Here is a 144,179-nt window from a genome sequence, read left to right on the forward strand (position 1 = left end):
TATGTTAAACCATTTAAAATGAAGTATTTGGTGAAAGTCATCCAGGTGTTAGAGACCCAGAACCACCAGGAAGAATGTCGTGTTAGATATAATTGCTTTTGTGATTTCTGTACTGATTTATCCACAGCCTCAATCCATTTTAACATCTAGCAGAGAACAATCAAACATTTTACCACCAAAATGGGAACCTTAAACAGATCCTAACTTTTTTTTAATAGCCGTAAAATTGAAAATTTAAGTTGTTCAGGGTAGAATTTATTGAATATTGTCAGCTGTGCCCATGATGAAAAAAAAGTTTTGAAGATGTGGGATAGGTTCTAGCTCCAGAGGTCCAGGATGGAGTGGAAATTTTTTAATCTATAACGTTAATAATTTACCTTCCCAACAGGTTCATTCCTTTTGTTCAAATCTCTCATTAGTCCTTCCCATATCTGAGTTACTGTTAGATTCTCCACTGCTTTTTACAGTTGTAACCAAAGCAATCTCTTTCAGTGGGTTCAAACTAGAAAGGTCTATGATACTGCTGTATATTTACACTTGGAAGGATTTGATTTTTATCAGTAAATGTCAATAAATATCAATTTAATCATACATACACAAACCGACAATAAATATTTCAATTGATAATAAGCAAAATGTACAGATAGGCAAGGTAAGAAAAATGCTGTTTGAGAATGTGTTAGTCTGATTTAAGGATATTTACTTTGTATATCTTGGCAGGTGATGTTGACATTTGTTGTTTTAACAGTTATAAAGTTTTAACTTTTTGAATCTCAATGTATCCTGTCATTAAATAATTATTCTCTAACTCCCCCATCGTCTGACTCCCCACAACTGTGAAAATTTAAAATCAATAAAAAGTGAAAAAGCTTAAAACTCATAATTTTACACAACTGATAATGTAAAATGAACACAAATAAAAATGCTTAAAAATAAGCATCACTATTATCTATCAAGATTATATATTTAAAAAAATCAAATTCTGCCAAGCCTATGCGTACTACACATTCTGTACATCTTATTGGTTCAGCAATAGTTTTGAACATGGCTTTGCAATCAGTTGATAAGAGTGTGCCCATGGTGGTATTAAATAATACTATTACTAGTTTTATTAGTCAGGGCACTGTGGTTCTTCTGCATTTATACTTTTTAAACAAATATGTGGTGTGTATTATTTCCTATATCTTTATTTGCAAACCAATGTAAAAAACATCTTCAGCAAATAATAGGCGTATGGACTGCAATCTACAGGTTAAAGTTATTCTCAGAAATATTTACAAGACAGTACAGGGTGAATTACACCTATTTTGCAAGGTCTCTTGCAGAATATATTCTGAAAATTCAGGAGGGAAATAAATTGCACATATCTTGCACACATGCTGTAAATTACCTAAGTAAATGCATTGCAAGTTCTGGATGAAATTTTCCCAGTGGTGTGCAGTTATCTCAGACAGCTTGCATATACTGTGTGCAGCAAAGCTGTGTGGAAGAGTTTCTGCAATTTGGGCTGATCAGAAAACAAGATGTTGAGGATTCAAAAATTAGATTTGTTCTATATCAGAATGAAAATGAGACATTGTGAATGCTTTAATGAAAAAGCATAGGTATGTATTAGTAGGAGCATTGCCAGCAGATCGAGGGAAGTGATTATTCCCCTCTATTCAGCACTGGTGAGGCCACACTTGGAGTATTGCATCGAGTTTTGGTCCCCCCACTACAGAAGGGATGTGGATAAATTGGAGAGAGTCTAGTGGAGGGCAACAAAAATTATTAAAGGGCTGGGGCACATGACTTACGAGGAGAGGCTGAGGGAACTGGGGTAATTTAGTCTGCAGAAGAAAAGAGTGAGGGGGGATTTCATAGCAGCCTTCAACTATCTGAAGGGGGATTCCAAAGAGGATGGAGCTTGGCTGTTCTGAGTGGTGGCAGATGACAGAACAAGAAGCAGTGGTCTCAAGCTGCAGTGGGGGAGGTCTAGGTTGGATATTAGGAAAAACTATTTCACGAGGAGGGTGGTGAAGCACTGGAACGGGTTAGCTAAGAAGGTGGTGAAATCTCTATCCTTAGAGCTTTTTAAGGCCCGGCTTGACAAAGCCCTGGCTGGGATGATTTATTTGGAGATGGTCCTGCTTTGAGCAGGGGGTTGGACTAGATGACCTCCTGAGGTCTCTTCCAATCCTAATCTTCTATGATTCTATGTCTACCCTCCAGTAAAAATAACCCACAGCACCATTTCTCAGAGCTTGGATTAATTGTCTCTGGCTTGGGCTGCAGGGCTAAAAATTGCAGTGTAGATTTTTGGGCTCAGGCTGGAGTGCAGGCCCTGAGATCCTCCCCACTTGCTGGGTTTAACAACCTGGGCTCCAGCACAAGTCCAACCATCTACACTGCAATTTTTAGCCCTGCCAAGCTAGCTATGGCTGTGTTGTGGGTTTTTTATCTAGTGTAAATTTACTCAGAGTCCCTAGAACAGCCAATAGCTCAGCAGTTAAGGCACTCAGCTGGGCTGTAAGAGAACAAGGTGAATCCCTATTTACTTGGCTATAGAGTCAGTCTCTCACTCAGTCTCTCCTTTTGGAGCTGTTCTACTTTGTACCAATAATTAAATATTCGTTGGAATAGTGAGCAAGATTGACTTGAGTAGTCACCCAGTAGTTAACTCACTTTGGAGGTCAGAGAACCAGATTCCAGTCCCTGCTCTGAATCACAAAGTGGGTCTCCCATGTGAATGCCTTAACCACTGGGCTGTTCTCGGGTGATTCTCGTTCCAGAAATTCCATCCTGGACCTGAGAATCTTCTTGTGAATTGGTATTTTCCAACAATAAAACGTTTCGTCAAAAAACTCCCAACCAGATATATCTGCCACTAATTTAAGGCCACCCTGTGCCTAACCCTTAAGTGGATGCATGAGGGTAAGCCAGGAAACAAGGACCCTGTACCTCACATGGCCTGTATGAAGGTCAGGAACAATTGCTCATGCCGTACTCAGCAGAGGACAATATTGCTCTTTTCCTACCCTGAGAGTACACAGCACCCTGAAAGAGGGCAAGGATGAGGTGAGACCTTTGCCGAATCTGCCTTCCAGCAAAACGACCCTAGGGTAACTGGGTGAATAAGCTGCTCCTCATGAACAGGTGTAGAGCGAGTACCCTGGGCTAGTGCTACAAAGTGAGCTAGGTGCCTAACTGCATAATTTAGATCCTCAAAACTCCCTCCTAACTCTGGGAGGTGCCTCAGGTCCCTAGCATCTACATTTCTGACGATAAAGTTCCCTAAGTTCCTACCTACATTTCTGGCAGTGCACACGTGCACCACCACCCAAGTCCTTATGCTGCTGAGCTTTTCAATGCCTAAACCCTTCCACAGTGGATCTAGGCAAAGTAGGCATTCTCCCACCTACCTTACCTGATCTGGTAGGCAGGTTCTTAAGCATTCTCAGAACATCATCTGCCACATCAGACCTCATACAAGAGGAGGTGGAGGTGCTGGTCATGGTGTTCCCCCCTCATCCCTGAGTGGTTAGAGCACTCACCCAAGATGTAAAAGACCTCTGTTCAATTCCCCATTCTGCCTGAGCAGTGACTTAACCAGTCTCCAATCATGTAGGTTAGTGCCCCAGCCAATGAACAACGCAGTATTCTTAGCTGCAGTTCTCAATCTCTTCTGTTGAAGCTATTCCACTTTGTTTGTATAAAGTACTTATACATCCAATTGTTCAGAAGGCACACAAGACTGACTCTGTAGCCTGGTGGTTAGGGAGTGGGCAGTAGGAGGCAAGTGAAAGTTCCTGTTTGATTTTGACCTTTTATTAACATTTTTTAAATATAAATTAACTTAAATTCAGAAATGCAAAGGCACCTGGAACTGAAAAACAACTTTTTGTTTAAAAAATGTCAAAACAGTCTGTTTTGACGATATTGCAACCTTTTTTCCGTCATTTTTTTAAAATTGTTAATTTAGCAAAACAAATTTCCCAAGGAACAATTTCATTTCTGAAGAATTGGCATGTACCACTGAAAAAAACATGTTGAAAAATTCCTGACCAGCTCTACAGCATACTTTTGATACCTAGCTTTGGTCTCTCTCAAAAATCATTTGGTCCTTACAACTAGTTCACCTATATAAAACAAAAATAAATGTTAGAGCATAAAGATTTAAAGTTCGGTGCCATGTTTATATTAGGGTCACGTATGTTTTTCATTAGTTCCTTGGGGGACCAGATATAATAAATTACACACTGAAACTTTTATGCCGGCTAGTTCTGCCATTCATTTTTAGCACATGCTCCCAAACAACTTCCTACTCATTCCAAACCACAGAGGATACAGCTACCCTGCCCATGGCAGTGAGCCTCCCAGTCCGGGTCAACAGACTTGAGCTGACAGGACTTACTCTACCTCTCTAAAAATAGCTGTGTAGACTTTGTGGCTCGGGCTGGAGCTGGGTTCTGAAGCCCAGGGAGGAGAGTGGGCTTCAGAGCCCAAACCGCAACTTAAAAGAGCTGTCTACAGAGCTATTTTTAGCACGGTAACACAAGCCCTGCAAGCCTGAATCTGTTGACTGGGGCTCAGAGGCTCGCTGCCTTTTGCTGCAAGTAGCTATGTAGATGTACCAAGAGGCTACTTTGCCAAAGTGGTTTCTAATGCTGTAACTGTAATGGTACACTTCAGTTTCTTTTGTAAGTACAGGAACTTGGGTATAACAAGTTGCAGGTATAATTTTATAAGCCAGGTTGAGACCTTTGAAAATTTGACCCACCCACTCTGAGGCCCACCTTGCTCCTTCTACCACTCTCCTCCCAGCCACACTTCCTTGATAGCCAGGCCCAAGCCTTTATAATTCGTGAGATCAATTTAAACATCATGAGATTTGGAAAAATAAGTGCTTGGTGCTTTTTCACGTCACATTTTTTCCCCACAACACTGAGGGCTAGAAACTTCTTTTTTTAAAATGAAAGCTGAGATTCTCATGTATTCACATGACTCCAGGAAGACAAAAGCTCCAGATATCTGGAGACTTGGCAACACTGCTGATGTTTTTTCATAGTGCCTCTGCTATTTTCACCCATTCACAGTCTCCTTGGTGACTTCTCTCCCTCTCACACATTTACTAACAATTTATCTAATCCATATTTTTTCTCTCTGCTCCTTCCTTGCTTGTTCACACACACTAATACCCCCTCCTGTTCAAAGATTCCCTGATTGCTTTCCTGTTATTTCCATGACATACATAGATTCCCTGCTCCACATACTCTCTCCCCGTCCAGTCCAGTTCCCCATTCTTTCTGCTACCTTTCCTTACTGAAGGATTCATTTCCATTTGGGCTGACGTCCTTGTAGCTATTAAGTGCTGCATTGAGGAAGTCATTTGTAGGCCACAGCAAGAACAACTTTATTGGACCTACCAACTTATGAACAATGCAAGATATTCTCTGCTTGGCTGAAGCTCTTTGAATTAACCATCTACATATACACATGGATATAGAGTAACATACTTATCTTTTGTATACAACACTTCTGGCAATAACTACTTACACTTCTAGCTGTCTCCTGGCAAGTTCAGACCTTATTTTATCCTTCTAGAGGTTGAACTGTGCACCCAAAAGGTGGGTATGCAAGGAATGACAGATTGGGCGAGGAGACTGCAAGCCTCAGTTGACTCAAAATCACAGACCGTTTGGTGGGGGGGGGGGAGGGTTATGTTTACTGTGAAGATGTTTGTTCTGTTTTCTAGTTCAACATTTCAAGCTAAATTCAGCCCTGGAGTGAGTGGATGCAATTCCACTGGCTTTGCACAAAGGCTGAATCTGGGTTTTCTTGTTTGAACAGTGCCAATAATTACTGCTTTTTGTGTATGTTTTTAAAAAGGCTTTATTTTCTTAAGAGAAGGGGGAAGATCAACAGAGGGAGCAGTCAAAAGTCACCATGTATAAGTAGCATTCAATGAGAACCTAGAAAAAAAGACTGTTGCACAATTAGATACACAGAACTAATGCAAAAGGCTGAGTGTGAGTGCCCCCTGCCTGACCACACAGGAGTGGAGGTGGTGCAGAATAACCTCCCCCACGTGCAATAGTCATCCCTGTGTTCTGGGGAAGCAAGGACTGGAAACCCCTACAGGAAACAAGGAGGAGATGGGGCTTTCACAAGAAAGGATGAGCTGCAACCCCATCAGAGATTTCTGCAGCTTAATCTTTTCCATGCTTCTCCTGTAGTGGCTCTGCTTTGCCCCCTACTCAGGGCTGTGGTTTAAAAGCTAGAATGAATCCAGAGTGAATTACTGCCCTAGAAATAGTTCAGTAAGAAACAATCCTGCAGTGGCAGGAAATGGGGAAACGTCCTAATTAGGTGCTCTCCAGCTCTAACATCCATTCTGCTAACTATCTAATGAGCAAATTTTCAGCCCAATTCCTCCTGGGGCATAGGATCTGATTACTCCACTGTGGGAGCCTGTTGATGAAGGTTCCGTTCCTCTCATCTCTTCAGAGCTGGCTTAGAACATTATACTATATCCCTTAGCCCCTTTTGTATAAAAAACGTTGACACTGCTATTGGAAGTTCCTCCTGCCTATATGTGAATGCTTTTAGTAAAAAGAAGACTAAAACACTGTTTGGCAATAATTTGCCTCTCTATAAATAGTTTAAATTGCTATTTTTGTTCGTCATCCTATGCTTTGTCGTCTGCTTTCACGGCAATCTGAGAACAGACTCAACGCATTAAAATCACATTCACAGTAAACTCATTACACAAATGAGCTTCTTTTGAGTACTGCCCTGTGTATATCTCAGCAGCTACGTTGACTCAGGACTCATGCACTGAAAAGGCTGGATTAGCTCAGTGAATTAGTGAACTGACCCTCCTTCCCCATCTTTATCCCTTTTACATATTTCCACTCCTGCCACCCCACATACACTCCTACATGCACACTGGTTTAGCTTAGGCCAGTTTCTGAGGTTACCTTTTCATCAAGAGAGCCAAGTGAGGATGGAGCTGGGTATGTCTCATGAGCTTTGGTGCTCTAGTTTCCTAGAGTTCATAACTCTGGAGAACAATTTGCTGCAGCACTAGTTAGCAGGTGATTTACAGAACTGCAGTTTTCTCAGTGACTTTGCTGAAACACCCGGAGCAAAGTGCTATTTATCACAAATAGTGATGCATAATAGCAGGGGCTGACCAAGCTGTAATTATGTCACAAAAAATCTCCCAAATTTATCAGACCTTTAGTAAAGGGACACATTTGTCTGTTGTGTATATTCTGCTGCCACCAAAGTTATATTTATAGGATTGTTCCTTAAAAGGGAACATAAAGAATGTCCATGCAACCTGCACTTGGATGAAATACAGCATGATTGCCAAGGGGAGCAAATACAAAGGTTTGGGCTTGCTACTGAGAAAGCTGTGCCCAATAAAGGTGCTGATCATTCGCTCCTCAAGGAAGGATTTTACATTGTGTCCCATCCTCTAGCATTCCTTGAAATCCTGAGTTTGCTACAAGCTAAGGGTATGTCTACACTATGAAATTAAGTTGATTTTATACAAGTCGATTTTTAGAATTTGATTTTTATTTATAGTTGATTGCGTATGTCCACACTAAGCGCATTAAGTTGGCGGAGTGCATCCTCACTACCGTGGCTAGCATCAACTTACGAATCCGTGCACTGTGGGTAGCTATCCCACAGTTCCCACAGTCTCCGCTGCCCATTGGAATTCTGGGTTAAGCTCCCAATGCCTGATGGGGCAAAAACATTGTCACGGATGGTTTGGGGTCCATGTCGTCAGTTGCCCCTCCATGAAAGCAACTGCAGACAATCATTTCTCGCCTTTTTTCCTGGGTTACCTAAGCCGACGCCATACCATGGCAAGCATGGAGCCTGCTCAGCTCATCATCACCACTGCTGTTGCAGCAGATGGCACAGTAGGACTGGTAGCTGTCCTCGTTGGATATGTAGCTTGGCCGGGGGTTCTGGGAACATCTTCCCTGCCTGGCTCCTAACAACCTCCAGGGCATGGTGTATGGCTCCACCACTTCCACTACAACTCTGCTCTCCTGCTCTTTTGTGAGAGGCAGGCTTCTGCCTCAGGCTGCTCTCCCAGCCAGCAGCACCACGCAGTTGCACCTATCCCAGCCTACCCCTTGCTCCCATGGCTCATGAAGCCTGGACAGTAGTAAGAAGCAGTTCAACTATAGGCTGAGCAAGTGCAGAATGCTGGTAGAACAGTGGTTCCCAAACTTGTTCCACCACTTGTGCAGGGAAAGCCCCTGGCGGGCTGGGCCAGTTTGTTTATCGGCCGGGTCCGCAGGTTCGGCCGATCGCAGCTCCCAGTGGCCGCAGTTCGCTGCTCCAGGCCAATGGGAGCTGCTGGAAGTGGCGGCCACTATGTCCCTTGGCCCGTGCCGCTTCCCACAGCTCCCATTGGCCTGGAGCAGTGAACCGTGGCCACTGGGAGCCATGATCGGCCGAACCTGCGGACGCAGCAGGTAAACAAACAAGCCCGGCCCACCAGGGGCTTTCCCTGCACAAGCGATGGAACAAGTTTGGGAACCACTGTGGTAGAATGTGCCTTTGGATGTTTAAAAGCTCGCTGGCACTGTTTGCTGACTAGGTCAGACCTCAGCGCAACCAACATTCCCATTGTTATTGCTGCTTGCTGTGTGCTCCATAATATCTGTGAGAGTAAGTGGGAGACATTTATGTCGGGGTGGGAGGTTGAGGCAAATCGCCTGGTGTCTGATTTTGAGCAGCCAGACACCAGGGCGATTAGAAGAGCACAGCAAGATGCGCTGCGCATCAGAGAGGCTTTGAAAACCAGTTTCATGACTGGCCAGGCTTCGGTGTGACAGTTGTGTGTGTTTCTCCTTGACGCAAACCTGCCCCCTTTGTTGATTTTAATTCCCTGTAAGCCAATCACCCTCCCCCCTTCAAAATAAAGTAACTATTATTTTGAAACCATGCATTCTTTCTTTATTAATTAAAAAAAATGAGGTAATGGACACGGTAGCCCGGGTGGGGTGGGGGAGGAGGGAAGGACAAGGCCACATTGCTTATTGTAGCCACACTAAAAATCAAACTGTTTGAAGGCTTCTGTTGCTTCGGCCATCCTCTGGAGTGGAGTGGTTGGGTGCCCGGAGCCTTCCCCCTGCCCTGCGTTCTTGGGCGTCTGGGTGAGGAGGCTATGGAACATGGGGAGGAGGGTAGGCGGTTATACAGTGGATGTAGCTGGTGGTCTGTGCTTTTGTTGGCTTTCCTGCAGCTCCAACAGATGCTTCATCATGTTCGTTTGCTCCCCCAACAGACGCTTCATCATGTCCGTTTGTTCCTCCATTAGCCTCAGCATCGTGTCCTGCCTCCGCTCTTCATGCTCACTTAATTCTTTCTTGGCCTCTGCCACTGAATGCCTCCATGCATTAAGCTGTTTCCTATCAGTGCGGGAGGACTGCATGAGCTTGGAAAACATGTCATTGCGAGTGCGGTATTTTTGCCTTCTAATCTGTGATAACCTCAGGGATGGAGATGATAGGGGGAGGGTAGAAACATTCTACGCTCTGTGATTCTGGGGGGACTGCATGGTCACCTGTGCTGCTGAGTGCTGCTGAGTTCGCCACACTGACGAAATGAAATTCAAAAAGTTCCCTTGGCTTTTCCTGTGTACCTGGTTAGTGCATCGGAGATCAAAGTGCTGTCCAGAGCGGTCACATTGGAGCACTCTGGGATAGTTCCCACAGGCCAATACTGTTGATTTGCATCCACATTACCCCAAATTCGACCCAGCAAAGTTGATTTTAGCATTACTCTCCTCGCTGGAGAGGAGTACAGGAGTTGATTTTAAGAGCCCTTTAGGTCGATGGAATGAGGTAGGTTGTGTGAAAGCAGTCATTTTTAAATTGACCTAACGTGGCTAAATTTGACCTAACCCCGTATTGTAGACCAGGGCTAAGATGTAAGTGAAAACCTGTAATGTCCACTATTTGGAAGCTGGCAACAATGCGAATCTGGCTTCTTTTACAAAGAACTGCAAATTGCTCCTCTTTGCCCAGGTCTTCTCAACAGAGTAAATGCCACCTGTCTGGTAAAGCTGTATGCGTTAGGGGAGACTCCAGTTTGGATTATTCTTAACGGGATCTTAGATGTCTCAACTCCAATGTGCTCCATGCAACAGCAATTGGGAAAAATAACCTATGAGCTTCTAAGAAATGTTATTAATACTTATCAATCAACCAGTATCAGAACCATAAACAAAATGTACCTATTAGTGTAAAAAACAAGGCAATGGGCTGACACCTCAGTATATCACCTCCAGCATATTGCAGGCATTCAGGGGCCCATTACAAAGCTATACTTTTTCAAGGTTAGTCATGCAGAATCAACAAGGAACAAAACATCTGCATAACAAAACCTGTCTTTTCTGAGACCTCTCTGAGGTTAATTGTATTTTAGATTGGATGATCTGGATTATACTTTTCTGTATCATGCTGACATACACTAAGGAAACACATATATTACCTGATCCCCTCACAAATTCCACTATCTATATTATGAGGCCAATCCAGTGCACAAAATGTAACATATAAAATATACACTTTCCATTGTCACATACATATGATTTTCTCAATATGCAACCAGATTGGTTGGCTGGTGTTTCCTTTCTTATGTACTAGGTTGCACTATGGAATATGGGCCAATTGAAAACAAAGATATCTAATATGTGCATAGGATTATAATTATGTTCCTATTTCTAGATAAAGCTTTGGATATACTGTACCTTTCTACATTTGTATTATTTTGCTTTTTACAATTTCTTGTGAATGTTTTATATCCCAACTTCTCTCCAGCCAGAAAGAAGCCACTCATTCAATTATAGCCAGTGGTTCTTATTTCTCACTATTTATAGGTCTTAAGAAAAAAATCAACATTAACAATGGGCTTTCAGAGAAATGGAAAGTATATTAAAGAAGAAACTTTCTATCAAGGAAAAAACAAAGATAACTAAACAGGAGTGACCTTGATGTTAACAATGAGGGACTGAGCCTAACCAGTTACTGTATGAAAGAATTTAGAATTCAAGTACAGTATGTTATATTTAGAAAATTAACAATTTGACTGTACAATGATTCTGTATTGTAGTCTGTTAGTGTCATTTGGAAAAGGACCTTTACAATGCTGCAAGTGGTAATGACAACGTTGTATTTCCTCATCTGATATAAAATCAATTTTTCAGGAAGGATAAATGATGTAACATTGAAAGAGTTTTCCAACCATGTCTCCATTTATTGCAGATTTATGTGAAATTCTCACAGTGTCCCAGAATTGCAAGAGACAGAAATAAATTCCAAAAGAGTGCAAGTTTAGAAAACACAAATATGTGTTAAGAAAACAGAATATAAATTCCTTAACACTTTCAGATTCAGACAACAAAACACAAGTTCCATAACACATGCCACAGGGTCTTATTATTACAGAAGAATCTGCTGATCATTTGAGTAAGACTGAGACAGAGACTGACTGACTGATTTTGAACTTTGACCTCCTGCATTTCTACTATAATGCGTTAATTGCATCATTTTCTGTTTCACTAAGCGGAAGCTGCTCCCCTCCCCGCCACCCCTGCCATAGAAAGTTGTAAAATTGCATGCCGTGATTAGTTAGTTTTTTGCTTTTCCATAACACTTGATGAAATAGCAGATGTAATCAGTTTTACTGCAGAAACTGTTTGGACAGTTTCAGTAGCAGTTTGTGGCCAGATCATGCAACTCTTACTAATGTCATTGGGACTACTTGCATGAGTTTTGGCTCTTAGTATTAGCTTAAATATGTTTTCATATGAATCCCTGTGAATAGACCAGACCCAGCTTCCCTGTGTCAGAACTGGTAAGCCCAACTGAGCCAGTTAAAGGGGGCAGGGCTACACATGGGGCTGTAAAAGCCTGTCAGTGGACAGGAAGATGAGGGGTCATGGGGCAAGCTGTGCCCGTGGAAGGGAACTGCAGAGAAGTGGAGCTAACTCAGGTAGTTGGTCCCCGGAACAAAGGGGCCAGGTGCTTCAGAAGGAGAGCAGAGCTGCTTGAATGAGAATTGTCTGTGAGAAAAGAGCTGACTGAGAAGGGAAGCTGGCTGGGACTAGGAAGCTATAAGAAGCAGGGTTCCCAGAGAGCCTGGAAGAGGAGGCCATGAAACCCTACAGCAGAGGATGAGCTGAAGAACTGTGTTTTGTCTGTTATGTGCTTATGTTTGAACAAATAAAACTAGACTTAAAGGAGACTGGGCATGTCAGTGAGTGCTTGCTAAGCTGGGGAGAAGCCCTGCTGAGTCACTATGTACACACAAAACATATCAGACTGCGATATGAAATGAATTTTCCGGCTTCCAAATTCCAAGAAGGTCTACCGATCTGTCAAGAGCCCTAAAAAGATTTTCTTCATTGTGATCCCTAAAAAATATCTAAAGAAGTTTGGAGTGGCAAACAGATGGTCAGACTGGAGTCGCACAAATCACCAACATTTTAGATTTCTTCACAAGTCCAGCAAACAGCTTCACGTTAGAAGTGAGATACAAAATAATGTGATCAAAATTTTCAAAGTGACAAGTGATTTGGATGCCTCTGAGTCCTGGTACTCAAGTTACTTTAAAGGAACTTGAGCATTCAGTCTCTACAAATGGAATTCCTTTAAGGTGTCTTAAGTTGGGAGCTTACTTTAAAAAAAAAATAATTAGGCTGATATATTTAATGACCCCACATTTATGAAAAATCCATTCTGTTCAAATAGTAAATTCTATAAATTAGATATACAGTCAAGTCAAATTACATAAGGACCAAAGGTCCATCTAGCCCAGTATCCTGTTTTCTGACAGTGGCCAATGCCAGGTGCCCCAGAGGAAGTGAACAGAACAGGCAATGACTGAATGATCCAACCCGTCATCCACGCCCAGCTTCGGGCAGTCAGAGGGCGAGAGACACCCAGAGCCTGGGGTTGCCTCTCTTACTATCTTGGCTAATTGCCATTGATGGACCTATCCTTCATCCTATCCTTATCTAGTTCTTCTTCCAACCCAGTTACAGTGTTGGCTTTCACAACATCCCTGACCAGTTCCACAGGATGACTGCGCGTTACGTGAAGTAGTACTTCCTTTTGTTTGTTTTCAACCTGCTGCCCATTCATTTCATTGGGCGACCCTGTTTCTTGTGTCATGTGAAGGAGTAAGCAACACTTCCTGATTTACTTTCTTCACATCAGTCATGATTTTATAGACCTCAGCTATACCCCTTCTTAGTTGTCTCTTTTCCAAGCTGAACAGTCCCAGTCTTTTTAATCTCTCCTCATATGGAAGCTGTTCTATGCCTTTAGTCATTTTTGCTGACCTTCTCTGTAGTTTTTCCAATTTTGATATATCTTTTTTGAGAGGGGTGTGTGACCAGAACTGCACACAGTATTCAAGGTGTGGGTGTTTCATAGATTTAGATAGTGGCATTATGATGTTTTCCATTTTATTATCTATCCCTTTCCTAATGGTTCCTAACATCTGTTTGCTCTTTTGACTGCCCCTGCACATTGAATGGATGTTTTCAGAGAACTGTCCACAGTGACTTCAAGGGTCTAAATCCAGACCCTTAATTTAGACCCCATTTTGTATGTATGTATTTCCTTCCTGGGGAAGGAAATTTATGAAGGAAGTTGCTCTCCCCTTTCCTAGATTCTCTGCAAACTTTGCATGTCTGCTCATCAAGGTAAGGTGATACCTGTGGTAGTGGCTGCTTTGGGAGTTCTAAATACCCCATTTTGTATGTATACTTGGAATCACTTTCCAATATGTATTACTTTGCACTTACCAATATTCAATTTCATCTGCCATTTTGTTACCCAGTCACCCAGTTTTCTGAGATCCCTTTGAAACTCTTCACAGTCTGCTTTGGACTTAACTATCTTGAGTAATTTTGTGTCATCTACGAATTTTGCCACCTCATTGTTCACCCCTTTTTCCAGCTCATTTACGAATACATTGCATCGGACAGGTCCCAGTACAGATCCCTGGGGGACTCCACTATTTACCTCTTTCCATTCTGAAAATTGAACATATATTCCCACCCTTTATTTTCTGTCTATTAACCAGTTACTGATACCTGAGAGGACCTTCCCTCTTAACCATTACTAATTTGGCTAGAGATATGGAGTGAGTCTCCACAGGTACTTGATGTTTTAAAGAGCATTCTGCAAATATGCTGTCTGTCTTTAGTAGGAGATAATTCACTCTGTTCTTGGCCAGACTCTTTGAAGCAGAGGCCCCTGTCATCAGTCCTGGACAATTTATATAGAATTATAGCTCCTCTTTGCACCATTTCTCCCCATATGAAAAACTGCCACAGGGAGCTCCCCAGCCTGCCAAGTTGGCAGAGTCTATTCTGAAATCTGGAAAGGAGCCAGAAATCACTACAGCATTCTGGACCTCCACTCTCAGTCAGTCATCAGCTTGGATCAGCACTCTTGCTTATATTGACATAGGAGCTTCCCGATCATAATTTGGACTCAGCCAAAATCTCTCTGCCTTCATGCCTAGAAATTGCTAAGCAGGGCCCTATAAAAATATTTGGATTGATCCATACAGTAGACCTAGCCTCTTGATTGATTTCTTAGAGAACCGGAAAGGCTTCATAAAAATTCTGCAGTTTTCTTTCTCATATCTGCTCGGCACACAGGGACATAGTCTTATTGGTAATAAAAAAAAGGACTGAGAAATTGCCTGTCACATAGACTATAATCTGTTTATTTACAATAAAGTTAATTGGTGATTCTGTTAATTCCAGCAGGTGAAAACTTTTCTGAAGCTTCCCTCAGGGAGTTGTTTCCTCATTCATTGAATAGAATGGTTCATGAAGAACTATTGGGATCAACAAGCAATACAGGGTCACATGCAGGAACAGACAATCTCTCGCTCTTCTCCCAGATGAAGAAACTCAGAGACAAGAGCAGACAAAAATGCAAGAAAAAGGAGAAAATGGGAATGGTGGGAATCTCTAAAAATGTAAAAGTGTCTTTTCCACACTAAGAGTTATAAACTTATTCAGCTTCCCTGCTGTTTCTACACCTGGTTCTGAAGTTGGACCTGGTACTACATTAATAAAACCTGGGGAAGGAAATTTATGAAGGAAGTTGCTCTCCCCTTTCCTAGATTCTCTGCAAACTTTGCATGTCTGTTTGTCAAGGTAAGGTGATACCTGTGGTAGTGACTGCTTTGGGAGTTCTAAATATGTCTGACTAAGCTTATTCCAAATCAAGGGTGAAACCCTGTCCCCACTAAAGTCAATGGCAAAATTCCTATTGACTTAAATGGGGTTGGGATTTCACCGCAGATATTTAATGTAAAGCAGTTGCTACTATGGAGCAATATTATAGTAGTCAGAATGTTGTGTCCTGGAAGTTATTTTTAAAGATTATTTGTTTCATGGTTTTTGTCTGAGCAGACATTATAACTTCTTTTGTCGTATACATGCAGCATTCATACAGTGCAGCTACATAAAGACATAAAGTACTCTTGATGCATGGGCAACATAACACTTATTTCTTAAAATCCAGACCCTTAACACAACAATAAAAGAAAGATGGAAAACAAGCTGCTCCCTAATGCAGAGAGGGACAACTCATCCCACCTTGCAGACTTGACACAGATTATACCCCTTACTCTGACACAGAGCCCCCTTACTCTGCAAGCTGGACCAGGAAACCCTTCAAGATTTAAAATGACCTCTTGTAATTTGTACAGAGTTTTCAAGACCCCAAACTTTTCTTATGCAATGCTAGAGAACCTGTAAATGGCAGCTGAATATCCTGAGAGAAACACTTCTAAACTGTACACACTTTTAAAGAGTTGCTTAAATTCTTATCAACTTTTCAGAAATAATATATCACTACTCAAAGGCATAAACACTCTGAGACACTGACTCTCTTATGATCCACTCCCTTTACACTGCTCCATTGGTGTAAAGGGGGCAGATAGCTGGTGGAGACAACCACAGAAGCAGAGTAATCAATGCCTTGATCGGCACTGGGACACATTGGAAGCATCACCATGAGTTGGAAGCGTTCTTCCGGGTGTTTATGGGAGCATGGCTGGAGTACAATACATTCTGGCTGCTCTGTGCTGATATAGGAGCCTATAGACTAGGGCGCTATTGACAGCTGATGAATATGGAAATACGGTTTGCCACGGACCTAGAAGGTCCTGAGCCAGGCTTAGTAAAGGAGATACCAAGGGACTTAAAGTAAATGTTGCCCCTCCTATGGCCACGGGCATATCCCAGGAGCTGGCTCTCATGCATTATTTTCTGAGCTACCTGTGTACAAGTGCCATTTTTTGGTATCTAACCTAAGTAATTCCCTATAATAAACAAGGAGGTCACTAAAGACAACATACTTGAAAAAAAAAAAAAACAAACCCATGTAACGCAAAACAGTAAGGGCCTATTAGGGTCTGAAACATGAGCTGTCTGACCTAGTGGTTGGAGCAAGGAGTACAGTCAGGGTCGTGGTCATGCCTAGAGTCAAAGCTCGAGTCAGAGGTAGAAGTTATGCCATAGGTCAAAGCAGAGGTCAGAGCAAGGTAGCAGGAACAAGGAACCATGGGAGGAAAGGCATGGGAGGAAGCAGGAACTTGGTCTCAGAGGTCTGGGAAACAACAGGCCTAGTTGCTCAGACAAGGGATGAGACAGGAACAGGAATCTGACTGAACATCTGGTGACTAACAGTCTGCTGTTAGTCATTTGACCATGCTGAACCAGCAGGTGTAGTTCCCAGTGGTGGGGTATTAGCAGCACTTCCCTTATCAGCCCTTGAAGCTTGGTGGTGCTGAGGATAAGGCTCCTGATTATCAAGCCTGGGTTTGATCTGTGGCATCTGACAGGGCCACACTTTCAGCAGCTGGAACATAAAGTCATTATGAAACAAAGTCTGTGAATTTGGCAATCTGTCATTTGTGCACCAACAAGTGCCCTTGGTGGTGCACATATATGTGTGCTTGTTTTCACTCCATCTGCAGCCTCTACCTGTAAAACTTTGGTCCTAAACATAAAGGAAAATGTACTTGCTGATAAGCACCTTCTCCTTCATAAGCCCATCTTTCAAACCACCTGAACACCAATTATCTCTTCCTTTTCTGTCCTTATCAACCTAAACCAAAAGTATAACCTCATTTTGTGTGTGTTTTTACACCTCTTTACTTACCATTTTCCACAGAAGACAAGTATCCTGCTTCTAATCTCACACTGGTTTTACCTCAGTGTAATTCCATCAAAGTTTAAGTGGGATGAGAATCAGGCCCAAGGTTGCAATGTTCACCAGAGCATCTCACTTAGTTAGATATAGGGAATATATAGCTCCGATTCCACATTTGAGCAGTTAGATGTATAGAAGCGAGTTTTTGATTTGCATAACATGGTCCCCAGCGCTTTTCTTAATCAGGCACAAAGCAGATTTTGGGTCAGACAGCATGACAGTTTTCACAGTGGTTTCGTAGTTTCAATGGGAATAAAAATGAAATATCTATTCCCTCACTCTAGACCTCTCATTTCACTTAACTACCATCTTCTAGCCTGTGTCATCAGGCTCAGCTCAGGCCAGTTTAGAATTGCCCCACCTTTAAATCCTTGTTATTCAAACCACATTCATGATCTCATATTATATGTTAGTTACATTTAAAATGTCATCTCCAAGGCTGATTCATTACTACCTGAACTCCTAGAAGATAGGTTTACTTTCATATTTACCATAGTTTGGCAAAGTTGCCAAGAATGTTCTCCATATTTGATAAGGTCAGTTGACATTTTCTCTGCTAAGGTTATATTTGTATATACTTCGCACACATATAGGAAATTCCATCTGATGCTCTCAAAGTACCTTACCAAAATTAATAAGTTAAGACCCATAGCTCATCTTCTTCTACAGCATGGAGTGTGGGTCACTTGCCTGGATTAACTTACCTTGTTTTCAGGCTGTTTCAGTCTTCTCTCCATTAATTGTATGGACTACTTTCATAGTTTTCAAGTATAACTGCTGTTATTTTCCAACTCCTTACCTCTTTTTTCCAATTGACTCTAGCCACTTATCATGCCCATGATCTATCAATGTGATTTGTTTAATTTTACCCAAGAGAGATTCTATTTTTTTCCTAGGGCAGGCATTGTGTTTTGGAATTGTTCACTTTATGACAAGATTTCGCATATCATTTCTTTGACATTTCCATCTGCATTTGGGAGACATCCAAGTTCATGCCAGTTGTGTTTATTGCACAACGATCTTGGCTTCAGGACCACTGATGACACATATTGAACTTTCAGGGAAATATCCTAGCTTCTCAGTATGCTTTTTTTCTTATTTTCAACTTTGGCTATCATCCCGTAATATCATCAAAGTAGCTAGGTCTGCTGAGGGTCAAGAAAAGAGAGAGTGGAAATCAAGAGAAAGAAGCTTTGTGGAAAGGGAAAATATAGCACAGATGAGTGGGAGAATAGCAACCCAAGAGGCTCACCCAGAGGTCTGGAGAACAGAAAGCTAATTTTATTCACAGGGAAAAGAGAATAGATGGTCATGCTGTGGGAAATGGGATAATTAACACATGATACCAGGAAAGGGTTGGCTAAAGGATCTAGCTGCCTCAGGTTATCTATAATGCAGCCAAACTACAGGGCTTATCTATACCAAATCTTCAAGTTATGTTGGTTGAGCTATTTGCTGTGATTAATTCATGCACCAGAATTCCTTTGTGTGTCTGGGAAGTCTCCACAGATTGATCATATTTTTAGTTATTCAATTTTTGTACTTGACAAATAATTTTTACAAGCATATTTGGGTTGATGGATTTTTGTGTTTTGTTCTAAATGGATACTCCTTGGAGTAGTCATTATAAGTCTGTGCAGCGCCTAGCCTACTTTGAGTGCTCAATAAATAATAGCACCAACAGGAGTGAGAACATGAAACATTCACAAACATCCAGCTTCCAGTCAAAGGGCCAGATCCTCAGTAAGCTGATGTAGTGCATTGACTTCAAGACACATTGATTTACACTGAAGGTCTGGCCTAGAGAGAGTAGGCATTTACACAGATGTGAAGTCTGATGTTCTCTCTTTGGTTAGATAGTAGGCTGCCCAGGTGAAGAGGGAACGGAGTTGGCATCAAGTCCTGCTGTCGGCAGAAGCTAGAGTCAGGGATAGTGAAATGTCCATCTGTATTTCAAAGTCCCAAAGAACCAACCTATCCTCTGGGCCGTGTGCTCAACCCCTTCCTTGGGTTTAATTTCCTTGCCCTGGCTCTGGTATTGAGCAATGTCCTTCCCAGCCTAAGTCTTCCTGAGGCCAATCACCTCCTATAGTCTTTGGTGTGCCTGCCTGCCTACCTGAATTCTCTCAACCAATCTATAAGGCCCAGGTGTCTAAGTTATCACCTGATCTTTCTTTAGTCCCACCTTCTCTGGCTGACAAGTAACTGCCTAATTACTGCCCAGGTGAAGTGAATGTGAATAACTGGACCTTTAACCCCTTCTTTCCTGTAGTCAGGGTATCATTCCATCACAGTTATACTGACCCAGGTCTTGTTACTGGGACCAGGAAATGAAGCATAGTTTCTTATCAGCAGTCCTACTTGTTGGAGTCGTACTATGGAAGTGCAGTGTCAACTGATAATAGTCAAAAAACTCCCTAGCCACTAAAAACCTCAAGGTCGCTCCCCAAACCACCTCCTAAGGAAAAGTCTTAATAAACAGAGATTTTCAGGATATAGTGCTAAGATTATAAAGTTGGGCTCTGTCACACTGAGTGAGTCTCAGAGTCAAGGGTCTTTAAATTTGAATGCCCAGCCCCTGAACCCAGATTGTATGAAGTCAAGAATTCTGTCAGCTTGAGCGGCTGATCTCAAATGATGGGCTGGAGGATTACAAGAAAGATAGGTTAACATTTTCAAAAGCACCTAAGCGACATAGGAACCTATGTTCCACTGAAAGTTATTTTTTTAAGAACACAAGACCCAAACCATAAATGAATTTACAAGTGAAAACCAAGGCTTGAATTACAGCCAGAAATCTAATGAAAGCCAGTCCAGTCTATGGTTCATTGAGGTAATAAGCTTCAAGCTGAATATTACTAAGTGAGTGAATAGTAACATTCTGCACTTATTTATTATTTTATTGTTTTTTGCATTTAGGGGGCTCAGTCAGGGATCAAGACTATGGGAGTCAGAGTTCTGTGTATAGCCGCACTACACACACACACAACAAAAAGGAGGTCCCTACCTAAGGATTTTATACTCCAAGTATAAGAAAAGAAACACTGGGGACAGGTGGGACCACAAGATAACAATGAGACACTTAATATCAGCATAAGAAGTGGTCAGAGTACACCAGATGTCCAACCATTGCTGAGCCTTTAGTGCTAGCTTTAGCAAAAGGTCCTTCAAGAGTAACCTGTGTAATGTGTTTTGTAGCAATAAAATGTGCTAAGGACCACATCTGAAAGAAAAGGCCACACATTCCTTGCCAAGCAATGTCTAGGAGGAAAAGTACCCATTGGATACTGTTGCTATTTGGACATCTAGAACAGTGGTTCCCAAACTAGGGGTGCCGCTTGTTCAGGGAAAGCCCCTGGTAGGCCAGGCGGTTTGTTTACCTGCCGCGTCCGCAGGTTCGGCCGATTGAGGCTCCCACCGGCCATGGTTCACCACTCCAGGCCAATGAGGGCTGTGGGAAGGTCAGCCAGCATGTTCCTTGGCCCACACTGCTTCCCACAGCCCACATTGGCCGAGAATGGCGAACCACAGCCACTAGGAGCTGTAATCAGCCGAACCTGTGGACGTGGCAGGTAAACAAACTGGCCCGGCCCACCAGGGGCTTGCCCTGAACAAGCAGCACCCCTAGTTTGGGAACCACTGATGTAGAAGCACTAAAGATACAGTAGGACTCGCAGTTATGAAATGTTTCCATAAATGGCAGTTATACTTTCTCAGTAAAGGACCAGGAATCTCCTCCAGTCAGCCAGCATTACCACTGTCTTATATGGACTTACTCTTCTGACAGACAGATAGCTCTCAGCCAGACAGATACAGGGAACATGAAGGGATTGCATTATCCAGATCCAGAATAAAAGAGACATAAAGCTGAGTGTTGTTAATATACTGGTGGCTCTGCAATCCTCAAGCCACACTGTGGGTAGCTTGCTCTTTTCAATCCTGCTTAGTAAGAGGCAGACAGCTTTTCCACTTGCTTCCATGGTGTCTATTGAAGGCAACAATCAACATGTGCAGATCTGAAAATGAATGTGTTGCAGCTGTGTCATAATTTGAATCTATCACATAATAGGGCAAAAATGGTATGTTCCATCAAGGACAGGGATTTGCACACTGCATTAATTCAACTAATTGAATGTTCAGAGTTTTCTTAAGCTAACAGAAGAATGTGGAAAATGCATTGCCTAATGAACAGAAAGACTGCACACATTTTACCAACTCATTTACTTTTTACAATTCATATCAAATTTATTACAAATTTTAAACAAAAATATTTTAAGTAGTTATAATTTTTATTAAAGCAATTTCAAAAATGGAAGCAAAGTTAATAGGAGTTTCTATGTTTGGGTGCTTATGTGTTGCAACACGAAAAACAAGTCAAGGTAAATGAATGACCTAGATAGACACTGTTAGTCATTAAAGGGGAAATAACAAAGGAATTGAGGGTGCAAGAAAAAGGGAGAGTGAAAAAAGAAAAGGAAAGAGAGCATAAAACAAATGAAGGAATGAATGGAGGACCAACATATTATGTTCTATATATCAGATATACTCTCATTTTTTTACATGCCATCTTATATTTTTATCTAGTTAGTGTTTGAGTCACTATAGTCTATTGTTTTCAGATATCCTTAACTTTGTCTGTCTATGTCTTGAAAGCTGAATGCTAGAATGTCACATGAAGTGGATTCTGTTTGTGTGACAACCTAGTCTTTGACTGTGAGCAGTTTTTGTCTTTCAAAATTTAAAAGTATGATTTCTTTTCCCCATATCATGAAACATTCCACCATAACCTGTTGTTAAGGTTAAAGTTGTGATTCACCTGCAAATCAGATGATCAGTGAGAAAACAAAGCACCTCTTGCTTTGACATCAGGGCTAGACAGAAGAGGGGATGATAGTAGGAAAGGGTAACAAAATAATCACGGATAGGTAACATTCGTGTAGGCAGCTGTCATAAAATATCCTTGTATAACTGAAGGGGGAAAAAACAGGACCTGCAGTAGAGTTGGCTGAATAATTCATTGTGAATAAACTATCCAACAAATGTAACTCTCACACTTTTTTTTTGTTTGTGAACAGTACCTTAATTCTGCTACTGTATTCCTTATTTATAAGTGCATGCCAAAAAGTTTGTATATACCAAGGACAGGCTGTGGGCCTGCGTTTGGTCAGTTAAATTGCCAGGTATTGTTCACACTACATGACTGTGTAATCTGTTGTTAGCCTTGGTCACAATTATGTCTCCCTTAAATGACTAACCTCAGATAAAGCCAGGTACTGTTGCACAGTTTAAGGAGTTCTCCTTTGGCTCCAGTAAAAGAGACCTGCACTTTTGGTGCTGAAGACCAGAGATTCAACTCTCCCATATGCATGTATATGTTGTCATAGTTTTTTACACTGAATGAATGAAACTTATTAAAATGGAGAATAATTAATGATCATGGATACCAGCTACTAATGAACATCTTTGCCTACAAATATAGGTCTTCATATGAAGAAAAGATTCTCCAAATATTTATTGTTCAGAACAGTGAGGAATTATAGGGACTGTGCACATGGTCAAAGTAAATGCCTGTTTGGAAATTGAATAAATATTTGAAGACTCTGTTTTTTATAGTATTAGCCAGTTCTGACCTGCAGGTTCTGTGTATAAGTAGGCATATTTGTGGAAAGGGAGGCCAAGGTGTATCCATCAATAAATTTAAACTATATATGGTAAAAGATTTCTGCTATTGAACATATTTCAAAACTTAATGTAGGTAGAACACAGAAAATATTCTATATATACCATATAAAATAATATTCTATATATACACTGTAGAGAGAGAATATTCATGAAGTAAAAATAAGACAAATTGTAAAAGTTGGCTGACAGAAAAACTGCATTATTGTTCAATAGCTGGGGCTGAGTTGCAATGTTGTGGGCAGTCTGGGACATATAACAAAGTTGTGGAAATCAGAGAAAGTGCTAAATTTATCAGTTTTAAATTATCTTGTGAATTATCATTGTGTGGAGTTTACAGTAGGTAATTAAGAAGAATTAAAATATGCACTGCAGACACTTAACCTGATATGGAATAGTGTAAAAAGTCTGTGTACAATAACTTTTCCAACCATTCTGCATATAACCATTTTTGTATCTTTATCTCTTGCTCTGATAAGTTGTATAGTAAAGAACCTTAAAAACTTTTCTCCAGCTTGAGTGAGTGGGTGTATAGCTTATTTTACAGCTAATAGCAAGTTTAAAATTAGAGACACAGGATAAAAATGTTTTGTTCCAACAACAAGCTGTTAGGAAGGCTTTTTTTTTTTCTCTTCTATCTCCTTTTTTAAATGCATTCCTCTCTTCCTTGACAACTTTTTATAAACTGTACATGGGAAAATCAACACACACCCTTTATTGCCAAAACAGTGAGTTAACTTTTACCCCCAAATAAATGTTAGAGAAGAGATCTGTTTGGCTCAAAAGCTTGTCTCTCTCACATGGGGGCGGGTCGCAGTCTGGGGGAGGCTGTACCTCCCCAAACAGCCAGGCATGGCCCTGCCCCCTGGCTCCCAGCAGGAGGCGGCTCCAGTCCTACTCCAGCCCCCCAGTACTTCAGTTCAAACTGGGGAGGCTCCAGCGACACACCACCTGCTGCATCTTCCCGCAATACAGGGCTGGGGCCATGCGCCACCCACCTTTCCGGCACTCCGGGACTGGGGAGGCTGGGGCCATGAGCTGTCCACCCTCCCATGCACCTGGGCTAGGGGGCTAGACTAGGCTGGTGGCGTGGCGGGGGGTGGGAGGGGCGCGCTCTGGGCTCCAGCTGGGGGTGGAAGGGGAGGGGTCTTGGGTGGAAGGGGCGGAGCTAGGGACACCGCCCATGATATCTCACCAACAGAATCTGATCCAATAAAAGATATTACCTCATCGACCTTGTCTCTCTTAGAGCCAGTATATCATTTCTCTACTTTGCTATTCTTCTGTTTCTCAAAATTCCATGCTCAGCTATTCTTGCTTCTCTAGAAAGTACCTCTCGGTCTTACATTTTGAAAGGAACCGTTGATATTGTGTCTCTCCAACTGTCAATATCAAACTATGTACCGTGTATCTCAAAGGTCTTCATTCTCCTTGATTTTTTGTAATATAATGGCCACAATGTTGGCCACTTCCGTGGATATGATTTCACCACTCCCTTGTAGAGTGTGATGCTGATCTTTTCTGTTCTATTCTCTCTCTCTCTTTGTTGATTGTGAGGATTAACTCATGGAATGCACTATGATATGATCAGATGAAAAGTGAAAAGCATATTATACAGTAGTAGTATAAAGTTCATTATTCTGCTTTCATTCCTAATTGCCAAGTATGGAGCCAGTGGATTTAATTTCCTATCTATTACCACTCTTAGATTCTTTCCATGATCATTAATGTGTAGCCATTGATCTACTCCACATTATTTTACATCTTCCCATCTTAAATTGCAAAATATGGTATGAGTCTATATCTATGTTTTCTTCCATTACCTGTGGATCTCTCTTTCCTGTATGTTTTTAACTGGTCATCCCACTTTCACATCTACAAATAAAAGGCCTGATTCTGCCATCTCCACATTCATTAATGCTTTGGGTCCCAATTCAGGAAAGCATCCCTACTCAAGATAATACTTAACCAAATGCTTACCTTTATGCGTATGCTTAAATCCCATTGAAGTCAATGTTTAAATTACACACTTCAAAGTTAAGCATGTGCTCAAGTGTTGTCCTGAACTGGGACCTTGCTCTGTATGTAGTACTCAATGGGTCTACTTACCAAATAAGCTATTATTCAGTGTGAGCAAGTGTGACGTGGGCAAGCATGACATTAGCGTGACATTGTGGGATGCAATTTAAGAAATCAACATTTCCAGAGTGAAAATCTGGAGTTTCTCATTAGAACAGGATGCATTTTAATCAGAAAGATAGTAGAAGTGAAAATGATAATATCTGAAATTGTGTATTGAATATCAGTAGATTTCAGGAACTGACTGCAAAGTGTTAACATCAGCAAAAGAGTATTTAAAGATCAAGAAAGCCTTGGCGTGAAACACACAGACAATCTTAAAGTTGGTCTCATGTCTAACTAAATTATATCAATACACCTTTATTGATTTACAAAGGAGAGTTTATTAGGGGTAGAAGATGGTATATCAGGGTTTAGCCACGTTTATTACTTTTAGGTAGACTAATTTTATTTTAGAAAATAAATGTAATGATTGTACTCTGCCTTATTTGTGTACACCTTATTTGTAATGATTTCTATGTCATGTGACTCCTTATATTTCATTAAGTTCAATCAGAGTGTTTATTTGTGCCTAATAATCCACAGGAGTCCCGAAACAATAAGTGGTTTTAATTTAAATATGATCTTATTAAAATCATAATTGCTATTGCCGTTCAAAGAAAGTGTAAAAGTAAAAACTGGAAGAATGAACTCTTGCAGTAGCATAATGCATTCACATTCAGAAATTCCACCACACAGCTACCTCTCATACAAGGCTATTGTACAACATCATCTCACTTCATTGACATTGGTTATAAATGCCCTCTGTATGAGAAACACCTTGAAATAACATTTTAAATCAGTGCATTTCAAGAGCTATTGATTACAACTGTACCTGGTAATGAAGCTCTAGTTAACTGTTTGCCAGAATTTCCATTCGAAAACATTACTTTCAAGAGTTCATAACTTGACTGTACACATCTGAAAATAATTTGGCCATTTTTAGCAAAGAGAATCAAAACCAATTAGGAGTTAGTAGTTGTAGATCCTTTTTGTACTCCTGTGATTCAAGATCATTCATGGTTCTCCCTCCTTCCCTAAATTCTGCTACCTTTACATTGAGTAGAATCTTACCCTTTGAGTTAGTCTCATTGATTAATGGGACTAATTGCAGACTGAGATATAGTTCAATGTGAATAAGGGTAAAATAAGAGAGCCCTCATTTTGCAGGTCATTATCCGAGATGAAAACTAGCTAAACTGGCAAAAATTAAAAGTGCAGGTTTTTGTATTACATTTATTTTCAAGAAAAGCCAGTATACCAAGCGTCTGATTCAATTCCAGTTGAAAGAAATTTGAGTCTTAACGTTGTGTTTATTGGGAGTAGGATCAGGCCCCGTTTTTTTTTTCATTGAAACTTCCACAGCCATTAAGGGTTATCATGCCAATAGTCATCTTTTTAGTGTCCTTCCTGTATGTATAGTGTTGATAGACTTGACTGAACCTAAAAGCTCCAAGGTTTTTATCATGTTCCCAACCTCCAGTGAAACTTATATTCTATATAGTCAAATAACTTCATTTGAAAATGCTCCTACGTACACATAAAACATTGACTTATCTTGGCTGATATTTGAAAATTCCTAAATGCTATGTATTTATAGAAGCTCATGCTCCAAAGGAGTCTTAAATGTAAAAGACATTAACTTCCAAAGAAAGATAAGGAAATGTAATGCACAGGAAACTATGTTCAAGTATATGTAGGCGTTTGACTTTAGATTTCAAATCAAGGATACTCTAATTTAAATTTGTCATTCTATCTTTAGCAACTGCTTCCTTGCTTCTCCACATCAGGCAAAATCTCAAAACATTCCACTGTGATTTTAAGAAAAAGTCAGAACATCAAAACGATGCTGCCCTAGCACAGATAAAGATAAGGAGGACCTGCAGTGAAGTGGTTGCATCATACTCTTATATCTATGCAGTTCAGGGACTGCACAGTTGTTTGAAATATTATAGAATGTCATAGAGGGCCAGATTTTTAAGGTATTTTGGTACCTACAGATGCAGGTTGGTGCCTAGTGCCATTTTCAAAAGCGAACTAAGCTCCTAACACCCATTAATGCGATGCCTATCTATATCTTTAGATACCTAAATACCTTTAAAAATTGGGTGCCTAGTATACATGATCCTATACCTAGGCATAATGATATAAGCCAATGATAGAATGACAACTTTTATTTTTAATTTCCATGCTTTTATTGGTTATAGTTACCCATAGTTTCTATGTGCTCTCTATCTATATCTTCATTTACATAAATAGACATAAACACATCTCTTAAGCTACAATGTGAAGTGGGGGGTATATATTAGTGAATTAAACAGAATCTTTTTAATCAGATTTCTCCTCATGCTATGGAAGTGATTGTGATGTCATCAACAATGAATTGGGACATTAATGAATGAGTCAAGCCTATAAGGAGGTTATTTAAAAACATCAATTTTCACAAAAACATCCAAGTAATCAGCCATGATGGGAAATCAGTTATAAAGTTTTTAGTTTATCTGAGTGTGGCAGGGAGTGTTTTAAATATTAAAAATGTAGCTCAAGAAACAATATAGAAATAAATCAAATCCACATTGGTCTACCTTAAAATGTAATATCCTTACTTTAGAAAAGTAAGGATTCTATGATATGCTCGTATAAACTACAAATAATATAGGTTGGCACAACATGTAATCTCAGTGGTAACATGTTTGTTTACTATTCCTGTTTAGTAGAAAATCCCCAAATGCAAACAAATTTCTGACATTATCCAGTTGATGTAGATGAAAAATCTTCCTAGAGTGTCATATTCCATAAGGCTCTGGTATTAAATCCACTCTGCGTCTGCAATTTTATGGAAATGCAGCATAGCTGGTTTTCAGAGCGTCACTAAAGTATATTTTACTTTGAATCTTAAATATCATCATGTAAATATATTAACAGGAATGTTTTGTAGTTGATAATTAAGCTATCACAAAATTGAATAAATGGTGTGTCCAGCTAGGCATATTATGGTCTTTGTTTTCTAATCCTTCTGTTGTGCTTCATTTTCTGAGTCCCCTGTACAGCTGAATAGAAAATGTTATCAATAAAGGCAAGCCATTAATCCACCCATGACAAAAATTAAGATATATTTGTCCTTTAAGGCTGACTGCCTCAGTTCTGTTCAGCTATAGAGGTCAATAACCTGTAAGTGTTTAATGAATATTGCTATAATGTTGCTTTCATTATTGAATTAGAGAAGACTTTGAAGAAGACATAATGGTTTTATGTGTTTTGTTTTATATTTATTAAACATCACAAAATGTATACAAATTATTACCCCCAGTTAATATTTTCAAAGATGAACATTTACATAAGATTTATTTAAAAAAAAGTCATTTAAAATTAGTAATAAATAAGAGTCTTATAATTTGTGAATTCTTAGCAAATCTGAAATACATTTATTAGTGTAGGCTATTTTACAGTTCCTGGGGTTATCTTATTATAGTGCAATTTTGTATGAATATATATACATACATTATTTAATGTTTATTATTCTTTTTATTATCAGCTGTAATTCAGAAAATGGCAGAGCCAATTAAATACACCAGGGTAGGAACTGGTATCAGGATAAGGAAAAAGAGTACCTTCATGTTTAAGATACCAATTCAGCTAAGCACTTGAGCACATGCTTAAATCCAGCCCTATTCCAAGAAGCACTTAAGTGCTGACTTCTGTGGAATTTAAGCACATATTTAAAGTTAAACACATGCTTATGGTAAGGCTGAATTAGGGTCCAAGGAAGTATCTTCTGAATATATTAAGAAGAACTCGATTCTCCTCTCACTCACCAGGTTTTGCACTGGTGTAAGGCCATTAAATTCAATGGAATTACTTCTGGTTTACATCCTTGTGTGAGCAGATTATCAGTAGTTATTATTCCATGTGTGTGCGTTTTTTTGGAATATCTTTTCTTTATAGATAATTACACTAAGACATACTGAAGAACCTCAATGAGTTACTGAACAGAAGATGGACAAAGGAAATACTCTGTCTTCTACCTTCCTTTGAACAAATGAGAGTCAGAAGCATTGACCATTATTGATGCTACAGGATATCTGTCTTTTTTCCACTCTACTTGGTAAAGACAGAGCTGTAGCCAGATTTCTTCAGAACAGCTGTTATACAATTCAACCCTCTCAAAAGCCTTCTCATGTACTGAAAGACTTAAGCAATCCAGTGGGCAATACTTAAGCTCATAAATAGAGGTGGTTGGAAAGTTTTTCGTGAAACAGTTTTTTGTTGGAATATATCAGTTGTATAAATAATTAAATACTCATTGAAGCAGGCAGCTGAATCAGGGTAGTCCACATCCCAGCTAAATAGCCTAACCGCCATACTATTGTGGAATGGGTTGCTCGCTCTCTTGTCTGGAACAGGAATACTATTTCCCAATGAGCTCTACTCACAACTGAGACAAATGGAAATTATCTGTACTTTATCATGAATAGGTCAGAGCGGCTGCTAGGCAACTCTCTGACACCACATTGTACAGGCCATTATCCTCTGATCCCAATGAGGATTACCAAAAGAAACTACACCATCTGCTCAAGAAACTCCCTGAAGACGCATAGGAACATGTCTACACAGAAACACGCCTAGATCCCTGACCAGGGGTATTCTATTGGCTATCCAAGATCCATAAACCTGGGAATCCTGGACTCCCCATCATCTCAGGCATTGGCACCCTGACAGCAGGATTGTCTGGCTATGTGGACTCTCTCCTCAGGCCCTATGCTACCCGCACTCCCAACTATCTTCGAGACACCACTGACTTCCAGAGGAAACTACAATCCATTGGTGATCTTCCAGAAAACACCATCCTGGCCACTATGGATGTAGAAGCTCTCTATAACAACATTCCACAAAAAGATGGACTACATGCCGTCAGGAACAGTATCCCCGATAATGTCACGGCAAACCTGGTGGCTGAACTTTGTGACTTTGTCCTCACCCACAACTATTTCAGATTTGGGGACAATGTATACCTTCAAGTCAGCGGGACTACTATGGGTACCTGCATGACCCCACAGTATGCCAACATTTTTATGGCTGGCTTAGAACAACGCTTCCTCAGCTCTCGTCCCCTAGTGTCCCTACTCTACTTGCGCTACATTGATGACGTCTTCATCATTTGGACCCATGGGAAGGAGGCTCTTGAGGAATTCCACCAGGGTTTCAACAATATCCACCCCACCATCAACCTCAGCCTGGACCAGTCCACACAAGAGATCCACTTCTTGGACACTACAGTGCAAATAAGTGATGGTCACATAAATACCACCCTATGCGGGAAACCTACTGACTGCTATACTTATCTATATGCCTTCAGCTTTCATCCAGACCATATCACATGATCCATTGTCTACAGCCAAGCTCTAAGTTACAACCGCATTTGCTCCAACCCCTCAGACAGAGACAAACACCTACAAGATCTCCATCAACATTCTTAAAACCCACCTGGTGAAGTGAAGAAACAGATTGACAGAGACAAAATGGTACCCAGAAGTCACCTACTACAGGACAGACCCAACAAAGAAAATAACAGAACGCCATTAGCCATCACCTATAGCCCCCAAGTAAAACCTCTCCATCGCATCATCAAGGATCTACAACCTATCCTGAAGGATGATCCCACACTCTCACAGACCTTGGGTGACAGGCCAGTCCTCGCTTATGGACAGCCCCCCAACCTGAAGCAAATACTCACCAGCAACTACATACCACACAACAAAAACACGAACCCAGGAACCAATCCCTGCAACCAACCCCTTTGCCATCTCTGTCTGCATGTCTATTCAAGGGACACCATCATAGGATGTAACCACATCAGCCACACCATCAGGAGCTTGTTCACCTTCACATCTACCAATGTGATATATATGTTGCAGCAATGCTTCTCTGCCATGTACATTGGCCAAATTGGACAGTCTCTATGCAAAAGAATACATGGACACAAATGTGACATTAAGAATTGTAGCATTCAGAAACCAGTCGGAGAACACTTCAATCTCCCTGGACACTCAATAACAGACTTAAAAGAGGAAATTCTTCAACAAAAAAACTTCAAAAACAGACTCCAATGAGAAACTGCAGAACTGGAATTAATTTGCAAACTGGACATCATCAAATTAGGCCTGAATAAAGACTGGGAGTGGATGGGTCACTACAAAAAGTAATTTTCCTCTGTGCTGATACTCTTGTTAGCATTACAAAAGTAATTTTCCTCCTTTGATATTCACCCCGTCCTGTCAGCTGTTGAGAATAGGCCACTTTCAGCTTAATTGAATTAGCCTAGTTAGCACTGACCCCCCCACTTGGTAAGGCAACTCCCATCTTTTCATGTGCTGTAATATTTATACTGCTTTCTGTATTTTTCACTCCATGCATCTGATGAAGTGGGTTTTAGCCCATGAAAGCTTAAACCCAAATACATCTGTTAGTCTCTAAGGTGCCACAAGGACTCCTCGTTGTTTTTGCTTATACAGACTAACACGGCTACCACTCTGAAACCTGTATTATGATAGTGCCTTGAGGTGAAGTACTCATTTTGTTAGGGATTATACAAATATGTAATAAAAAGATGTTCTGAAGAACTTATATTATATCTCTCTCTTTGACTGCTAGATATTACCCCTCATTTATTGTTGTCTGGCACCTTGACTCATGTGGCCCATAGGTAAATACATTGATCCTCATCCTCCTCTTTGTTCCTGAGACCCATCCTCTTCATGTTTTTTGCTTTTTCTCACTGTGTTCCACATCATGTTTGTGCTACCACATGGAAATGGACAAACATATCTCTTGAAGCCATCATTGTTTTCTGCGCCTGCACATTCACATCTGTTAATTTGGCTGCATAACAGTTTGTCATTTCTATCATTTTAATTTTTTTCTTTGAATTAAACACTTAAGCATAGATAGAAGCATATGTACATATTCGTGTACCATCAGGCAATCATCCTATCCTAAGTTAAACATATGCTATAATAATATGCATTAAATATTTTAAATAATGTTAAATTATTAAATAAGACTGGTTGTGTCCAGGACACCATGTAGCCTGCAATTCCTCAGCCATGGAATTTGCCTTAGAATCTACCCCTTTCTGTAGAATTGTGTTTCAGAATTAAAGATTTTCTTTAGTAAAATGTTTTCTACTCCTTATGGTTGTGAAGAAAATCTTGAAAATGTGAACATAGTATAAACTGATGCAGTTTCCAATTCCAAGATGGCCTGAAACAATAGCTCTCAGTGGGGTTAACTGTCCCATTCATCTAAGTAGTGTATTAATTTTTAAACCTCAATATGACTTTAACAAAATGTCTACACTGCAAGTGAAGGTGTCATTGTAGCTCGTGGCACACCCAAACTAGCTTTAATCTACCTAACATGGATAACAATAATAGGATTGGCATGACAGCACAGTTTTCAGCATAGGCTAGCAAACTGAATGCATATCCAGGCTCCAACAGAGAGCTTGTACTTGGGTGACTAGCTCATGGTGAAGCCCATGCCACCATGTCTTCACTACTATTGTTACCCATGCTAGCTAGATTAAAACTAGCCTACCCATACTACAATCACAGCTTCACTTATAGTGTAGAAAAACCCTAAATGTCCATCCTGTTACCGTTCTCACTGAGGATTATTTTAGTAAAAACAATGAGGAGTCCTTGTGGCACCTTAGAGACTAACAAATTTATTTGGGCATAAGCTTTCATGGGCTAGAACCCACTTCATCAGATGCATGGAGTGGAAAATATGGTAGCAGGTATCTATATACACAGTACATGAAAAGATGGGAGTTGCCATACCAAGGCAGGGGTCAGTGCTAACGAGACAATTCAATTAATAGTAGAATGCCAAGGTAGGAGAAATCACTTTTGTACTGGTAATGAGGGTGGCCCATTTCAAACAATTGACAAGAAGGTGTGAGTAACAGTAGGGGGAAATTAGTTTTTGTAATGACCCATCCACTCCCAGCCTTTATTCAGGCCTAATTTTATGGTGTCCAGTTTGCAAATTAATTCCAGTTCTACAGTTTCTCATTGGAGTCTGTTTTTGAAGTTTTTTTGTTGAAGAATTGCCACTTTTAGGTCTGTTATTGAGTGACCAGGGAGATTGAAGTGTTCTCCGACTGGTTTTTGAATGTTACAATTCTTGATGTCACATTTGTGTTCCTGTATTCTTTTGCGTAGAGACTGTCCAATTTGGCCAATGTACATGGCAGAGAGACATGTGGAGACATGTACCTGATGTGTTTTTCCCACAATCCCACCCACTTCTCCCCAGATGCCAAAACTTTTCTTTCCCCCTGACAAATTCTGATGTGTTGTAAATACCAAAATCTTAGATATATGAAAACATGGAACACTGTAAAATAAATTGAATTTGATATCAAGATATAAAAAAACATAGTACTGACTTGTGTACTTACACTGATTTACTGCTTATATTGATATTATTTGCTTTCATATTTGATTAATCAAAATCTTCAATTTTTCATATAATTAATGTTGCCAAAGAATTTCCTGTCTATCACTCCGGAATGCCACAAAATCTAGGAACCTTCCAGAATTTAGGCTGCGCTCACTACAGTACCTATGGGACCTGGATATATGTAACCATGCAATGGATTTCCATCTTGTGAGAATAAATCTAGCTGTGTCTTAATTTATCAAGTTGCTTTTATCTTTAGCTGCTATATTTCTCTGCTGCCTTGCCGTCAGGTAAATTTCTCAGCAACGCCAGTCTGTTTTTCACTTACTCCTTCCATACTGTCAGCTCCTTGTCTCTCCCCTCCTCATGCTGTCTAATTCATGCTTTCTACTTTGGTCTGATTCAGTGTCATTCTTTTCCTCTGACTCTTTTTATAAAAGCCTATCCTTCCCCCTCAAATGCTACCTTTTAGTCCCATTGGGATTATTTCCCACCCTCATATGTCTTTATCCAGGACTATTGGTTCTCTTTCACTTCCACCTCACATTTTCACTCCCTTCCCACTTTCCACCCATGTCATTTATTTCTTCACTAAGAGGTCATTAGCCTCACTCTGTGAATCTCTTCAATGCCATTTTTCCTTTTTTCCCACCGTTCATTCATCTGTTTGATTGTATCAGGTCTGTCTTCTCTCTCAGCCATTTCTTTCAGTTTAGTTTGATTTTATCACCACTACTTCTCCTTGATCATGTGCAAACACTTTGTTTGTACTCTGCGAACAGAAGTAGATTACCACTTCCCCCTTTGTTGTTTCTAACATTGTTCAAGTGATTTGGGCCTAAAGATTTTTTTTTAAATAGAACAATTCTTGTACATGATTTATCTGGCATTTTGGATGCTCATAAAGAGGTGGTGGTTGCTACTATTGAATATCATGTTGGAAAGTCTGCACAATTTATTCAGTGAGCATGAAACTGTACTGAAAAATGCCGGAGTATAGGGAAATATCCCTCTCTTATTAGATGCTATGACACTGTTTGTATGCAATATATTTCTTATTTATTCTAATGTTCTGCTAATCAACCAATAATATATCCAATAGTAGTTTACTTTTATACACATAACTCCTACCCTTGATTTAGTACAACATTCTCTTTGTATCCACATGAATAGTATTATAATGTTTTATTTTAAAGTGTGATTTTTTTGGTATATGTGTGTGTTTTGTTGTTTGTTTTGGCACTCAGAAGATCAGAGGAGCCTGGGGAAAGCTCACTCATCCTCCTCAAACTTCCCAGTTTGCTGCCAATATTTGATCTTCAATCTTACATCTTGTTTATTTTGTTTGTGGCAAATTATCATTATGGCAATGTGCCTTTGAAACAGACTACACTGATATAAAAATGTGCTCTGATCTGGCCAAGTGAAAAATGTGTAATCCCTTCTAACAATGGTTCCAGGGAGAGTTCTGTAAAGATTCTTGATTAAAATAATGAGATGATCATAACTCTCAAACTAATACCTATGCAACATTTTAGTCATTTTCAGGGCAAAATAGCTTAAAAGCTAATAAGGATGAAAACCAGAACATTGATCAGGTTCTGGGAAGATATTTGTAGAGAGGTGCAAGCAACCCAAATGTGAAACATGACTTATGGTTTGCATACTGGACCCAAAAAGACCATAGGTGTTTTGTGGCTAGCCCCAACTTATCTAATGAGTAGCATTGTTAATGGTCTTAGCAAATCATATGTCACAGAATTTGTATGTAGCAATAGGAGTTCAAGGAAAATAATCTAAAAAAGAACACTGTAAAATTGTTTAGGGTTAGTGATGGGCTGTATCATTAATTGCTCTGTAGCCATCTATAATGTACCCGGGGGGACTTCAATCGGTTTTAAAAAAGCAGCTCTGGTTTGATTCAAATATAGCTTGTAATTTACAATGATAAATTATTTCATTCCATAATACACAAATATATGGATGTGACTAATAATTTAATCCCTTTCAAAAACAGAACAATCCAACAGTCCTTTAGGTTTCTGTTAAGCTATGGTGATGCCCTAAACAAGCTACTGGAAGCTAAGGTTAAAAACAATGCTTCAGAACTGACTATATATTGATTCAAAGCCTACTGAAGTCAGTGGAGAGACTCACATTGACTTCAGTGGGACTTGGATCAGGCAGTATTGATTCAGAGAGGAATTGAATATTTATATAGATGGCAAGATGATCCAGTTATAATAGCTAATGAAAAATGCAGAAGAACTATAAAATCTTATGCTTCTGGGTTTAGGTCAATCTCTAATTATCAAGAGTTAGAACAAACCATTCTTCGGGGGGGGGGGGTAGATTAGCCCACAGCTACATAATGTGTGGTTTCTTGTGATTTCATCTGAAGCATGTGATGTGGGCCACTTTCAGAGGGCTGAATACTGGACCAGATGGACTATGGCTCTGATCCAGTATGACATTCTCTATGTTTCGATGAAATGGTTAGCTAGTGACAACCAAGATGCCATGAAATGCCATGAATCTCATGAACATGCTGGCAAATATTAAGTGTGCTGAACTTTCAAATTGGTTTCAAGATTTAGAAGGAGGTTGAACTCATAGCCACATAGCATGTGAGTCTTTTTACTTGGCGGGATTAGACATAGCTAGTGACATTTAGCAGTGATTACAGAGTATTTTTACAAATATATTTTATTATTCACCCTGACACATTAAATATAGGTTATTAATAAAATTCTCCACTGCCAACAAAGAAAAAAAGGAGGATATCCTGGTCGTTGGCTGACCCTCAGCCTGGTCTTGGCCATAGTCTCTTTCAGTCTCTTGCCCCTGGGTCCCCTTCAGGAGCCCACCCCACTTATTGTTCCCTACAGGAGTTCAGTTCATTCCTGTGGTCCCTGCTAAATCCAATTGCCTCTAGTCCTGGACAGTGTTCCCCATACTCTCTTGCCATCAGTTGTTGGTTGAGAGTATTCTTCCAGGCCCCTTTGCCTATATCAGGCTTGCAGTGTCAGTCTGCCCTCAGATATGGGGGGGGAGGGGAGGAAAAACCAGTCATTATGCTGGGCTGGGCTCCCCTTGTTACTGGGACTCACTGTCAGTACTTTCCTGAGCAAGCTTCACTCGCCTTGCAGTAGCTCCTCTTCTCCAGGTGGAGCACATTCTGCTCTATCTTTCTGTCAGTGAGATGGGGCTATATCCCATCACAATCCATCCTCAAAAATTGACAGCAATGTATTTATTAGTGTTAAAGCAAAAGACTCAGTCCTGTAACTCTTACACTGGCAAAGCTCTCATTGATTCTGATGGGAGTTTAGCCTGGAAATTTTGCCTAAGTAAGGACTGAGTGATTGAGTCCTATATCATTTAGACCACATGCAAATCTAACCTACACTAGGTAATAAAATAGGTACCTAGGTGTCACAAGGGTAAATATGACTAATGCAAGCATTTGTTATAATTTGAAACAATGTTATGTTAAGCAGAGAAAGAAATACCACAGGGGTTTCCTGCTTAAATATATGGAGCCCTTAATTTTACAGCTGCTGGGATAAAATTAGTGATACAAATGGCCTTCCATTATCTAGATTATTTGGATATTCTTCACAGAAATGCTGCAGCTTCTGAATCATATTACTTGGAGGTCCTACAACAGTACACACAACCTAAAAGTGGCAGCTTTGAAAAATTGCTGTTCAAATTACTTTTTGTTCAGATCCTAGAGATCACAGAGTCATGAATACAGTCATGGTGAGCGTGGCTTGAGGAAAGGGATGGAAGCGAGACAATTCTGCTTACCCTGTTATTAAATAGGACAGGAACCTTGTTTGTTACTTACCACTGGTTATCTTGGTAGGATTTTTTTATTTTTATTTCTAAAAATTTCCGATCGTGCAGATTCTGTTGTTGTCCACCTCTGTAATGGAGCAGCACCTGACCTCTGACTCCTAAGAAGTGCATGCTACTGCTAAAGACTTTCTGTATGCATAGGCTGGAAGCAGAGATGCTGAGGGTGCTGCCATACCCCTTGGCTCGAAGTGGTTTCCATTTTATACAAGGTTTACAGTTTGGTTCTATGTCTCTCAGCAGACTATACAAATTGTTCCAGCACACCTGTCTGTATGTGTAAGACATCTCAGTGATGTGGCCATGAATTTGTCACCTCTCAGATGTGCCTCTCAGCCATGCAGTAAGGGACTGAGGCTGCAAGTGCTAACTTAAACTTGCAGACAGCTGGGCGTGGAACATGCCAGATAAAGTCTGAGTTTGAATAACAGATTTCATACTTTATAGCTATGAATGAAATGCTCAATATCTATACACTGCATATTTTCAATTAAAAAACCCACACAGAATATTTCTGCAACAAATGTAATTTTTATCCATAATACACAGTCGTCCAGATGCATGTGCAAAAGAATCTATTATATGAAAGGCTGGAACTGATTATTAATTTCAAGTTTCCAGCTTGCCAGGCACACATTAGAAATAAAGACAGATGTCCAGATTTTCAGACGTGACTATCAATTTTTGGTATTTCAATTTTGGTGCCCCACCCAAGACACCTTGAGGCCTGTGCTGTTTCTTGAGCAAAGATGCTGAAACATTGATCAATTGCTTTTATTCATCCCAAGGGCATAGAATAAATGGACGCATGTGCAAACATCTTTCTGCCAGGCCTGGAGGCTTAGAATCCCGAGTTTCTCCTTAGGTTTCTTTTGATACACAGTTATATTTCAAATAAATCAAAACCTGTTAGGATCTAAGAAATGCACTGAATTCAGTCAGAGGAACTGATAGTTTTCTCAAACAGGCGTTAAACATAATGTGTTTCTAGGTGTGGGATGACTAATGAACACCTAATGGTTTCTTATGTCCCTCTGACTATGGCCCTGATCCTGCAAGCTGGTCTGTGTGTACAAACTCTTTTGCCCCCACAGAGTTCTGTTGAAGTCACTGGATCTCCTTATGAGTGGAGGAGTCTGCCCAGGAGGACTTATGAGTGGAGAAGTCTCCTACTTGCAAAGATATGTATTATTTTCTAAAGAGTCTTAATAACACAATACTTCAGCAGAAATTGTTTTTGCTTAGTAAATGTGAGCGTGTTTCATTCATGTGGACTAGCATCACATTAAGTAGAGGTAATGAATAGTTTGCAGAGTGTAATTTATTCAACAAATTTAGAATTTCTGCTTGTAAATTTTCTGCGAGTGGCTTATGATTTTTTTTTAATTAAATTTGGTATTAGAATTATTCACCAAATAATTTCTGCAAATGATGATTGGTCTGAAGGTTGTGTATGAGTAGTTTGTTGCACTGAGTGTACTCATGCTCCAAAATTTGTATTGTGTTGCTTGACCTTCACTGAATGCGCAGGTCATCTGTATTTCATCTATTGTATGAAATGCCTAGACTCAGATTTCGGAAGTTAATACTGCCATTTGCAAATTGAAAATTGGCTTACTATGTTTGTCTAATATTTGTTTAAATTTCATTGTTTCTGTGAACATTCCTGCCAGTAAATTCCATCCAGTAGAACGTATGGAAAGCCAATGAAAAAGAAGTGGAGAAACAACCAAAGTGAATTTAATGCTTTTTATTCAACTGGATTGTCACAGGAGCTTCTTTAAGATACTCACCAAACTCTATGATAAGACTGAAAAATTCAGCACCAGGCACTTTTTCTTGGCAAACTGTTAAGTTTTATGCTTAGCTCTTACATTCACTCGTACTGTGCTTCCCTCACAGCTAGTGCTGAAATAGTTTTGAACAAGTAAAATAAACCTCTAAAAAGTTTCTACCAGATTTTCTTGATTTAAAAATGATGATTTATGATTATGCGAACGAGGTTTAATATGCATTAAGAATTCAAATACTGTTGCAATAATTTTTTAGTAAAAGCTGCTTTTTGGAAGTACCTTTGCACATTCTCTCCACAAGCAATAATTCTTCATCTATAGAGTAATTTATTTCTTCTGGTTTTAATATGTTACAGATGAATGGTTGTATGTCTTTCCTGTTAGAGCATTACAAGACAGGCCACTTTTGCATTAGGCTGGTACTACAACAGATACCTGTGGTGCTCTTCATGGTTCATGTGGTACTAATTTAAATGGGAAGTTGCACATATTTCATTGAAACACTTGGTAAAGCCAGCTTTCACAGAAGGGTGCAAATGATGGACTGTTCTCTGTGTGCAGCTGAACTGCTCTAAATGTGTCAGCGAGGGTTATGGATCATTTCATTCACCCATCAGCTCTGGTCCGCTGTGTGTACAAATCACAGTATAGTGTCATCCAACAGAACATTCCTGACAATACTAGAACATTTATAGTACTGCCATTTTTAATAGGAGTTCTGCAACCCTGTTTAAAGAGTATTACTTCTTTAACTCTTTAAATTCTGTATTTGAAGTCATTTTGCTTTTGCTGTCTGTTAGTTTTAGTGCTGCTGTTTTGGCTCTTTGGTTTTTCCGAACAGCAGAGCCACAGGAAGAGTAAACCACATAAATCCAAGGTTAAAAATAACAAGTTGCAACTTGGGACCTAATTCATGAAACATTTACACTCCGTTTATATTGTGTTCCCTTCTGCTTTCTCTTAGAAAGTATGAGCATGGAACATTGTACAGTACAAAATGCCCGGGGCACTTAGTCCCTTTAAATATCAAACCTTCACTCTCTGTCAGAAATTGATTGAATTGGCGATAAATGTTGTGTGATTACTGAACCCTTTGTCTTCTCTTTTGTTTTCCCTTACCGCCAGGAGAACAAAGTATTTGGCAGTTGCACAACAATATTTTCCCATTACTGTGATTTTACTGCTGTGAAAGAAGCTTTAGTGAGCTTGAAAAAGGACTTTGTTGGTGTCTCCAAGACACATTTTGGATTAATTCCTACTTTTATTGTTATGATTGTTATTTATGTATTTATTGATATCATAGGAGTGTCTTTCCCTGATCAAGTTTGCGTCCCCATTGTGCTAGGCATTATACAAACACAGAAGTAGAGATGGCTCCTGCCAGTTCTGCGAAAAAGTAGTAGCAGAATTTCCATACATGGGTACCTAAAGTCTGTCGTATAAATCCATACCTGGGCACCTAAATAAGTGGCTTGTTTTTTCTGAAGAGCTGAGCACCTATGACTTCCATCAAAATGAACATGAATGTTCAGCACCTCTTAAACACAAGCCACTTATCTAGGTCCCTAAATATGATTTAGAAACTTGAGTTTGAAAATTCTGACCTGCATTCTTATGGTAGAGATGAGCCCAGACCAGAATACCTAATCTCTCCCCCGTCAGAGTTTAGAACATGAGGATGTTTAGCTTTGGATTTGAACTTCTTCACATAGATCTGTCTCTGCTTTTGAAGATGTGTTGAGGTATTGTCATCTTAACGCAGCTGGTCATCTCTATGATGCATAGGAAGTGTTCCAAGTACAATATTCAATAACGTGGAGTCAGATTCAAAAGAAATCCCATAACGCTCAATTTGAAAAGTACACTTCCCCCCCCATGAACAATTAGTATGCAAATTAACCCTGTCCAAAGTTATTGCACCTTTTCATGAGCTGAATGCAAAAATCTTGGATAATTGAGGTACATGTACTAACATAAGCCACTGAATATGTGTTACAGAGTCCAGGCTAATGCTATATGAGGGAGCACCTCTCTGTGAACAACAGTAACAGTTAATTTAACATTGTATTTTTTCAGTGTTTGAAAAAATACTCCAATGTGTATGTTAAGCACACACATTTCCACCAGCCCTATTTTTAACAAGACAGTTTGGCTTCACATGTATTTTTGTTATTGTTATTTTTAATTTACTGTGGAGAGCCTCTTCACAGTTTAGCCTACAGTCAACTTTCATGATTATTCTAAATTCCTCATTGCACTGAGTTTAACATTTTCTGTGGCTTTAATGTTGCCATTTTTAACTGCCCAGAAAAAAAAAATCACATCAACACAATAAAATTTGACACATGGGTAGATTTTGTCATTTATTCATGCAAGAAAGAATGTTCAAAGTAAAGTCACAAGGTGGGTGAAGTAATATCTTTGATTGGAGCAACTTCTGTTGGTGAGGGAGATAGGCTTTCGAACCACACAGAGCTCTCAAAAGCTTGTTTCTCTCACCAACAGAAGTTGCTCCAATCAAAGATATTACCTCCCCCCACCTTGTCTCTCTAATAACCATCACGGCTACAACTATACTGCATGAGGTAAAGTACCAAGTTCAAGAAATTGCCATTAGTTAAAAACTATACAGGATTCTCTGTCAATAAATCTCACAGAAAAATATGGTGATGGAGAATTTTCCTTTAATTTGCTTCTGAGTGAGTCTGGGATATTTTTAAGAAGTAAAATGAAACTCCAGGTCCTGGTAAAATGACTGTGCCTCCTGAATTTCCTAGCCAAAAGCCACCTCACCTAGGGCAAAGGTACACAGGTCTATATCCAAAGCAAGTAACTGATTGAGAAGAGAGTTTAAATGACTTGTTGAAGGCTACATAGGAATTTTATTCCAGTCCCCCAACTCTGAGACGGAAGCCACGTGGCTTAACCCCTATATTTCATTGGATTAGGTCATGCTTTTGATGGCATAGCCCAAAGTCAGAGGGGCAGTACAGCGATGTGCCAGATGAAAAGGCATTCTGCTGCTGAAGTGAGATTTCATGCCGCTCTTTGCGGGGGCAGAGAGGGAGCAGGCTACACAGCAGTCTGTTCCACTGAGGACCCTCTCCACCCCATTTAGGGCACTGTGCACCCGGGGCAAAGTAGGAATGGAGCAGAGGAGCTGTAATTATGCCAGTCCCTCACCCAGGGGGTTCCCTTCTTCCCACTGTGCACCCGTATAAGGGCGAAGCATAGGCTGGCCTTTGATGATCTATAAAGAAGTATGACTACCACTTCTGCATAACTCTGTGGAGTATGACATTTCCTTGAATATGTTTCAGTGATCACTGGCATTATCAATAATGTATCTTCTTAGCAAGCTATTGTATTTGATTAAAATTATAGGGATTAAAAACTTGATTAAAATTTTAGGGGCCAGAACAGAGATTTCATAAATTCTTGGTGCTTAACTCTTGCTTACGCACAGATATGTGTTAAAAAGTCAAAGATTTTTTTTAAATGAACATTGTATGTTATTATTTATTTATAAACCATTAAATGAGTTTAGCATTTTAAAAGTCCCAGGACATTGTAGTCATATATTCCACACAGTTATGCAATGTGCAGGTTAGAATTAGTGGAATTCCTAAGCAATGAGAAAATCACAAACTCTTTTCCCATTGATATTCCACAAAGGAACTAAACTGGGAAACCAATGTGGTTTTTAGGGAAAACCTGAATAGAACCCTTAGTGGTGTTCAGTTTTCAGGAGTTGGCAGGTTGTTCAGTTTTGTCCAATTATCAATAAATAAGAGGGATTAGCTGCTGGTAATGGTGTACTGGACAAAAGGTGCAGGTCACATGCAGTGAATTCAGAAAAGTGAGAGTGTACTTAGGGAAAAAAGCTTTTCTAAATTAGCAATAAAAAGAGATGATTAGGTTAACTGTTTAGTTTCTAAAGTAGATAAATCCTGATTATATGAATTCACTACTGAGTGATATGTCAAGGTTCATCTAACTTTCATCTTCTTACTGCAAAATAATCATTTAGCCCTTCATCTAACTTACTGCAGAAAAACCTAGGTATAAATAGGAAAGCCTTTGGAAATAGTTGAAAATGACCTTGAGAGCTGAAACCCTAAAGAGAAGACAAACAAGCGACAAAAGTGGAACTTCAACTGGTTACAATTTAGATTCAGACTAATTATTTTAGTTTTTTAAATGTCGGTTTGTCCTGAAAAGAACAGTAACAGTGCATCTGTCTTTAAACATGGGATGCTAGATATCAATGAAGGTGTACTGTGCAGAAGATATGTTGATTTATACTATGAACAGATTCCCAGTTTTTATATAATCTCTTTTTAAATACCAATGTAAGCGGTGTGGTATGTAAAGTTAATGAGGAAATGTTTGGTATGTAGAGTTTAGAGGTGTAGATAGGAACTATGAACCTGGTTATTTGCACCATCAGGAATCTGAGAAACAATAGAAAAGAACTTATGTATATTCAAAGATTAATTTGGAGGCTTCTAGCTGGGGATGGAAAAGCACCTCCCACTGTGTACACAGAAACTAGATATCTAATAAATCTTTGCCACTCTAGTTCTCTAAGTGTATAGCAGAAAAGGACACAGTAAGACACATAAGAGCTTAGCAACAGAAATTTCAGCCAGTGGAACATTATCTGAAATCTGACATCACACATTATACAATTAACTGATAAAGCGCTCCAGACAACCTGTTCTTTATAGTATGTTAGATGTAACAGTAGCTGCAATCTAATTCACTATATGTCTGAATGAATAATTTGTGGGAGGAGTGAGAAGAGAGATGATAGCATTGTAATATATTTTCATTTTAAAATGCCAAGTTTTCTGCAATCTGGCCTCTTGGACATCCACAGTTTCACTTCAGGACATGGAAATAGATATTTCAAGTTAGTTTAAATCCCTAGATAACACGACAGGCACAGAAATGTCCAACAGTCATTTGGATGTTAAAAATAACTGTCTTAGCCAGCGGTGCCTTAAACATCTTTTCACAGGGGTTGTGCTGAGGATACCAGAAATGGAAATACTTCAGTCTTCTTTGTCTATTAGTTTCTGTCAACAAGCAAAAAAAGGCATGGCTATGGAAATATTGTTCTGTGCAAAAAAAGCATCAGATAGCTAGCTAGCTAGAATAGTCTTTATACACTTTCTGCTATCCCAGCATGAACATTCAAAGTTTGAAATTAAAGGATCAATGAAGAGTTGGGAGTACTACAGTATATCAGACACCTTCCTTCCTCATGAAACTGACCAGAACCTCTTCCATTTAGAGGCCATTCTGCTAAAGTTATATTCCTTTGCTACATGATAATAAACCTTGTTTGTATAGCAAGCAAAGGGTGTTGTTCATTTTTAATTAGGGAAGGCTGGAGACACATATTCCATTTTATGAACTAAAATACCTGCTGCAGTTGGCTTGTAAATTGTACTTTTCTCAGGGATATGGCCTAGAAAATGGCTGAACTGTGCCAAGTAAGTGATGTTTATCAACTTGCAGCCTTTTATGAATGCAGGGGAGAATCGTGTTTATAACAGGATTATAAAGACTTGAATGGAATCCAGAAAAACTGTTCTTATTTTGTTTCCTACTCTGCAAACATTTAAATACAGTTCTAATTCTGAAAGTAGAAAAAAAGCCTAATTTTCCACAGAAAGCTTTATTGACATCTGCAGAAGGAATTAATGTAATAAAAAGGTTTGAGCTACACAGGACGGCATACCCAACACCTTCTCATTTTGACAGTCAGCACTGGAAGGCCTTCAACTATACACACCATGCTCACTTCAATATTGTCATCCAAAGTCAAGAGTTTGAACATTGTAAGTGGTGTATAGTAAACAAAGATGCCTACATTTGTATCTAATGAGGTTAGGAGCTAAGATTTTCTATTTCAGTTTTGTAGCAGTAGATAGTATAACATTCTTGTAAGGAGTCACTAATTGTTTGAAATGGCATTTCATGTTTGTTTTATGAGAGTCTATTATTGTTTGAGAAATGTGGCAATAAAGTATAGGACTGACTGACATATGGTAACAACACACGCAGTTGAGAACTGAATGCTCCACAAAACTGGTTAAGCCATGTCTTGCAAACACACCTAATTATTATGCTCTTGTGATACTCTTTGGTCGCTTACAGCTAACTCATTGATCCACTAACTCTGGGAATTTAGATACTTGAACTACCTCAGGCTAGCGGCTTTCCCATAAGTTAAATTTTCTGTATGTTTTGACAAGAAAAACCCTTCAAATGAAACTTTCCAATTTTTCACTGAGTGCAAAGTAACTCAGAGAGCAAGTGGCATCCATTTCCTGATACTATGTAGCTGAACTATTTTTTGCCAAGCATCAGGTTTCAGACTGTAATGGGCCAGGAGAGCGGTCACAGCAATACTTTTACTTTTCTTTTTGAGCCACAGGTGAGTAGCTTGTTGTATTTCTTTGGAATTAAAGTCATAATCATTACAATCACCTCCAAATATTATGGGTCATATTCCAGTATGCTCATTCACACTGAATAATGCCTTTCTCCTCAAAATGCTGTTCCGTATGAGTAAGGTTATCAAACTCTGGTCCTGTGATAGCTGCTCCTTGCCAAGGAAACTGGATTTCTCTCTCATTGGCTAGCCTATTTTAGGCTCCATAAACATACGTAGATTTTGGGAGGGAGGAGGATCATGAAGGTCTGCAAGCCCACCCATTAGGAATGACCAGGAGCTTGGTGCCTAGAGCGTGCTAAAGCCTCCTATGGATATTGTTTAGAATTTAAGTTTTGAGACCATCAGCTTGTGAGATCCACCAACAAGGGCTCTGGACAATTTTTGTCTACTTGAAAAGCATGTTTAGGGGTCAGGAGTGCAGAAATCATACCTCATATCCAAAGTGATCCTTAACTGTCCTTCCTTTCTGAATACAGTGCACATCAAGACCAACATTTGCTTCCAGAAGGTTATCTAAAGTCTCATGAAAGGAGCCTTGCAAGCCGTTCTGAGCTAGTTCCAATCCCAAAGACCTAGAGACTATCCATAGCAACATGATGACCTTTGTGTAATAATATCCTGCCTCCTGTTAGTCACAGTTTCGAGAAGATGTTTTAGTAGTCCCATGCTTTTAAAAACCCTCCCTTCCTACATTTCATAAAACTATGTATTTGCAGATTTGATTAAATGTGGTTTCAGTTATACTAATGAATAAAACTGAAATGTAATTCAATATTAATTAAGACATTTATTACTTTTGAAACATTTTGTTAGCCATAAGATAGCCATTTCAAAAATCCGTGACTAAATTAAAACTGATCCTCAGTAGAGAGTGTTGGCTGGAAGGAAGGCAATATATTCCTTGGTCTCAGTTACCTACCCGCTCCTCCCTCCCCCGCCCCCCACTCAATTTAAAAAGGGAAAGAAAGGAACAGGATCAGAGTCTCTTCCTTTGTATTTATATGATTGTGTTTGAGAAGGTATTCCAGTTATTTTATTCTGTTTTTACCATACTGTGTTGCATCCCAAGGTTTTGCTTGGGAAAATATCACTAGTAACTGATGATGTGTTGGTACCTGCAGTTACAGGAGGACTGAGCATTTGCAGTCCATAAATTCTGCAGTGGCACAGCAAGGTGACCAAAGAGAAAAATCTAGCGGGAGGCTCTAAAAAGCGTTCCAGCAGTGTGGAACAAAGAGCCCGTGAGACTGTTTAAGTGTGGAAGGAAATTCAGCTCTGCTGCAGTGTGACATATAGCAGTTAAGTTTGAGCTTTGGCATAGCCAGAATTTAATCTGTTTTATGTTTTATATCTTTACTCTGGGATTTCATATACTGCTCATTATTCTTCTGAATTTGTTGCTATTGCGTGTGTGTATAAAATTACTTGGAGTTCTGCTTTTGTTTTACATTATCCCAGTGCAGTTTTACATAAAGACTGAAGGACCAGGCTTAGCAGTGATTAAGTAGGAGCAACTCTAATGAAGTCAACAGCCATAGGGCCAAATTCAGATTCTGGGGCCAGAAGGGATCACTGTGATCATCCAGTCTGAGCTCCTGTGTAACACAGGTCAGAGAACTTCCCCAAAATAATTCCTAAAGCAGATATTTTAGAAAAAACATCCAATCTTGATTTTAAATTTTTCAGTGACAGAAAATTCATCGGTTTCAGAGTAGCAGCTGTGTTAGTCTGTATCCACAAAAAGAAAAGGAGTACTTGTGGCACCTTAGAGACTAACCAATTTATTTGAGCATAAGCTTTCATGAGCTACAGCTCACTTCATCGGATGCATGCCATCGGATGATGCCAAAATTCATCACAACCCTTGGTAAATTGTTCCAATGGGCAATTACTCTCACTGTTAAAATTTATGCCTTATTTCCAGTCTGAATTTGTCTTCAACTTCCAGGTGTTAGATCATGTTATACCTTTCTCATGTTCCCCATGTAGATAGATAGACAGTAATCAATCCACTCCTTAACCTTCTTTTGTTAATCTAAGTTGACTCAAAGAGCTCAGTCACTATAAGGCATGTTTTCTAATCCTTTAATCATTCTCGTGGCTCTTCTCTGAAACCTCTCCAATTTATCAACATCCTTCTTGAACTGAGGGCATCCGAACTAGACAGAGTATTGCAGTAGCAGTCACACCAGTTGAGATTCTTTTCCTGTCTACCTAGCCAGTGCATCTGAGTTGAGAGTGCTGTCCAGAGCGGTCACAATGGAGCACTCTAGGATAGCTCCCGGAGGCCAATACCGTCGAATTGTGTCCACAGTACCCCAAATTCGAGCCGGCAAGGCTGATTTAAGCGCTAATCCACTTGTCAGGGGTGGAGTAAGGAAATCGATTTTAAGAGCCCTTTAAGTCAAAATAAAGGGCTTCATTGTGTGGACGGGTGCAGGTTTACATCGATTTAACACTGCTAAATTCGACCTAAAGTCCTAGTGTAGACCAGGGCTAAAAGGAGATTAGTCTGTAAAAGGAAGCTTACTGGAACTGGTGAGGTTTTGTCTGTATTCAGTTTTATTAGACATAGACTTGTGGGTTTTATTTTATTTTGCTTGGTAATTCACTTTGTTCAGTCTGTTACTACTTGGAATGACTTAAATCCTACTTTCTGTATTTAATAAAATCCCTTTTTACTTATTAATTAACCTAGAGTATGTATTAATACGGGGGGGGGGGCAAACAGCTATGCATATCTCTCAAGTGTTATAGAGGGTGAACAATTTATGAGTTCACCCTGTATAAGATTTATACAGGGTAAAATGGATTTATTTGGGGTTTGGACCCCATTGGGAGTTGGGCATCAGAGTGTTAAAGACAGGAACACTTCCGTAAGCTGCTTTCAGTTTCGCCTACAGCTGTTAGGGGACGTGGTTCAGACTTGGGTCTGGGTTTGCAGCAGGCTGGCAGGTCTGGCTCAAACCAGACAGGGTGCTGGAGTCCTAAGCTGGCAGGGAACGAAAGCAGGAGCAGAAGTAATCTTGGCACACCAGGTGGCAGCTCCCAGGTGGTTTCTGTGATCCAACCCATCACAGCACAAGGACAGTTTCATAAGGTTGGTTCTATGGATTGCTCACAAATTTTAGTGTTATATTTAGATGTTCTATACATTCAAGTGTCATCATTGCTGTGAATGTATACAAAACTAACAGACACATTTTGAGAATCTAATCAGTACAGTGATGCCAAGAAATTCAAATATTGACTTTCATTTAACTATACTAAGTTTATGTCCAGTATCCAACATTACTTTGTCAGTTCTTCCCCATTGTTAAAATGATGCTCTACTGGGAATCTGACTGGGGTGAATTTGCATCAGCCTGAAGCCCAGCTCTTCACATGATGGCAGTTATATATAATTAAGTGTAGCCATTGTTGTCAAAAGAATCATTATCAAGTTCATTTGGCTTCTGTTCCTAAAATCAAAATTCAGTGTTTGTAAATTAGACAAATAAGTAAGATATTAAAACATTCAATTCAACAATTCAACAATTGCCAGACTTAAATGAAATGAATCTAACCTACAGGATCAATAATACAAGGGAGCAGCTGGGGATAATACTAGCCATGCCAATCTGTGAATTTTGTATACAGAGAGAGATCTACACTGACCCCTCCCACACTATTAGGAGGTTGTTGCAGGCAGCTATAAATAAGAACAGCCATGAAGCTTCTCTACCTAACTTCTTCAATGCTTAGCCAGACAGTTGGCCATAGCAATTGTTCACCATTTGGTCCATTCCTGCACAACCGCAAAGGCTTGACAACCTGAGAGTCTAACATCGGAACAGACTTGATGAACCCACATAATAGGGGGTCTGCCTCTGGGCTGCCTCCACTTCTCGGTTGGTGGAATTTTATCCTGTATGTTACAAGCCACCCGGAGAGCAGCATTCGCTGGAACGTCTAGTGACATCCTTGCAACATGTCCGAAAAGCATAAGGTGCCAGCTGCAGACAATGGCCCCAGTAGTCTGTAAATCCATATGACCATAAACAGCTGCATTGAACTTTATGCCCAGAATATGACATTGACATTTTGCATGGAAAGCCTCCAGTTTTGTCTAGTCTTCACAGCGTAGTGTCCATGTTTCGCAGCCATACAACTGTATGGGAAGGATACAGTGCAAATAAATCCTGAACTTGGTTGTCATACTAAGATGATGTTGATTTCATATCCGTTATAAACAGCCCATGGCAGATGCTGCGATGCCAATCCTCCGTGTGAGCATTGGAGGGGCTGGTATGTATAGAACCCAGATAGCAAAGCTGGAAACTGATTCAACAGTTTCGTTGTTCAAAGAGATTGCAGTAGTGGGTGGACCTGGTCCTAGATTTTGCGGTTTTGTCTTTGACCATGAAACATGGAGACCGATCTTAGTTGACTCCTCCTCCATATGGTGGAGTGCCTCACGAAACCTACTGGGGCTCTGTGCTAAAAGATCAACATCATCAGCACAGTCAAGGTCTGTGAGCGAGAGATCACTGATCTCAATGCCTATGGATCTGACAGAATGCTGCATTATGAAATGCATTGCCTGACAAAAGAGTGCAGAGGCCAGAACACAACCCTGCCTAACACCAGATACTGATTTAAAAGGCGCTGACATCCGGTTCCCCAGGCAAACATGGGCAGTGGTTCCATTATGCAGCTCTCTAACAAAGTCCAGCAGAGTGGTAGGGACACCTATACCCTTTAAGGCCTTCCATAAAGCGACATGGTCTACTGAATCAAATGCAGCCTTAAGATCAACATATGCTAAGTGCAGGGGCTTCCTGAACTTGCGATGAATCTCCAACAACAAGTGAAGGGCCAAAATGGCATCTAATGTGGACCTGTACCTCATAAAGCCTGACTGCTGGGGACAACACTTCCAATGTAGCTAAGGCTCCAGGCATGTCAGCAAAACATGCACAAATACCTTCCCAGGAATGGAGAGCAAGGTGATCGGCCTGTAGCTCTTACATTTGCTGCGCGGTCCCTTGCCCTTATAGAGTGAGATCATAATACTATCCTTCCAGGTGGTTAGCAGGGTTCCAGTTCTCCACACTGGACGAAAGATGGCCAGAAGTGATTCTGCTACAGGATCAATGGCACATTTTAGCAGCTCTGAGTGGATGCCATCAGTACTGGCTGCATGTCCGTTTTTCAGTTTAGAGGTGGCACATTTCACTTCCTCCAATGTTGGTGCATCAATACAAATGTCTGGATCTGGAACCACAGTGACTTCCAGATTATCCAGCTCTGGACAAGCAGCGGCGTGAGAGAATGTCATCATCCGATTTACATGGATGGCCTTGGCTGTCGTTCAGGATGCCATTTGTAGTGACTACCTCTTGACCACTGAGGTTGCAAAGGGTGCAGAATGCTGGCTTCAAGTCACCCCTGGCTAAGCCAAACTCAACATCATCTGCCACTTGGTTATAATATGCCTTGCAATCGTGGAGTGCCAGGATGTTAAATTTTCACTTCTGCTGAATATAAGTGCACTTATCACCACTCTGGTGGGCTCCAGCCTTCAATTTAATTATCTGGAAGCCATGGACGTCATGCTAGATGCTTATAGCCAATTGTCAGCTCAGCAGATTGGTTGAGGGTAGAAGTGAACAGGGACCAGGCAACCTCCATGTCGTCTGGCAGATTAGCTAAAGCCAAGAATTTGTTGCTGACATCAATACAAAACCTGATGGCTAAACCTGGCAGACGGAGTGCGTTGATATCAAACTTCTTCATCATTGCACAGGACTTACCTGCTCGTTAGAGCATCAACACCATACAAGTGACCACTAGATGGTGATCTGTGTTTGCTGCACATTCCTACCTAACTGTGGGTTGAACTACCTTCCGAAAGTGTTGGGAATTAGAGTGCAAAGTTGGTATAAAGCAGGGGTTATCAAACTTTTCTACTGGTGACCCCTTTCACACAGCAAGCCTCTGAGTGTGACCCCCCCTTATAAATTTAAAACACATTTTTTTAATAGTAAACACTATTATAAATGCTGGAGGCAAAGTGGGGTTTGGGGTAGAGGCTGACAGCTCACGACCCCCACATAATAGCCTCACAACCCCTGAGGGGTCAAGACCACCACTTTGAGAACCCCTGGTATAAAGCCACCTTCTCCTTGCTCCCTTAAAGTCTGGGATATCTAACTCTTGTAACCAACCATTTGAATGCAATATTCTGGACATGTCTCTGTTGAGCTGTCCAAGGGTCTTGTCTTGCAGCCTTTATGTGAAAGTCTGTTAGTCTCACGCAAACATTTAACAAAAAACAACCTACTAACAGGAATAAAATGTAAAGTTATTATCAGGAACACATGGGCAACACCATCACCATTTACTACTATGAACATTAAGAACATAACATATTTAGTGGCTGATTTCATTTTGCTGGAGGGGGATCTGTAGTAGGAACACATGCAAACCATTACTGGAGGTCCAGGTTAGGCAGGAGGGGGAAAAAAACCTTCTCTGGGGTTTGCAGAGGTTTTGTTTGTTTGTTTGTTTGTTTTGTTTTTTTACAGGGCCATTTTTCAACAACTATAAAAACTCAACAATGATCACAGTCTCTGGAAATATCCCTTTCATGCCTGGGGGTCATGATGCTGTAAAACGTCAACATCTTGTTTAGGCCAGCACTACCCTAATGTGAGCTGTAGCTCACGAAAGCTTATGCTCAAATAATTTAGTTAGTCTCTAAGGTGCCACAAGTACTCCTTTTCTTTTTGTGAATATAGACTAACATGGCTGCTACTATGAAAACTACCCTAATGGTTACAGTACATTAAAACCGGAGAATGAGTATCTCACCACATCAGCCCAGTAGAAGGGCCACTACCTACCCAAACTAAAGAGATCTGGGGTGGATCTCCTTGTTCCTCCCCCACCTCACTCTTATCCCCCAGCACTACCATGGGTGGAAAAATTTAGAGGAAACCTTTGGTGTAGACACGCTGCATAAGGCTAAATCCTATAAATACCCAAACGCCTCAGAATCCTCTATAAATATAAAACACTAGAAACATGGGAATACCTTTGTCCCAAGAATTCCACATCCTTCTCCCAATGAGACTTAACTCCGCTTCTGTTTAGGGTTCTGAGTCTGTGTAAACTCAGCTGCACCTAATTACCTCCCACTTGGGAATTATTTCCTGCGCTGACTCTGGAAACCCCTACTATTACTACCTCAGACCACTGGCTGCTCAAGCAGGGCTATTCTTATGAGAGTGGGGACCTCATCAAGACAGAGAAGAATCACTGTTCATCCCGTCAGAGGATGACAGTATATTTGTTTTATTTTATGAAGACTTATATTTGAGTGCAATATTTTTGTTATCTAGTGGCATCATTTTGTTTCATTGCTATATTATTTAATAAAGCCACCAGCACTCCCCTTTACTGCAGAGCTCTTTGATATAAATCAATTGCTTTTTTGCTTTCAACTCCACTGAGGTGTATTGCTTTATATCCATCTCTATAAAATATATTAAGCCTTTAACCCAATTAAAATCATGCAATTATTCAAAACTCGTGGACAAGAAACTATATGTAGAATTCCATACAAAACACATTATTTCAAGGAAAAAGACCACTAAGATGACTATCGAAGTAATAAATTAAAAGAGAATATTCCTTGGGAAGGACAATAATTACAACACAGAAGAATGCAATATATAGGATGGGGGGCATTTAAAAAATGAACCCATTAGAAATTTCTTTATCTCTTTATGAAATTAAGAAAAAATGAATCTAATCCACACTCAGGAAAAAGAAAATTGTCCAGAGTACTCTCATCAGGTTCTGAATCTTCTATGGTTAACTTGATTTCCTTTTGGTCTCAGGAGAACATTTAGGCATCATTAAAATAAAAGAAAACCTATGAATTTTGTTAATAGGTTAACCTTAATTTCTCCAGAATTAGTACTGAAAATAGGAAATAAATTTTGAATATAAGGTCAATAGCTTATTTGCTTATATTTAGTGGATCTAGAAAAATCAGGAAAAATAGAAATAATATTTATTAATTATGCACTACCATTAAATGTTTGCATATCTCCTGCTGTCATACGTCACGTATGCCTAACAAAACAGTTATATTTACTTAAAGGAAGAAGAACAAGCTTAACCAGTAAGAAGGCAATACAGAACATTAAGAGGCACATAAAATATTTTCCAAATTTTAAATGGATGTCTAAAATCAGCTGGAGACTTTACATAAAGATTTGTCTTCAAAGAATTTGTTTCCATCTTGACTAACTGACCCCCCTATATAGGTTTTCCCACAAATTCAGTGTCTGCTTGCGTGTCTATAGTGGAGTTAGTCTGGGCCAGAAGGAGGAGTTAGGAAGTACACAGTGACTTCTCTTCCCCCTTTCCCCTTCCCCCAGAGAATCCCCTTAAAATACAGTATACAGTATATTTTAATGAAGTCTTCCTCAAGGGTCTTGGGTAAGCCATGGCAGGTAGAGATGGATTAGAAATGGTTTTGCAGGCCCAAAACACTTTTCAAAAATATTTTCCTTCCCCCCCAGCCCTTATTTTTAGTATATGTTAAATAACGTTTACAAAGAAAAGTCATTTCAAACTGAAATAAAACATTTCATTTTGAAAAAAAAAAATAAAAATGTTTCAAAGTGAGTGTTTTGTTGAAACTGACCCTTTCCCTCCAACAGTTTTGGTTTAGACAAATGGGCATTTTTGGATGAAAAAAGTGGTATCGGAAAATTTCTGACCAGTTCTAATTGCACAGAGAGTTCTACTGAAGCTGCCATAAAGTTAAAGAGAAGATGCTGCTGAAGATCCTCTAGGTTTAGGTTCTATCCTATTGTACCTGGTAATCATGATGGGATCATATAGGGAGATACCTACCAGAGGATCCTTGCAGAGATATTCTCTCCCAGAGTTGCTGGAGGGGTTGATATGGGCCATTGTCTTTTGTTAATACCATACAGCCTTGTTGATGATTTTTAAGCAGAATTTACTTTTGAAGTCAATAAGGAATTCCGCTTAGGAATCAATGGCATGATATGGCACCCAGTTGGGTCCAGATTTCCTTATTCACACTGCATATAACCTTACACTGTGAGTAATCCCACTGACTAGAGAATGTGTATAATACACCAATAATTTATCATTATATAGGGACAGAGCTAAAATTTGGTGCAAATGTATTCAGGTATTCTAAAGACTTATTAGTTACCTGTTAGGTCCTATCACCCTCAGTTATTGCCCTTTACACGGAGTAAGACTAAAGTGGAATTTAAAACTAATATTAATGTGGAATTTACCCCTTACCCCCTGTTCCTGCCCTCCTTCTTTTCCCTCCCTCCTCTCTGGGACATCTCCTTCTCTAATATACAGCTACTGGGAATTTATTTCTAGTGCAGGATCTATCCAATCGCCCTCCATCTCCCTAGTATCTTCCTTATCATTTTCCACACAACACATATACAACCCTACATATGCACAGAGAGGGACTTGGCATTTTCTGCAATCTACAAAATAGCCTGAAGTGAAAGACAAACATGATGCCTGGAGCAATATTGCTTGATTAACAGTGAACTGTTCTTTAAAGTGATCACATGAACTTTAATCTGAAAGATTGCTTTGAATTGTTAAGAATGAAATCTGTTGCTATGAGAGCTGTCAGACAACTGTGGTAAATTTAATGTGTGATAGATGATAACCTTTGTCGGTTTTAATATTGAATTCCCTGTTACTGATCCTAGTAAATAATCCTTACCTTCCCCTAGAGAATACCTGCTATATCCCAAAGCCCTAAACTATGCGTAAAGACATTTTAGTAGAGACTTTTTCATGTAAAGCACACATACTGTATAGATCTGACCTCATCACTGATTGCCTTGGGCTATCTCCTGTATGCCGTCTGTTTTCTAGATTTTCTCCTGAGGTTGTCATTATCTAACATTTGTAAATATTTCAGAAATTTGGGCCATGTATAATCAATTGCAAATGCCATGGACATATTATACCCAAGGTGTAGTGGTGTTTAGACACCGTTGTTTTCTCTTTTACTGTTCTTTGTGAGTTCTATAATGCATGATTTACTGTAATTGAAATTACAGTCTATTTATAGTCATTTTAACCAAAAGACCCTGGATATTTATATCTGATCCCAATAAATAAATAAGCAATATGTGACAATATTTTAAATTGTATTATTTTCTACTTTGTCACAGAACGGTATGGATTTTATTGATATTTTATATAAGTCTGTGTATGAATATATTTCCTCTCCTATTTCTATAAGCTACAGGAGCCTTCACTACAGAACAGCCTCTTATCCTTTTAAAAATTGTAAGAAAATATTATACATGATAAAGGTCACATCTATGTGAATTATGCTAAAAGAAATACAGTATTATGTTTCCCCAGAACCTTAATATATATATTTCCTTTTATCAAATCAATGGTCATTTACATATATTCAGAAAAGTATCCTATGTAGAGTACAAGACCACACAATCCTATAGAATCTACTTGAAAAGCCTTGCATTGCCTGATTTTGGATTGTTATTATTATTGTATACCTGCCGTTGCATTCTTTTTTTAGGAAGTCCACATCCCTTTTTGTAGATGAGCCTCAGTTCTAACATCATTTATTCTATGATCTAAGGCTATTGTGCACACCTGACTACATTAATCCTCTCTTATAATTACCCCCAGTACAACTCTACTTTCTAACATTCATAACATAAAGACTCCAGAAGATGCATTTCTAATCGGCATACAGTTAAGCAATGAGCGATGAAGGAATGAACATAATGATGTAAGAATGATGGGTCTTGATAGTGGTGGGGCGTGAGGTCAACAGATTTTTTAATCCGGTTTATATTATTGTTATTATTTCATTAACTCATTTATATGAGCATCAAATAATATATTTGTTTTATGTTCATACAAGCCAGAGAGATTAGAGGGAGAGTGCCTTAAAATTCTGCTCAGCATGTTTTTATGTTCAGCATATGTGGCTTTATATGTACATTTTATATGAAACACACAGAAGTGTAGGCAATAATTTGTAAATGGCAAGAAAAAAGAAATCACAGTATTTTTTCTTTTCAAAATATTTAGTGTCTACAATTTGTCTGTGAACCGAGTAAATCATGGCTTCTTCAAGTGCAAGGATCGAAACCAATTACCATTAGTGACCATCGGGTGCAGCCGATCCTTTCTGTCCTGTTGCCTGAATCTCAATGATCTCCCAAGTGTGCGCAGGCAATTTAACAGAAAGATCAATACACCACAGCAGTTAGCAGCAGCCTCTTGAAGTGCTTCACAAAACATGCTACATTTCTCTACCGAATAAATGTCAAAACATTCCAACAGCTACAATTCTTGGGAGAAATTGTTCTTGTGAAACATTATTGACAGACTTTAACCCACATTTCCCGCTGCTCTCCAGCTTCCTACAGGCCAGTCAATTCCGATTTGGCAAGAGCCACATCGACACGTGTCCCCCACTGACTTACTCCGTAGGCATGAAAGATATCACGATCTGGTGCAGAAGTTCTGGGTGTCAGGGGTCAGTGGTCTAGCTCTGACCCAAGGGCAAGGTGACAACAACCTCTCTCCTGAGACTTCTCTTCATCTCTAATATGGCCTTGGAGCCGATCAATATCATTACAGAGCCGGCCTTTCTAACAGACAGTACCATCTGATCTAAGCACTTCTAGACTACTACTTATAAGCTCTCTGCTTAAAAATGTCTTCATTTTCCCATTGTACTGTAAAATAGCTGCATTAAATCTGGCACTGGTTTTGTTTCATTTGTTTAAAGTGGTAAATTAAATTGATTACTTTATAATGGCTTTCTGCATCTACGGTGAGTTTCCTGACCTCCCTTCATTTTCATGCTAGTTGGTTTGTGTATGCTGTAGGTGCTTCACATTGCTTGCTACTTTCTCACAGAATGTGTCCTTTGTGTTAAAGGCAGCATTTCTCGTTTCCAGGGGTTGTTTTGACGTCCTCTATCTTCCCCATTTGCTTCCAGTAATTATTTGCTCTTTATTTCCTTCTAGCCTTTGGGAAAGAGAACACTGCTGATGGACCTCTGAGACAGATTTTTTTTTATTTTTTATTTTTTCTTTAAAGTGCAACATTCCTCCCAATTTTGTTATGCCACCGAGGGTTAGAGCATTGTATGAAGTAATTACACACATGAACAAGCTGATAACCACTGAGATAGTCAAAGCTTTTATCATCTGTTTACAAGGACTGAGGAAATTTCCAGTGCAACATCCTGCACAGCATGAGGCTTTCTTACCGAAATCTCAAGCATGATGCTCAGTGCAGACCCAATGCAAAATTTTTTACACTGAAATTTACTTTTCTGAACAAAAATGCCAAGATGAGAACAACTCCCGGGTGATCCATATATTGGTAGGAAGAGCAGGTGTTTATATTATTTGTACAATATAACTAACAAACAAAAATCACTTAGGGCCAATAATTCTATGGGCAGTCAAGGGCGTCCCACATCCCTGCATCCAAATGACCTGATCGAGTTATCTTCAAACCAGGATCGGGCTCAGGTCCCTCCAGAGAACAGGTGGAATAAGTGGGGAGATCAGTAGAAGTGAAGAGGAAGTGGGGGTGGGAAAGAAAATAAATGTGGACAAACAAAACAGATGCTGAACATATAATTCCCATTGCTTGTTTATAGGTCTCTTTCCCACTCCAAATCCTTTAGTCATTTTTTAAAAATTTCGTTATCTATTTAGATTTAAGCAGTTTAGGGGTAATCTTAGTTGCTTGTATAATACCTAGCACACCTTCAAAAGAATAACAAATGTAAGCAATGTCAGGATGAGCTCCACCCTGACATCTGGTGGTGAGTTGTGGCAAGTTGCAGAAAAGAATTTCAGGGGCCAATCTCATTTGCATAGGCACACCCACACCGCCTAGAATGAGGCCATAGCTGCCCAAATGGTCACTTTGGCTGCTGTGGGATCCCCAGTGTCTCTGTTATTTTGGCAGGAAGAATAAATTGTTATTACCCTGATTATGGGAACTGTGCTTGGAACTGTACTTGGCCTTTTGTTATGATGGAGGGACTCACCATCAACTAACTAGCACTCGCTAGGCAAGGGTCATGGGTTCCAAAACTCTGTGAATGGAGAGAGGCTAGGACAAGTATTAATACTTGGTAGCATGGGCCCCTTGGTGGGGGCCTTACATGCTAATTGTACTTCCTCCTCTCTCCACTGTGGAATATCAGAGCTAATTTTGATTTCATTAGAAGTCTAGTTGCAGGCTGCTGAGCTCACTTTGGGCTAATAGTGCACCAGCATTGAGGCTCCCCTACTATAAGCTGAATTCACCTAAGAGCTGAAATCACTGAGCGTTGTGTTAAGTAGTGGGGGAGCCTGAAGATATATTGTGGAGCAGTTTGCGGGACGGCTGGAATGCCTTGTGGACAGGCTGGTGGAGCAGTTCGTAGGACGGCGGGAGCTGCTGGTGGGATGCGGAGCAGTTCGTGGGATGGCGGGAGCTGCTTGTGGGCCGTGGAGCGGAGCGGAGGGAAGGAGTTCATGGGGCGGCTGGCGGAGCGGAGCGGAGCGAAGGCCTATGGAGCTGTGTGGCGGTCAGCTTCAGATCATGTAAGGTGCCTCTTACCCCCGTCCCATCTCCACCAGGTTGGGAGGTAAAGCTCCGCAGATAAACTTTCGAACTCTGGGGCTGCCCTGACCAGGGACAGAGACTTTTGGGTCATTGGACTTTTGGGACTTTGGGTGATTTCGGGTTGCTGGACTCAAGAACCAAAGGGAAAGGGGCATGCCCTAATTTGCTTGGGGTGGGTTTTTTTTGCTCATGGGTTGTGTTATGAATCCTGTTGGTGGTGTTTCCCCAACATAACGCCACATTGTTTCTCTCTGTTATTAAAAGACTTTTTGCTACACTCAGACTATGTGCTTGCGAGAGGGGAAGTATTGCCTCTTGGAGGCACCCAGCGGGGGTGGTATATATTTGTCCCAGGTCACTGGGTGGGGGCTCAAGCCGGTTTGCATTGTGTTATTGGAATGGATCCCCTAGATATTGAACCCGGCCCTTGTTGCTGCCAACTCTGATGGGCAGAAGGGTTACACAAATAATATAGTAGAGATAGAAATTTCCCACTGTAGGAGTTACATTCTGCTCCTCTAATACCTTGTTATCTGACGGTAATAACGTATAGCATAAGGCTGTTTCAGCACCTTACTCTGAAGCACAAGCCTGAGTCTCAGTTGTATGTATATTAATCGAGCCCTGCAGCTACAATTCTGTGGGTAATTCCAAGTTACAAAATACTGATCCTCCAGTGGCTTTTACATCCAAAATTCACAACTGTAGACAGGAATCCTAGAGTCCTGAGAGATGCTAAAGGTGTGAGCCTTACAACCATATCCCCATTTCCCTCTGTTCATTCCTTTGTACCTGATTCTCCTGTCATGTACATTAGGTTTATTCCAAAGCAACTCCATTCACTTGAATGATGATAATCCCACTTTACACCAGTGTAAATGAAAGGAAAGTCAAGCTCTTTGTCTTCTCAGCAGCAGCCCACAGGGAGGTTGTAATCCCTGGTCTTCTCACTGCTTCTTGGGGAATTTAGAGAGTAGCACAAGGGTAGAAAGGAGCTCAGGTGCCCGTATATGAAAACAGGCACAAGCAGTTTCTAAAGCAAATGCTGAATATATCCACAGGGGGAAACTGCCTCCCTGGAAAAATCTCTCACTTCCATGCCACGGGCACTGTAAAATTACCTCATAACAATTCTAGTGCAGCACACATGAATTAGCCTACATACACCAGACCCGGCAAACAGTAGCTGGATGTTGAGAGGCCCTAGCTAATAGTTGTCTCAGGTATCACTATTTCCTCTTTCTCACATCTCCTGCCTGCACAAGTCCTCAGTGACTTTCATATACTGTGCCCTTGCAAAGATGCAATGGCACAAAGAATGCAATGCAGAAGAACATTGTCTACAGGCCAGACAGCACAGCAACTTGGTACGCAAGAGGCAATATAGAGAGGTGAGCAGGAAGAGACACCACACTTCACTCAGGATATCAACAGAGTGGCAAATATGGAACATGGAATTGTTAAAGTTTCTTTCTGAGTGAAGTCTGGACAGCAACTGTCTTTTTCAGATCAGAGCAGTGTCATGCCTGCTACCATTTTATACCAGGTGTACTCAGTCAGACAGTTGAAGAATAAAATGCTGTGTAGGTATTTGCTAACTGTGCATTGTTTGGCTCAGCCACCGCCATTTGGAGTTTACACTTCAGTTAACATAGCCAGATAGCATAAATTCAACAACTCTAACAACGAGGCAAAGTGAATACTGGCTGCAGGGGTGTAAAAAGGTTTAACACCTACTTAACACCAACTTTACCCAGGCTTAGCCACCTACACCAAGTGCAGCATGGTGGAAAACAGAGCCCCCTATATTTGAAAACATTAAAGGAGCCTAGAATAATCTGGGATGTGTTTTTGGTTTATTTCCCCTCCCCCCCCCCCCCCCCCGCACAGTGATGTCAAACAAACTTGCACCGCAAAATTGGTTGGATGCATTATAGATGCTTTTCCTTACTCTGAAACAAAGACTCTTGTTATCTACATGTATAGTTTCTATGCTTCTATAACTCGGATGAGAAAAGGTACTGCTGCTCTGTTAAGATACAGGTTCCCAGCCCAGGAAAACAATTTTATGAAAGTGAGGGGAAAGACATTTTTTGAATATCAAACCAGGTAGTAGGTTTGGGGTCCTTCCTTTGAAAGAAAGCTAAAGATGTTCCCCTTGAAAAACAAAGTCTAGTTATTTTAATTGTGAGCCTATATATATTGGGAAACCTACGAGCAGTTGTAATACATGTAAAAAGGAACTTCAATATGCAATAAAAACAGCCAGAAGTGACAGATTTATGTTGGCAGAAGAAATCAGGATCATTGAATAGATTGGTCTGTAATGTCAATTCTAAGTTAAGAGAGGAACTTTTTAGAGAAACAGTTAAAGCCATCAGTGAAGAGTCTGAAAAAGAAAACCAATTAATAGAGATCTCTTTTTTCCCCAAGTGACATATGTTACTCACGTAAAAGCAAGGTGTTTTATATCACATCCTGCAATGCAGTACGTGAGAATGAGGGAACATCCATTTTGTATTGTCCTAATCAAGGGTTCAGCACACAATACAAAAGATAGCAGATATGGGTTTTTCCCCCCTCTTTGAAGCATGTTCAGATATTCTTTTCTTTTTTAAAAATTACATTTTTACAAAACAGAGGCTAACTCAAATGTGAAAAGCACTTTGAACATGTCTCTCTTCCTCCTTTCCTGCCTTGGTGAACTGCCGCAAACAGAGAATCCAGCCGTAGTAAGAAATGGAGCTGCTCTCATAGAACTAGTTGGGAAAGTGATATAGACTATTTTAGCATTCTAACGGTATATTTCACCCTCAAGTCTTGTTGGGAATGTGTCTCCTCATCTCAACCATCATCATTTGTATTTTAAAACTTAAGTAGTTTAGTTTGAGAATCTAAGAAGTTACTGAGACATCCAGAGCTAAGCTCCATTAAACTCTTTGACCTAAACCCCTATGAACAGCCATTAGTTCAGCGGGAAGAACATTATTGTGCCAGCACACAGTGTGAGTACAAATTCGTTTCTCTTTTTCTGCCTCCCCCCTTTCCACCAAAGTATTATGTTTTATATGAAACAACAGAAACTCTGTGAGGTCCTAATGGATTATCAGATGAAATATGATCACCAATGGTTATGTATTATTGTTAATGTTTCATTAGTTGCAGCAAGATCAGACAGAATAGTTGGCTTTGCTCTGTGGTTTACTGACTTTTGCTAGGTTCTTCTTTTTTTTCATCCATTTATTTAATTATTTCCATTCTTAGATTCAAATGTAAAGTTTTTTTCAACTTCTTTGGAATTTTTTTTTTTTTAAAAAAAAACCCTTCTTTAAAACCCTCTTGACATAAGCAGAGATTTCAATGGAGGTAGTTGGAACGGAAGGGAAGAATGTCCTTGGCAAATATAAAGGCTCATGACAGGGAGACTGCTCCTTGTTCTTCGATGGGGACACAGCCTCAAAATGAGGACAGACACATGCATGGAATTAAGAGGCAGGCCACAACTTTTATTAAACTTTAACACAGAGGAGGTGTGCTACTCACCCTTCAGCCATACTCTCCTACACCTTGCACTTAATTGGTTCCAGTGCATGGATTACAGGGCTCCTTACCATATAACCTGTAACTAGTGCCAGGATTACAGGGCTCCTTACCATATAACACATAACACAGGGTAGGCTTCCCTCAGTCTACCCTCCAGGACTCAACTCTCTCTGAGTTCCCGGGTGGGGACCTCGACCCATAAGGGCCACAAGATCTGACGTCGGCCCATGAAGGACCACAAATGTCTCACCCTATCACATGAGCCCAAGGCCTAACACCAAAATTCCAGGTCTTTTACCTCTGGGAACTGCTGATTTTATTCTCTTAACCGCATTAGAAACCGGCCACAGTGAGGGCCAGTGGCTAGCTTGGTCACTCCCCACCCAACCACGCACTCTGTTATCACAACAGCTGCCTAATCCATGCCTGCATATGCTGTTGCTGTATGTCAGCACCTCTGTCTGATATATATACATCATCATCCTTGAAAACTTCCGGCAAATTGTCATGGATGTCCCTATGATGTATCACTGAACCCCCTTTCTCCAGACTGTCTTGGCGACCCCCTTATTTACTTCCTTTCTAGTCTTGTCCACATGGACTGGGTCTGCTCCCAGGCCTTGCCTGCCAGTGAATGCAGACTTGGCATGAGTTGGTCCTTCTTTTGTGGATAAGAACAGCTTCAGCCCTGAAGCCCAGCAGAGATCCTGCTGCCATCCTCGCTGCCCTCTTGTGGGCCCACAAATCCAAACATTGTGAATGCTCTGGGTAGTTTCTGAAACAAACGAGCACATTGGGTTAGATATGTTTTGCCATTCCTTGCCATCTTTTCCTTGGTGTGGATATAAGTCCGTAACAACTTGATTTCAAGTGCCCTATTGCCTGCTCCTGCCTCTGGCCAAAACCCTCTACAGCTGCTGCTGTCACTGCCCTGTTCCTGAAATAATGAGTATCAGATTTACCCGGGTCACGACCACAGTATCACAAGGTTTTTCTCAGTTCTGCACTCAGTTGGTACCTTGTCAGGAAACTCCCATCACTGTGTGTGAACGGAAGGCTTGGCTGCAGGCCCTGAATTTTTAGTGAGGCTCTTATCACCTTTATGGGGCACGTGCACTTGTCTGCACATTCCTTCAATACCACAAAATTCCCCTCACTTCTCTTCTGGTCTGTTTTGAGAACTGTAAGTGCAGGTACTCTACTCCTGCAGATAGTTGCAAATCTACTATGTTTAATGCATGCTGGGACCTGTCCGCAGCTGCCATAGCTCATTCAGTCTCAAAGAGCCAACGAAGGGAACAATGGATGCTGCCTTAAATGAAATGGTCTCCCTCCCATAGCTGGATCCCCAGGCAAAGTCTTTGATAACTCCAATAGGATTTCCAATGTTATGGATAACTTGTTGTTCCTCCGGTGCCCACCCCGCCTACACCTCCTTTCTCAGAGTTTCCTTATTATGAAAGGCCCACGTGTGTGGGAAGCCGGTCAAACTGACTCCAGGAGGACAGACCCGCTAGCTGGCCAGAGATAGTGAAGAGAGCCCATTTGCAGTGGGTCAAAGACAGCACATATTTGGCCACCTGTTGTGTGGATATGGGACATCCCAAAGAAGTCCTTCCTGTCCCCTAAATTCTGTGAACTCTGAAAGGCTGGTCTTATAGGTCCTCAGAGTCTGCAGGGCAACTGAGTCCTCAACTAGTCTCAGTGCTGTCATTAGCTAAGGTCACAGGGCTGTTGGGGCATCACCTGTGGATCTCTGCTAGCCAGCAAGACAAGTACCCAGAATCTGTTGTCCTGATATCGAAAGAGAATCTTCAACACCATTCTCCACTCCCAGGACATGTACTGCATGAGAGGATGTTAAACCACAGTCAGTGTAAAACAAGGGCCTTCACCAGCCTCATTACCTGAGCTGTCTTAGCCTACTGCCCATTTACAAATTGGACCACGGGTTGGTTGCCACACCAGAAGTGGACTTTCTTGTTCTGAAAGTTTTCTCCCCAACTAGTGACTGCCACCAATATAGGAAAAAAATCAAGAAAGGTGGTGTCCCCTGTAGTAAGCTGAGCCACCCAACTTTCTGGCCACCTCTGGGAATACCACTCCCCTTGAAAGTAAACCCCAAATCTACACCTTCCCAAGGGTCAGATTGTACCTGTATCTCAGTCTTGAACATCCAATCTGGACCCATTTGGAAACCCCCATTTAACTCATCCAGGTATGTTTCCTACATTTCTTAGTCTTCCTTCATTTTCCTTGTGTCAATCTGATAAAGTGGTGGGAGTTTTGCATTCCAGAGAAGCAGATGCCAGATGAGCACAAAATGCCTAACCAGGAGCCACCACCTGGCATGCAAATTCTAGGTGCCCTATAGCCACCTGTAGTTCCCTCAGAGTAATTTTCTTTGCCCCTGAGAGCCCATATCAATGCCCTGGTAACTTAGAAACCACAACTGAGGCCAGATCAATGCCCAGGTCTGTTAAACTTTGGGCAGGGCCTTCTGTTTTTTCTGTAGCAAGGGGAACCCCAAAGCATTCAGGTAGGGTCTGAAATGAATGGAGCCAAAAAAGAGTCCACACGCACCTTCTCTGAGCTAAGTCCTGGGAGCTGTGGAATGCTAGCCAATCACACCCCTCTTCCCCAACTGACCAATGGCAGAGAGATTCCCCTCCTCTCACCGTGCTTCTTGGGCTGCCTGCAATATCTACAAGTCAGAATATAAGTATCATTTTGTGTGCTAAAACGTTAATACCTCACATGTCATGAATGCCTCAGAATCCATTGTGGGTTTGGGGGGTTTTTTTGGGTTTTTTTTTTTCTGTTTCAGGAAGTGAAGAAACATTCATTAGAAACCAGAATTAAAATGATGGTAATAGTTTTTTTCATTGAGGTTTACCATGCACATCCTTACATTCTGGTTGGCAGCTTGCATATTCCAATGTCTGAAAATTAATTTGGAAGTAAATAATGTGAACACAGGGATTGGTCATGTAGAAGGAGGACTTGAGCTGTACAGGGAGATGAATGGGGGAACCCATAGCAAACCAAAATACAGAGATAATTCACTGGGCCAAAGTAGGTATTGATGTAATGGTATGTATGTGAATGAAAATCTAAATGAGTTTAAGCTTATGGAGCTTGCATGTAAAGGGAGCAGAAAATCAGTGTTCTACTCAAGAAAGCAATTAACAAGGGACTGTAAACTAACTACAGTGGAGCCTGGTTTAGCTTACTGTCTACCTTCAAACAAATTTGTATTGGGGGCTTTCCTGCGACAGCTCCACCCGCAGCCATCTTAGCTTGTAAGTTTTACTTGTTTACATTCACTTACACAGACTAACCCACAAATAACACTTATGCAGCCATTTACAAAACCTCCGAATTTGCACCATTAGGAGATGACTGAAGGTCAAAGTGGCCCAGGTATTTAACGGCTGATAGACCTGGTCTACAATGGTTTACTTAGCTATGCTGGCAGACATCCTGGTGTTCATGCCGTTATGCCAGCAAAAAAAGTCATTTTGCCAATATAATTAATTTCATTTGGGGAACTCACATAAGTTATACTATCAAAAGAACTCTTTTGATACTCCTACTCTCCACTAGGAGGGTTTTCTGGTTTAGTTCTACTAATATAGATATACTAACAAACCCTTTCTACTGTAGACAAGACCTAAAACAAAAAGGAATATTGATTTAGGGAGAGCAAAGCTGAACTGATGATGGTAGAGATAGAGTGAAGATGATGAGAAAAATAAGTTGAAGTGATTAATTGAACAGACTACATAGTACATAAACTGGATGGCCAGATCTACAAACTTCAGTCAGCATATCTATTGTCAGTCAGAGGTATGATGAGGTATGGTTTGTGACTGACAGCTGTGTTGACAAAAGCCCCTAGTGTAAATGCACTTTTATCAATATAGCTTATTTCTCTTGAGTGAAGGCAGGGCTGGAATAAGCTAGTTTGGCAAAAGTGCAGTTTTGCTGGCATAAACTCAGAGCACTTTTCTGATTTAGTATACAGGTAGAACTATACTGCAAAGGGCTCCAAGTGTAGACATGATCCAAGAGATGACAAGGGGCTGATTTTGATTCCATTTACACTATATTTACCCAAGTATAACTCCATCGACTTCAATAGTAAAAAGAAAAGGGGTACTTGTGGCAGCCTAGAGACTAACAAATTTATTTGAGCATAAGCTTGCGTGAGCTACAGCTCACTTCACTGGATGCATGCAGTGGAAAATAGAGTGGGGAGATTTTATATACACAGAGAACATGAAACAATGGGTGTTACCATACACACTGTAACGAGAGTGATCAGGTAAGGTGAGCTATTACCAGCAGGAGAGAAAACAAACAAACAAACAAACAAAAACCTTTCGTAGTGATAATCAAGGTGGGCCATTTCCAGCAGATGACAAGAAGGTGTGAGGAACAGTAGGGTGCGGGGAACTAAACATGGGGAAATAGTTTTACTTTGTGTAATGACACATCACTCCCAGTCTTTATTCAAGCCTAATTTAATGGTGTCCAGTTTGCAGATTAATTCCAATTCAGCAGTCTCTCATTGGAGTCTGTTTTTGAAGCTTTTTGTTGAAAAAATTGTGACTTTTAGGTCTGTAATTGAGTGACCAGAGAGAATGAAGTGTTCTCTAACTGGTTTTTGAATGTTATAATTCTTGACGTCTGATGTGTCCATTTATTCTTTTACGTAGAAACTGTTCAGTTTGACCAATGTACATGGCAGAGGGGCATTGCTGGCACATATCACATTTTCCACTGCATGCATCTGATGAAGTGAACTGTAGGTCATGAAAGCTTATGCTCTAATAAATTTGTTAGTCTCTAAGGTGCCACAAGCACTCCTGTTCTTTTTGCTGATACAGACTAGCACAGCTGCTACTCTGAAACTTCAATACTGTTACTGCTGATCTAGTGTGAGATAAAAATCATGTGTAACGAGGTGTTTGCTTGCCCTTGCAACAAATCAGCCAGAGACCCCTTCTGAGTGCAATCACCCATGCTTTTTATTTTCAGTGTCAGCTCCCACCATCTTCTATTTAGAGTCTGCTCCAAACCATCAACTTGGGGGACAGCTAGCTTCTCCAGCCAGCAGGGATGCACTCACTGCCTTTGGCTCCTCCCTTTCCTGTCTCTTCCCCCCTTTGCTTCCTTCCTGCCAGCTTTATATAGCCTCCTGGCTAATAAGGCCCGCAGGTGCTTCTCTTTTAGCAATTAGGCGTGGCATACTCAGCCAGCCACAATTAATACTTCTTAATTGGAGCTGGGCTAACAGGGGCCTGGCTCAGGACCTCCTGGCCAGCACCCTGTTACAGGCCCCAAGAGTTCAGAAAAAAAATTACAGGCAATGTGACCAAAGGAGAAGACACGAAATGCATATTAATGTCTCCGAGAAATGATGAGACTAGAAGAGGAAAGGTCAATAGTATCAACAGTGCTGGAGCAGTACAGTGGAAGTATTATTAGGCCTATATTTTACAAAACATTTCAGACTGGATGATGATGAAAGAGAGAGGATTCAACTTCATGTCTTACAGTGGTACCTCAGCTATACCCAGAGGCACAAAATCCTTCAGAAAGAAGATAGCAAGGCACAGTTTCCTCAGAGAGCAATAGTGAAATAAGAATCCTTATTTAATGTAGGGTCCAATTAACGTCCTCGAACAGAACTCAGACCCTGGTGTTAGATAGTTCCCATAGAAGTGGGTCACTGAGTTGCAAATACCAAAATGTCTCACTCCACTGGGAATCCCACAGCTGTCTGGCCCAGCCTGCAAATTCAGCAAGTCTATCAAGAGATGGGGTGGTGCTAGGGAACCCAGAAGATCCGATGGTATCTCCCAGCAGAGTTCTAATAATTCTACCAAGATCTAATATAATGCTTTCCAGTCATAGGTTTCAAAGAACCCCAGCCTGAGTTTAAAGCTACCCTTCCCTAGGACCACCACTGATGAGGGTGACAGCTATCTCCCCTGGGTGTGAATCCTTCCCTTCAGGTATAGTTGCACTTCAGATACAGAGGAATGAAAACTGCACTCTCCCCTGAGCCCAGAGTGTAAATCAAGCCCGTAATACTTAGAACTTTCTTTATTTGTACTTTGCAGTTTTTCTGAATCTTATTTTTGAAGTCAGCAGTTGTGCTCCTCTATAAAATGCAGAATTTCAGAATTTGAGACTTATCACACAAGAGCTCAATAATGGTCTGCCCTTTGAAATATCACCTTGTTCTGGATACTAAAATTTAATACTTTACTTCAATCAGAAGGGACATTGGCCTATGATGTTGTCAAGCCCCATAATATAGGAAATGCAAAAAGGCTGACAACAAAACAGTATGTTGCTTGTGGAATCAAGCAAAGCACTTTTCCCTTTTAAAAAATACCAAGACAGCAGGTTTTTTCTTCCTTTTTGACAGTTTACTTACAAAGCATGCTTGCATATTGTCTGACTGATGAAACAACAGGCCGAATATCTGGTTTTCTTATCATTGTGGAAGACAGTTTAGAAACACTTTTTTCAGGTTATTGATATCATTAAAACCTTTTTTGCACATGTCTAATAACTTTTCAGACTATCTAGCTGATGAACACAGCTAGAATCTCCAGCTCACATTTAGGCAGAATAATTTAGCAAATGAGTATGTGAAGCAACTGTCATGTATGGGGGTCTTCTTGTTTCTTTTCATATCCTGGCCGACTTGACTACCAAAGTGCATGGAAGTTTAAGCACTTTTTTTGATGAGCAGTTTGCTCTTCTTACCATTTGAGTCTGTGATGTGCTCCAGCGTTGGCAGCAATGCAATAATTGCTTCAAATGATAAAGTCACAGACATGTGATACTGACATCCCCAAATTAATTAGACAAGTGGAGAAAAAAATTGTTCTAAAAAAGAGGCAACACTGGAAAAGGCAATATTGTAAATATGTGCACATTTTAATGCAGTTTAATTTTACACCTTTCAAAATGGCTATAGCACAATGCGTCTAGTACACCGCTAGAATATAATTATCATATACAACCATGAGAATCACATCAATCGTACAACCCAAAATGACCAAGGGTTTTTCGGCTCCCTGTTGTATATTTTATCATGAAAAAACATAATTCTTGGTTTTTACTTCCAATAAGTCAATGCTTATTGTTCTGCAGCTCTTTTCTAGTAGGTAGCCTACTCAGAGAGGTGGTTCTTTTGCATTGTGTCCTAACAGTGAAGGGCACTGTGATGGGGTATATCAGCCCTGCATTGGTACAGCAGAGTTTAACCCTTCTCCCTTAGTAAAGGAGGCCACGCCCTCCCATCTCCCACTTCAGGAGCCAGGATTCAAAAAGCAGCAAAGCAGCTCAGTCTGGTCTGACCACTGGCAGGGAAGGAGGTGTGTCGATAACTCCTGGGAGAGGACTGCCTGCACTCTGAGACGCGGAGGCCAGCCAGGTGAAGATGGACTCCGGCAACCAGGCTTGGTATGTCACAGAGGGTGGAGAGACTGGAGAGTCCCAGAGACATTCAACTGCAGAGACTCAGGTAGGAAGTGACCCAGGGAGGCTTTCCGGGTAAATGGTTACAGAACCGGACCAAGGCTCGGCATGTTTCGGCAGGACCTCCACCGAGCAGGTGGCAGGTAACCCCGCCACTGACAGGGACCTGGGTTTGGACCTGGTGGAGAGGGTGGGCCCAGGTCCCCCTATCTTGGCCACCCAGTGGCCCACACTGCCCTTACAGCAGGACTGTAGTATTGACTCTGGCCATTGGGGCACGCCACCCTGCTAGCAAGGGTCGTATGAAGGACTAAGGCCACTAAACTGCACAGCCCTGAGATGCAGGACAGCCCTTCAGATTTGATCGCGGTCCTATGACACACTTCTCCCGCCCACAGAGGGACGGGGTGTATCAGCCCTGCGACAGGCACGTCTTCACTACAGAGCTAAATCGGCACTGCTGCAATTGATGCAGCAACATCAATTTATCTGGGTGTGTTGAAGACATGCTAAATTGATGATAGAGCGCTCTCCTGTCCATTTTTGTACTCCATCTCCCTGAGAAGTGTAAGGGAAGTTGGCAGGAGAGCATCTCTAGTCGACACAGCATGGTGTAGATGCCACAGTAAGTGAATCTAGCTACATTGACTTCAGTTACGTTATTCACATAACTAGAGTAGCCTAGCTTAAATTGATTTACTGTGGTAGTGTAGACCTGGCCTTAGGCTCGTCTTGATCTCTGATAATAAGGAGTTCCACAGCTTTTGGCCAATCACAGAGACTTTTCGGCCTTTAGCTGCTGCAAATTTCATCCAGGGGACCATCAGATGCAATGTCCTCGTGGACTACAGCTGTCATGGAGAACAGGAGAAGAGGAAGTCACTGGGACAGCTTTGCCTTAGACCATTAAGGGATATGCTGGCTGAAAATAATTATCTGTTATTTATTGGTATTATGGCAGTGCTTAGAAGTTAGGGCCTCATTGTGCTAGGCACTGTACAAACAAATAACAAAGAGACAGTCCCCTGTATGAAGAGCTTAAAAATCTAAATATAAAACCATAGACCGGAGGATACAACAGATAGATGGGGAGAGCACAAGGAAACAATGAGACAATACTGGTCAGCGTGATAAACGTTGGTCACTGCACATCAACTGCCTACCCAATCTTCTCTCTCTCACCAAAAGAAGTTGGTCCAATAAAAGATGTTAGCTCATCGACCTGGTCTCTCTAATTTCCTGGGACCGACATGGCTATAACTATACTGCATTCTTCTGGGTGTCAGATAAAAAGGCATATATGGCATGCTGGATTTTCTGGAGACATGAATATATCTACATAGAATTTCTAGTTACCACAGGCAGCATCATATCTATGGCTGAAAGTTATTTTGAAAGGCTCAGTCCAACTCCAGTGAAGTCAATAGGAGTCTTTCCATTGACTTCAGTGGGAATTGGATAAGTCCCAAGACGAGCACACACATTCTAAAATAATTCTTCAACACACCCCTCTTCTTTTATCCCACCCCAAAAGAGGAGCCATCATTCCAGGAAGACACGTGGTGTGCTACAGGTTCTAATTTGTGGTTCTCACCATCCTGTCCTTTCTTACAAAGGAACCATTCTGCATACTTGTACTTGTCTTTTCTGTATTCTGCAACCAAGGAAGGCAATGTTGTGATAACTTAAATATGTGTTCTTCGTTCTGTCTGACAGTAACACCTCCTATTATGTACACAGCACAAAACAAAACATTGGTAATAATTGTATGCAATTGTATTATAGTCACTCTTAATAAACATACTTAAAACACACACAGTATATACTTGTTTTAACTTCTTTAATGATGCTAGAACTAGGCAAGGTTTCTAATTATAGACAGGCATTTTCTGTTTTATGATTATTTGTATGCTTTCCCTTTGCTTCATCAAGCTTAGTTTTCTGTAAAGACAATGAATGTGTTTTCCAGAAGTGTAATTCTATAGAACTGCTCACCTCATACACAGCTTCTACAATGTAGTGAGCTCCCCTTTATACTTGATTTTACAGCTGGGAAGGAAGAGTAAAAAAGCAGGTCAAGAGACTAGCCTCAGGTCACACAGCAAGACCGTGGCTCAGCCTATGTCTGATGGTGATTAAACAGCCATTAGAAATACAGGAAATACAGAGTTAAAGGTTAAACTTAAAAGTAACCCAAACATTTAAAAGTATTAAAATGGACAGTTAAGAAACCAAAACAATCTTAACTCTGTCCCTGCAGCAACACCAATCTCCCATCTTCTGGTCTTTCAGATCTGCTTTGTAGGATGTGTTATTCTGGGATCAAGGACTTTTCCTTATACTTTTGAGAAGTCTGCAGTCCATGTCTGTGGCAATCTTAAATTTGAGGAAGACACTGTACTTATACAAAGTGTGGGTGGAATACTGAAAATGTACACAGCATTTTGGCATTATAATTGGTTTAAGACATAATTTTACATACTGTGTGATGCTTCACCAACAAACTAACCTTTGCTGTTTTCTTCTAACTGCTATAATTTAATTATCTGGATTAAGAGGTTAGAAAATTTGGCCCAGATTCACAAAGATACTTAAGGACAGGTTTCAGAGAAGCAGCCATGTTAGTCTGTATCCACAGAAAGAAAAGGAGGGCGTGTGGCACCTTAGAGACTAACAAAATGCTCAAATAAATGTGTTAGTCTCTAAGGTGCCACAAGTCCTCCTTTTCTTTTTAAAGATACTTAAGTGCTTAAATCCCAGTTTTATGCTCCACTGTGATCCATAAAACTCCCACTCTAGGCATATGGACTCCTATGCCCCAGAACAATCCATGAACCAAGGTCAGATATGCATATGTCCAACTCGCTGTGGGCTCCAATTTCGTAGGTGTGTTCAGATGCACTCTACTGGATTGGTTCCCCTTTTAAACCTGGCTGCAGGAGGAGGTGGCCGTGGTACCCACCTTATAACTTTTAGCCCAATGGTTAGAGCACTCCCTTGGCATGTGGGAGACTCACATTCAATTCTCCCCACTGCCTGAGGAGGAGAAAAGACTTGAACAGGGCTCTCCCACACCTTTCAGAAGAGTGCTCTCTTCACTGGGATATCCAACCAGGAGATATTCTGATGTGTGGGCCCCTCAATCCTTCTTGCTGAAGATATTCCACTGTATATAAATAACTAAAGAGCCAATGGAGTAAAGAGACTGGACTATGGATCTTGCACCTCCCAGATGGGTGACCAAAATACCAGGCTACAGAGTCAGTCTTGCTCTCTGGTCCAGTGACTCTTTAACTCTGTGTTTAAAGACAGTTGTATAACTGGTGGCAACTGGAGTTTTAGGCTCAGATCCAGCAAGGTACTTAAGCAGGTGACTAGCTTAAAGCATGTGAGTAATCCCACTGAAATCAGTTAGACTACCCACTTGCTTAAAATTAGTCATGTGCTTAATTACCTTACAGCATTAAGACCTTAATGAAATTGGGAAATAATTGCCTTCATTGTAGGGCATATAGTCTAGAGTCAAGCTGATTGTAAGGAAGGGCAGAGTCAGTGCAGCCACTGAATGACAAAATAGAAATCTTTCTAGATGCTGTGGTCACTGATTAGATCCAACTGTTTATTGTGAATAAGGGTGTCTTAATGCAAGCTTGGTTCCCCTTCCCCGTTTTTTTTTCTTTTGTCTTGTAACCATGTTACTTTTTCAGTAAAATAGATTTGTTGCCTTTTAAATCTTACATTTATTTTTTAAGTTACCTCAGAATTCATTTAGCACTCCCCACACCAGTATTAAGACTCTTTTCTTAAAGAACTTGATTCAAAGCCCATTGAATCAATCTGAGTGACTTCCTTGGGCTTCGGATCAGGTCCATAGAAACTATAATAAGTTCTTCAAGGATCATGCTTTATATCTTATCTAAAAGTCAGCACTTCCAGCAGAACCCCGTTACATCAGATTTACTACAAATGCTGTCACTTTTTAAATCACCAGCACTAATTTCTGCAGCACCACTCAATAATTTGTTCCTTAGAGACTTCCCACTGAAGAACTGACCCAGACCAAACCTGTTTAGTTTGTGAGATCTAGCTGGATCACAACATGAGGTGATATGGTTGCAGGTCCTCTGAACCTCAAACTCCTTGCTCTTTGTCATCTGCTGTAAACACTCATGCCTGCATTTTGTTACAGGAAAAAATGGGATATAGATGTATACAGAATGAATGATGGCTGAAAAGAGAAATGGGGTAAATACGGGGTAGCAGTTAGTTTATTTTTCTGATAGACCTTTCCATTTATGTGAGGAGAATGCATCATTCATGGTAATTTCCAATACTTTGATAAATAAAATTTCCTGGACAAATTCTGGCTACAAATCCTGGTTAGTGAAATGATATAGGGGCTTTCTATATTTCCAATGTGATCTCCATCCTATTATGCAGAGCTATAAAGCAATAGGGTTTCTTTTAAAGTGAACGTAACAAACATACTCTGACACCAGGATAGAAATAATCTGTGAGAAAATTATACTATATCCACACAGACAATTTTCATTGGATGCATGTGACTGGGGCTTTCAGATGTGTTTATTAGGAGTAAGCATTTTGGAAACAAAGCAACACTAACATTTGCTCCAGCTTGTTTTAATTTCTTTTGATTTCTGGGATGGTAAGACTTGAGAAGGGCAGAAGAGAATAATCTGTCCAGGGCATAAACTTCAGCATCTCAACAAAAAAAAAAAAAAAAAAAAAGGCAGCAGTATGTAGGCAGTAAAGGATACATAAAGCAGCATACATTAGACCCTATCAGACAGAACCTCTAAGATCCTGAATTTATCAAATGACAACATTCATTTTGTACTATGTAGAAGACAACAAGAAAGTCAGCAACTTAGTGTGCTGACATTGCAGTAAAACATGATTTTAATTAGCTCACACAGAGGACACATTGAGGAAAAAGTGACATTTCATTGAGGAATATACTATTAAATACAACCCTCCTTGACCTGCCATTTATCAGGGTGAAAACCAAAATCACATGACTAGTTGTGTCTTTCTCATTGTCCTTTGAACCCTGGAAATGCATAGCTCATTTGCAGAAACATGGAGCCCTCCCAGTTTCTTGGCATACACTTCTATACAGTAGCTCTGCAGCGCTGCAGAACACGAGGCACAAATCTTCATAGCCGGTGCTGATCTGAATGCTGATATAACTGCGTGACCGAGAGTTTAATTACTGAAGTAGCTCACTGAGAGGGCTCAGAAAAAAAGAAGTACCTTATTTCAAAACAGAGCCAGCCTGTCCTCCTCAAATTAAAATATTTTACTGCACAGAAATGTGTAAAATAAACATAGAGTGATAAATGTAGAGTTAGTGGGATGCCAAACTAATGTTTAGGCAGAGGCTACCTACAAATCCAGAGGTCTTGTAATGGCTTTGTTAGTTGCTTTTAATAAATTTACAGATTACCCTTGTTAAACAGTTATTTATCATAAGGCTAATCAGTAGAGTTATTAAAACCAGCCAACAATGCCATTCAAGGATTGGTAGCCTGTGTCTTTCATTAGTTTGGCATCCTGGGATGCAGGGGGGCTTGTGTTCATTTCTTACCTCTGCTAAAGTCTTCCCATATCTTTGGGCTTTCCCTTAATTTCTCTGGGCCTCAGTTCCCCATCTATAAAGTGGGGATTAAAACACTGCCTATCTCAAAAAGGTGATGTGAGGATAAGTCCATTAATGCATGTGAGCTCCTCAGATACTATGGTGATGAGTGCCATGGAAAATCCTATGAATAAATAAAATCAACTGTGAGTGCCTGCGGCTCTGGAAGCTGCTGCCAAGGTTGTGCATCTCTACATTTCCCTTCCTGCAGGAGATGTGGCTTAGAGCCAATATCCAGTCTGAGATCAGCTCCTTCAGAACTGTAGTTTTTTCTATGGGGACCCACAAAATAATTTAGGTAATCAGAGTCTGAATAAAATCTTTATTACAGTAAAACTCTGATCCAAAGAGGGATGAGGGAAATCTGTTATGCTAGGTTGTTGTTTTTTTTTTTAATATACCTATAAAACTCTTCAGTCTTCTCCCTTTTTATTCCCTTGGGACTTTTTTCTTGGTTGAGTCTTTATTCACTTGTTCTTACAAGTCTAATTTCTATGTATTTGGCCATAGAGTTTCCCTGGGTTTTTTCTTAGTTTCTCTGCTGAACAAGTGAAGTCTGATGCAGCCATTATAATTATTTTGTGCCCTGCTTTGGCACAGCTTGGACTGAGAGCTCTGGCACGGATGTGACAGCACAGGCCTGGAGAAGGGTGTTCCCGCAGAAGAGCCGGTGTTTGCTCTAGTGTTTAATAAGCTAGCCTTCTAAATCCTTCTCCGCTTGGCAGCTATACCCTACTGAATGGGCCTGACTAATTGGTGAATGGGCACCATACCATCCAAATGGAAGGCAGCCAAGAGACGATGTATGTGCATGGTGTCTGATTTTACTGGTGGCAGTATTCCCAACTGAGAATGTCCAAATTACTTTGCTGAGTTTGTAACCCTATGGTAAAGGGAGTGTTCTATTGCTAATGTAGTTCTGGAGAGGATTAACCCTCAGAAGTAACTAAACACACTCCTATAGCCATTTGGCAAGTTTGAAGTCCTGTGAAAAGGGCAGGGGATGGAGTGAAGACATGGGGTTCTAGTGGGGTTCCAGTGGAAAGATGGTTCCGAACAAGATTCCTTACCCCAGTTAAGGGTTGTTTGCATAATGAAGAAGAGACTGTGGCCTTCTGCATGCACAAAGGCGTGTGTGACAACTGGGTGGTTCAATAAAAAATATTGCAGTACTAATGTCAGTCACAAGACAAAAATAGTTAAAGACATCCTAATGTGGGGCCATATTGTATGCTGTGGCACATGCCTTGTCCTAGGGAAAGCACCAGGGTGTGGAGGTACTGGGGGGAAGTGTATACACTTCCCCATCTTCTGGAATGGTGTCTGCCAGCAAGGCCCGGCTTCCTCACAGTTCCCTTTGCACTGATTTTTACATTGCTGGAAAAGTTCCTGCTCTTTCCTGAATACAGGAACCGCAGTTGTCCCAGGCTCTGTGTACTGTACACAAGGGAGTTGAGTGGAGGTAAGGTATTGAGCAAGGTATTGAGTTGAGGAAAGGGATGCACATGGGCCATGTATAGTCTTGTCCACATTGTGTTGGCTAACCGCACAAACAACTGTATTCTACAGCATAAAACATCTTAGGAACAAAATATATCTCAAAATATTTTACAGAGTTAATAGATCTACACACAGAGTCACTGTGGATTAATAAAAGCCAAAGGAGAGAGCAATCAATAAGCAAAAGGAGAGAAGAAAAGATACAAAGAAAAAAAAACACCAGTTTTCAAAATAACATCCTTAAGCACAGCTGAAGAGATCTCTTACAGCACCAGTGGCGAGGCATAGCTGGGAATGCCACAGCTCAGGCCTAGGGCAATTGGGGGGAATGGGGGGCAAGGACTCCCAGTAAGTGAGAGAAAGCACACTGTGGAATCCATAATTAAACTGCTGCCTGCATGCAGGGGCACCAGCTGGCACTCCGTGGGCACTTTTCCTCTTCTAGACTCATCTCCAGAGGTCCTGCTGCCCCCCAGCTCTACCTCCCCTCTCTTGCCAGCCAATGTGAGGGGACAGGTGCCAGGCAAAACATGCAGACTCCATCTTCTCTCCTCTCCTACCCAGAGAAAGAAGAATCTCGTGTACCAATGAAGGAGTTTTCACCTTTTTATAATTTCCATCTCAGGCCTTTTCTTTTTCCCCTGAGGACAGAGAGAGAGAGAGGGAGGGACAGAGTCTGGAACAGAAGGGAGGCAGAGGAAAGATGTGTGAAAGTGGGTAAGGAGAGTGAGCGAAGGGAAACAGATGAATTATGAAAGAGAAAGGGAGCCAGTGTGAAGGATCAGAGAGAGAACAGGAAGAAGGAAAAGAAAGGGAAATAAAGACAGGGACTGTGTGTGAAAGGAGACATGTATGTGACAGGAGAGAAGAGGGTGTAAATTAAGAAAGATGGGGAGAAAGGAGATGCAGAGATTGTGGAAAGAGTGTACCCTCTGTGAAGATGAGTGTGTGTTACAGAGCTGGGAGGTAAATGACAGAAAGCTGTCCCAGGACTGAAAGACAGTGGTGCTTTGCACCATTTTCTTCTGTGGCTATAATACCATATACATGAGAAGACATTCCTGGATCCAATTGGATTGCTGACCTCAACTGCCTCTGCCACCTCACTTTAAGACAATTGGGTATTCTGACAGGAATGCAGGATAAAGAACAATATATATCGATTAGTTACAGAACTTGTTCAACATGTAAATAATTTTTAAAAAAGGAATTAATTAAGGTAAGATCGAGTTAAAGACATTAATAAAATTAAAAGTTGACTACTTGAAGACTCTCTCCCCAACTTTACGTATTAATCTTCCATAATTTCTGACTGCTGCCCAGTGATATATTTATGGGTTGCCAAGTTTGAAAATTATATTGAATTGAGATCTGAAAGTGAAAGTACTGAGGCCTACGTCTGGCTGCTTTTTCATATATTTCTCTATGTAACAGTTGGACTACACAGAAGCATTGGAGGTTAACAACAACAACAACAACAAAAACTCATTTCAGACAGATACTGTAATTATCACAGGGGAACAAATTAAACAGAAAACCCCACTGGAATGGGATTTCCACATATTTAAAATGTGTTGATATCAATAATGTGGCACATACTAAAACCAGAATCTTTCTGTAATTTTTGTAGTGTCAGATCTGAATGAAAATTGTATGATTACACTGTGTCAAAAGAAACAAGATGCTTGAACTCTTTTGAGACTGTTTTTGTTACATTTAGAAGATGGGGAAATTAACTTGAGAAATGTTAGTGCTTTTTATTTTTAAGAATTTTCAGTTTAATTGCTGCTGTATTCTAAAAGAGTGAGTTTAGGTTTAAGTTACAAAGGAGAAATATTTCAAATATATGTTATTTACATTTCTTTTCTGTATCTGTATGATAATTTATTCATCACACTGTTCAGGTTAGCCAGCACTTTCTAAAATCAGAATCAGATGGGGTAAATTTAATCCATTTTTATGTACTGTATTTCTTCTGGAGTGTATTGTTTATGCAAAGGAAAGGTACTCTCAGTATTCACCCTTTGATTGCTGGCATTTTCCAGGCAGTCAGCCGAATGAATAAGTGGAAACAAAGGTATATATCTCTGAAGCTTTCAAAGGCCTAATCAAAAATAATTAAATTAGCTTTAAGAGATTGATTCATGTTATATGTATTAAATAAAATTATAGTTGTCTAATACTATAATTTAACTTTATTTTGTCTATTTCTATTCAAAACATGTATATTCAGAAAACGTAGCTTTCCCTCAAAACATGATCCCCCTCTGTAATGCTATATGAAATACATATACTTTTGAAAGTTGAGGCCAGCTTGTGGACCTGAAAGCATGCCTATAGGTGTGTACCTTCATGTGTGTCCTAAAATATCTTTTTCATGCACAAATGCGAATGCATATATACACATGCCGTTTTTTACATCAACCTCTGCACTCACATTCTAAAAATGTTGCCCAAGCTCTAGATTTTTTTAAAAAAAATATAATGTTCTATAATGCCATTCCGTTTTTAATAATTATCTGGATAATGAAGTCCTTTTTTCTTTCTTTCTTACAGGGACTTCACCTGACATAGATTTATTTTTTTATTCTTACTGAAAGAAATTAAACATTAAACTCTATAAACAGCAACTATTTTCATGATGAAAGTATCCAATATATGAATCTACAAGAACAGCATCTGTGCCATTTTCTGTCTCAAGGATTCACCTCCATAGCATTACTGACACTTTCAAATCAATACATTTAAAGTTGTTGCAGGGGTGGAGGTTATTTAAAAAAAATGAATGCAGGAGTGATTTGTATGTTTACCTTGATCATATACACTTGTCTCTTTAAGGTGACAGCAGATGGTCCAAGAAGAAGTGGCAGGACTAAGTGCTGAAAATACAGCATCCCATCTCAAGCTCCCTTAACCATAAAATCTATGAATTTATGCTCAACTGAGTGATAAGAAATAGTCATGAAATGTCCAAGGGTGAATCAGGGTGGTTGAGAGTATACCTATCGCCTCCGCTCTATAAGAAACTCTTCATCACATTGTCTAAGTACATTGTACATATTTAATAGTTTTATTTATCAATTAACCATTGCAGTCATATTCAGACTGTACTTCATGTGCTGCAGTGAACTGCTTTGCTACCTTGCTTTTATGTGCTTCAGTGAACTAGCTTCTTAATGCTTATTTTGTAACTCTTCATGCCTTGCAAAAGGTATAATTTTAGCATTGCTATTTTAACTTGCATAGTTTTATAGATATTGGGCAAGATCCTTATCTGGTATAAATCAGCATAACAACAATGAACTTACCCCAGCATCTGGCCCATTACTTATAAATCATTTCAATGCATGTCCTTGTTCTGTTGTTTTCCTCCACTCTATATATTTTTCTTTTGTTGACCTTCTACATACTGCATTCTTATTGTAGTTTATACTGTCTACCCTATATATACAGCATGAATCCAGATATAGAAACGGATGCCCTGGTATTTTTGGAAGGGGAAATATTCATCCTAAATTTTGGCTCATTTTCTGAACTGAACCCAAATAGAACCTTCCATTACTCTCGCAAACCTCAATCATCTTCTATACCATCCCAGAGCTGTTACTAGCTCTGTGTGTGCCTTAGAAGGACAACTGATGTGGTACACCATTACCACCTTCCTATGGCAAATCAGCTCTCTTCTCTGCTTCTTTGGGCTTGACTGTGAGACAGACCCATTGGAATCACCTGATGGAAGTCCCAATTTTGGCTACGCCAGTGTTTGAATTTATCATCTTGCAGAGGAGAGGTTGGCCAAGAATGTCTCTTCAGAGGAAGGTCTTTGAAAGCATACAAGCTATTTGATGTCGGTTTGTCTTTTTTCTTAAACTTAAACATTTCCCCAGATAGTCATAATAAAACAGTACCAGAATCAAGGAAATACCCCCATCTTACTTTTCTGTTAAAACATTATGAGCCTGATCTTCTGGTATAAAATGGACACTTTCTGTTGCACTGGTGCCATTAAGTAAACTTAACAGCCCAGGAATGACCACCACAATGCAAGGGTAATCCTCTATTAGCTGTTTATCCTCCCTGCTGCCAGTGTAGCTGGGGAAAGGGGCATAGCTCAAGGAAAGGTGCTATGGTTGAGGTTCCTATGTACCATAGCAATCTTATCCAACATCTTTCTGCTGAGGTTCTCAAAGTGATTTACAAACTCTAATTATCTGCTAGGCAAGTAGCAAAACATTTCTTTTATAGATAGGTAAGCAGAGACACAGAAAAGTTAAGTGACTTGACCATGGTTATACATCAAGTCAATAACACTCTGCAATAGTGGCTCTCAGTTCCCTTCTATATCTCTATTTCTCTCTGTGACAGAGACAGCATCATGCATGTTATGTACATGTTATGTGCAGTACAGTACAAAACCAAAAATCATTCACAGTTATGCAATGTATATCATTTGAGAATAATATTATCGGAAATTACTCATCAAAAAAGTCAGTGATTACTCAATACATCACTTTTAGCAACAGAGATATAGCGTGAGCTGTTCTCCACTGAAGAATTTTAAATTAGCATGTGTAGTTGTTTTGACAACTGTAATTCCAGTACAATTAAAATTCTTTATGTTATACTTTATCATTTAACTACTGACCACAGGATGTATGTATGTCTCCCTGACTGTCAACTAAATGTTTCAAGGATGTTTCTGAATATTGCCACTTCTTGTCCTCCCAATTTATGTTTATAGTCTGTATTGCTTAATTGGCTGTACACTCACTTATATGACAGAATGCTCTGGTCTTGAGTATCCCTTTATGATTGTGACTTATGTTTAGTGTTGGCACAGTTGTACTGAAGGAGAGGGGTGATACACTGTTACCAGTTATGATCTTTGGATAACATATCAAACCAAGGTCATTTCTTCCTGTGTCTGGTAGCTGGCGAGGTGAAAGTTATAGATCTCCTAAGGCTTTTCAAAGAGAGTATTAGATACTGTCCTGTATTACCTTCCTCTCTTTTGCAGCACAATGCAACCTGGTTATTGTTTTGCAAGGGGTGGCATAGGAGGTGGCGGTGTCTACACACTGCTCCTTAATAAAGACTGCACATTAAAAGGGCAATCTAGTCCTATGAAAGTGGTTATGTTCACAGAAGTAGTAATCTTACTTCTCAAAGGTCCTGATGTCTTTACAGTATATACATTTAAATCACTCAAGTTGTGGTGATCTTCTGTACCCCTAGAAAGTGGAGCCAGGCTCATGATTAATAGCATCTTCATTCCATGCAACAACAGACGGCAGTGACTGCTAGAATAGTTAACGGCTGCTGCCTGGTTTATTACAATGCTGCTTTTTCAAACCTGATTAGCAAGTGAGCAACTGGAAACTGATTGATGGATCTTACTTCGGTATCTTCACAGGGCCAGTGAAAAGTATTTTGAAACTTGCTGCATTTTTAAGTATTGTAGTTAAAAAAACCCTCTTTGATGCATTGGGAAAAGTAAGGGGAAAGTCATTTAACTGTAATTTGCAACTTAGGCAATGTGTGAAAGATGAAAAGTAAGACTATATCACAGACACTTTAATCACACAGCATTTAAGAATCAAAATAATTTCAAATGTTAAATATCATTATTGCATTTCTTCAAATATTGCTGGATTACAACAATAAAACAGGTTTCAGAGTGGTAGCCGTGTTAGTCTGTATCAGCAAAAACAACAAGGAGTACTTGTGGCACCTTAGAGACTAACACATTTATTTGGGCATAAGCTTTTGTGGGCTAAAACCCACTTCATCAAGTGCATGGAGTGGAAAATACAGTAGGCAGAATATACATACATAGTACATGAAAAGATGGGAGTTGCCTTACCAAGTGGGGTCAGTTCTAATGAGACAATTCAATTAAAGTGGAAGTGGGCTATTATCATATATATAAACAGTTTATATACATCTAGGGAGAGAAGAACATTCACAATTTCTAGGGATTCACCAAAATATGTTCAGTACGGAGACCAGTGCTGCCTGAGTTTTGTACAAATGTTATTAAAGAATTGGCTAATGAAACTGATGAATAATATTGTTTTTACTGAAGCAAAGTGATGTTCCTTACAATATCATGGCTAGGTTGGAGGGAAGTCTTTGGAATGTTCTTTCCTAGCATAGGGTAACTAGATTTAGAGATCCATCTCGATTTATTTTACAATCTGGTAGTAATGTGGTGTCCACCAAACAACACAGGCATATAAAACTGCATGCCATCTATAACTGTGATGATGGATCCCCAACAGCATGCCGATTCGGTACAATCTTGACAGAATTAGAAAAAGGGTAACATTCTTTGTATATGGACATCTTCTCTAAGCTGCTTTAGATCCATGTTTAGGTGTGTAGATGGCATAGCTTAAGCGTTCAAGCTTCTTCAGATCATTAGCCAATACATGCACTTTCATGTCTTCAGATACACCAGAGATTCAGATTAAAAATTCCTGCACATCATGTGGATGTGTGACATAATTTGGAAGACCTCGAGTCCATAAACCAATGCATTGATTATACTGGTCTGTATATTTGGGCCTATTTGTTCACATGGCCAATAATTTTGATTGCTTCATGTTTTTGGTGGCCATTTGGAACACTTTGGGAGTTATTTTCAGAAGTGCTGCACATCCAGAGCTCCTATTATATTCAGCTGCCATTTGGGTTGCTATGTAGGGAAAAGTAGTCTGTGCCACCCCTATATCTGGTGCAGATTGCTTCCCCCACTATGCCAACTCAGCTGCACTTGCCTCTCGTTGCCCTCCTGAATGGGATGGGGACTACTAGTCCTACACCTTTTGACATGCACTACAAGGAGCCCTCAAGTTTACAGCCCCTTACTCCTTTGTGTGTGGGCAAATACAGCAGATCTTAATCTGGCCCTTGTCTCCCAGACTCTCAAGGACCATAGCTGAGTTCATCAGGCTTCCTCTGGCAACCAGTCCCTCTATTCTTCTTATTTGGTACTTCTTTTCCTTCATAGAATGTGTGACGCTTTTCGCCTTCTCTTCCTCTACTTGAGATTGTATTGCATGGGTTTTCCCACCATCTGAAACATCATCGCTGTCTCATGTCTGGCTTCTATCTAACTTTGAGACATAGTAAGAATTAAATATACATAGTCCAAATGCATCTGTAATGCCGACAGACCCCAGTAGTCAATGGGCAGGATTGAACCTGGGGCCTCTGGAGCTTAGTGTATGAGTCTCTACTGCGTGAGCTAAAAGCCATACAGCTGTTAGCCAAGGCTGTAGAGCAGACTCATTAATCTCTCTCTCTAAGTGGTCTCAGTGCCACTAGATGTGACAGAGCATTGCACCCAGGAGGTGTGTGGGTTACTCATCCACATTGTGACTTCATTCTAATCAATAGAGTTAAACCCATGGAGTTAATCATAGGTGCTGGCTTGAAGTGGTTTCCATCCTATACAAGGTTTACAGTTTGGTTCAATGGCTCTCAGCTCCCCCACTATAAAAATTGTTCCAGCACCCCTGAAGTTAATTATATATTTCTACATGTCTATTGCTTGGGAAGGATTTGGTGAAGATGTTTGAGATTGTTTTGTATCCTAAATCCCCTCGTTATTGACTTTGGCACTAAAGCATATGCTTAAAGTGAAGCACGTGTTTAGGTCTCATTCAAGTCAAGTGATTAAGTGGTCTCCTAAATATAAATAAACGTACATATATGTTTAAGTACTTTCCTCATTGGGGCCTAAGAGCATACTGCTCCCTTCTTTCTGCTCTAAACAATCTTATCTTTGTCTCATATTCATCTGTCTCTCATTCTATGACCTGCCTTTTTGTCTGCTTCTATCTTGAGCAATTTGCACATTTTTATTAATATTTCCTATCACTTTATTGTATACAGTACTTAGAAATAATTACGAGTGGATACTGAATTAATCTGATACCCACATCCATAGTAGGTTATCAGACACTATAATGCTATGTACAGATTCAGGGGATGCCTTCAATATAAGATAAAGATTTCTTACATCTATCAGTCCAAGAAAATTAATGTAGCCTCTACTTGCCTCGTTCCACCTTGGTATCCCTGATTCAACTTTGGGTGATTACATCTGAACATTTTTAGTATGACAAACATCAGGGAGCATTTGAGGTTAATGTCAATTAATAGGTAGTGGCAGTCATTGAATAATGGCAATTTCACTGCGTAAATGGAAGAAACAAGTAGAAGAAACAATAAAGGAAATAATAAATGATATCATTTAGAAATCAAAGATAACAGAACAATAAATAATAATCAAGAATACAGTGAAAGAATATGTCAATGAACAATAATCCAAGTTAAATGCCATAGCATCTATCTATATTTTTACGCCATGCCAGTCACTGGTGTATGAATGGTAATATATCTGTATCCTGTGTTACGTCAAGGGGCTCCATTGGACATATGGGGGCAATCTGTGCCTGGGAAGGTGATTTATCTGGAAACCTTATATTATACTGAGCATTTGATATTGTTCTAGTGAGATGTGGGGTGCTTGCTTGTGCATTGACTGAGCTAGTTATTTCTATGCATTCTGTGGTTAATATATATTATTTCATGGTATCTGTTTATGCTTATCTTAAATAGAGTAGAGTCAGGTCGTTAGTAGATGTGAATTGCTGTAGCTCCTTTCACTCCATTAGGGCTATGCTGATTTACACTAGGTAAGGATCTGACTCAGTAGGTACTGCATTAGGTACTGTATATTCTGGAGAAGTTGTTGTGGCAGATATTATGGTCTTATTGAACCATCTAATTTATTTTTATGGAAAAAATAGGTATGACTCAGTTTCCACTCTCATCCTGTATTGTTACCCACCAGGACAATACAAGACAAGCAGTGCAGTGACTGAGGGGAAGTCAGCAAAAATTTGAAATGAAATATAGAATCTTGGGATATTCAAAGACCTTTGGATCAACTTTAAGTGCTCTATGTATCTCTATGGGCTGGATGGGGAGTTACCAGCATATTTCCTGCAGGAACTAAAGTCAGTGTGAGGGGGGGGTACTTAATGCGAATTTCTAGGCCAGTAAACAACACTTGAGACACCTCCTTTCCCTGGGTGAAATTGCATGTCCTGGTTTGAGCTTCTTGAAGAAAGCCACCAAATAAAGAACTGAGAATTGTATAAAGTGACTGGCCTGTCATAGGGGAGGAGTCGCTCTTACCTGATCAAAGAACTGACATGAAACTGTAACCAAGAGGGTCGGACAATGCTGAAAGAGTTTGAAGGACTTTGAACATATGAGAGTCTCCATGTACAAGACAAATGACACCTGCTAATACAGGAATGCTGCTTTTTGTTTTCAAGATATGTTTTCTCGATGCAGTTGTTCTGAATAAATAATAATTGGCTTTATGAAGGCTGCCTGGTCACTGTTTAACATTCTCATTACCCCTAAGCCATGTCTAGGCTACCGGTACTACAGTTTCACATCTGTGGAGCCAAAGATAGGCTGCTGTAGAGCTGTACCATCCTTCCACCGCTGTAGGAGCTCCACTTGCCCAAGCAACAGTAGGTAGGTTGATGGAAGCATTTTCCATTGACCTCGTTGCATCTACATTGCGGGTTAGGTAGGCATAGCTACGGAGCTCAGAGGTGTAAGCTTTTCACATCCCTGAGCATGGTGCCTATGTCAATCTAATTGTTAAGGGTAGACCAGGCCTGAGAGAGAAATTCATACCTTCTGTGAACTAAATTCATTCCTGCTGAGGTAATTACAGTGAATTATAGGAGGAATTGCAGCTTGAATCCTCAGTCTGGAGGGAGAGGAATGCAGGTTCTCACCCTGAAAATGGCAGTGTCTAGAGACCTAATGGGCAACCCTCAGGAGGCCATAAAGGAGGTAGAGGGGCAGTAACCTCAGGAACTGTGACATATGACACTTAGAATTATGTGAAAGATTGTTTTCTAATTATATAGAATGTTTTAGGTCAGAAGAGAGTTACAGGAAAGTAGACTGCATGTTTTCCCTATACAGCACTTTCCCTATCTATTCCATATGAATCAGGTGATATTATGGCCAGTATTTCGGTTCATTAGTGAATCAACTGTTAAGCAAAACTATTTATTTAATTTCTATACATGTGCGTGTTTTCTTTGTTCTTATACATACATGTTATATATAAAGAGAGTATATACATTGGACCTGCTTTTAAAATTAGGCATATGTAATTTGACAGGTTTCAGAGTAACAGCCGTGTTAGTCTGTATTCGCAAAAAGAAAAGGAGGACTTGTGGCACCTTAGAGACTAACCAATTTATTTGAGCATAAGCTTTCATGAGCTACAGCTCACTTCATCGGATGCATGTAGCTCATGAAAGCTTATGCTCAAATAAATTGGTTAGTCTCTAAGGTGCCACAAGTACTCCTTTTCTTTTTGCATATGTAATTATACACTCAAATATCAGTGTGCAATTGCATGCCTCATTTACATGCATTTACTATGATTTCACAGATAAACTAGGTAACTACTTTGCAAATGGCTAGTCAAATAAAATCATGGCACCTTATTTAGATGTGCAATCATAGTAAATATAAGAGCAAATTGGACACACAATTGCACATGCGGTATCAGGTGCTAAATGTAAACACTTTCTTTAGAAAGTTCAAAATGTTGCTGTTCATTTGCTATTTGATCATTCACATATGACCTATGTCTGGTGTTTAGTGCCACTCAGATGAGATCCGTGTTAGAGCTGACAAAGGCTATGCACAGTTATTTTCACCTTCTACATATGATCTTAGACACATTTGTGTGCACAAAATGTGAATCACAAGAAACCTTTTAAAAACATACTCCAAAATATTATGTAACACTGAAGACTACAGTAACACCAAACCTCACTTGAATTTCATCACTTCTTGGCCACCAAGTATCTCTCTCTCTTCTTTGAAATCCTCTCTAAAACCAATTTCTTTCAGAAATCATTCTGACATTGTACTCTCACTGTCATTCTTCACTCTCCCCCACCTGTGCTGTTGTTCTATATCTTGTGTTTTTATTTTTTATCTTGCATTTTAAAATATTTAGGGCTAGAAATATGTCTTAAGCCATGATTATGAAACAGATTAAATTATCATATCTAATGTAAATGATGACTACTATTACTAATAGTACTGAGCTCTTATATTGCATCTTTCATCTTTAACTCTCAAAGTAAAATTAATTAACATACTAACCAGTATAGTTGGCATTAGAGAAATACTTGAACCATCTGATGATATGGAATGTTGGTGAATTTCAGATCAGCCTAGGATCATCTTTATTTAGACTCTGGGATCATATTGCACTTAAACGGCCATATAGTACTGATATCAGTTTATAACAGTGTTTTTCAAGCTATATTTTAGTTACAAAGACATGATTACAGCATGACATGCAGTGAACACAGATCTATATAATCACATGTGCTTCTGTAGCTTGAGTTTTAATGTATTTTTCTATTCCTTTTGGTGGGAAGTGTTATTCTAAAGCAGTAGAATAAAATAGATCTTAAAATGTAAAATGTGAGAGAACAGCAATACTCCACTTCATCTTACCCAGTGGGCAGCAATTATTAATGGCAACTTGGCCGTAAAAGGCATGGACATAGCATGTGGATTATTTTAAATTATTACATGTCCCTTTCCTTACAATATAAGTAATTAAATTAGTACAGTTGACTGAAAAAACAAGTAATAAATCCACATTAGTTTGTTGAATCTGTGTTAGTGGATATCCTTGGTGTGTAGCTCAGATTAATATTTATAGCTCTGCCTGAATGGCTTGTACTTGGCTCTATAAATGTAGCTTGGAGGACACCAACAGCTGTGCTCGGCTTTGTGATGCCATCAAAAAGTCGATGTCGATCGAAGTCCAAAATTATTTTCAAATATAAATGTATATTTGTCATACTGAAGCACTGGATAACATCCATTCTCCTGGGTGTTATGGAAAGTAAAACATTCCCCTTAATACATTTTCTGAGTTAACCGAAGAGACTAGGAACAAAAAGAAATGAATAGATTGGACTACTACTACTTCAGGTACATTTTATCTCAGTTATTGCTGATCACAGAGGCCTGAGTCCACAAAAGGACTTAGACATTGCGAGACCGAGTGTCACAAAGCCTAACTTTTAAGCACCTAGTAAATCACAGGAACAACATTAAGATCAGCAAAACCTAAGTTAGGTGCCAGGGCTCCCTATACAATGAATGGGAAGAAATAGGTGCCTTAGAATGGGATCCACAAATGCCAACACACTAGGCAGGGAGCCACCTGAGCCAGCCAATGGAAGATGCCAACAAGAGAGGTGTGTCCTAAGCCCCACCCTTTCACAGAGTTTGGTGCTTAGGTTCAGGTTGCAAGGAGGTGACTATCTCTGCTAGCAATCCACAGCCGGGAACCCTTCTTTTGGTGTAAGGTGGTTTAGGCACCTAAATCGTTTCTTGTAAGAATGAATTAGGCACCTGCTTCTTTCCTCACAAAATAGAAGGTGCTGGTGACCTTATGACTTTTAGCCCACTAGTTTGAGCACTCAGCTGGCATGTGGGAGATCCAAATTCCATTCCCCCTTCTTCTGGACGGGTAGAAAGGATTTGAACTAGGATCTCCTAGCCTCATGCTCTAACCTCTAAACTGTGGCATATTCTGATGTGAGGGAGTGCCCTCAGCCTCTCCTGTTGAAGCTATTTCATTGTGTATGTAAATGGGTGTGTGCTCTAACCACTGGCCTAAAAGTTACAAGGTGGGGAGCTGTGGCACGGGCATCACCACCACCACCACCTACTCTGATGGCCAGATTTTGAATGGGACCCAATCCAGTAAGTATGCTTAGAGGCCGCCTACCAGATCAGGTAGACAAGACCTAACTTCCCCTGATTCAAAGATTACTCTGGGGCTTACGCAGGAGATAGGTGCCCTAGAGTGGGGCAGCAGCCCATGTGCCCAGAGATTAAAAATTTAGGCACCTTTAACTGCAAAAAGCTAGGTGTAAAGAGAGTTTAGGCACCGACAGGGTTCAGCAGCAGCCAATTGGGGGTTTTGTGAGGTGCACTGGTATCTAAAATTGAGACTTAGGCATCCTAAGTACTTTTTGTAAAGTTGGGCCTGAGAACCTACACTAAAGCCCATCGAGGTCAAAGGAAAGACTCCTATTGACTTTGAGCTGTGAATCAGACCCTGGGCAATTTGATTTGAAGAAAAGAAATCATGAAGATATGAAAACAGTTTGACAGTCTGTTGTATTTTTGATGCTCTTGAATCATGATGGATTTGATGCTGAGTTAAATGACACTGGTTGAAACAGGTTGTGATCTATATTGGGAAGCAATACAGAAACATCATTGGTTTGAGGCTGGTCTCCAAAATCAGAAGGCGGTGGAAAACCGTTTCTATGGAAATAGCTACAAGTAGAGTTTTGTCCTAAAATTAAAAAAACAATATAAATTGAAATAAGTGAAAAGCAATACAAATAAAGTCCCCAAAGAATTTATCACTGACCCCCAGTAAAGTCTTCCTAACTCATCGCTGATCATTTCCTGGTCCACAATCCGTGCTTTAACCAACACTAACACCTTCTAGAATAGTAAAATTTACATAATTCCTTCGCAGAAACCTGTAGTTCGTTTTCAGGTAGTGCATCTGTCTTAGTTCGAAATTTATGAAAATCATATAAAACTCCTGAATAGTTTGCAAAATACAAATTCCAAAGAAGGTTAGCAATTAAATTGTCTCTCTTCTTTCAAATTCATTTTATTCCCCACTTCCCATTGCTTTTTTTTCCAAATAACCAGTTCTAACCCAAGCTCTTATACATATATGTAACATAGTTAATAGTCAATTGTTTGACTTTAATTTATTGAGAATGTAATACACCATGCATACATGTAAAATCATGGAATCATATCTTGGCTTCGATTTTTGTAAATACTGTAATACAACAAAGAAAAAGGACAAAGTAAATAAAGTTTGCAGTATTGGTATAGCCTTCTTGGTCCGTGGATAGGAGAGGGAAAAGGTGAGTGAGGTAATATCTTTTAGTGAACCAAGTACTTTATTTACTGTAAGAGAGACAAGGTGGATAAGGCAATATCTTTTATTAGGCCATCTTCGGATGGTGAAAGAGACAAGCTTTTGAGCTTCCCAGAGCTCTTCTTGGGGCTGGGAAAGGTAATCAGAATGTCACGGCTAAATACAAGGTGGAACAGATTGTTAGGCATAAGGAGTTAACACATGTTCCAAAAATGGTTAACATTGTTGGTTTCTTGCAACATGTGTTAACTCCTATGCTTAACAATCTGTTCCACTTTGTATTTGGCTGACACTCTCTTTATCTTTCCCAGACCTCTGTGAAGCTCGAAAGCTTGTTTCTTTCACCAAGAGACAGTGGTGCAAGTAGGGCAGTACAGTACGCCGGACCAGTAAGATATTTATAGCCGGTACTCCGTACCAGAAAGACAGAGGAGGACCAGAACATGGGGCTGCCAGGTGGCCCCATGCTGGCAGCTCCTCCAGAACATCTGTACCACCCCCAGCCCTCCCACACAGCAGCATTTCCTGTCAGGGGTCTGTACAGCAGCCGCATCAGAGGACAGGGCTGGGGGCGGTACAGCTGAGCCAGAGGAGCTGCCAGTGTGGGGCCACCCAGCAGCCCCACATTCTGCTCCTTTCACCGCTGTGGTTCCAGACAGCCCTGCAGTTCAGAAGTCTCCAGTGCAGCCGGAGGCGGACAGAGACTTCCCTAGGTAATGTGGGATGGATCATGGGGAGGGGATGGGGACAGCGTGGGGGCCCCAAGCTGGGGGCAGGGTGGAGTCATGTGGGGAGGTCACATGCCCTCCCTTTAGCTGATGCCCCCCCCCACCATTTGTGTCCCTCCCATGAGTGCAGCATACCGGTAAGAAGTGAATTCTACTTGCACCACTGCCAACAGAAGATGGTCTAATAAAAGATATTACCTCACCCACCTTGTCTCTCTTACAGAAAATAAAGAATCGTTCATTGAAATCAATCTATGTGGGAGAATCTCAGGAACTGGACAAAGTGGAATAGATGCATTAATATATCCAGACTGCACCATAAAGATTTAGGTTTTTTTAATGCTGATATTGAGGTTGTTATACCTCCTCCTGGGAAGATATTGAGAGCAGCAAGGGAGTGGTCTAGAGTACTGAAATATGAAAGTATGGGATTTAACAGCTTCTTAGCAACAGTAGCAGATTTTTGATTTCTGTAGTTTGTGTGTAGATTGCTGCTGGCTCTACTGCAGCTACATTATGTTTTATACCTGGGTTGTTAATCTGAGATGACATAGATAACAGAAATAGCTCCACTCAGATGATGATGTAAATTCTGCTTGAAAGTAAGCCTTAAAATAACTATCTAACTAAAAACTGTAGTTTCTTCTGTGTTTGCAGGTAATGCATCTGTGTTAGCTCAAATAATGAAAGCCTGGATTGATGACTGGCTGATTCGATGTAGCTCTTGCCAACAATTTGCAGAGATTAGGAGGTTGTTGGAAAGATATCAATGGAGGTTTAGGGATCACTGTCTGAAGTATTCTAAATTAACAGCTAATGGATGTTTTTAATAGCTCTTTTATAGATGAGTGCAGCTGAATGAAAGTCAACAACAAAAAGAGTTCAGTCTTGCTTAGCATGAGCTTCAACTTTGTTTCACAGATGACAACTTGTTATTGCAATAGCTTTCTCATTTCGTGTCTGCCTAAGGTAAAATAGATTTATTTTAAAGTTAATAAACGTATTTGTATGCTCTTTAATTCTTTTCCAGTTGTTTTTTTATAACTGGAGGTAATCTGGTTCCTCAAGTGCTGTATATTTGGGAAGATAAAGTAGTCTCTTTCAAAGAGTTGTACATCCAGCCAGAGGTTTGCTACAAAGTTCAGTCATTACAGTGTTGTGCAAGATGGTGAGCTGAGATGAGCAGGGCCTGAACAACCCAACCTGTTTTGACATTCATGGTGTAATCAAGTAATCCGACCTGCCTGGTACACACAAAAATCTGACTTGCGTATTCAACATTCGGTTTCAGTGCCCCAATGTGGTGAATAAAATCCACTGAAGCAAAGAGTGCATATGAAAGAATGCCAAGGAGACAGAAAATAAATGCTGCTGGAGGGCGTGTTTTCCAATGGATCACATACATTCTTATCCCCATCTCTGCTGCTGTCAACTGACTGCCATCTGAGGGATGCTTTGCCAGAAGGATAAGTGGAGGTGTGACAATTGTTTCTGCCTGGCTCACATATGTTTGAACTATCTAGCTATGGTAGAAGCCAAAATTTTGCAAAGTGAGATTCATCCACTACGTTTCAAAGAAGAAATATGTCTATACCCTGTTTGGAAATGTTGGCCTCTTCCCCTTTGGCGTTATGCATAGATTAGAGGAGGGAGGGATGTACCTTCCATTCTCAGGTTTATTTCTAAATAATGAAAATGGTCAAGAGTGGCTGCACAGTTCAGGGTTGTATTTCAGTATTTGTGTAACCTTTACATTCCCAGCCTGAGGTATTTCTCTCACAGTACCCACAGAGCTAGAGCTTTTTGGGAAACAGTCATTGTACATACATGCACTCCTTCATAGGGGCCTGAATGTTAGCGCACAGCAGTATAAATCAGGAATAACTCCACTGAAGTCAGTGAAGTTAAACCAGTGTGAGATCACAATTAGACTTGTTATCTTTATTAGGAAAGAGTCTTTTTCCACTCCTGCATAATACATTGTCTGTTCTAGCCTTCCCTCCACCAAAGCCTTTGCTGTACCTCTATATATGTAGCCCATCGGTCAGGGTGTGTATGTGTCCCAATCTATGCCTGGGCCACAGAGAATGGAAGATTGTTACAGCTCTCACCTAAAAAATCTGCCTCTTCAGTTCAAACTGTAGAGACACACATTTTCACCTCCAGAGATCCCTGGTGTATTTACAGTCAATATAATGGCTGTCACATATACTCTTAATATGTAGAAATGCTGCTTCTCTCATATAGTCAGCAACCGTTTATTATTGGTTGAACATTGGCAGTGGGTTTGGACATCTACAGAACACAGAGTGAGACATAGCCTTTGCTCCAAGGAGAGTTTACAGTCTCGAGTACACAGAGCTACATACAAAATACACATCCTTTGGTCACAACATCCCAGACACTAGTTGGCCCCTGAGCGTAGCAGGGAATAGAGACTCCTACTGAGCATGTTAACTTACTTCCTTTGGAGGACCCCTACACGCAGCAGACACACATAGTAGTAAGTTAATTTTTTTGCATTTTGCAAATTCTAGCCCTTCAGTTATTTGCTGGCAGTGTCAGGAAGCCATAGAGAAAGCACATGACACAAGAAGAGGCTTTTGATCCATTGGAAGGCCTATAGGCTTTTTGTTATAAAGTTGTAACAGAGCTGGCTCGGGTAGATAACAGTGCTTAAATTATAAAAAAAAGAAGTTCCAGAACACCTGAGTTTGCCATGGGGGTGCTGGTGATGCATATCAGGAGGTAAAGAATTAAACCATCAACCAATAATCATTGGTTTACTGTACGATTATTGGAAGTACTGGAGCACCATTCCAGCTCCCCCCAAAAGTGCCAGAAAAATTGTGCCAGAGCTTTCCAGCATGACTCGAGTACTGGTAGGAAATCCAAGTACCCCATCCATGGTGGATAATTTAACACTCAGAAAAATACTGAAGAAATACATTCCTCTGTGGATATCATGGTATAATATTCACAGGGGATATCGCTGTACAGCTGATATCACTGTATAATACAGAATAGAAATTTGTGGAAGAATTTTTATTTTATTCAATTTTTTTCTGTATCACTGGTACAGAAAGGGGGTATTCTGACTCATGTTATTCTATAAACTTGCCAATAGTGCATGGCTCTTCTTTCTGTACAATAGAAAACTAGTATGTTTATTTATAAAGGTGACTATGAAAAGAAAGATCTGTGGCAGTTCCTCCTTTATGCTTCTCATGTTAGGTTGATCAATTCAAATTTCTGTATCATCTTCAGCAAGGATGTAGGTACAGTATACAGGGAAGATTTACAAAGGATGGTATTCTTTATTATCAGATCTATTCAATCTTTTAGGTTCACTTTTGGATACGAAATCATTAACTTCTTTAATTTACTGTGTACTGGAAGATTCTTAACAACAATTTGTGCAATAGTTTTAACTCAAAATGGAAAGAAGTTATATCCAGTGACCCAAAATGATAAAGCTTTATTGTTTATGAATTTCTTTTTAATTTTATTTATTTTAGAATCAGATCTTCATCTATCTTAAAAGGCAAATTTCCACATCTTCTAATTTAGATAGTTACCAGTACTTACGAATTTCTGAAAGATTTGTAACAGAATTTCTCTCACTTAAACCCTTCTTTGGAATGGTTCTATAGTTTAATTTGGTAAGTGCTCCATCTTATTTCACCAGAAATGTGGGGGGGCTTTATAGACATTTAGGAAGACAAGCTCTTGCCCCAAAGAGTTTACAACCTACAAACAAAGGTAAGAAAGAAAAGTAGCAACTCAGTTTATATTTTGCTCAAATTTTTCAAATTTTATTTTCTCTCTTTTTTAATCTGATTTTGAAGCTTTAATGTTTAATTTATTTTCATTGTTGCAGAATATTGAATTTCATGATCTGGCACTCCTTTCTAATGTAAAACTGAATTTTATGGTAGTGTTCTGTGGCCCAAAATGCCAGTCTGTCTTTGAAAAATGCATCCAAAGTAGGACTGAAGAGAGAATAATAAATAAAACTGGTTACAGATTATTTCGGTAGACTTGACCTCTAGACAACATTTGTATTATTAACTTGACTTCAACAGTTTTAGGAGAAGAAATTATTTAAATCAACTGCAGCACCAATGGTCTTGGTAGGTTTAAGATTCCCATCACTGCAAATATTTACTAGATTTCCGCTTTCAGGGTGGAGCAGAAAAAACACCAATAACAAAACCCTGCTGTGATGACTAATTGTAAGGCATATCTGAGTAAATTACGCTTGAGTCCCCATCTTAAGTATTTCTGGATGGGTATGGTATCCTATCATAAATAAATAATTGGCCATGACTTTTTATGAAGCATGAGTTTATATCTAGGAGAGAGCGCTTTTTCCTCATTCCTTCAAAGAGAATGTGGAACCAGCTCCAGCTCCTCATAGCATAGCTCTTATGAAGTGTGGCAGGGGATTGCTTAAGTCATTATAATTGGCCCAGCCATGGTCATATGATAGTGCCTGCACTTAGGGTATGCACCTGCAATCTTTACATTACTCAGAAAGACAGCATTAATCTTCTCCCTTCACACAATGCAGTCAGAGAGAATTTGGGCTCTTATAAATACCTGCAGTACCAGAGCCCAATCCTTCAGTCATTTAGTAAATATTTGACTAGATTCACCTTGCAGGTGGAAGAGAATGCACTTTGCACCTCCTTGCAGGATCAGACCCCGTGTTTATTCTGCTGTCACAGACCCTCAAGATCAGGGTAATCTGCTGTCATTCACAGCCAATGAAAGCTGTGGGAAGTGATGGCCAGCATGTCCCTGCAGCTCATGCCACTTCCCACAGCTCCCATTGGCCGGGAACAGCGAACGGCAAACCACGGCCCCTGGGAGCTGTGGGCTGCCGTGCCAATGTAAACAAACTATCTAGCAGCCAACCAGCGGATTACCCTGATGGGCTGCAGGCTGCCCACCACTGCTCAAGAACCTTGCCATCCAGTTGAACTCTAGCAGATCACATGCACAACTCAGACCGTTATTGATATCAATATGAGTTGTAAGCCTGGATCAAGGACATGGTGTGGTCCCTAATTTGTATTATCAAATTAAACCACTGCAGTGAATAGAATAGAACTGGCAACTGGTATCTGGGGGTCACTGATAAATAGCTGGGTCAGAGTAAAACAAAGTTATCACCTTTTAGTCACAGTAAAAGAGACACTTTTCTGAATGCATATCACTACTCAAGGGGCAGACGATAAATATAAAAGCATACAAGCGACAAGGCTCTGTAGACGGTAGGAAAATATCTAGAAATTACTAGTTGGTTCTCAGAGCCGGACCAAGTGAATTATTAAGGAAGATTCTTTTTCACATAAGAACTGCAATTAAAAAAAAAAGACATGTTTAAGAGCTTTATGATTTCTCAGACTCTCCTTCCAGAAAGGATGGAAAAAAAAAAAAAAACGAGTACAAAGACACTGTATTGGCTAATCTTGGTGCTTCAAAATGCAAAGGTTTTGCCCCACAATGTCACCAGAAGAAAGAAGACCTTTTCATCAACATTTTTAGGGTTTCTGGGTATATTCCCTTTAAGACATGCCTCTCTAAAATCTGCATTCTAAATTATTCTGCTGCCCTGCAAGGTCACATAAGTTCCATTGAAGCAGAACCCTCTTCTGCGTAAGTTATGCAGAAGAACAAATTCTCATTTTAGCCTTGACTTGGGCTCTGTTAAAATGACTTTTTTTTTCCTGTGGAGTGTAATTCAAAATATAAACCTTCACATTGAATGAGCAATAAAAGCCAAACAGATACAGTAGTAGCTTTACTTTTCCAAATAAGCAATTCATACATGGGATTTGTAAATCATACCACATTCATTTCATAAACACACACACAAACCTATTTATTTTCAAAAAGTTCTTAAGAGATTATGGCTATCTCAAAAACTTACAAAGGCCTTTTATGTAACAAAATCATTTGACTTAAGTACCTTCAAAAAGTAGCATTTTATTAGCTGGCTATAGAAAGTAGTTATGTTGAGGCATTCTTTCATCTGAATCAGTACTGTACCAAAGGCCCAGCATGTTGTTAATGGACACTGTACTGCTGGAAATGCCATCTTTGAGATGAGATATTAAGTCAAGATGCTGACTATCTGTTGTCTTTAAAGATCTAATTGTGCTGTTTATAAACATAGCAGCGTTAACCCCAGTTTCCTGCCCAAGTTTCAATTTGAGTGACTAGGCACTGTCTACCTTCAATATTCTGCCTGCAATTTTAATTGGCTACAGTTTCTTCACTTTCTGCCACAGAGGTTATGGGATCTTTTGATATCTCTGTTTTAATTTCGGATTATCTGTTTCATCTTTTCTTTCCTCAAAACATGGATTTCATGAAAACAGAGGGTGAAATCCTGATCTCATTGAAGTCAATGGTAAAGATTTCACTGATGTCAAAGGCACAAGCTATCACCCATAGTTTTTAAGAATCTTTGTCATCTTCTGGAAAGAGGAATGATATATATCTATTAAACCTGAACTTTGTGCTCCCTGTTCCCAGCTAATGCCATATATTTTAATATATGGTTTTTAGGTGAATAAAAAATTAAAAAAAGTTTTTTTTTAAAAATGCCTGAATATGATAGTTTATGTTACATTAGTAGAAAAAAAAATCACTACAAATCATGATGCTATCAGTAGGTCTTAGGAAAGTGCAGAAGTTTTAAGGGCCATATCCTGTGTGTTGGTTGAAGAGAGAATAAAAAAGGTGTAGTCTGACTAAAAAGGAATGATGCCCCAAAGAGAACCAGTCGATAGTATCATCCTCTGTGGAAAGCACAGACCATGCCCAGCGCTGAACATCAGGGTGTGATTCAGCACAGTTAATGTTGTTGGGAAATTTGTCATTGATACGCACAAAGGCCAGAAGGGACCATTGTAATCACCTAGTCTGACCTATTGTATAATGTGGGCCATAGAACTTCTCCATTGACTTCAATGGTAGCATAATCGGTCCCTCAGTGTCTAAAAACACAGAAGTAACCTGCATGAATGAACATTCACATGTATGGATGAGGTAATTTAACTCAACTGGCATATCTGAATGAGCCTAGTGAATGTGTGGGTGTCTGCATTTGAGGATTTTCTATGATTTTTTGTGTAACTAAGCACCGTTGTTTTGAATCATTGGCGTGCTTGGTCTGTTTGCTAGATTTGATGGGCCTACAAAGATAGATGCAACTTGTGTTTAGTAGACTGAATTCTCATGGAATGGTTATTTGCCCCAATAACCCATTGTTCTCAAACCCCAATGACTGTTTCTGCCACTTTTGCTACTAATATTTGACTATATGTAAGCTATCATTGTGGTAGATTTATAAACCTTGGTCAGATCTGGCAAATAGTTTGGCAGCAATTAGGGAAAATATCTCTGTATTTATTACAAAAGCTAAATGGGAGAATTAAAATAAAATTAAGTACTTTTTACACTGTTGGGGTTATGTATTGTCATTCTATAAGATTTCATTGACTGGATAAAGAAAAAGGAGTACTAGTGGCACCTTAGAGACTAACCAATTTATTTAAGCATAAGCTTTCGTGAGCTACAGCTCACTTCATCGGATGCATTCAGTGAATGCATTCATTTCCACTGCATGCATTTGATGACGTGAGCTGTAGCTCACGAAAGCTTATCCTCAAATAAATTGGTTAGTCTCTAAGGTGCCACTGGTACTCCTTTTTCTTTTTGCAAATACAGACTAACACGGCTGCTACTCTGAAACCTGTCAATTGACTGGATAGTCCATATTAAGGCCCAAATTTTAAGTGATGGCTTATATTGTCATAGTTATGACTTTACACACACAAATAATTGTGCTAGCATTTTTGTAGCTTCATGTCATTGCAAATGCAAATATCTGTGCAAGTGTGTCCAGTCTAAAAAAAAAAAAAACAGCCTGGATTTATAAAGTGTCTTTTACACAAGGATTAAGAATATCAATTTTATTCAGATTAAAAGAGTGTAAAACAAGTACAATTAGCACATAACTTTTGCTATCCATCTGTTACATCTTTGATTAAATATCTCATAAAACACTCTCAAGAAGCTAATGCTTGCATTTTATTATTGAGTCAACAATACAAATATTGGAATCTTCTTTATCTAACCAGGAAACTTTGCTAGCTGATTAAAATGCTTCCGTTATTGCCACATCACTGCTCAGAATCTAACATGTTTATTGTATTTTATCATGATGTTTCTGAAAAAAGAAACTGAAAAATTTCTGAAAGAGTAGTCCTGGAATCTCTGACATTGATGACTACTCCATGGTAGATACAAACCTGGTTTTGGTGTCAGTGTCAGAAAGGTAATTTTTTTCTGGGGAGTGGTTGTACTTCATAAGAATTCTAACAAATTATTGACTTACTCTAAAAATGTATTTAACCTTCAATGTAAAGGTCTTACAACAGAGTTTATAGGCCATTTGTCTCTTGGAAAAAAGAAAGAGATCAAACTTTCTTTCAGGAAGTTAAGACTTTGTCTGAGAAGGTCTAAAAAGGTTTCATCTCATCCAATATTAAATCTGAGGCATCTACTTTCATTTTATTTTTTTCCTTTACTGAAGAATTCCACAAAGAAGCAGATGTCTGTGCCAAGAGGAAATTACTGATTAGCACTATGCGGAATGTAGATTTGGTCCTCTGTCACCTTATCATATGTGGTCTTCTGATACATGGTACCTTGTAGGCCACCAGTTCGGTGAGATTCCCTATCCTGAAGCAAGTTCAGCTGGCTGTGCAAGCCAAGATGGAGGGAAATAAACAAGTTCAGCATCAGGGAGCAACAGAGTTACCTGGAGTGTGAGAAGTTTATTGAAAACTCATCCATGGCTTTTGGGCTGGGTGAAATCTCTGATTGGGACAGGAAGAATTGGCCACAGAAAGTCAAAATCACTATGATAATGCTACTTCTGAGGAAGAAGTAAGGTACACAGTATCTTCAATGGATGCATCATTTGTGAAGTATGTGGGCCAGTATCTATGGAGATTATTTGGGACTGAAATGACACACTGAATAACAGAGATGACTCCAGAATCTCCATATTTTTTTCTGAGAAATGTTTCTGCAATTTCAGAAATATCCTGTATTTTTAGATTAGTTGGGTGGTATTTACTGAAAAACAAAATGTTTGGGACAAATTAAAATACTCTTTTTTCATTCACTATTTGCTCATTTCTTTATGAAAATCTTTATAAAAACAACAAAGCTAGATTAAAGCTACAGTTAAGTAAATAGCTAAAAGTTATATTAAAAGATGTTAAATGTTCTAACATTTCAGAACACAAATAAGTTTTACTTGGCTGAACTACTTTTTGCTTTGGAAATTTGGGACTAAAAATAATCTGCTGATTTTTTAAAAAAATATATTTTTATAATTATTATAATTACTATTAAACAACAAAATGAGAGCCTAATCAAAATTATGTTAATAGAATGTTATGGTGCACTCAAATTTTGTGCATGTACTACAATGTTGTGTACCTCTTTTCCCCAGAATAACTTTTTACCTTTCATTAATAAAAAAAGTAGCCTTGCAATTAATTTCAATGAGACTATTCACAGAGTGTAGAGTTAAGTATGCACATAAGTCTTTGCAGGATCAGAGCCGACCACTGCCGTAATACTTGCAGGTCAGTGACAATTCCTCATCTATAGATAGTGCCTTGGTTAGCTCCCACAGCCTTCAGAGATTCAGCATTTCAAAAATAAACAAATAAATCCCAGCTTGATTCTTCTGCTATTCAGCTGCTCTTCAGGAAAGTGGATGACGCCTTTATATGATAGAAGATTATCAATAAGATTTTGTTTAGCATCTTCAGTCTAGATGGTTATAACACGTTTTATATAAGCTTCCCCCCCCACCACCACCACAATCAATTGTGACTGTGGGAAGGCATTTTAAGATGCAAGGTGGCTGATGTGAAATAGCACTGTGGTATTTCTTTTCTGGGCGCATCTCTTGATCCTCAGATACCATGATCTTGAGTTCACCATAGAAACCCAGATAGCTATAGCCTCTGAGTAAGGATTAAATTGCACTTGTTGACAAAGTGTAAGATCTGCCATATGAGGCTGTTAGCATGTCTCAGTCTAGCTTGTATCACACACCTTTTTCAAAAACCACTTTTTCAAAAACCATCTTTATTGGAGAACCTCCCTCTACCAGGTGCAATGCCTGAACATGCATATATTTGCATATGCACACTGGATTGGAACAAATATAGCACATCATCACAGATTGTGTAGTTCCATTAATACTTCTCAATGGCACAGTTTTGTGCCTTTCCCTTCACACTGAGTAAAATTTACCTCTGTGCAAAGGGGCAGCCTTGGGCCAAAACACCATATAAATCCCACTTAATCTCTATTTGTTGTGCACAATAAGATCAAATCCTAATGACTAAACATGCTCTCTTCATAATTTATTACAAAGTGATGTTCCTGAAGTGACTGTGGAGGTAAGCTTTCAGTCTTGGGTGTATTTTTGTGGGGAAACTATGGACCCTGGAAAACAGGATTCAATCATGGAAGGGCTGACACACTTAGGCCTAGATACACAAAGGGACTTAGGCATTGCAACTCTGAGATCTGCAACAACTAACTTCTAGGAGCTTCAAAAATCACTGGGATCCACAGACCCTGAGTTAGATGCCTACACTCCCTCGATAATGAATGGGGGAAGATAGGCACCCAAGCATGGGATCCTCAAAAACATGCCTACTAGGTGTGGAGCTGACTAAACTAGCCAATGGGAGATGCTAATAAAAGGGTGTGTCCTAAATCCTGCCCCTCTCACTGACTTTGGTGCCTAAGTCAGGATGGTAGGGAGTTACCTAACTCTGCCTGTGGTCAACCCTCTTCTGGCATCAGGTGTCCTACGCACCTAACTTGTTTCCTGTGAGAATGAATTAATCACCTGCCTCACTCCACACAAAACAAAGGCAAAGGTGACTTTATAACATTTAGCCCAGTGGTTAGCGCACCCACCCAGCATGTTAGAGGCCCAGGTTCAATTCCATTTCTTGACTGATAGGTAGACAGGATTTGAATAAGTTCTCTGACACCTCTTTAGGAGAATGCTCTAACCATTGGGTTATAAGATATTCCAATATAAGCTCCTTCAGGCTCTGCTGTTGAAGCTGATCCACTGAATATAAATAATTGAAGAGTCATTGGAGCCAGGTAACTGGATTCTGGGTCTGTTGCCTCCCAGGTGGGTGCTCCAACCACTGGCTGTAGAGTTATTCTCACTCCCTGGCCCAACAATTCTTTCTTTAATTATTTATCCAAAATGGAAGAGCTTTCACAGGAATGAGGGAGCCCCACATCAGACTATCCTCTAGCCCAGTGGCTGCAGCACCTGGATGGAGTTTTATGGATCTCACTGGAGCCTAAATTTGGAACTTAGGCACCTAAATCTTGAGTTTTGGTGCCTAAGCACTTTTGTAGATCTGGGCCTTACCCTGTAAATATATACTAGATACTACATTAGCACTGTAGTATAGCTATGGAATGAATATTGCAATCTATTAAAAAAAACCCCAAAAGAATTGTTGCTCTGAGAGTTTCAGTTTAATGACTAACTGTCCTGTCTGTTCTTTCATTCTGGAGTCCTGTTTCCAGAAATTGTCACCACATCTATTGGCAGGCTTTAAATGAGAATCATTTCAGTAATATTATGTTAAATTACATGAGAGTTCCTTTGGAATCATGTATTATGTGCACCTGAATACCAAAAGAATTCATCACGATTAAAGTTATTGCAAGAAATACCAAAGGAAGTAAGAATGATTTGCCACTTATTATAAAGTGTTGCCCATTTCGCAATAAGTGGCCAGTCATTATTAATTCATTTGGTATCCCTTATAACATTAATCATGACTAATTCATTTTATATTATTAATGTAGATGTAACATGGAATTCCATTGCAATTTAGCTATTTATTTAATGTATCATTAATTTAAAGTATTATCAATTCAACCTGTCAGCAGTTTTATTCAGATGTTCTAAAGTGTTATTCCTGCATTTGAAACTAAAAAATAAAAAGTCTCATGCCAATGAATACCTTTGTGTTTCTAAACAAGTAATTCAGTTTCTTTTAATGAAAAGAAATAACTCACTTTCTTTTTGGCTCTTTTTTAACATATATATGGGAAAGAGAAGCTGGGGAACTTGCTACAGACTCGGGCACCAATGCAGCAAAAACCTTAAGCATGTGGTTAACTTTATGCACTTATATACTCCCACTTTCAATGGGACTACACTTGTGCTTAAAATTAAGCACATGTTTAAGGTATTTGCTGGATCAGGTTCTAATTTAATCTCCATTTGGCCTTGATTCAGCGAAATGGAAGTAGAAAAGAGGTCTTCCTGACTGCTTGAGGTTTTAAAAGTCCCATGGAACCTTTCACAAGATTTGGTCACAAGCAGTGTCCTTGGCAAATTCCAGTTTGGAGAACTGCATTCTGTCTTCATCATGGAGCTTTGATTAGGTAGAGTATTCCCTTCCTGTCCTATTACGTAGTGTTGCTCTACACCATTAAGCAGCTGCCATGTTTTACCCAGAGGTGGCAGTATTTTTGCATTAGATGAAAGTATTTCAATATACATATTTAAGTGAATGAAATCCAGTGGCTGTGGAGGAATGATGGAATGTCATACAATTAGAACAACAGCGAGTAGTTCTATTGTGGTTTGGGGGATGGGATCCGAGGAGGTTGTGAAATTCCACTTTGGCCTACAAGAACACACAGGGGCAACCTGCTACCTGCTGGTCCTGTCCACAGGAAGAAAGAAAGAGCACATGCAATTAAAAAAGGAAAAGAGAAAAGAAAACAGACAAAAAGTAAATCAAAAGCTTCCCAAATAGCTGTAGGGGAAGTAGTGAGGCAACTCGTCTATTACACCTTTATGGCCATGTTCTCTTTTGTGAGGTGTTCTGATATCACAATGATTGGCACTACAGTAACAAGCAGACAGACAATCTGAAAAGCATTGTATTAATGCAAGCCACTTAGTGTTGTTCATTTGGATACCAAAGACCAGCTCCTTGGCCCTCCAAAGTGCTATTTGAAAGGGGACTTAACAATTAATCATTTGGGAAATGCAAATTCTGCCAGCATGGGGGTATCCTCTTATAGTTACAGAATCAGGATGGTATAGATAGCAACACCCCACTGTCTCCCCACATTCTCCAAACCGGTATAGCGGGCATGTTGGGCACACAGTGGAAGCATGCCAGGATAAGAGTTCCCAGGGGGGTCATTACAACAAGATGCAATTTGGAGCATTGAAGCTGTTCTTAGTAATAGCAGGGGCTGGACCAGCCTCTAGTGCCACCCTGGAAAAATCATCCAGACTTCCCCAACTCCAGGTGCATGAAGCACTGCTCTTGAGCACCTGAGAATATGGCCCCAAATTTCCAGGTATACACAGAATCTTACGCGCACTACTTACTGTTGCAAATGACGTCCTTAATAAATATTGTTGGTTGGCTGTTTTTGCAAACAAAATACCTAAGTTTTAGCCACTTATTTTCAGAGACATCACAAAAAAGTCTGAAATAGTAAACTTATGCCTTGGCATGTAATTAATAGCCAATGAGGTGCAGATCTCTGACCAATTGTGGAAAAAATAGGGTGGATAATGATAAAGTTGTAACAGACAGAAAAAATTTCAATGGGAAAAAATAACTTTTCATGGTGGCTTGCCCATCACAATAGGCATGCAAAATAATAATAATAAAAAACCACAGCAACTTCAACTTCACTATAAAATATTTAACACCTTGCACTTCCATTTGAACATATATATGTAATAATATCATTTAAAGTTACTATGATCACTCTAAGGTATGTTATTACAATGCAACTGAGCTGCATTTATACAACATAATTGTAGATTATTAATATTTACAGTATCCATTGGGGTTATATATATATAATGGAGAGCAGAATTTAGCTCATGGAATTTTATGATGCAGCCTTTCCTGCTATTTCTTGTTATTAATCCTCTTTATCATTTCACATGCATCATCTTTTGTTTGTTCCCTTAATTCAGAGTGGGTTTTATATTTTGTACATAATGAACATCATTCTTATAGGCCTAACAGCCAGACTCAGATTTACATACTGTAGATTTAATTGCTTCACATTTCACTTTTTGATAAGGTTCTCAGCTATTAAGCTATATTAAGAAGGGTATGGCGAACAATACAGGAATTATTATAATACCATTCTACAGATGGAGGTTACCTCCTCATGTTGACCACGACATTCAGTTTTAGTCACATTTCAGAAAGGTATAGCAGAAGTAGAAAGGCCCAAAGAAGGGCAACAAAAGATAATAGCTGGGTAGGGAGGGAGTATTCATATGAAAAGAAACTAAAAAGATTAAGATTGTTTAGTGTGAAAGAAGAATAAGAGATGACATATGTAATAATGTAAATATCTCAGAAAATGTGAACATATACAATGTACAGATAAGGCCAGAGAGATAGACACTCCCACTTAACCTGTTCTGCAGTAAGACTTAGAGGACATTCAAAGGAACGAGACAACAAAAGGAGAAGTGATAAAATGAAATACTTTTTATTTCAATTTATCATATAATTAACCTGTTGAACTAACTGCTGCATTTTATTAGAGAATAGCAATTAGGAAGTGCCTATTAAGTTTCAAAAAGGTTTAGTCAATTAAAGGAATAAGGAGAGCATCTGCAGTGACACTAGGCAGGATAAAATCTTAAGAGATATCAATCCCTCATCCTTCACAACATAAGATGATCGTGAGCTGGGGTTATTATTAGGCACCAGCAGTGTGCTTGGTACTATACACACATTGATACGATGGTAGAGTCAGGAGCTTGGGCCTGGATTCTCAGAGGTAGTTGGGCATCTAACTCCCATTCATTTTAATGGGAATTAGGTGCCTAAATTCTTTTGAGGATCTAGGCCTCGATGAATAAGCAATGCAAATCACTCTAGGTGATCAAATGAAGTTTTATCATAGAATGTCACAATATGTGTGTACTAGGTATATAACAGGTAATAGAATTTGCTGATTTAGATGGGTTAACATGAGTAGCACTGGCAGAAGTGTGTTTAAAGTGTTCTAGCTTTGCATTCAAGGAGCAACTGAGCCACTGAAAGGAACAAAGACCACTATCCATGTCATGCAACATTTGTCTCTGCCAACAGTTTTATCCCCTGTTGTAGATATAAGGTGAATTCCTGGCCACACTGAAACCAATGGGAACTTTGCCACTAACTTCAGTAGATACAGGATTTTACTTACAGTCTTCAGACCAGATCCTCTGTTCATGTAAATCTGCATGACTCTATTGTCTTAGCACCTTTAACATCTGCTGGGGATTTGGCCCTTTGTCTGCATTAAATGAAAGATGTATTGTGTGTGACTTGCAGCTTTCCTTGTCAGCTGTTATCTGCCTAATGAAAGCCGTCGTTCCCTTGGACAGAGTATTCAGCAGTCAACACTACTGATACAAATCTTCTAATTTGTGTAATGCCTACATTGTTTAGTAATTTGATTTTAGGTGGGTTTCCTTTAATATTAATTATAACAATAGCCACAATACTTGCTCTTATATAGCACATTTCAGTGAGAGCGATCTCAAAACTAAAAACTCTTAAGAAAATATTATTAAGCAGTGTTGTATTCTTTCACTGGAAAAATGTGTGTGTATGTAGGTGTAACGCACACACCTTCTGGGTGTGGTGTTCTGCCCATCTAGTGGCACCGAGACCAGTTAGCGAGAAATTAATGAGTCTGCTCTACAGCCTTAGCTAACAGCCAGTTGGCTTTTAGCTCATGAATTAGAGGCTCATGCACTACTCATGGGACTCCAGAGGTCCCAGGTTTGATCCCACACACCAATGACAAGGGTCTGTTGGTGTTACATGCACACATGTATAAACTGAGCTATTATGATTATTTAATTTTAGTCTTTAAGATATATTATCCATTATTAGTAAAAATGTGGAGTTAGATAAGGAACTGTTATTTTTTCTTTAAACTCTAACAACAACCTGTAGCTCTAACAGGGCGCTGTCTATGCTCAGGAAGCTAATCTGTCCAGTTGCATATACTAACCCTGTGAATTCATATGCCATGCACACACATTTTAGTTTCAACACATATTTCCTGCAGTATGGGAGGGGTCTGTACTCTTCCATGTCAATATGAAAGAGGGATATAACAGCAAAAAGTAAGGCATTACATTAGTTAAGTTTTACACTAGTGCCATTTTCCCCACTTCTCTTTCTTGTTCCTTAAAATAGAACATTGTGAAATAAAGAAGCTAGTGATCCATGAACACCTAAAAGCTCCAAGCTTGGTTCCATTTGGATAAACACTATCCCTTTGTCTTATGTGTAGATTTTGATACATGGTATCTTACCTTCAATACGTACACTAAGGGTGACAAAAGAGAACATATTTCCTTTACGCTTATAGAAATAAATTAAACTGGCATATTTACTTTGGATTATAAAGATGATTTAATTGTGCATGGTTTTATAATGCATATGGTTTGGTGGAGGCCTTGGTTCAACATCTATTGTTAGTTTTACTCTACATGTCATATAATGTGCTTGTTCATTTGCTTGCACTAGAAAATATGGGCACTTATTCAGTTTATCCCCAACTATAAATGTCCCCTGTTCCCCTGTCCACTCACTGAATGGCAATGAAGGGCACAGAGCATCCTTCAGATGCTCTGTGCACCCTACAGAAGTGGGCCATGATTGCCCAACTCCATCTTAAAGACTGTCTTGTCATTTTCATGTAATTATTGCCTTAAAAAGTTGGCACATACCTTCAGTTACCACAAAAGATTATTGTTAGTTTGCATAGTATCATGAAGTGCACTTTGCAATATGGGTAGAGATAGATTAATTGCTCAAAGACCTTCAAATCTAAGGGCCTGATCCTGAAACATGCTGAGCACCTATCTTAAGGTCTCAGAGTAACAGCCGTGTTAGTCTGTATTCGCAAAAAGAAAAGGAGTACTTGTGGCACCTTAGAGACTAACCAATTTATTTGAGCATGAGCTTTCGTGTAGCTCACGAAAGCTCATGCTCAAATAAATTGGTTAGTCTCTAAGGTGCCACAAGTACTCCTTTTCTTTTTATCTTAAGGTCGGAGCTCCTTCCGCTGGAGTCAAAGCTGCATGCAGTATAAAAAAGAGGAAATAATCAAACAGGAAATATTATGTGTTAAGCATATTAAAACACATTTCCTTTTCTAGTTGTAGAAAATATCAATTGCAGAATTACACAGGATGTATTTTCCACTGCATGCAGCCAATGAAGTGAGCTGTAGCTCATGAAAGCTTATGCTCAAATAAATTGGTTAGTCTCTAAAGTGCCACAAGTCCTCCTTTTCTTTTTGCAGATACAGACTGCCACGGCTGCTACTGTGAAACAGGATGTATGCTAGCTTTTTACTGGTAGCCTCTGTGCATGAGAGCTTATAATGTCTCTGTGCAACTAAACGTCTGACTCCTATACGCCTCTTGAGTAGCACGTTACTCCATCAGTGGCCATGCTGACTTCATTGGGAACAGTCAAAGAGCTAGGCATGTAAGGGAGGGAATTAAACAAGAATGAGGTTGCCATGGAAGAGATTGGAAAATACCCCTCTTCGTGTAATGTTTTGCAGAGATCATCTTTGAGAAGTCAGGATGATTTGTTTTTTTTATTCCTGTCAGTGTGTGACTGAGGAAAGGGCAGCCTTAGATTCTATTGCAGCATTGGTAAAAAAGTATTTTCAAGTGAGTTCACATTATGCTAGCATAAAGAAAAGAGAAATCACTAAATGTCCTTGAAATGAGGTCATTTTCAGATTCACTAATCAACAATAAAAGAGTGCCCAAATTGTCTCATTGATCTAGGACAGTGTGCATCTCCTACGTATAAGTTATTAACTGGGGAATTAAAATGAGCTTCCGTATATATTTATTCCTCTTTCTCTATTTTATGGATGCAATATTATGTTGGTTTTTAAAAAAAAACATACATCTGCTTCACTGCAATAATAGCTGGTTTTTTATTTTATTTATTATTATTTAGCATCTGCTGGTGAAGAGATTTTGTAGGTTACTTTAAAGTCTAAATGTGCTACATTAAATAGCTTTGGAAAAAAAGATGGTCTCTAGGCTGCTGAGTAAATATAAATTTCACAGTTAAATACATAAAATAATGATTACATCCAATGGTCATGAGGGACATGTTTTTAGGAGTATACTAATTAAACTACATCCTTCAGACAACATGTTTCTATACTTACTAGCAATGAACCATATCTGATTTGTCATTAAGTAATTATGAATGCTAATGCAAATAAAGCACCTTTCAAACAAGGCCTCAGAATAGAAATTAATCATATATTATTCTTTCTGATCCAAGCGCATAAGGGTCACTTAAACAAAAACAACCAAGGAAGTGAGGAGTCAGAAAACAAAGAAGCTACTGTTTTGTTTAGGATTGAATGGAGGCCTCTTTCCATGCTATGATTTTTTAGGTACGTTCCTAAATGCAGTGACCAGAAAGAGAGAACAGATATTTTGGGAAAATACAGTGGCCTGATCCAAACCTATCAGTTAGAATCTTCCCGTTTATTTCAATGAATTTGGATCACGCCTATGGTTATAATAACAACTACAAGCTAAACTGCTTTTCATCTGTAGATCTCAAAGCACCTTATAACAGTTAAACATTATTTCCCTCATTTTACAGATCAGCAAATTGAGGCATAAAGCAGTGACTTAGTTACACAGCTGGTGGCAGAGCTCACAACTGATTGATGGCCTCCTGAGCCCCAGTCCAGAGTTCTACCCATTGGGACACATTGCCTCTCTAAATGATAACAGAATAAAATGAAGTGGTGAATGGATTGTTCTGATTTCCATTCCCTACCCCATATCCCCCATACTCTATCCTCAGTATAAAACTCAATAATATGGGCTAGATATGGACCTTCTGATTTCTTCAACCCCTAATAAGAGATTGAATATAATACTGCATCATAATTGGAAAAAATAACTAATAGAGGAGGCTCATCTTCAGAGTTAAAAGGGAACATTAGTGATATTTTCCATCAACCTATTTGCAGTAAATGTAAGTTGATTTACCTTCTCATTATGTTGTAAATGTTTTCCTTCCTCTTGACTTGTCTTTGTCCTCTTCTTTGTACAGGCAGTGAAGGCATAAGTCCTCTGAAGCAACTATCTGCAAATTTCAGAGTAACAGCCGTGTTAGTCTGTATTCGCAAAAAGAACAGGAGGACTTGTGGCACCTTAGAGACTAGCCAATTTATTTGAGCATAAGCTTTTGTGAGCTGCAGCTCACTTCATCGGATGCATACTGTGGAAACTGCATGCATCCGATGAAGTGAGCTGTAGCTCATGAAAGCTTATGCTCAAATAAATTGGTTAGTCTCTAAGGTGCCACAAGTACTCCTTTTCTATCTGCAAATTATAATGCTTCATTGCAGAAACAAGTAACAGGGGATGAGTTATGAAGAACAAAGTTCTTCTTGCACAAGCTTCAATAATTCCTAATTCTGGGAAAGAAAATAGCCAATAACTTGTGAAAGGTACTGTGAATAAATGTGTTTAAGGCAGTATAATATGCCTTTAAATTGTGATTGGCTATTCAGGATTCTCTTCAAGGCAAAGGGCTATAAATAACTGATACTCTATGTTAGGTCAATTATTGTGTAAGGTACACTGAAAAAACATGCACCACAGCTCATTCATACAACTTATATTAAAGGGTGCTATTCAAAACCACAGGTGTCAGCCAGTAATTGAGAAAGTTCTCTGTTGCATGGAAGAAAGTTCTGTGTTGTATGTTCGGGTTAGACTAACCGTTCCTTTAAATATATAATAATGCAAAATTTTAAAAAATTGACATAAAAACCATTTCAAATGAAAAATTAATAATTTTGTTCTGAAAATGTTTTGATATTACTGAACTGTCTTTTCCCCCTGTTTTCTTCTAAAATAAATTTCCAGGCCAACTTTGCAAAATGTTTCCATTTCCATGGAACCACACATTCCAATGGAAAAAGGGTCCAGCAAAATGTTTCCAACCAGCTCTAATCATACACAAAGGTGGAGGAGCATTAATAGGAAACTATATGAGGGCAGCAGCCTGCGGACTTTGCCATGAGCAGACTACAGAGAGGTACTTTTCTCACCTGTTCCTGCCCATAATATACTAAGGCACTGATCCTGCACATTTTCATACATGTGAGTAGCCCCATGAAAGTCAGTCCAATTGCATGAAGTAACTCATATGTGTTCTTTCAGGACACAGGCTTAAAAGAGACTATGGTGATAGAATATCAGGGTTGGAAGGGACCTCAGGAAGTCATCTAGTCCAAGCCCCTGCTGAAAGCAGGACCAATCCCCAATTTTTGCCCCTAAATGATCCCCTCAAGGACTGAGCTCACAACCATGGGTTTAGCAGGCCAATGCACAAACCACTGAGCTATCCCTCCCCCTGTTGCAGCAGCTGAGTATCTGGCCCATAGTCTTCATTAATAATTAATGCTGAAAGTCCAGCTTCCTCTCCTCTTTATACATGCACATAACTCTCACTGATTCCAGTAAAAGTGATTTATGTGAATGGAGAAGAAAATTGGCATCTCATTCTTGAATAGTTATCTCATAAAAACACAGGAAAGGGATACCCTTTGCCTGTATTATAAATTCATATTTAAGTACTGAGGTCCCCATGAAACAGTCAGCTGTTTGCAAAAATGACATCAGAGATACCCCAGATCTTTGCTAACCTACATACAGGGAAAAGTGAATGCCTCAGATATTATTGTGTGGTAGTACCAGAGTTTCAGGGTAAATATAACTGTGTTCCCTTTCTGTGGTCCCTCAAGGGAACCCACTTAAAGGTTTCAGCCATCACGTCTTTTGGACACGGGCCCAATGTGATGAAGTGAATTTTTTTTATAATATTTAGTACTCTTATGTTTGCCTCAGTTTCCCCCATACTTTGCACTGCTAACCAGTGCAGGATTAAGTTTTCTCTCAGAGCAGACATAGGTGTGTGTGGAATCAATACAGTCATTAAGGAACTGGCTGAAACTGACCCAGATCAACAAGGGCTCCAGAGACCAATGCATGCTCCAATGACTCATGAATTGATGCTCTCAGCGGGGAAGCTCCGGCCAGATGGATTGTGAACTCAGCATGGTCCTGCCTGGAGAACAAAGAACAGACATGTCCAGTAGGGAATACAGTGTCAGTTCTGGAAGAAGCTGAAGGAAGAATGAGACGCCTGGCACACTAAAGGGGCTCCTCCAAGACACTCTTCAAAAGCTGGGAACAGACCACCAATCCTGTGGATCCGTGTCACCTATGTCTCACCCCCTCCTGCCAGGGGGCTTCAAGACTCCACAGCTCTCTGGATTACACTAGATATTCCCAGGTAGTTCTTGGGGAATGCAAACTTTTCTATATTAACCACTGGATTTTATCAGATTATTAAATCTTGACAAGATAAAAGCAGACCGAAACAGAGGGCCTGATCCTTGGCTCCTCATAAATCCCCAAAACTAGAACAGCTCTTCCTGGCCCCCTTTTGCACAGGGGATGTCCCAGGGTGAGTGGTTATGTTAGGGAGGAGGGGGCACGACCTGAACCCTGATAGGGACTTGTACACTCTTTAGAGACTAATGCACCCAGCCAGTATTTGCAGTGACACCCCAAACATCTAACTGGAAAAGCAGATACTTGGAAACTGTCATCTACCCATGCAAGTTAGAGCAGCCATAAGGCTGCTCTAAGCATACTGGGGCCAATTTGGTCCCCAACAAACCTCCAGATTGGAATACAATTACCCACACTCAGGAGCCCTGAGCACTGCTCTGGAACAGCTGGAGCTCTGGCCCGTAGCTGATAAGTTATTGTATTTGAATAGCTTACTGGTACCCTCTGTGTAAATCAAATATTTATAAATATAGAGGAAGGGTTACCTACTGTTTACTACCATTTAAAAGCTTTTCTCTTTGAAAATCAGTCCAAAACTGTGTTCTAGCTAATAAAAAAAAACTTTTTAATGAATAGTCAGAGCCTCAGCAGCTTCCCTTTCTGGAATATTTTTAAAACATCCATAACTTAACCATAGTTTGACAAACGACCTACACACTTGCCAAAAACTCTTCCCCCCCACACACTGAAAGTAATCACAACATTGTTTTCCTGTGCAAAGTCATAAGGAGACTGAATATATGGCTCACAATAGAACCTTACTGGTAACATTTTGGAGAGATTGAGTGGCTGCATATTCCAGCTAATTTTATAACAACCTTTAATTCAAAAACACTTCATCATTTGCAAAATTAATACATTGAGACAGACAAGCAAGGAACACAATTACCAAACAGAATATACAAACTTGGAGCCTGAATTCCCTGAGCTCCATAATCATAGGCCTGTACCCAGACCCAGCCAGAGTTTGCATTTTGGTGGGAACTTAATAAATAAATATTTGCTGCCAATTTCCCAAGTGGAACCAAGATCTGTCAACTATGATCAGCTGTGGACATAGTTGACCTAAGTATCTTGGGGAAGGACATTACTTCAGTAATGAGGAATGACATTACTTTTAGGAATGTACATAAGAAACCTTCATAAATGAGATGTGCTAGAGGTGATAAACATCTGAAAACTTTTAGAAGTTCCAAGCATCTGAAAAAAAAAAATCACATCTTCTAGGAGTAATAAACTTCAATGATTTCATCTTTACGTTGCTTGGTTTTTAGAAAGATAGGCAGGGATACATCGTAATGTCGTCATAGGGGAAAAATAGTTTTATTAGTGTTGATTTCAAACCTAAGGCACTGCCAATGTACTACTTGTTTCAATTTAATCCCAGAAAAGCAACCCAAATTGCAATGTTTTTATCGATGTAGTCTTTTATATTGTAGCTACACATACTAATCTAAGAACAAGGAAAACTGTGAAAAAAAGGTCTCTTTTAAAGCTGGGACATCAGAATAAGGCTAGTCAGCTTTCCTTAGTGGACAAAGTGAGAGGGAAATGTTCAGATCCTTAAAGAGAAAGGAAGTAAGGGATTCACAAAGTCAGGGAAATAGGGCAGGTGACAGAGAGCACATAGCCCAGGGGCACTTCTATAGGCCATTGTAGCTTTCCTCACACATACTGTTAAAAGGATAGTTTTATCCTGAGGCAAACCTACACTGAAGGAGTTAAAAACCACTTTAGAACATCAGATGTCATGTCATAATGCTTCACACACAGTACTGCAGTGTTGCAATGCATATAATGATCTTTCTCTTCTTCATTTCTCTTACCTAAAATACACATTTAGAGCTAGATCCACAGCCCTTTTAAGTCCGTGGGAGACTTTGTAATAATTTCAACTGGCTTTTGATCAGCCTTTAAAAGGCTACTGCCAAATAATTTTAGACTTCACAATTGACCTATATTAAAATTATTATAATAACCTTCCAAATTAGAAATATCTTTACCCAGATCTTCAGCTGGTAGAAATTGCATAGGGAGACTGAAATCAATGGAGCTACGTGGATTTACACCACCAGATGTGACTCCTGGTCTCTAAAATATATAGCTGAAAAAGACAAAATAAAATAAAATGATGGCCAACATTTTTGACGACACTAAGGTACAAAAAAATGCTGTATCATCTCTTTGTGGGATCTGCAATAATAATTAACTAATAAACATTAACCTAAGAGCTGAACTGATACAATGGATGAATGTGCTTATAGAAGGAAGTGAACAAACAAGTCTTGTTAATTTCAAACTACTATGAGGTAAGGCCTTCTTTCTATCCACTCTTTGAGATGTCTTTGTATAAATAGACTAGTTTGTTACACTAGTCAATAAGGCTGTGTGGTCATTCTTATTTCGGTTTAATGCAGGCTTATTTCAGTTTAACTCAAGTTGATAGGAAATAAGAGTATCTATACTAGTTTAACTAAATAGGATTAAAAGCTGATTGAAGTTAAACTGGTAGAACTTTGTCTTTTGCATGTAGACATGCCTCTGCTAAATACACCCAGTCATGGGGGATTATACAATGCTGTATCTACAGTGTGATAAAGTGAGGCATTTTGTAGCCAGTCTTCTGCTAGATGCAGTGACAATGTCAGAAAAGTTTCAGAGTAGCAGCCATGTTAGTCTGTATTCGCAAAAAGAAAAGGAGTACTTGTGGCACCTTAGAGACTAACAAATTTATCTGAGCATAAGCTTTCGTGAGCTACAGCTCACTTCATCGGAAGTAGCTCACGAAAGCTTATGCTCAGATAAATTTGTTAGTCTCTAAAGTGCCACAAGTCCTCCTTTTCTTTTTGCGAATGTCAGAAAGGACATTTTTCTTAGGGCTTGTCTACACATTGAGTTGTGGACACATTTGAGGACACTCTTATTTCAGAATAAAAGTGTCCTCACATGGAGTTAATATGGAATAGGTATTATATGGAATGCTGGTATAATGAGCAGAGCAAAGCATGAAGGTACCATACTCCAGGCAACCATTGTTGCTTAGATGTCAATCTGCAAATGGACCTTTTTTTATGGTTGGCATTCATTTCTAGGTAGGGTGAGCTGCAACGATAAAGCCTGGAGATCACAAAAATATAGTTCAGATGCCCAAACCAGCATCTGAGAAGTCCCACAGCCAAGTCCCAAGTCACCATAACCAAGGAATTCTCCTGCCCAGTAATAAATAGAAGGTGATATTTTTACCAACCATACCTTCTTGGGTGTCCAGGATGAATAAAGAATTTGAAAGGATCCTAAGGCTGCAAACTCTGATGACATTCAGACAACAGACATCTCAACCAACAGAGGGTGATGTTATGCTGAAAATCAGTTCATAATATTTCCTCTTCTTGCATTTTGTTGATAGCACTAGCAGTGAGCTCCTCCAATTAGCCACAGAAAGAGTTGCAGCACCATCTTTGGTAGCTTCTCCACACTCAAACCTTATTGGAAGGATGAACTCTAAGGTAAGCGTCTGCTTCGTTTCACATGCAAAACCATTCATTAACCTCGCTGCTGAGACTACCCGTGAGATTGCCAGTTCATGCTGGCTGTGTTAGTGGTTATATTGTGAACACCTGTCCACTAGGTAGCTGTTAACTGGAGTAAGACCATAGAATCATAAGACTGGAAAGGACCTTGAAATGTCTTCTAGTCCAGCCCCATCATGCACAATCCATGTAAGCAGCTGAACAGCCCGCCGATGGTAACAACATTTTGGCTGTTTTCAAACCAGCCTTCCAATCAGATTTCTTTACCTGATCAGCCAGTCCCCTAAGGTAATCCAGTTCCCAAGACTATGCTTTCCACATATTATATGACTTGTACCTCCACTCCCTTTTCATGTCGTCATCTTAAACTGCTTTCTTTGCTGCTGCACCAATCTTGTTCATCTCAATAACTGGGAATGGCATAATCTGAAGCACAATTATGTTTCTACAAAAAGACTAGAATCCCTCTGGATAATCTGACAAAGTCCACGTTGGATCATTCCAGACGTCATATGCCAGCATGTCACAAATCACAATAAGGCCAAATATGTACAGTAACTCCTGTGCTGGACAACCTATCAAGCAATGATTACTGTCACCAAGGGGATGAGTTGTCAAGAAAGTAAGAGTTGTTGGGTTTTGTTGCAAATAGCATGCCCTGTCAGTGATGTGAAAGGTATACCACATCCTAAAAGGTGGTCTATGACAGGCCTTTCACTTCACTGGGAAAAAATCCACATGCCTCAAATTGCAGCATCCTTCCTGCATGATTTGTATAAGCAATTTTCTTTCTGTTATCTTACACACGGTGCTCCAGTCAGTGATGGAAGTGTATTGTACTTGGATTACTTATTAAATAAAATGTATTATCTGTAGTACAGCTGCCACATATGGAAAATACTGATTTATGGAGCTTCTTCATTTGCTTATGGACCCAGGACCCACAAAGGAGGATCACAGAGCTGCATGGTGACTCTGGATTTTTTTCTGGAAAGCTCCAAACTCCACAGTTTATACCGTGCCACAAGGGGAATTATTAGTAAAATTGGAAAAGATGGGGATCAATATGAAAATTGAAAGGTGGATAAAGAATTGGTTAAATGGGAGATTACAACGGGTCCTACTGAAAGATGAACTGTCAGGCTGGAGGGAGGTTGCCAGTGGAGCTCCTCAAGGATCAGTTTTGGGACCAATCTTATTTAATCTTTTTATTACTGACTTAATAAAAGTCAGTAATAAAATAAAATGATATTATCTGTCAAAATTATAAAAATAAAAATCAAATTCTGCCATGCCTAGTTATATATATCAGATGTAAAGAAGGTACCAGCTATGCCAATGTTTATGGAGATTAACTAAACTATTTGTAATTAATTATAAATTGAAAAGGACAATATAGCAGAAGGCCTCACACCTTTCAGCGTGGGTCAGCCCCCCCTTGATGATATGCAGATTCCCTAATATGGTAAAGGATCTGGCCCTATATGTCTGTACGCAAAAGTTCATATTTTGATTTTTAAAAACCCTGCCATTTCATTAAAGTCCTATGAAATTTCATGATGATATATTCACTACTTGCCAAAGACTTAACCCTTGATGTAATGCCATTTGCTGGCCATCTCCTTTCAACCAATAAAACAGTAGACTGTAACAGAAAAAAGAGATGGAGAGAAAGGATGTGTGGAGGAAAAAACAAGTTGAAGAGAAAGAAAATTAGAGAAGAGAGGTGGAGACAAAAGAGAGTGGTGATTTACTTCTAATTTCCCAACTTCACCACCTCCTAAAGCCTGGAAAGGACCCAAGTCAAACATCAAGCTATCGTCCATATCATTATTATCGGTGTGCTTCAAGGCACTGGAGCGCTTGGTCCTACAGTGCATATTACCCGACGTGTAGAGAATTATGAGCCCTGACTAAGCTGGCTTTCGCCAAGGCCATAGCACATGTGGCCAAGTACTTGGGCTGACCACATTTCTTGAAAATGTCTTCCAGAGGAACTTGAAAACAGGTGCTGTTTTCATCAAACTAACAGCAGTATACGATACAGGATGGCACACTGGCCTGCTCGTGAAGGTATCACGTGTCCTGCTACCTTGGATCACAGGCGTCATTGAACTTTTCCTCCGTGTTAGGCAGTTCAGAGCCCATATGGGGGAGAAGATGAGTACTTGGTGACGACAGCACAATGGGTTACCCCAATGTTTTCTCCAACCCCGTTCAACCTTTACATCAATGACCTGCCAACAACAGAGTCATGAAAGTTCATTTACACAGATGACATCTGTTGCGGTACCCAGGCCCCGACGTTTCACGAGCTTGATGCCACCTGAAACGGGGACATGACAAAGTTAGCTGACTACTGTAAGACTTGGCACCTCCAGCCAAGCATCATAAAAACGGCCTCCAGGTTGTTCCATCTTCATCACGCCAGCACAACCCAAGAACTCTGGCAAGAGGAATGGATATCTGTTATAATCCCTAACTAGTCCCTCATCACCGATCCCACAATTTGCCTGCCGGGTTTTGACCTGCCCCATCGCCAATGGTTCCAGACCAGGCATGGTCTCTGTGCAGCCAACCAGTATCGCTGGAGCTTTCGTGAGAGCCCTTTGTGCAGCTGTGGCACAACAGACGATGACGCACAGTGTCGATGAATGCCTGCTGATGAGGTTCAGCGGTGGCCTAGAAGAACTGCATCACGCCACCAAAGATGCCATCGCTTGGCTAGACGACTATGCACATGCTAAATAAATAAAAACCACTCTGAAATCCCCTTTGCATAGGCCGTTATCAGAGAGAGAAGAAAGGAATAGATGAAGAGCTACTTCCAGTGACACAATTTTATCACCCATGAACTTTTCATTTGTACATTATTCTTGAACATCCTCCTCATCATAGTGCCACACCTACAAACTTTACCTAGAACTATACTGAGCTTCATATATAAATGATACAATATTGAGTTTGCAAACTGAGGTTTTCTGAATGGTGGAGTGATGCACTCACATTAATTGATAGTGTCTAAAAAATATAGAAGGGGTTAGATGCCTAGCAGAGATTGGTCCAAATTGTGAAGTTCAGATACAAATTTGGGCCTATCCATGACAGGTGGAATTTTCAACAGCAACTAAGTAACTTAGAGCTCACATCCCTTTGACTTCCAATGGGATTTGAGTTTCTAAATAATTTAGGTGCTTATGAAAATAATTTCTGACAGCACTTAAGCACATGTTTAACTTTAATCAAGTGCTTAAATCCCATTAAAGTCAATAGGATTTAAATGTGCTTGTCCTGAACTGGACTTTGGTTCTGGATTTGAACTTTCCAAAAATTCAGAAATGTTCCAATTCGGTTTTCTCATCAGCTCATTATAGAAATAGGCACAAGACATTACAGTTGTATTTAGACCTGGCTTTAGATCTTAGACTGAAATGCCAGTTTCCTTGTTTTCCTGCAGAATTAATAAATGCCGCTCTTCAGAGATTCCCCTCTTCAGTGGTTTCCATTCAATTGCTGCATTCAACTTAGTAATATTAGTACTAATACCTGTAATGTACATAATGTTTCACATGTTGAAAGCACTGTACAAACATTACCTAGCTAATCATCACAGTCTGAGTCAGGTAAGTATTACCATCCCTGTTTTAGAGGCAAAGGTAAAACGACTTGTGCAAGGCCATACAGCAATTCAGCAGTCAGAACTGGGATTAGAACTCAGACTTCACTGCCTCACACCATTCTGTCTCTCAGGTGTGGAAACCTGGGAGGATTTGCTAATTGGCTTCTCATACATTTCACAATGTGGCAGTGTTTTAGATGAGGTTTCAGAAATCGACAGCCAGTCCACTCTGTGGACACTGCAGATCCCAGACCACTTTCCATAAGGGTTTGATCCTGAGTCATCATTTTCCCCTTCCCACAGAGGACTATTGGTTGGTTGCTGCTTCTTGTCCTAGACATGGGTTCATTTCAGTGGTGCTGATATATATTATTGATGAAGCATTTTGGGATCTATTTGAATACTATTTAACTATAAAATGACAGGTTTCAGATGTTATTATTACTTTTTATAAGCCCTTTTAATTTTAGATTAGTCCTTATTTGTATTGCCTGAACATTTCCTGTTCTTGGAAATTCTGCTATTTTTCAAATAAATTGCTTGTGAAATAGATATATTTGTGTGTTAGGTAACAGAGCCAAATCAGTCTTGCTTTGTTATTAATATATCATTAAAAGATCTGCTTGAAATAATGTTAGCTGTTTGCTGTAAATCTCCATGAGGAAACAAATAAAAGTATGTTTACTGAAGCACAACTAGGCACCTAGTTTCAGAAATATACAGTCAAATTGCTCAGCAATAAACAGATTTCTGTAATATACCTTTAAAATATTTTAAACAAATACATTTTAATAGAGTATATTTTTTACAAAAGAAGTTTGCTGTGCATGTTTCCAGAAAGAATGAGAGCTGCAATCCCAAATCCCAATTGATTATAAAAGTTCACCTTTGTACACATGTAATAAACAAACAAAACAGTTTGATCTGTTATGCTGATAACACTTATATGTAAAATACATTCGTGAACCAAAAATGCTTTTTCTGTACAGAATTTCTCCTTGTAGAATGCACAGAGAATTTATGAACTGTACACAGCACTGAGACCCTTTTATGTCGCATGTTTCCCTGGCTGATAGCTAAAAGAGGTTAGACTGAATCTCAGTGGATCAATTAACAGAGGGACCTGTCCTTCAACAGAAGAAGATCTATTTCAGGATTTGCATATCACTGAAAAAAATTACAAAGCTGAGATAAATACAAGCCCGATAATAACTCACTGCAGACTTGGCTTCATTCCTAGATTTCCTTGGCTGTTTGTCCTAATAAAGTGTCTCCATGGCACTTAGGGCAGGAAGGTTATTAGTAGCTGTCAATCAAAGGAAGGAGTATGCATCGGAAGGAGGAGGAAAGGAAGAGAGGTGACATTCATCCTCTTCTCTCACTTATATTAGGCATAAAAGTCATTCAGAGCAAGTGGTTAAAAAGGGATGGGTTCCTCTTCATCCACCACAGAAAAAAGGAAACTGCCTTGGTTATCAACAATTTAACAATAAAACAGAATACATCCATCATTTTTACCATATGCCTGAATGTTTATTAATATGAAGGAATATGTAAGACATACATATCTACATAAAAGAGCATCAAGACACCTGACACATTTTGTTTGCATTATATTTTAATAAGAACAAATGGTGGCTTTAAACTATTTCAACTTTAAATAAAACTTTTGCTGTGTACACAGAATAGACTTTTTTTACTTTTATACTACTGTTGTTCTAACAGGGAACACCTTTAAAAATCCAGTCGCAACTCAGAGCATGTATTTCTTTCTCTCATTTAAATCAGATACAGTGATTTAAACTTTTCTAAGCCGATCCTCAAAACCGATCTATAGAGCAATTAATTAATACTTTAAAGGTCTTTAATTTACTGTACCACTTTCTTAATTAAAGTATATCTACTGCTAGAGCACATCATCTTTATATATGCATATTTTCATAAGTAACAGAGTCCACAGAGTGCTAATTGATATCCTAGTCTCCAGACAATACTTTACTAAATGAAATGACAATTATAACCAATTTAAATTCACTTTACATACTACTTCACCTATTTTGTATGTATTATGCATGAAGACAGAGACTATATTGACTCACTGCTCGGGATTTCTGTGTGTCTGTGAAACTGATGGACAGCTCCAAGGTATTCCTTTTAGCAAGATTTTTAGCAGGGGTCATTTTCTGGGCTTATCTAAAACTTATATTTTGGTGTTATCTAGACACAGTAGTTAATAATAAGTGCTGTTATTCATGCTTTGTGAAGATTTTTTTACATATTTGACAAATGTACATCATTCACAGTTATGCCCTTATTCTTATTATAAAAAGGCTTTTAAAAAAACATAGTGCATAATTAAACAGGAGCTGTACTTCAGCTCCTAGCTGCACTGTATCCAACACATAATGCTATTGTATCACATACCTAGCGATGATAATAAGATATAATAAAGTATATAACAATGAAGTCAATGGAAGATGAGAGCACTTGGCACCCTGGAGAAGGTCCTATATACTTGGGCTAAAAAAGAAGAAATCTAGAAATTTCATACCAGATTCTAGGTATTTTAGAGGGAAAGTTACCCTCCCTCCTAAATATCTTGACTCAGTGGTGTGGAAAGGGAAGGGAAGGAAACCTTCTGCTACAGAGCCACTGCATGGTTGCTTCAGGGTGTGTTGTCCTAAGACTTGATCCAATGCCCATTGAAGTTAATTCCACTGATGCTAATGGGAGAAGAATCAAACCCCCAATGTGGACTCTCTGGAGGAGGAGAGGATCCATATAGGCTCTCCCTTCCCCGCTCCCAACAGATATGTAACATGGTGCACTGGAAGTCACCGCAAATCTCAGATCCACGGTATGCACACGTATCCTGTGCAGCACTCCACAAATCCTGCCACTCACTTCAACACTGGTTCCACTGCCAAGGAACCCTGCAAAAGCAGGGAGTGGATTTACACACACACACCCACTCCCCACAGCCCCTTCCTCACCCCTCCCCAGCCTACTTGATTAAAATACCAGACTACTAAGTATGGAATTTGCATGAAAAAAGTGGAGAACTATATAAAACCTTGTAAACGCCACAGTTTATCTCTGTATTTCCTTTATTCCGTCGCTTCCCTTGCATGGCACTCAGCACGATAGTGAGCAAAGCAGCATAAATGAAGGTGCTGGCCTTAAAGAAATGATTTACACTAATAGCCCATAGATGTATACATTTATTATTTATAGTTTTTAAAAAGCTATCTTTTTAAACTATGAAGATAATGAACTTAAATCTGCTGGGAGCTGCTGATCTGACTTGTGTTTGGCCTCCTGTCTTACTGTCTAACCTACTGTGAGAGAACTTTTGACTTTTTAAGAACAGTTCTAGGAAATTAAAAATGGCATCAGATGAGGCAAAAAGCCCTTATCTGCCTTGCAAAATCCTATTCACCCATTTGGCAGGGATAAATCATTTTTGGATGAATTAAAAATTTCAAGGCCAGATCATCTTCTCCTGCTGTAATAGCCACAGGAGAGTAAGTGCTCAGAGTGAGAGCAGGGAAAGTTTCCTCAACCATCTCCTTGTGGAGATTTCCCTGTCGTGTCCTATAGCCTGAGGCTTAGACTATGCAGCCTGCCAAAGTCCTCAGGGATTCACATGAGTTCAGGTCCACCTGCACGGAGGCCTTGTGCCTTTGTACCAGCTGTAGCTGGAAGTTCCTGAGCAGCTTGGCTTCAGAAGCAGGAGATACACCACTTTACTATCTTGTCCAAGTGAGCTCCACAGGGCCAGAAGGGGAATAACATGCCCCTCTATATCTCCCCCATCCCAAATCTATCCACTCTTTCAACCGAGCCTGATTAAGATGCCACATACATTTTCTACACAGACTTGGTAACCATGGAAATCTTCTGAAAGGTCTGGAGGGGAGCAGAAGTGGTGCAGCAAAGGTGGCTGGGTCCCCATTCTGTGCAGACTGGGGGTCCTCTTTCAAATGTCCTCTTTCCAGAGGGGGAAAATCAGGCCAATATTCTGGCAAGCAAATGTTGTGTCTAGGTTGGTAAATTGTTTTGCAATTTTGCAAGGCTGCCTTAAACTTATGTGAAACAGTATTGGATGGGATTTATTTACCATTGTTGTCTTCTAATTACTTATTTGCATATCATTTTTATTTATAGATCCTGCACTAAGCAGGTTAATTCCCCCAGTCCCCCCAAAAGTGTGTAAATGTTTTTTCACAAAAACCATTTTGTGAAACTATAAAGCATGCAAAAATAAAGCAGTTGCTTTATTTGTTTGAACATTTGATTGTATCTCCTACCATAGGGTTTTGTTTTCTTATGACAAGTCAGAATAATTTTACAAGTAATAAGCAATTACACAACATTTTGATAGTTGGCATCAACTTGGAATATGTGTACCCTAAAAATGCAGTTTTACGTTAAATGATTTGATATTTGCACAATTGGGGGGGGCTTCATTGAAATTTCCTTAAACTTTTTAGAGCAGCAAAAGCTCAATTGTGCTGCCAGATCAATTAAAAATAAAACTCACATTTGGCCAGATGCTTAAGAATTTGTCTAAACCACTGGTTTTCAAACTGGGGTATGCATACCTCTAGGGCTCTTGTCAGGAGGTATGCAAGAAAAATCCTGTAATGGTGGACAATGCATTTTATTTAGTAAGACTTAGCAATCCAATCATAGATATATTATGACTCTATCTCAGATGGGGGTACTTTGTAGACTACATAATTTGGAAAGGGATACAGAGCCTAAAAAGTTTGAATACCACTTGTCTACAGAAACATTTAGTTTGTGGCAAGCTGGGATGTGAATCTACCTCAAACTAGCCTGCCACACTGTACCTGTTGGTGTGGACCCTGCTGTCATGCTTTAACTGTTTGTTAATGTGCTTTGATCTAGTCCTCTTTGAAACAGGACTAGATTAAAGCACATTAAAAAAACTCTTAATATGTATCAGCAGGGTCCGTGCAGACAATTAGTCTGTGACAGGCTAGTGTGGGGTAGATTCAGACCCCCGCTTGCTGTGATTCCTCCAAACTAAGGGCTAGTCTACACTGGCAATGCTAAAGCTCTGCCATGGGAGTGGTTGAATGTGCCTTGTGTGGTCGGGGCGCAGTGCTGGGAGAGAGCTCTCCCAGCACTGTAAAAAAACCACCTCCACAAGGGGCATAGCTACCAGCGCTGGGACTGCGGCTCCCAGCACTGGTGCACTGTCTATACTGGCTCTTTACAGTGCTGAAACTTGCGCTCGGGGTGTGTGGGGGGTGGTGTTTTTTCACTTCCCTGAGCAAGAAAGTTGTAGCACTATAAATTGCCAGTGTAGACAAGCCCTCAATGTTCGTGTAGATACATCCTTGGTGTAGTTCCACTGAAATCACTGAAGTGAAGCTAATTTATACCATTTGAGAATCTGGCCCATTAGCTTCAGAGGGAGCAGGATCAGGTCTCAATTTATTGTGTGTGCTACTTGAGTCCATTCCTGGTACCATACACGTTAATGGGAATTTTGCTATTGATTAAGATGGAAGGACAATCAGGCTCTCAATAGATTAAGATTATGGAATTTTGTTCTTTATGTCATGTTATTTAATATCAAGTATTAGACATTTGAAAGGTGCATTTCATTCTTCGCATTGCTGAGGTGATTCTGTGAAAAAATTCAACTTTCTCTGATTTTCTAATCAGGAAGAAGCTATTCATGTGAAAATATCTGAAGTGTTAAAAGCTTTTTTCAAACTGCAGATATTCTTTGTAGATATTTTTTAATTCATTTGAATGTAGTTTAGGAAAGGAACAATAAAATAAATCTGTTTTAATTGATTCATCCAAAGACAGGAAGTTTTAAAACAAAGGAAGAAGTCATAGTCAATGGGCCAAATTCTTCTGTCTTTCACTTTGGTATAAATGTGAATAACATCAGTAGCTTTGTCCCCATGTTTGTTATTTGAAGATATTTTCATATCCTTAACAACTTCTCCAGGAAGTAATAGAAATGTCATCATTTGTTTTGATAATATTAAATGTAAAACTGAAGTAGATTCAAATATTAATGCTCAGGATTTTGTTTCCTCAATACAAAAACTTCAACTCTTATTTCTGAATTCCATACATACATTTTTCTATTTGTTTCAAGTGAAATACACTGGACATTTCTCAGTTTTTTGTATAACTATATTTTACAATTACCAAATTATTTTTCATTAGATGTGGGGTGTTTTTTTCCATTATTTAAAAAGTTGTGTGGTAAATGAAGTGCCAGAGCAGATAAATGTAACCAACATTAAGCTAGCCAATAGAATTCAACAAACTGTTCAGGTCATTAATATAATTTGTTTTGGCACTGTTACATTTCCTAGTGCTACTCTGAGTAGTTTGCCGGGCACATCAATTTGTTTTCAGCTATTGTGAAATTGGATCTCCTGGCTTTCATCCAAAGCACCCTCTCAATTTGCATATCTTTGTTATCATTTCAGGTTCTCAGAACATACTGTGGACTATCACACCATCTGCACCAAGATCCTCACATCCAAACACAAATTAAAAATGAAACTGTAAAATTTGCAAGGAAACAATACAGACCTTTTATCTCATTCTCCCTCTGTTCATTTTCAAAAGAGAAACTTGCTTGTAGCCAAGCATAGCAAAAAAGGCTTTTATTAATTGGACTGGCATCAAGCATGCATACATAAAATTGTTTATTTTTTCCCTATAAAGGGGTTGCCTGACATAAAAGGGTCTTTGAAGATGACATTCAGATTTTGACATTTGCATGATATTGTATAAATATCAGAGGTAGGAGACTTTTCTGACAAACCAGATGGGTCAAAAAAAGCACTTCCATAGATAGATATTAGTCTTTTACTTAAAGTATATTAGCTTCTCCTCAAAGCTCTGAATTATTAGGCAGCAAAAACAGACATATTTTTCACAAACCATGGCTTATTTAATTCTTTTCAATCCAAGTAAGCTGGGCTTGGGAAAAATATGAAATAATATCATTACTTCTGAGCTTTTAATTTTTGTAATTCAATTAAGATCACAGAATATAATTGAATCTTGTCTTTTGAGTGCTACAGAGATTAAATCTTATTGCTGAACTTACTGCTTCTTGAGGGAGCTAATTTTGATTTTATGTGTGGACTCTGAATGTTGTTTTGAAATATGAAAGGGAATCATAGGCCCTAGTATTTATCAGTATTGAATTTATGCAGACAGAGCTTCATCCTTTTAACTTAGTTCCTGGATGCAGTCACATGAGAGCCAATGGCTAGGTGTCGTCCAGAAGAAAAAAAAATCCCAAAATGTATAAGAAGTGTAGTGGCACTTAGAGGTGGGTTTGCTGAGGGTTTGCTTCAGCATGGATTTCAAATGAAGGCAGAGGAAATCTCCTTCTTTTGATCATGTAAGGGAATAGCATAAATCTGATTATCTGTGTTGACCCTTATTTATGAACAAAGAGTCAGCTTCTGTCAGCAAATCGTTCACAAGAACTAGCTGGTTTTTCTGGGAGAATGATTTCAGCACCTTCTTTGAGGCTGTTGCTTTTGATTATATGTAACTACACTGCTCAAACAGCTACATATTCTGACAGGTTTCAGAGTAATAGCCATGTTAGTCTGTATTCGCAAAAAGAAAAGGAGTACTTGTGGCACCTTAGAGACTAACAAATTTATTTGAGCATAAGCTTTCATGATCTACAGCTCACTTCATCGGATGCATACTGTGGAAAATACAGAAGATGTTTTTATACACACAGACCATGAAAAAATGGGTGTTTATCACTACAAAAGGTTTTCTCTCCCTCACCCCAATCTCCTGCTGGTAATAGCTTATCTAAAGTAATCACTCTCCTTACAATGTGTATAATAATCAAGGTGGGCCATTTCCAGGTCTGTGTGTATAAAAAACGTCTTCTGTATTTTCCACAGTATGCATCCGATGAAGTGAGCTGTAGGTCACGAAAGCTTATGGTCAAATAAATTGGTTAGTCTCTAAGGTGCCACAAGTCCTCCTTTTCTTTTTACATATTCTGAGTTTCTCTTCTGCTCAGCCACTCTTCCCTACATATCCTCCTGCAAAAGAACCTGCCCTCAAACAGACATGCTGTTTAGTTTCCAGTTCCTGTTTGAAATCCCTGGGTATCCCCCTTCTCCTCACACACACACACACCGCCGATAGAGATCCTTCACAGGGGCAAGGTGATCAAAAAACCTGAGAACAAAAACAATTCTCATATACTTCACTCTTGGCAAAGGGTTGTTAGGCTGAAGAGGATGAAAAAGATTTTCTCCTCTTCACCTCCCACTTGTTGTCCAGTCATATTTCCTGATACTAGTCTCTGGTTTTCCACTGAAGTGAATTTGTTACCTACTTACATCTGGTCATCCTGAGGTAGAATTGTGCATTTCATCTACAGGAGTAACAATACATGAATGGGTCCCCAAGAACAAATTCAAATTGGTCCTTCTAAAATGCTCCCTTTCCCCTCACACATACATATGACTTCCATTGGCTCAGTGGCTCCTCCATATCACTTTTAATTACATAATGTGTGACTGCCACTTCTCCTCACCCCCAGATTGTTGTGAGGAGATGTTTGTTGACCCTCCTCTTCCAATCCCTCCCCCAATTTACCTGGTGTTCTCAATCCCCATATACACACACACATCCCTTTATAAGCCAAGCCTCTCTACAAAGTCCAGGTGCCAAATCACCTCCCAGCTCCATGCTGCACATCACCCCTCCATTTCCACATTTCACCCCACACCATGCTACAAGCCCATGAAAGACAGCTGACTAAAGTTGAACTCAGGCAAGATGGAGAATGTGCTTTAAATTATACATCCCCTAGCTCAGAGGTGGGCAAACTACAGCCCGCGGGCCACATCCAGCCCCCGAGACCGTCCTGCTCAGCCCCTGAGCTCCTGGCCCAGGAGGCTCACCCCCAGCCCTCCCCCACTGCTCCCCCTCTCCCGCAGCCTCAGCTCACTGCGCCACTGGTACAATGCTCTGGGCAGTGGAGCAGCAAGCTCCTGGGGCAGCGCAGCTGCAGAGCCCGGCCTGACCCGGCCACCGGTGTTCCAGGCAGCATGGTAAGGAGGCAGGGAGCGGGGGGGTTGGGTAGAGGGCAGGGGAGTTCAGGGGATGGTGATCAGAGGGCAGGGGTGGTGGTCAGGGGGCAGGGAAGTCAGAGGGCGGGGAACAGGGTGGTTGGATGGGGCAGGGGTCCCGGGGGGGGCTGTCAGGAAGGAGAGGGGGGTTGGATGGGGTATTGGGGGGCAGGCAGGGGTTCCGGGAGCAGTCAGGGGACAGGGAGAAGGGGTGGTTGGATTTGGCAGGGGTCCCGGGGGGGGACTTTAGGAAGGAGAGGAGGGGTTGGATGGGGCAGCGGGAAGCAGTGAGGGGCAGGGAATCCAGTGGTGGTCAGGGGACAGAGAGCGGGGGTTAGGGGTCCCCGGCGTGCCATCAGGGAACAGGGGGGTTGGATGGGGGAGGAGTCCCGTGGGGGCTGTCTGGGGGCGAGAAGCAGGGGGGGTCGGATAGGGGCCGGGCCATGCCTGGCAGTTTGGGAAGGCACAGCCTCCCCTAACCGGCCCTCCATACAATTTCAGAAACCTGATGTGGCCCTCAGGCCAAAAAGCTTGTCCACCCCTGCCCTAGCTCCATGCTCTAAACCCCCTTCTATCAATCCATTAATGTATATTGACATCCATTTCCACAGAAGCTGATTTCCTTCCAAAGAGTTAAGTACCAAAACCACAATTAGCCAATTTTTCCTCACATTAGTACTGCAGGGACGCAAGTTCCTTCAGTACACACTGCTCCATAATAATGTGTAATGGAGCTAACATACATACAGAGAGAGAAAGTGGTTTCCCAAGAGGTAAGACTATATTTTTAGAATTAAGAAAATGATAAGAACAGAAGGACATACTTTCCTGATGATGAGAGTAAACATGCTAATATACTCAACTCCTGAGGGAGAGAAAGTATCCTCTGCATTCCTCTGCAATAACTCTGCAATAACTTCCATCAAAGTAGTAATGTTGCTGAGTTGTGAAAGGAACCCTGGTCAGTCCCTCTTGACCAGACGCAGGTGGTTTTCATGTTCAGGTCTTGAGGCTGGCGAATGCAAACCGGTAGTGAGAAAAATGAGATTCTCCAAAATGGACCTCTTGGGAAGGAGTTTATTGTAGTGAATACATCTGTAAAACTTTAACAATAATTTATCCTTATAAAACATGAGCCCAGTTGGAGGTAGACCACATTATTTGTCATAAAGGGACCAGTTGCACAAGTTAAACCCAAATAGGAATAGTCAAATCACTATAGCCCATTGTTTCAATACACTCCTTGGTTTTTCTTTCCTGATTAGAATTCTTTGTTGGTGCTCCCCATTTTCACTTCCTCCCTTGAAAATACATTTGGTCTTTGATAATGTCCTGCTACTTTAAATGAACAGATCTCCATTAGAAGGAGGTCAAACCACACATCCTGGACAAATGCCAAAATAAGAAATTACATTGTGCCTACTTAAATAACACCTGCTTTGTCAGTTGGAAAAAAGGTGTTCTTCATATGGGTCCTAAACTGTAATGTAGGAACTAGTGTGTCCAATCAAAGCTAACCAAGACATCTCAGATTTTGAAACTCAGATATCAAATACCTGCAATATACTGTCCATAAATACCTGACAGACCAAAGGTACAGTGACTAATTTAGAATAGTGAATAAAGATGAGAAAATCTTAAACGGTTCACAGAAAACTCACAAACATAAAAAGGCGAAAAAAATTCAATACATTTTTTGCTGCAACTTATTCTCTCAATATTGCTTCTAAGCCCTTCCAACCTTCCAATGCCCAACATAATATAAAAGGAGACAGCAAAATTTTATGTTATCTTCTTGATGCAAGAAGAGGGTTAAATACAGACTTGAAACCTCAGCCTGCAACCCATCATATATGTTATAAGGGAATTGATAGCAACCCCTGTATTTAGATTGCTGAACATTTTCCATTATATGCATTCTTTTGACTGCTTTTAAAGAGCTCTAATGCCTTAGAGTTTCAGCGGGGAAATACTCCTGAGATCAGCAGGGTTGTTTTTGATTCCCTGAGGACAATATATTCAGATTTGGGCAAGTTCTGAGCTGTTGACAAGGGACATTTCCTTACTGTGTTTTGGTCACCACAGCTTGTTCCTTGTTGGTGCCAGAAACCCTGAACATTCTTTTAACACTGAGCATGTTGTGCTCCAGCGTCCCATTTCAGCGTGCCACACACAGAACTGCTCTGGATGGGACAGAGAAAAAATGGATCTATAGCTGGATCCTCCTCCTACTTTCCTGCATCAAATATCCCTCAGCTAGGGAAAGGTCCATTGGGCTGAGAACCAGGAGACATTTAGTTCTAGATTTACTCTTCTAAATACTGGTGCTAATTACGTTACTTCCACAAACCTTATAGTTAAGAAATGCCTCATACCCCCACTAAGAGATTATGCATATTGGGAATAAAATCCAGGTTGCTACCGAGCTACATTGGTGCAGCTGCACTGATGCAGCTGCATTGCTATAGCGTAGGAGTCGGCAACCGTCGGCATGCAGCCCATCAGGGACGTGCTGGCTGCCGCTTCGCACAGCTCTCATTGGTCGGGAACAGCGAACTGCAACCACTGGGAGCTGTGGGGGTCGTGCCTGCGGACAGTCAACGTAAACAAAATGTTTTGTGGCCCACCAGCAGATTACCCTGTTGGGCCGCATGCCGAAGTTTGCCAACCTCTGCGCGTGTCTGGTGCTAACAGGAGAGCGGTCTCCCATCGACATAATTACTCCACCTCAATAAGAAGCTATGCTGGCAGGACAGCATCTCCCACCCACAGCTTTAAAGTGTAATTTAAGTTAATATAACTTACGTCACTCAGGGGAATGGTGTTTTCCTATCCCTGAGCGATGTAACTTACATTGACTTAAGCGGTAGTATAGACAAGCCCATAGTGCTCAGACATCTAGCCACACTGTCTTTCAGAAAGAATTTGCCAAATGTAAGCACTTGGCTATGCTGTCTGTAAAAAGGGGCTATTCATTGTTTCAGTGTATTGTGCCTCTCTAATGGCTGGTCCATCAGGGATAACAGACTACTTCCGCCATCTTCTACCTTAGTAAAACTTTTAACTCATGTGCTTAGAGGCCTGTGCCAAAGGTCCAGGTTCCAAACTCTCTTAAGATGCAAGAACAGGAGGCAGTGCAACCGGGTATAATAGATGCAAGAACAGGAGGCAGTGCAACCGGGTATAATAGAATTTGTTTTTTCTTTACAAAAACCAACAAAGAGAAAAACCCTTCCCCCATTCACTGCATACCTGCATGAGGACCAAACAAAATCTGAGGCTCCAATTGTAAATTCTCCAGGGCAGAGATAGTTTCTTCATATATCATATGGCCTGATGTTCTTCCCTTTGAACATAATGACTAACTTCAATTTGCTACAATGATGAGGGATAGGTCTATGGGCTATAAAGTGACATACATACCTATGGTGCCATATAAATACATAAATAATAACAGTAATTAATGTGTCTTAGCTTCCTGATCTGGAAAGGATTAATTAGTTAAGGAGGATTAATTAGATATTGTTAGTACAGTGCTTTGAAGATATAAAGTGCTATATATACATGCTAAGTACTGTTGCATCATGATTTTCATGCTCTTTGTGCTTATTAATTTACAAGTGCTAAGACTACTATTGTTGCGATATTTGTAAAATTAAATGTATGTGTCCTTGGGACTATGAGTCCATATATTTATGTTTGCATACAGTTTAATATTAAAGCCTTACATAAACAGCCCTGCTTTCAGTTTATAATGATTGAAACCACTGGGGTCATATTGGCAACAAAATACTATATAGGCTGGTGTATAGTTTTTACTTTAAAAAATATCACTTTGATGAAACTTAATCTTATACAAATTAAACAAAATGGTGCTAAAGAGGATTCCCAAGGGGAGAAAAAGTGGGTTTTTGGTTCCTGGAGATTTTTGAGAAACCCAGATCTGGCTCTAGTAAGTACTAGATCACACTTTTGCCTAATTTGAATGAAAGGCATATTTTCTGTTATTTACGTGAGACTTGCTACATCAAAATATATGAAGTTCTTAAGTTAAAAAAGGTCTGAAGCTCTCTACAGCAAGACAGCTTGTAAAGTGTTGTAATATATTTCTCCATATAGTTGTTCTGCTAGACAAAAATAATAATGCATGGCCTTTATATGATACTTTTAGAGAACTGCAGTGGTGAAACTAAAAAACTTGGCATAAAGCACTGTAAAACATGAATTAATCTTTATAACACCCCTTTCAGAAAGGTGAGTATCATTAGCCCTATTGTACAAATGAGGAAAGTAAGAAAAAAGAAGATAAAAGATATGCCAAAAGCCTTGCTGTGAGTGAACCTAAAAACTCAGAGTCCCTTCTCCTCATCCTGAACTCAGACCATTAGATCATATAGCTCCCTAAAACTGCCAACTTGGTATTTGTGGAAATGTGCAAATATAATCAAGGTAAGGTGCAAATGTGTTTTCTAATTATTGTTAGCTGATTTTAAAAATCAGCACAACCACTCACACACATACACACACACACCATGTTCATGGGCTTTTAAACAACACTACACAGCAAAGAGATTTCAGTAGGTCCCAGTGACACAGCAGACAGTAGAGTAGAACTTTACTAATTTACAGTAGCACATTAGTAAGTATTAAAGACAAAAGCAGTGGATGTGCTGTCACTCTTCCCATTTGTCAATCTACAAATGTTAAGTCACACTGTCTCTTTTAATTAATGCCCTGAAACAAGGCGACTTATATCCTGTGCTGCTGTTTTGGAAGATGATCTTCTGTGTTTGTCTATTGTGAATATGGGAAATGGGAAAGCACAGCTTCCGTGCTACACTTTTAGCACAGGAGTAAGGAGGAAGCCAGCAAGCTGTCCATCATGTGATTAAAGGTGGGGGGAAAGCAATGGACCTTCTCATTTCAAGTTGCCTGAAGACTCCATGAGGATAGTTTGGAGGGATTGGACACCATGCAAAATAAATTGAACAAAATTGTTATGCAAAGTTACATAGAAATCTCTCATGCAGGGGACAGGGCTGATTCTAGGGACTGTCTCAGACATATAATATGGCAGTGGTCACAGTGATGGTTATGTGACAATTTCACTTGCTTTAGGAGAGCTGGATGGTGCCATGGGAGTAAATAAATGATAACCCCTCCTACAACTCACCTCCAAATGAAGACCCAAGGAGCTGAGTGGCAGTTTTTCCAAAGGGTCTACCATGCTTAGCTGGGGCACCTCTGCCTAAAGGCATTTCACCCCAAAGCCCCAGCAGAACTAAATCTGTTATCTTCCTCTTCTGGGTCCAGCACCAGGAAATGTAAACTATCATGGGAAGGGATGAATGTCCCATCTCTTAATGTCTTCAAGTCAAGACTGGATACCTATCTGGAAGATGAGCTTTAGTCACGCACAAATTATTGGGCTCAGTACAGGCGTAAACTGGTGAAATTCTATGGCCTGTGTTATGCAGGAGGTCAGACTAGATTAGCTGATGGTCCCTTTTGGCCTTACTAAGGATCTATGAATAAGCAGGCCGGTTTCATGGCAGATGTCTGTGCTGAACCGGGGCCAGTACATAGCATGGTGTTTCCTGATTGGCAACACATGCATTGGGCTTATTCCCAACACTGCATACAAAACTTGCAAGTTAGTACTTATGTAAAGCAGCAGATCCCTCAATAGCATGTGCAAAATGTTGGTCTGGTACTGCTGACTTGTGAGCTCTACTGTTCTTCCTCAAACTAATGCTTAACGTGTGACTGTAAATGTGAACACTCATGTTTCCTTTTGGGACAGAAGAACTCTTTCATAAAAATAAACTCGTTAAATGCCACGGCTGAGATAGCAGTTAGAACTGAATCATAACTTCTGAACATTTTAGAATGATTAATCTAAATAGACCCACTCCTTCTCTTTTGTGATAGCTCTAACAGGACATCTGCTGCCTTTGTTGATAGCCAACAAACTTTACCACAGGATTCTCAGGTTTGGTATCTTCTCCTAACCCACCTGATGGGAACCCCTGAAACTGCTGAAGTTTGCACATCAGTAATTTGATTCCATCCTTTTGATATTAAGGATCAATGAAGATGGATTAAGTAAACCAATATCTTCTATATAAGGTGGCTAAAGTTTCCCTGCCCCCTTCTGACAGCTCTATAAAAGATGTTAGAATAAATCAGAAGTTTTGGGGATGCAGGAAGAGATATGCGATAAGCACTCAAATTGTAATAGCAAGAGAAATATTGTCTTGTGTTAGAGCAGAATCAAAGTAATTACTTTTTTCCTAGAAGCGCAAACCAGTAGCTCCTTTCTCCAACTGACTACAATTGAGTCCCAATATTTATGGGCTCTGATCATGTACTGTGTACCATATAAACTCAGCACCTCCAGAATGTTAATAATTGCATTTTTTTTGTTTCCTTGCCCTTCACACAATGGGTAGTCATTCTGAGGAACCTCACATGTCACAGTCTGCATGCTTGCTGCTGTTGTTTCCGTGTTTCTCAGCTGGACCAATGATGCTGGGAACATTAACACTGTCTCTGTCATGAAACTCAGTGGACAAGTTAACCAGCTTGTTAAATGCAATTGCTGTTTTTAACCTTCCTTAATTGAGGAGTATCTATTTAAATAATAACCTTTTTGCAAACATAATTTGATCACATCTATTATTTCAGCAGTTATGTCAGTGTTCTGTGTTCCATTTTTACTTTGAGTTACCTTCTGGACCTCCATCTGTCAATAGAGATGTGTTACAAATAATACTTCCCCAGTCAAATTTGCTAATTTTCCCATAATCATTTTCTATAGCATTTCAATTTCCATCTACAGATACTTGCTTTCACTGTTTCACACTACTTCATACCATTCATTTATGCACACCCTGTCCTAGATCTGTGTTAACATGCTCCTGGCTTTGACACTTTGGTAAGCAAATTAGTATGGTAGAACAATAATTCAGCATGGGTCGGAATGTGGTTTCAAAGATGCATGAGGAAATTGATTTCCATTTCATTGTTCAATCTCTGAGGGCAAGATTTTACTTTTTGTTCTTGTTCTTTGTGCCTCAGAAAGGCTGCTCCCCCCTTGCTCCTGATAGTAATTTGCTACTTGTCCATAAAAGTACCAACTTATTAATACCTCCTTACTGACTTAGCTCTGAGAGGTGGTGTGTGTGCAGGAAGGGGTAGATATAGAGCTATGGCTTACACCCCACCACTGATTCAAGGGGGTATTAGAGAGAGAAATATAAGGTGCACAGTACTTGCTCTTCCCTGTGCATCTAGATTCAAGGTCTAGGGAGGCTGAACATGAGTGTAAGGGTGTTAAGAAGGTATATTCCCACTCATGCTACTGTGTGTCCATTAAGCCCACCTCATGCTCTAGTCCTCACTGATTGCCTGTGAGTAATAATAATAATATTTGTCTGATTTGTAAGAGTATCCTTTTTGACGATTTGCATAGCTTTTAAGTTACTATGTGGGCTGTGTTTAAAATTCAGTCATGAAATATGCAAATCGAGAACACATTTGCTTCAGGATGTCTTGAAATGAATTGCAAAGTTATGCAACTTTATATTCATCCTCAAACAAGTACACTGAAACAACAGAGAGAGTGGGTATTGAAATAATATGTATTGCTTTTCACCTTCAAGCACCTCAACATGAAATGGGAAGATTTGGAGAGAAGGGCAGTTGACAGGCAAGGATGGCAAATGTGGGTAGCCCAACATGCAGCAAAGCACAGGATAGACTAAGGTCTACGGTAAGGCTTTTCACCTGTAAAGATCTAAGCAAAAAATAAAGGCTCAGTTATGCCTTTCAGATGCATCGGGGGTAGGGCAAAGGTGTACCACCCCAGCCTGCTCGCCACCTGAGAGCTGCACGAAGCATAGACACAGTGCTTCCTGCATCTCCTTTCAATGGAAAAAACAGCCTCTCTGCCAGTGCCATCTTGTTATAAGATTCAGCATGTACTCCCCTCGGCACCCATCCTCCATGGTACAGTGGAGGGGGAAAATGCTCTGCCACCCTTTAATTTAATCATCCTTATATAAACGAGTAGCATTGTGAACAAGAGACTCATATGGTCCTTGTACTCAGGGGCGTTCAGTAGCTACAGCTGTGTCTGGTTGCTGATGCTCCAAGGCGAAGATACTTTTTGGTCTTTCTTGTCTTTGCACATCTGTGCTTCAGACAGTCACATTCTGACCCTAACCAACTAACCCTTACAACACCTCTATATGGTACCCAAGTATTATTATCCCTATTTTACAGATAGAGACAGAGAGGATAAGTGATTTGCCTAAGGCCACAGAGAGGGTCTGAACCCTAGATCATACCACTCTTTTTCCATCCAAAAACTTGGGGACAGGGAGTCTGATGCCCGGTAACCAAACACACTGTACAGTCATATACACCAAAGAAACTCCCTGCTGCACATTCACACCAATATCCACATACACATTCAGCAAAATTTTGCAAAATCCACACTAATGGTGGTTGAACCTATTTAGAATTACTTACCTTTGTGAATTAGCAAGTAGTGACCAAGCAATACTAATGCATCACAAGCTGTACTTTGTTCATATGTATATGGACAATTAGGGTCCAGCCATAATTATTACCATAATATTTCACACCACACTAGTCAATTTTCTCTAGTGTAGTTTGTACAAATCATGAAAACTTAGCAACATGGAGGGAAATAGCAAAACTCTCATCACTTTAATGGGTCCTGGACTTCACCCATGGATCTTTATTGAAAGGTGGCCAGAAGTACACATTTTCTGTGTGGATGATTAACTCTATGGATTGATTATATGAGGTTTGGTGAGATCCTACAGTATTTCCTTGCATGTTTTTTTTATTGTTGTTTTTTTAGTAGCAGCTCCATTTGTGGCTTCAAACATGAGCATTTCTACTTTTAAACTCCACAAAAAGTAGAATTTAACAAGGGGCACACTGTCTCCCCTCATGGAATCATTTCATCTTATGTCTCATCTATGGGAAAATAGTCTGAGTTTCCAAACACTGTGTGTGTAGGTGGATCACAGTTTGGATAGGAGAGAAAATACATAGGAACTATCTGAATTAAGTCAACACATCTTTATGAGTTTAGAAACTGGGCTTTATGGTTGCTACTTCTGAATAAATATGGAAGCCATTCTCACACTGTGTCAGTTCTAGTAACAGAAGGTTTCCCCAAGCACTAATTCCCCACCCACCCTAAAATAATAAGGTCTTAAGAGAAAACCAAAGAATATGCTTCTCCTTGTTTACAGTGCCATGTGGGCTCCAGGTTCAGTGCATGAATTTCAGTAGTTTCCTGTACAATGAATTTCTTTCTGTGCCCATATCCCCTGAAGATTTAAGACCTTATTTCAAATTGTTAAATTGCCAAGGCAGGTGATACCACATATGGAGACTCTAATTCTCTTTGTAACGAAGAAGTGGAACTACTGTATTTAATTTTGGAATAATATTTTAGGGAGAGCAACAAGATTTCTATTGACTCAGTGGATTCTTGTCATATCTAATTTACTGATCCAGAGCTTTGTAAAAGCAAACATATATAAATGTATAAGTTTCATCTATAATTGGGAGGCATAGATAAAAATAATTTGACATTGAAATTTACACTTAAGAAGTAGTGCAGTTCATTGCAATCAATTTTTCATTATGTTGTTGAGATCAATAGCTACAAATAAGATATAAAAACTGTATTATTGATGTGGCATATGTCAGTATAAAATGTGCAATTTTCTATAGCATTTCAGTAGTGGAAAATTGTATTATACAATTTCCAACATTATACACATTGGTCTGTAGAGAATGCTTATTAAAATCAATGTACAGTAAGCCAGACTTGAGAATATTTTACAAAATAGAGAAAGGTCAGAGCATTTATGAAGGTAAAAAGATTGTTCAGTAAGTATTGCTTTAAATGCATCTTTGGTAGGGGACTGGATAACTCAAGGAGTTAGTAATGGGATATATGACCGTTCACCTCTTGATCATTGGACCAAATCTGGCAGAAGTTGGTAGCAACCTGGGCCTGAACTGTACAGATGGCTGATGAAGTATTTATCTGGAAATACTCATTGGTAGAAGTGAGATTCATCATTATCTATGGGTGTTATGTGCATTAATGAGCTGGGAGTGCAAAGCAGCCACTACCTACAGTATAAGTGTAGCAGTCCTCAGTCTACTTCTGCTTTTAACTAAGATAGCATGTCAGCATGCACTGGTGGGCACTATTCCTATCACACAGCACAAGAAGTTCACTCTTTGCTCCTCACCCAAAGTGTAGCTGCCAGCCCAGGAGAATTGAGGGAATAGACAGGTCACATGGGGGCTCCTCTCTCCTTAGAACAGACCACACAACCCGACCTGTAACTGATGCACTACAGGTGAAATGAGGACTGAAGTGAGGAAATGAGGAGTCTGACACTGTTTGTCCTTCTTCCAAACTGGAGGCAACCTGCATCCATTATCTTCTGTCCAACTGGGGGCTGCCACTCCAGCCATTCCTTCTCCAAACCAACATGAATCCAGAAAGTCATAGAATTGGCAGCTATGGATGAGGGACAAGATGAATTTTCGAAATTTTGAGGTGATAGGAAAGCAATTGAAAGGGAGAGATAGGTTTACTTTGAGGAGGAGATTGACAAACCTTTTCAGGGAAGAAGTGGATGAAGGAGTTTTCTGGGAACTCTGTATTTATTTTTTCAATAGGCAAGATGAGTTTTTGGAGGATGGGAAGAGGTATTACTTGCTCAAAATCTCTCTGAGTCAATCCATTTCCATTTAGCAGCTCTGTAGGTACTTGACATGGAATCATCCTTGTTAGTTCCAAAGGTCAGCAGCAGCAATTGCCCGACAGAACTTGGAACTAGGACTAACCATCTACCCTCCTTTCAGAATCATGTTTCCCTGTGGTGGTCATATGTGAAATGCAGTCAACCTGTATGACCTTGCTGAATTCCAATGGCTATACAAAAAGAGCAGGCCAATTCAACTTTGAGGGTTGATCAGCATCAGTGCAGGCTCTGGGCCAATATTTGCGGGTGGTAATATTATCTATGGAGTGCTATACCATCCAATATTAAAACTGTTATATCTAGCTTTAGAAATGTCACTGTGTTGACTGATTTAGAGAATTTGGATAAATATGTGTTAGACATTACTGGACTATCATTATCATATCAGCTGAATGTATCCTCATTTTAATGCATTTGAAACTATTGCCTTGTTCATTGAATGAAGAACTAACGTGAACATTTGAAACAAAGCACAGATTGACATCACAGCAATTTTCATTAAAAGTGAGATGATTTGTTTAGATTTGCTGCTGTGAATGTTAAAAAGCAGTTCAGAACACTGAACAAAAACTTTACTATAATTGTGTGATAGCTTTACCTGATAAAGTGTAAGGAATTTCAAATTATCAACCTACACATAGAATGATAATGGAATGCTCACATATTCCTTGTCCCTCCAATTCTGTCTGCTTTCAAAGTTTATTTACCACCCTTCTCCCCTCTCAACCATTTCCGGGGTTGCATTTTTCTGTCCTCAGTTTTCCATCTTTCTTTTCCATCCCTCTGTCAACCTCCAACTCCTTTCTTTTCTACAAAGATTTTAAATTCTGCCTAGTCTCTCCGAAGACCTCTGCTTCTAAACCTTTCACACTTCCCTCCGCCCCATTTCCCTTCAGAAATCTCTTCCTCAGCCCTCTCCTGGCAACCTGTCATGTTGACATGAGTACTCCATACCTGGCAGGATGAGGGACTGTTCCACTGTGATTACAATAGGGCACTGTAATGGCTCGAGTGGTTATACAGAATGGATGAAACCTTGCCCTATTGAAGTCAAAGGGAGTTCTGCCATTTAGTTCAGTGAGGCCAGAATTTCATCCCATATGTTAGTTAGTTTGACTTAGGTCAGTTTGAGTAACAACCAATCACTTTTGGTCATACCAGATGATAAACTTCAACTTAAGCCATCTGAATATCTCAGTACAATCAGACTTCCAAGCATGAAACTGCAGGTTGACCTCAGAGTCCAGTTTTTACTCTCTAGGATACTTTCTTAATGACCTCTGACTTCAGAGATAGAAGAAAAATGATTCCAGGTAACAGTTAATCTGTTAAGTGTTTCATTATTTAACTATAAGTAAGCTTTAAAGGTGAACTTTTGTATTTAACGAAAGATTATTTAAATATTGCTTTCTCTTTTTAAGTTAATTGGAACTGAAGTTTTCTGGATTTACTTAAGAGTGTTTTTGAAGGTTTTTCTTTCCCTTTTTAAATTTAAGTTGCTAATTAAGAGATGACCTTACTGACAGTGCTCAAACACATACAGTCTTGAGTGTCATGGTAAAGCCTATAAATAAATAATACTTTCAATTGCAGGTCTGGAAGGATCACCATATTTAACTGCTTCCGGTAATTTACACAAAATATTAGTACTAAGCTCAGTTGCAAAAACACAAAAATGTGCATTTGCTATCAAGCCCTTATACCAATCTGGTTCCCTTTTGTTAACCCAAGGTATTATGCAGAAGATCAAGTGATGTGATGCTGTGGCAGGAGCTAAAATGTATTTCACAGTTCTTAGTCTTCAGGGACTGCAAAATAATTTTCTGTCAGGATGAACCTAGCAGGAAATAGAGGTGCAGGATAGAAAGTGTAGCATACAAGTGAAGGTAAACTATTCTTATTGACTCCATTACTTAATTATCATATTTCAGATTCCAGACTCCATAGAACATTATAGACTCTTTCAACTAAATTAATCTTCACAAAAGTTTCATGTAACATTAACACATAAGAATTCCCTTCCCAGTGTGCTTACTCATTTGCAGAAAGAACAACACTTCTTCTTAACTCCATTTTTCTGTTTCAAAATGAACGTGTTCCATTTGAGTCAAAACAAAGAATTTCCCTCACATACATTATAAAAACTTTTCTATTAAACTACATATGCAAAGCTTCACTCTAATTCAAAGATTTTAAATGACAGGTGTTTGGAATACAATTCATGTTGCAGTTTTGCTTAGTGTCAGAGCAAATCTACCAAATTTAATGGTGGGATCTCTATTTCCTCTTTGGATCCTGAATTATCAAGAAAAAAAATAATGGATTGCAAACAGATTTTTTAAAATGTCAACAAATTCTTTATCCTTTTCTGGCTTGATGTGATAAAGTACAATGTAGCTGCAGATTGCCACTGAAAGGTGGAACTTTGCTGTATTTCTTATTACACAGAGCAGCCTCTGCCCTAGGATGTGGTGATATAGGTCACTGCCAATTTGTGTATGGCTTGTGAGTATCTCTATCTCTGTCTTTGTCATCTACACACCAGAGTTGTGCTGGTTTAACTAAATTAGTCTAAAATCTGATATAGATGAATTGGAGCAACCCCCTTGTATTTAATAATGAGTTAGCTTAATTCAGCAAGGAATCAGCTTCAGGTAAATTGAAATCAGACACTCTGAAACTGAATGAAGGCTGTTCACACAAAAGAGTTGCACTGATTTGACTGCATCCATTTTTAAACTGATTTGGTTCAACCAGCACAACTTTGGTGTGTAGACAAGATGAGTCTCTGTTTTTCCTCTCTCCTTTCACTCCCTCTCAGGTGTACATTCTGCACTATTGTTTTAGAAGGGGATTGGCAAATGCCCAAATGGCAGTTAGGTGCTCTACCCCAATTTGTGTCTGTGAATATCTCCCCATTTGTTGTTTAACAAAGCAACATGGTTTTCTGTCTTAATATGGAATTTCTTCCCCAAAATACTTTTCATGCACTGAGCTTGATTCTGATCTCAATTACACTGGAGTAAATCAGGAGTAACTTTATTAGAACAAATGTATTCTGAGTCATAGAATTTAACTACAGAAGAGGCCATGAGATCATCTAATGTGACCTCCTGTATATCACTGGACACCAACACCACCCAGCAACCTCACACTGAATGAATA

The sequence above is a fragment of the Lepidochelys olivacea genome, assembly GCF_965140295.1.
Source record: "Lepidochelys olivacea isolate rLepOli2 genome assembly, chromosome: 1".
In the NCBI taxonomy this organism is placed as follows: domain Eukaryota; kingdom Metazoa; phylum Chordata; order Testudines; family Cheloniidae; genus Lepidochelys; species Lepidochelys olivacea.